Below are 131,595 nucleotides of genomic sequence, written 5' to 3' on the forward strand. Positions count from 1 at the left end.
AGACACTGTGGCGTGTCAGTGTATTCAGCAGCAACAAACACAAGGATGTTACTTAGAAATACGAAATGTTTGAGGATGCTAACATGAAAGAAACAGTTTTTCAAAAAGTTTAAGACAGGCAATAGAATCTCTAGTTTTAGTTTTTTGAGGAATCTCCACACTGATTTCCACAGTGCTTGCACCAGTCTGCACTCCCACCAGCAATGGAGAAGGGTTCCTTTTTCCCCACACCCCCGCCAGCATGTTATTGCTTGATTTCATGACAGCAGCCATTCTTTCTGGGGTGAGGTGGAATCTCAGCATTGTTTTCATTTGGATCTCTCAAATGATCAGTGACACTGAACATTTTTGTCATATATTGATTTGCTGTTTGTACTTCATCTGAGAAGTGTCTGTTCCCTTCAGATGCCCTTTTGGGGCTGGGTCTTTAAATTTGGGGGCTCTGATTTTTTTTGAGTTCTTTATATATTCTAGATATTACTCTTCTGCCTGAGGAACTATTCCTTTTCTTGGGATCGTCCCAAATTAAAAGTATCATATCACAGTGATATATGCACATCCCTGTTTATAGTGGCACAGTTTGTAATAGCTAAATCTTGGAAACAGCCCAAATGTCCACCAACTGATGAGTGGCTAAAGATGTGGGGGTTTTTATACAATGGAGTACTACTCTGCCATAAAGAAGGATAAGCTCGAGATGTTTCTAGCTAAGTGGATGCACCTTGAGACAACAGTCTTAAGTGAAATAAATTGGACACACATATTTGAATATGGCATTGTTTCTCTGGTGTGAGAAACCAAAAGTGGAAATAAGGACCAAAATGTGTAATAGATACTGAGAAATGGGAAGAAAGAGGAACAAGGGATGGAGGAGGAAGAAAGGAAAGCAAAGACAAAGAAAAAATATAGAAGGAAAAAATGGAAAGGAGCTTTTGTAAATAAGTGGGAGGAGGGGGGTTGAAGGGAATGAGGAGAATGAGGAAAAAAGAAGGACGATCTACCATGTACAGGTACAAATTGCCTATGATGAATGTGATCATTATGTATATCTAAAATGTACCAATAAAAGCTTTCCTTAAGAAAAAAAGACAGGCAAGAGAAATTATAATTCCACCATCGCTAAAGGTACCACTTTGTTGATTTCTTCCTACCTCTTTCATATGCATGGATTTTACACATATGTACTTTTTATATCCTCTTTTTTCATTTTGCCTCATATCAAATAAATCTTCCATGTGATATAATTTTCTGGTGCTTATAATTTTAGGAATGTATAATATTTTATCCTATTGCAATAACGTTCACTAAGTCATTCAACTACACTTGGACATGTATGTTGCTTACAATATTTTACTTTTTTTTTCAGTACTGGGGATTGAACTCAGGACCTTGTGTTTGTGAGGCAGGTGCGACGCCACTGAGCTACATCCCAGACCCAATATTTTTCTCCTGAATATATTCAGTGATCCTCCTGGGATGATTTTCTACAAGTGGGAAAATTGAGTCAGAAGTGATGACTCTTACGATTCTTGAAAGCTACAATAGAATTATTTTCCAATAGATTTGTACCGATTTACAACGATGTCAGTGAATATTTACTAATCTCTAGTAGATCCTTTGCTAATATTTAAAAATGATTCGTATTTTAATATGTATTTTTTCCGTATTTTATTTTCTCCTTGTGACTTATGCACTTTATTTGGTGGAACTGTCTCAATATTTTCTTATTCTTTTTCGTGGGCTATATAGAACATGGGCTATATGCATTTTCCTAATCGGTTTTAAATTTCTGGCCATCCTAAAACAATTAGGCACTTACATATATCGTTCAGATATTACCAATTTCACTTCTCCTATCACGGGTAGTCTTAGAAAACCCTCTCCTTGCCAGGGCGTTAGCAAGGATTTAATTCTATTCTGTCCCTGGCTTTCGATTCTGTATTTGTCTTGAGGCGGACGTCGATCAAACTGATCGCCCCTTAAGAGCCAAGTAGTTACCAGGGTTAGAGCAGGCGGCCCCACCCGGGGTCGCGGCGCGCGCTCCGCCCAGGCCCGCAGCCCACGCACCGCACCGCATGCCCGGAACCGCGGGCGCCGGGAAGAGAAGGCGGCGCTGCCGCAGCCGAGCCCGGGCGGGCGCAGGGGGCTCGGAGGGGCGGCGCCCGGACGGCGTCGCCGAGAAAGTCCCCGCGGCCGCGCGAGAAGACGCCGCGGAGACCGGGAAAAGCCGCCGACCCCGGCCGCCCACCAGGGTTGCTTAACCCGCTTCCCGAGCGCCGCCCGGGCATGGACGCCGCGCCCCCGACCCCGCGGCGCCTCCCGTGGGTGGGCTTCGCGCCCCGCCGGGCGTTCGGAGCCGCCACGTGATTTCCACGCAGCGCGGGGCAGCGGCGGAAAGGCGGCGGGGCCGGGGCCGCGACCCCAGACAGAGGGGGGGCGGGGCGGGGACGGGGGCGGGGCCGACGGGGCGGGGCCGGCAGGTGCGGCGCCGGGATGCGCACTGCCCGCCCCTAGGCAGAGCCCGCGCGCGTGCAGGCCCGGGCGGCGGCCCCGCTTCCCGCGAGGCTGCGCGGGCGCGCGGGCCAGAGCAGCGCCCGGGATGTCGCAAGGGCTCCCGGCCCCCGGGGGAGTCCGAGTCCTGCAGAGGGACGTTGCGGAGCCCGGGAACCCGCAGGTAGGGGCGCGGGCCGCGGGAAGCCCGGGCGGGGGCGGGGCGGGGCCCGAGGCGGGCGGCGGGGTCGGGGGGGGGCCCGGCCAGACCTGCGGCTCTGCGCCGCGTCCGCCGGGCGGGGCGGGGCAGGTGGGTGTGGGGCCGCACGTGGGCCTGTGCGCGGCCCTCCCCCCTCGCGGCTGCTCGCGGCCCCAGCTGCGTCCACCGCCGCGCACGCGGGAAAGTGAGGCCGAGCCGCCCGCAGAGACGGCCGTTGGGACACTTCAGGGCCAGACTGGGTCTTTGATTCTTATCCCCCTCTTCGATGCCTGGCACCTGGTGTTATCCAGTGACCGTGAAGTGTCACACAGATCTGAATTGGAGGCTTGTTTGAGCCTCAGTTTCCCCATCTGTAAAATGACTATAACATCAATGTCTCAGGATTTTTATGAGGACTGAGATAAGGCGAATAGGATGCACATATCTCAGGACTTTGCTCTCCTCTGCCTTTCTTGTGTAAATGTTTCTTTTGGCTTGGCAAGTATGACCGACCTGGTAGGCGCTAAGTTCAGTTTAGAGCATCAGCCCTGAGGGCAGGACGCGTGCGGATCTTTTTTGCGCCGTGATTTTTTTGATTATGAACTATAAAGAGGCTGATTTAGTGACGCGAACTATGGGGATCCAATCAGAGATTGCAGCAGCCTCAACAAAGAGAAGTAACTGCCCGTAGGGTGCGCTGTCCTTATGCTACCGGAAGTCACTGGCCAAGTCACTGGCCGTTTGATCTTGGCTGGTGTCCTCCGTGCCTAGGAGAGAGCGAGGCACGTGGTAGGTGCTCAGTTAATACCTATGGAGAGAATGGATGAATCATACATATGATAAATGAGGAAATTGAGAGGCTGGAGAAGTTAAGCCAGTTTCCCTGGGCCATGTTGATCGTAAGAGACAATGGCTAGGACCTGTGCACCAGCTTCCAGTTGCCACTCTGGTTGTGTTTATCAAGACTGCTTTGTCTCTAGACCTAGACTTTGTCTCCACAGCCCTCCCTGTCTCTGTTCCCTTAATCCCGCTGTTCCAGGCTGCTGCCCTCTGTGCTGTTTCTTTTATGGGCTGAAAACTTACCTGCTTAACTTGGAGAGGTGATGTGTGTCTTCCTTATGTGGAATACAAGACCAAATAAGATGATATTTGAAAGTATGAGTTTGTATTATCAATATTTGCTTTTCATGAATATTCAAGCGTCTGCCTTGTGTTTGTGTCGCACTAGCTGCTCCTCTTCCTCCTCCTTTTCCATCTTCTTCGTCTTTTTCAGCTTGTTCTTTTAAGCCCTTAAAAGTAGTATTTTTTTTCTCCCTTGAGATCTCTTCCTGGAGTTCTGGAAGTCAAATACTGCCCCCTTTTCTGTGCTTTCTATAACGGGTGAAGTGTTTTTACCATGGTGGGTACATTTTCCTGCTTGCCTGTTTTCGTTTTTACACCTGTAAAATGAATGACTTGATGTATTTGGCTCACTTTCACTTATAGCTGGGTTTTCTTTTTCCTTTCTTTTTCATTGCGCTAGTGGGGATTGAACCCAGGGCCTTCTCATGGAGCTGCATCCCCAATGCTTCTGGGTTTTTTTTTTGGAGACAGGGCCTTCCTAAATCACTAAGGGGCCCAGGCTGTCCTCAAACTTGTGACCCTCCTGCCTTGGCTTCCTGGAGTGCCGATCACAGAGCTGAGTTTCAGGTCACATCATACATTTGCATTTGGACTTACTCTGGCCTGTGAAAGGAAATGCAGTGGGCAGTGCTCAGAGGAGCACGCTGCTCCGAGCTGCTCCAGATCGCTGTGTGTTGGGTCGTCCGTGTGGTTGCCAGTAGTGATGAGTGTGTGATCAAGGTTGGCACACAGACCCAGAAGTGCCTGTTTGTGAGTGGTGCCTGAAGGGCCGGCTGCACAGCAGGCCCTAAGGAGCAAGCCTGCCCCTCACGCCCCCACTGTCCCGGCCTGCAGCGGAGACAACACCACAGCTCTTCCTGGCACACGCCCTGCCGGGTGGAGGTTTGTGAACGTTGGTTTGGAGGCAACAGACCTGAGTTCCACTTCCCGCTACCCCTGGGGAGCGCCATACCTGAAACAAGGTCCTAGCTTGAGTTTCTTATTCCTCATCTTTTTGTTTTTTGTTTGTCTTTTGAGACAGGGTCTCACTGTGTAGCCCAGGTTGGCTTCGAACTTGGGGCGATCCTCCCGCCCCAGTCTCCTGGGTGCCAGGGTATCGGGCGTGGACCACCTTATACTTTTAAGCTTATGCTTTTAAAACTTGTGGTACAGGGTATGTGTGGGCGGCCCAGGCCCTGGTGCCGAGGCACAGCACCCTACTACTGAGCTGTCTCTGTGTGGTCCAGGGTTAGCAGCCCGAGAGCGCCCTAATGAGTGCCAGCTGCACAGGACAAGCTCAGTGCCTTGTTGCAGGAGAGGGTAAGGCGAGGGACCTCTGCATCACCGTCACCCAATGTCCCCCCCAGAGCCCCAACAACGATGATGACAGGAAGGTCCGGAGGAGAGAGAAGAATCGAGTTGCTGCCCAGAGGAGTCGGAAGAAGCAGACCCAGAAGGCTGACCAACTCCACGAGGTGAGGCAGCACCACGGGAGGAGCCCCAGGGCAACCACGTTGCTGGGGTCTGTGGCAGCAGTTGTGCACACGCGGGGTCCTCTGGGTCCTTTCTGCCTGGCAGGCCAATGCATTACTCACGGACTTCTTCACGTCCCCCAGCCCAGTCTCTCGTTACAAAGCAGAGCAGAGCACGAGCCGCTGCCCGCTCCTGATGACGTTCCTTCCTTGTCCCCCCTCCTTGCTCCTTAAAGAGTAGAAGCTGGGACCTGTGAGCTCTGAGCCCTCAGTTCCGAGCCATTCCCCAGTCCTCTGTGCCTTCCTTCTCGTCCCCCACCTCCGCCCGACACACTGTGCGCACAGGTGTGTGTGTGCACATCCAGCACACACGTATACTTACACCTGCAGAAACTGCTTCCAGGAGGCCGCCAGTGCCCTGGCATCCCCTTCCCAGGCCCTCTCACCATCCTGATCCTGGGGAACATCCCCCAGCCCACCCCTTTTTTAAACCGTCCTGTCTTTTGCTCTAAAGACCACATTTTCTAGTTCTCCTGACCCTCTTCACGGTTTTTTAATTCTCAGTTTTGGCAGTGACCAGGGTTTTACTCTGCCCTTTTTTATCTCACCCTGGAAGACCAAATCTGTTCATCTGTTCTCCTGGCATCAGCTCCCAACCTGATTCCCCCAGCAGGCAGGGTCTCTGTCCTGGACTGCATCATTTCCCCGTGGGCCTCGGTGTCTCCCCATGGACTGTGCCACATTCGTGACAGATGCTCTGTTTCCCAACACCTCCACGTTCTTGTCGGAATGGCGCCCATACCTTTCATGCCGCTCACAGCAGGGACCTGGTGTCCGAGTTTGTTTTCTGTGCTGTCGCTGACTGCCACAGAGCGGTGGTTACTGACCTGGTTCATGGCTGTAGGGGCCGGGAGATCCTGGGGGCCTGCGTGCCGCATTGCAGCATAAACCCTAGGTAGAGGGCGCCCCGTGGGCAAGTGGAGCCAGCAGACCAGAGAGCCTGCCGTTCTGAAGAGCAGCTCCCAGGACAGCCCGGTAAGCCCTTCATGGGTCAGTCCAGTCAGCCCAGTCACCTCAAGGGCCCATCTCCCAAGATGGATGGACCGGGGACGAGTTTCCAACACGTCCACCTCCAGGGGACACATTCAAACCACAGCACTGGAGTTTCTCCTCCAAGATGCCGTTTTCCTTGACCTTTATGAATCATCCCATATAATCCCACAACCAGGACACGAGAACCGCTCCTGATCAGGAGCTGGCCTTGAAAGCATTCCAGGATTTATCCCAGGAATTATCGACAGTTCGTCTCCTCTTTGAGGGGTTGGTGTGCACAATTAAAGATTTTGGTTTAGCTTTCTCCTGCCATGCTTTCAGGCCAGTCCGGGATAGTGACAGTACAGAGCCTCAGTTGTCATATGGAGAGAAGGGCGCCTCTGAAAACTCTCTGGCAGTAAGCACAGGACATGTTTAGAATGCTCTTAATCCAAAAAAACAGGACCAGCCTGCTGATACAGACCCAGCTCGGTGCACATGACGCCTGCAGTTTCCTCCCTGCAGACCAAGGCCCTCTGAGTCTTTAGCAGTTCTGTAGCTTTGTGCAGAAGGACGCCAGTGCCCTTGGCCTCCTTTCTTCTCTTCCTTCTGCTCCCAAGGCTGTTGTGGTTCTAGCTTCGTGTTTCCAGAGAGCTCCAGAGAGCTCCAGAGAGAACTTGCAAGTCATAGTTAAGCCAGGGCCGCTGTATTCAGACCATGGTGCCAGCTGGACAGCCAGGGCCAGGCTCCTGGGAAGCATCTCGTGCCTCATCAGCTGTCCCGAGTGACGCTGTCTGCAAGGTGACCAAGTGTCTCGGACAAGATTGGGCATGGAGCAAGGTCACGTAGACCCATTCTGCATGTATTAGGCACTCTTGTGGGCAAGGAGTCACTACTGGGTTATGAAGAGAAGAGGAAGATCCTAGTGCTGTCCTTGGGAAGCATAGGACTTCTCGAGGAAAGTGCATGAGTTTCCTGCTGCTGCTGTGACAGATGTCCACGAATCAACAGATTTACTATCTTGGTTTTGGTGGTCAGACGTCTGAGACATTCCTGCTGGGCTAACATCTGGGTGTCAGCAGAGCTGCGTTCCTTCTGGAGGCTCTGGAGAGGATCTGCTTCCTCATTTGCTCCACATTCTATGGGCTTTGGTGTTCCTTGGCTTATGGTCCCCTTCCAGCTTCAAAACCAGTGGCAGCCAGCAGAGTCTTTCTCCTGTGTGCTCCCGACACCAGCTCTGTGTACTGCATCTCCGCCCACTCTCCAGACTCCTTATTCAAGTGCAAGGACCCTCCTGACGACACTGTACTCCACCTGGGTGATGCATGACATTCTCCTGTTTTACACGTCTTACCGTGGTCCCATCTGCAAAGTCCTCTTTGTTGTGTAAGGCAGCAGATTCACAGCTGCCAGGGAGTAGCAGGTAGGCATGGTTGAGGGGCCACCTTTCTGCCCACCACAGAAGGTGTCATAAATAGTCATGAAACTTTGCTGTGGTGTCAGAAAGGACACCCTGATGAAGCTTTGGTTCTCTCTCCATTTCCGTCAGTTTGGATCTAGTGGTCAAGGGAACCGGGTGCTGGAATTTAGGCCCGCATTTTCTCGGGCCCATCCTCTTAGACCCGGGGCGGGGCGGAGGGCCCTTCCTAGGCCCTTGGCTGTTTTCCTGGCCACGGGGTGTGTTCTCAGACAGTTTCGGTGCTGCCCCTTCCGCAACGGGAGCCCTGCTCTGAGGCCAGGGCCCTCTGTGGAAGGAGGACACCCCCTTCTCTCTCTCTTGGGGCGAGAGGAATGGTCAGGACCCTGTGCCTATGGCAGTTCTCAGCAAGTCAGGAGAGTGGCTCCCTCTGTGTTCAGACCCCGAGGCTCTCAGTGCACACGAGTGGCAGAGCAGCTGGGGGGGGGGTGGATGGAAATACCTCCCAACCCTGCAGGAGAGGAGCATCATGTCTGGACCAGCAGGCGCCACATGAACAATGCTTCCCTGTCCCTAGCCACCTGTTTCCAGGGGGCGTCATAGGGATGGGAACCTGTGTTCCCCGTGGCCACCAGTGTGCTGGTAGGACACAGGATGAGCAAATCTGCATACTGGAGGTGGGGTGAGTGGTTCAAAATAGGGTGAAGAATGCTTCTCCTGTGGTCTAGGGGAGGAGTACACAGCATCTGACACATGGCTGTGGGTCACAGTAGAAAACTCCTAGCCAGCTGTGGTGGCACACGCCTGTCGTCCCAGCACTAGGAAGGCTGAGGCAGGAGGATCACTTTGAGTTTGAGGCCAGCCTGGACTACATGGTGAAATCCTTTCTCAAAAAAAAAAAAAAAGAAAGAAAACTCCTGGGGACCCCTGGAATCCCCAGCCACATCTAGGATGGGGAAATTGAGAGCAGAATTCCATGTACAGAAACCTATTCTTACCCGAGTGTCACAGGCAGCCATCGAGGGGTTAGGAAAACAGCCACGGGGTAGCCAGCCCTACCTGCTAGGCCCTGGAGCCAGGAGGAGCTCAGCAAGAGGGCTCTCTTCATCCATCCCAGGCCCTACATCACGGGGCAGAATTTCTAAACATCCACGCGGCTCAAGCTCTTCCCGAGTACCGCAGAGGGGAGTGTGGAGCAGGCCGGAGAGCCCTCTTCTCTCTCCCGCTCACCTCACCGACACGCCCCGTTTGTCCTTGAGTCCCTGTCACCTCCAGCACCCTGAAAAGCCTCCTCCAGCTGCAGCTGCGGCTCTTGTGAGTTTCTCAGCTACTCCATCCAGGAGGGAGAGCAACCAAGCTCAGCCCCAGTCACGCTTTTCCCCTCGGTGTGGCTGCTCGCATGGGACTGGAGGACAAAGAGCGGCTCCCAACGTGCGTCTGCCACCCTTGGCATTCGCTGTAGGTTTCCACATTGTCTCTTCAGTGTGCTTGCACCTCCTGTGGGAACTTGGACACCTGTTCAGCTCTGGACTGCGGGCGCTGGGCTGCGTGCTCATGCACAGAGGGGAAGCAAGGCCTAGCACTAGGGTCTCTGAGGCAGCCAGAAGGTGCCTCAGAAGTGGGTCAGGCACCCGAAGATGTCAGACTGAGGAAGAGCTTGAGTCAGAAAAGGGAGGCAGCGACATCATCCTCAAGAGCCCCACATGTCCCACACTGACAGATGGCTCGGCAATATGGCTGTGGTCAGCATTGTCACTTTTGTTTTTCAGATGTTGTGTGTGCTAAGACAGTGCTCCTTCATGTCAGTACCACCAGGCTGAGTGTGATTATGACATTAATACGGAAGCCCTGGCTGGTGACACAGCCTCTCTGCTGGGAAGTGCATCAGCTTGAGGCTTGGGGATAGATGAGTGGTAAAGTCCTGGAGCACATGGCCTCATACTTCTGGTAACCACCCCGGGGAAATTCAGGCCCAGACTTGGCCAGCGGAAAGCGGAATCACCCATGCTGCCTGAGTGTCGCGGTTGACCTTGACATCAGGGATCAGATCCCAAGTCTGCTGACCGTGGAAAGGTCAGTGTCCCTCTCAGAGCCTCAGTACTTGTGAGGTGGGGATCTGTGTCCTCCTGGTGGCCTCTTCCTACCTCTCCTTCCCTTCACACCTGAAGAAGTGTCACGTCTGGTGCCTGGTACCCACGTCAGCGTCTCTGCCAGTCCTCAGTCCTGTCCCCTGCCCCAGGGAAACTGGACAGCCTCTCAGTCCCTCTCAATGCCAGAACAAGGTGTCAGAACCTCAGCACTGGGCACTCAGGACTGGCTACGTCCTCGCTTGGGCGCTGTCCTGCAGGGCATTGAGCAGCCTCCCTGGCCGCCACCCAGTGGAGACAGCATCACCACTACTGCATCTGTGACACCACCACATGTCCCCCACTGGTCTCAGCTGAGGACTGCCGAAATTCCACCATTGAGGAACGGTGGCCTAATCTCCGAGACGGGGCTCGGATTGGCAGTGATTTCACCACCTCTAATTTTCAGGTCACACTTTGACACTGTGACCTGGCAAATTCTCAGGGGTGGCAGCACAGTGACCCCAAAACCTGCCCTATGGCAGAAGATTCACAGCTCAGCAAGATTTGAGCCAGACTGCCTCCCTGGAAATCACAAGCTCAGTGTTCTGTGCTTTTTGTGTGTGTGTGTTTATGTTAAATGTAGAATCTCCTCCCCTGTGCAGTGGGTTTCACTCTTGCCTTTCGCTCCTGTTTGGTGGTCTTTGACCTCCTCCCTCCCAGCTGCTCCCGTCTGAAGGTGTTTACTGCGTCTGTCCCTGTCCTCTCCGCTCAGTAAAAGTCCCTGGGCAGATTTGTGAGTAAAACTTAAATCCCAGCAGAGAAAGTGCCCTTGGAGAGGGCAGCTACACGAGGGGCCTGCCTAGTGGCCTGTGACAGCAGCTCTGGAGTCTTTCTGAGTCGGGGCTCGGGGACAGCAGAGGTGTCTCAGGACAGCGCGAGGCTGCAGGGTTCCTTGTGGCTTCCATAGACAGCTCTGAGGCGCTGAGCATCTTGCCACAGTCGGCAAACGCAGATGGCCAGTGAGGACTCTTCTGCTGAAGGAAGAGAGCTTTCTGTTCTCTGGGACCCAGGTGACGTGTTAGCTTGTTAGAAGCATTCAGATACATTTTGCTTGAAGGTGCTGGGCATTTCTGGTTGCATTGTGGAGAATATGTGTGTGTGTGTGCACACGTGTGTGCCAGGTGCCATCCCACAGAAAGGCAGACCTGTGAAAACATCACCCTGTGTCCTCATCCACCTTACTCACCAGGTCTGGCACCGTGCGACTTCTGGCTCTTCCCCACAGTCAAAGTGAAAGATGAATGTTTTGAATGGATTCAGGACATGAGGGCAGCTGCCACAGCACTACTAAAGACACTCTCGAAAGAGGACTTGCAGAGCTGCTTCAGAAAGTGGCAAGAATGATGGGATGAGTGTGTTCAAAGCAAGGGGGAGTATTTTGAAGGGGATTCATGCTAATGTGTCTTTTACTGCATTTATTTAAACATTCATGTGTATTTGACCATACCTTGAGGATGCTGGCTTTCAGATAGAGCAGCTCAGAAGGACAAAGACTGGGTTTTGAAGGTGGCAGATGGATACATGAAGTAGAATTACATTAGGAAGGTTTCTACATTGTGTGGTTTTATTGTGTTCATTTATTTGTGCAGTCAACAAACAGGTTCTGAGTGGTAAGGAGTAGTCATGAACCTAGCAGAAGTGTCCAGAAGAGCAGCTCAGCAGTTATGAAGTGGGAGGGACTGGTACAAAGGGCACTTTTTGGGGTGATGGCAATCTGCATGTTTATCAGCACAGGTATACACCTCTGTCAACACCCCCTGAATTGCACACTGACCATAGATGCATTTTACGTAGGTTATGCTTCCTTAGAGTTGATTCAAGAACACAGCCCTGCCCTGGTGACACGGTCCTGGGCAGGTGGGACTGTGCAGTTCCAGAAACCCTGTTCTCTTTCCCAACTAGGAGTACGAGTGCCTGGAGCAGGAGAACGCCATGCTTCGCAGGGAGATCGCCAAGCTGAATGAGGAGCTGCAGCAGCTGAGCCTGGCCCTGAAGGAGCACGAGAAGATGTGCCCGCTGCTGCTCTGCCCCATGAACTTTGTGCCCGGGCTGCGGCCAGACCCAGTGGCCAGCTGCCTGCCGCGATGACCCACGAGGACTCCCCTCCCCATCTGCACACCCGAGCCAGGGTCCTGCATCCCGGGTGAGGCACCTGGGCCCCCCACCTCCTCCCAGGACCTCCAGGCCTGTGCTGCCAGGCTCAGCACTGGGATCGCCGCTGGGCCCAGGGACCTGGGGCCACAGACCCAGCAGGAAGCCCCCTCAGGAGTCACTTCTGCCTACTTTGGCAGCTAGCAGGTCCTGCCATTCTACAGGAACGTGTCCTTTAGGTTTTGGATAATAAAACTGGCCATTGTCTCGCCTTTCTCCAAGTCCTTGGGATCTAGGGGCACAAGACGGCTTCTCTTCCTGGCAAGGGTCCCTCTGATGCCTCAGTGGGTCCCTCCTGTGTGTCATCCCACGGCCACATCCATGGGGAACCGGACGTGAGACTATGGCTTTCAGAAGCCTGTGAGCCTGCCCGGTCAGGAAGGGCCCAGCCAGCCCCGACTCCCAATTGGCCAAGCTGTGTACAGCCCTGCGCTGGCCCCCACCTCGTGCTGACCACCACGAGAGGGTCTCTTCCAGGCTGGCCCTCTCCTGCTCTGTGCACCCCCAGACCGCCTTCCTGCTTCAGAGGCAGGACATCAGAGGACAGATGTACTTAGGTTAGAGAAAGGGGATTTGGGTAGATGAGACAAGGAGGGATTCTCAGATAAGGTGGAACCATGCCAAGACAGAGCTGTGCCGCTTGGGAAGGTGTCCCGGCCTCCTCCTGTCGTCTCCTTCCCTGGAGCTACAGGGGGCAGTGGGTGTGGGGCTGTCCTGTCATAAAGAGAAGAAGAAGCGGAGCGGAAAGGAGGTGTTTTGTTGTAATGCAGATGGTTAAAACAAAGAGCGAGAGAGAAAAGAAAAGGATGAGGCTTGCTGACCCGAGGTGTGAATGCTGACTGGCTGCTCCCCACAAATCTCCTTTGCCTGGAGGGCTCCCCCACCCTCACCCCAGGTCAGCTTGGCCTCCCCCAGCTCTCACAAGCTAAGCAGGGAAAGGCAGGAGTTGGAGAACAGGCCCTTCGAGGAGCCCCGAGACCTTCAAGCTTCCCGATGTGGCTGCTTCCGGGTTGTGTGACAGAGAGATGATCACTGAACCTGTCCCCACACTTTGCAGATGAGGGGTCACCTGCAGGGAGGGCCAGGGGCTTGCTCAAGGCTGCACATGGAGCGACCGGCAGGTCTGACTTTGGCTCAGGTGGAAGTCATGCAGCACAGAGAGGAGTCTGGGGAGGGAACTGCTCAGCCGTCGTCTAGCTGCAGCACGAGGCCGACCAGCTGCGCCTGGGAGAGTGCACTCAGAGCCCTGGCAGCGGCCTGCGTGGCAGATGTGCAGTGAGGCCTTGGGGATGTGGGCGTTTGGGTGCTGCTCTTTCAGCTCTGGCCCTTCCTGGCTGTGCAGGGGCTCTGGCTCTCAGCGCCGTCCTGCAGAACTGTGCTCTTGAGGTTCACAGACCCCAAGCTGACCTAAATTCCAGCTGTCCGCCCTGTCTGCTGTCCTCTGTCCCCACTGTCACTGCTGTTCTGCTGTGCCGCCCCCGCACACTGCACAGCCAAGCCCACGTCCACGCCTGCTGGCCTCATGGGTCTGATTTCCCTTCCGCCCTGAGCAGGTTGACCTCATAGAATCCCCTGGTCACCCATCATCATCCAGCGCCGATTTCCTTCCCTGTGCTCTGTGCCATCAAGGCCTTGGAGTCCCTGCAGGCGCTCTAGCTTGGCAGGCTAGGGTGGGGAGAATCTATGGGGGATGGAGTGAGGGCTGTGCCCTGGAGGTGACAGGACCCCTCCCCCCCCAACCAGGCCACTGGCTCAGTGCGGGGGCTGGGGAGGGAACTGGGTTTCAGTGACCATCAGTCTCTGGCCTAAGATCTAGGCTTCACTGCCCCCACCTTCCGGGAACTGCCCACCTGGAAGCGGTCAGTAAATTCCCCTCGCTCAATCTAATGGGCGCATCTCCGGCTTTATCTCCTCTTCCAACAGCCTGTGACACTGGCTTGGGTGGGTCTTCCTCTTTACCTCCTGCTTCTTGTCAGGGTAAAGGGGCACCTCTCCTTGCAGCCTTGGTCACTAGCCTTGTCTGGGACCCATCTGCCCCTCCCCACCTCTTCCTGATGTCCACCTTCTAAGTCCAGACCACGGAGCATTTCTGGGAGAGCACCTCACCGTGTGTCTGCCCTTCTCCTGGCCTCAGTGTTTTACCTTCAAACAGGCATCTGTTTTCACCCATTTCATACAGGGTGCAGCATCCAGCTGCTGAGAGACCGCCTTAATCATCAGTCTCCAAGATAATCTATGAGTCCTGTCAGCTGTCTGCTGAATATTCCCCAGAACCACCCACTTAGCAATTCTGATATGCAAATTGCTTTACCTGTTACCAAGAACTTCATTCAAAGCTGGGCTTGGTGGTACATGCCTGTGATCCCAGCTACTCTGGAGGCAGAGGCCAGAGCATTGCAATTTTGAGCCCAGTCTGGGCAATTTATTGAAAATTGTCTCAAAGTTTTGTTTTGGGGGTGTTTTTTGGTACCTGGGATCGAACTCAGGACCTTGAGCTTGCATGGCAGGTGGTGGAACCACTGAGCTAAATCCCTAGCCCATCAAAATAAAGTTTTAAAGAAGGGCCGGGGGTATAGCTCAGGGTTAGACTGCTTGCCTAGCATGTTCAGGCCCTGAGTTCTACCTGCAGTGCCAAAAAATTATTCAAATTAGCTGGGGACTTTCTTCCTGGCTGTTGTGTTTTCATTTAGGTTGGGCTTGAAGTTCAGCAAGGCCAAACTGCCTCCACTCCAACAGTAAAGTAGTACAGTGGGAGGGTGGCCCAGGCTGCTGGGAGTCAAGGGCCCTTCAAGGTCACTGAAGAAGGGACAGGAGTTCTGAAAACCAAAGGCTCACTGAGCTGTCTCTACTCTGAATAGGTAAAAATTCTATATAAACCCAAGAGACAATTCTATTTGGCCAGGAGGGATGAGGGACACGGACAGGTCACTGAGGGCTGGATTTGTCTGGCTTGGAGTCGCTCTGCTGCTCCACAGGCCTTTGGCTGAAGCCTCAGAGTGTCATCCATGTCTGTCTGCCCTGGCGGGAGGGCGGCCCTGTGAAGGGTCCCTTAGCATAGAAAGTGGCAGGGTGGGAGGAAGCCCTCCCCTCTCACCCACAGCCCCACACCGCTTCCTGTCCGAAATCCGCCCTGTATTGCACCAGCCCTGAAGCTTGGAGTTTCCGGCACTGAATCAGGCTGTTCGTTCAGAAGGATGACTCTAAGGGACAGGAAACTGAGAGACCCAAAAGCCCCTCTCTTCTTACCCGACAGTGCTAGATTCGCCATTTACTGACAGGGGGCTGTGGGCTTTGACCCAGCACGAGCTAGCAGGAAAGGGGAAGCCCCAACTCTCCTTCCCTGAGATGCCGTCCCACCTGATAGACACCCAGGAAGTCCTTCAGGGTTGTGTCCACAGGAAGAGAGCCTAGCAGAGCTGGGGAGCAAAAAGAAAGGGGCAGGGCAGGGAGGAAAACAGGAGTGGGAGAAGGCATGGAGGAGGGTAACAATGACCCTGCACTTTGAACCTATACCATCCCTTCTGCTGGGGAGGTTATAATGGGTTACAGAGCCTTATGCCCTTGGAAGCTCTCTAACGGCACATGTATGATATGATCAGGAAATACCACGAATATTTAAAAATTTTTTAATTATCACAATGAGAAACACATTGCCATGAATCCCCCTCAGATGATTCCCCTAGCTTCAAACACATTTATCCCATCATTCTTGTAACGTTCTGAAGCAGTTCTAGAAGTCCTCTTTCATGAGTGTCTTTAGTTGTGCTGTTAGGTGTACTATTGTTGTGGCTGCCTTGATGTCATGTCCCGAACTGATTCAAAAAATTTATAGCAATTTTTATCAGGATGTGCCCTCATTCTCTGGATCTGGCACCAGATGACTTATGGTTCTTCCTCAAAGTCAATATGACCATAAAAGGTCAACATTTTAAATTGATTCAGGACATTGAGGCAGCCACAACAGTGCAAGTAAAGACACTCAGGAAAGAGGACTCCAGAGCTGCTTCAGAGAGTTGCAAAAGCAATGGGATAAGTGTGTTTGAAGTGGGGGTGAGTAATTTGAAGAGGATTAATGGCAGTGTGCCAGGTACTGTAATACATTTTTAAAAATTTTAACATTCACTATAGAGTTGGAGGTGTGAAGGGATTGGCCAAAGCCAGAAAATCTAGAAACTGTCTCATGCTTGGGGTCATGGGTACTTTTATGGACCTCCTATCTGGAAATTGACCACTTTGATGAAATTGTCTCTATTGAATGAATCAAAGGAAATCAATGTGGTTATCACTGCCACTGGGGGCATTAGCATCATTACCATGACCCATGCCAAAAACCTGGACTTAGCAGGTGGTGGCACGCTTGGTGTGACATGCTGGACATGTGGGCTGTGTTCTCTGCCCCCGGAGACAGCTCTCCTGCACTTCTGGGTGTTCTGGCATGACCTCTTCTGGTACAGTATTCTCAAGAAGACCAGAAATGTCACCACAGATCCAACCAAAGGCTACAAGCCCAGAATTTTGACCACAGTCCCAAGGGAGGACATGAGGGAGAGTCCAGTGTTTGCATCCTGAAAGGCAAGAGATACACTTGGAACTTCTCTCGTTTCCCTTAATAATCTACTGCTTATCAATTCATCCATTAATCAAGATTCTTCTGGAACAAGTGTAAGTTCTCAGTTGTTCTGTGCAAGGTAGAACCTTCTGCTGTCCTCTGAGTTCATGCCCTGCTGTTTGAATGGGATTCTTGAACAGGGCAGTCACTGTGGCTCAGAAACCTGCAGGGCAACACCAGCTTCCAAGAATCCTCAGCTTTCACAGAGCCTTCCAGAAGGTTTTCTTCCAGACCACCAACAAGGTCAGGAAGTACCTTGCAGAATGTCACAAACCCGAAGAAGGCTCAACTCACCAGTTGGTTCTTTTAGAAATTGAGAAAGCAAACAAGTTTGAGAAACTGGTGGTGGCGTGTCCTGAGACCTGTGGATGAGCACAAGTGGATGTGTCTCCCAGCACTTCTTTAATGGTTGCAGTGAATCTGTGAGTGAGTTTTCAGCTAATTATTTCTAATTTTACTATTTACTCTAATAATTGCTTACAACAGACTGACAGATTTTTGTAAAAATACATACTGAAATGATATAAAATAAAACAATTACTAATGATCAGTTATTATTGCTAAATTCATGAGTTAACTATTGTTCAAACAGTTAGTGGGTAAACACTTATTTAGGGGGTAGGGATCAAGTCGAGCAAGGGAAAGACAACATACAAATGGCTGGAAGTCCCTTTGAGGCAGGAGATTGGGGCGTGGCCAGCCGGCTGAGCAAGTGGGCCTGACCTGCCAATCACAGAGATCCAGGACACAGGTGCAGAAAAAGTTTCCCCAGCCCTGCAGCTGGGACCAATCAGAAACCTTCAGTTTTTCTGCCATGAAATCAAGCAGATTTATGATGGGAGGCCTAGATCTGACATCGGCCCGAAGACGAAAGGATAAAAAAAATGACCCTCCCGGCTGCTGTGTCCTCTCTTTATCAGGGTCCCGCCCTCACTCTGCAGAGCACACTTTTTTTCCTACTTTTAAAAAATGTAAAACCTTGCTACCTTTGTGTGTGTGTGTGTCTTTTCCACTTCTTTCTTCAAGACAACAAAAACCTGGAAAGAATCTCTAGAAAGAGCCCCCAGCCCCCTTACCCTGTTAACACCCTTGTCCTACAACTTTTCAAATCTTAACCTCAGCCGGAGCAGAAGTCTAATGCCTTCTCACTAATGATTTACACAATCACGTGTTCCTGTAATTCTCCATCCGTGTCAGTGTGCCTGTTGTAAGTGGGGAATCCCCACAGTCAGCAGTGAAGGTGCTTATGGAAGACCTTGTAATAACAAGGATGGACACCCCAAGAGTCACCTGAGAAAGGTGGAGATGAGGGGCAGACACACACGCAGGACACAAATCTCCTGTTATCTTCAATGCTTTTTAAAGGTTGTAAGTACTCACTGTTTAAATCCTTAATTTTGCCTAGGCCTGGGGTTTCTTAATTGATCCTGTGTACGCTGAGGGGTTGGATACACAACTCCCTGATAGTCCTGACCAGGAGGAAGGAAAAAAAGGATCTGACAGGTTGGGTTTATGGAGGAACAGTTCAAGGGAAAACTATGCACTGTCTAGAGGACAATCAGATTATCTGGTTAGGGTCCTCCAGGGTCTTCCAGTTACTTGATAACACTGTAAATTGTAACTGATAGATAACAAAGCAAAATAATCCTTATCTACAGACATACAAATTATGTCCTGTCCTGTCCAGAGACTTTCTATTTTTTTTTTTTTTTTTTTTTTTAGTGGTGGGGTGGGGGCATGAGACAGGGTCTCCCTATGTGGTTCAGGCTGGCCTTGAACTCACTCTGTAGCCCAGGCTGACCTTGAACTCAAAGCAACCCTCCTGCCTCAGCCTCTTGAGTGCTGGCGTTACAGGTGTGTGCCACCACACTCGGCTCTTGCCAATGTACTTTCTTCCCCCTTTCTCCAGAAAAACCAGTTAAGTCTCTATTTGCACACTCCTTTCAATAGCCCAGATCTGTAAATATGCCTGCCTGCCTTACAGATTCTTCTTTGAACTGGTGACGACTACTTACTTGGCTCCCTCTCTGATTAATAATCCTTAATAAATTCCCTTTCAGTGCTGAGGATTCAACCTAGGTCCTTGCACTTGCTAGGTGAGCACTCTGCCCTTGAGCTACATCTCCAGCCCTTTTAGAAATCTCTGCTTTGAGCCAGGGTCTTTCTAAGTGGCCTGCAACTCTCAGTCTTCTTGCCTCAGCCTCCTGAGGGCAGGGATGACAGGTGTGTGCCACTATATAAACCTGGCGTACATAAAAATGTTAACACCTGTTCTTCTGGTATCTGAATAAGAGCTATGCTTTTGCCTTCTTTTGAAGTTTGTTGTTGGAAGATGATGGTTTCCACTGAGGAGCACAGAGATGCCCAGAAGGTAGACTGATGCCAAGTGCCTTTTCCTAGGGTCTAAGTGTCTCACTTGTGCCACCGTGCCGGGCTATGTCACCAGTCCTCATATTTGACTGCCATTCCTCTCTTTCATTTTCTCTCCAACTCCTTCGCATCTGTTAAGCCACAGGCTAAACTTTATTTTCCCTAGAACCCTTCTGTGTTCCCTAACAGTTCAATTAGATGCACTTCCCAAGTGCTTCTGGTGACCACCCCGAGCCATACCACGCGTCCCAGCCTGTTCTCATTGCTCATTTAAATAAATGAAGACACGAACGACTGGATCCTGATGCGCGAGATCCCACCGTATCTTCTCTGCACCTGTTCCAGGGTCTGCTTCCACGAGAAAACTTCTGGGGCTTAAAGGAAATCTGAGGCGATATCTCCCTGTCTTCTCTCTGTGGACATGGGACCTTTTTTCTTTGTTGTGTCTTTCCATATGCATGGAAACCCTCTACCATACCGTGGCCATCTCTTCTCTGTCTTTCTTTTCTCTTGGTCTTCCTTGTCATCTCCATAGGCCTATCTTCTTTAATCAACTCTGTAGAATGCATACCTGAAGGTGTACTTGTGAACGAATGCTTTGAAGGCAGCAAGATCCCAACCTCTGGCTGTTGTCCCCACGGCCAGGGACAGAGGAGCTGGCAACTCCCTGCAGCCAACCTGCAAGGGAGCCCAATGCCGGTGTCCACGCAGCTCCCTTCCAGTGAGAGCCAAACTTTGCAGCCTCCGAGTCATCTGAGCCCAGAGAAAACCAGGAAAGTAAAAGCAGAGAGGCACTGGGGGCCCAGAGCAGACAGCAAGTCTGTGCACCTACCAGACCATTCCTTACATTAATAAGAAGAAAGATGGTACATTTTAGAAATATCGAGACCCCCTTTTCAGCCCCGGGTTCCAGAGAGGCTCTATGGTGCACCCCATGTCACCCCCAGGTTGTGCAAATGTGGTTGGTGGTCACCGAAGTCTCTGCCTCCAGCTCACTGGGTGAGAAAATATGGAATCCTGTGTCTTTAAGAACCGAAACTGTCTAAAAACAGGATTTGATACCCTGTAGGAGCCTGGAGACTTCCCTTTTGCTGTTGAGTTTCATCTTCAGTTATCAGGAACTGAGCGGGGGGCTGCCAGGAGGAGAGCTGCCCTGCACAGGTCTGCAAGGCCACTGTGCTCTGGAGATGAGTGTGCTCTTTCTTTTTGAATGTGCCTCACCACAGTGAAAAGTACATTTAAGAAAGCCCCTGGTTGCCTCTCCGTGTCGTATGGGTGTCCCATGGGTTCACTGGAAGAGGGGAGCCCCTGGCACGACCCTCTCGGCCTGGGCCGGGTCACTGAGCACAGTCCAGGGGCCCTCGCTTGGAGGGGCTTGGAGGTCCCTGGCCCAGCTTGCTCCTCTCACAGAGGAGGCCAGACAGGCCAGGGTGCCAGCCATGTGTCCCCGGGGCTGTCCCTGTGCACCAGGACCGGGAATCCCAGGATGGAGCTGGGCTTTTGCTGACATTCAGTTACTCGAGTGTGTGTTGAGCTGGTTTATCTGCATTGCCCCTAAAGCCACACACCAGTCCCTTGTCTGCCTTCTCTGCCATGGTGCCCTCAAGGCTGCCTTCCAGCAGCACGGTGGGGGCACCAGGAGGAGGCTGGGGGGGGGGGAGCTGGTGGCTGGCTGCTCCCTTGCTGTCCCCTCCCTGAAAGGATCCCAGTCAGCAATGGCTGCTTCCTCCAGAGCAAAGCCCCTCCCAGGTCCTGCTCTGGGCCGGGATACCATCTTCTCCCTCTCCCTTCAGGCCGAGGTGGGGTGACAGCTCCCCACTCTTGCTAGGCTCCAGACACCTTGGCATCCTTTGTTGGTTCCCTGACCTGGCATCCCTGGAAACTGTCCCTTATTAAATTCTCTCTCCAGTAGTGCCCTTTTTCCTTGAGTACCACCTATGTTACCTTCGTCGCACTGTATTTGGAAAACCTCCCCGGAAAGGAAGAAAGGGAGGGAGGAAGGAAAAGGGAAACGAAAAAGAAAAAGTGGTTTATTTTGCTTAAGACCTGGAAGTTCCAGCCATGTGCAAATGATAGCTGGTTTTTTATGTCAACCTTCTGTTCTTTGATCCTGTTAAAGTATAATTGTTGTTTTTTTTTTGAAGACCCAGTAGGATTTCCTATATAGACAGTTGTGTTTCCGGGAAATAAAGGAAGTTACTTTTTCCTTCCCCACCTTTATGTCTTTTATTTCTTTGCCACACCTTGTACATGGCCAGGGCTCCAGGGTAGTGTTTAGCGGATGTGCTGGCGAACTAGGGCTTGCTGCTAGTTCTCCCTGTTCTGTGGGGAAGGCGCTCTGTCTTTCTCTAGTAAGGACAGTGCTAGCTCCTGTTTTTTTCTGTTTATCAGTCAAAGAAGTTTTCTTCTATTCTTAGTTTGCTGAGAGTTTTTATCGTAGGAATTCTTACTTTTGTTGAATGCTTTTTTGTACCTATTGAGGAGGTTATTTGATTTTTATCCTGTATTCTATTAATAGGAAGAATTACACTGGTTTTTGTTGTTATTTGTTTACTTGAGACAGGGTCTTGCCATGTAGCCCAGGATGGCCTTGAACTCACTATGTAGCCGAAACTGGCCTTGACTCTTGGTGATCCTCCTGCCTCAGCCTCACGAGTGCTAGGATTACAGGTGTGTGCCACCATGCCCAACAGAATTACATTGATTTTTGAATGGTGAATCAACCTTTCATGGCTGTGATAAGCTCCATGTGGTCAAGAATTATTCTTTTTGTATATTGCTTGATTCAATTTATAATTTTTTGGCTAAGAATTTTTGCATTGATGATCTTGAAGAATATTGGTCTCAGATGTGTTTCTTGAACCGTTTCTGTCAAATGTTGGCATAGGCTAAGTGTGGTGGTGCACGCCTGTAATCCCAGCACTTGGGAGGCTGAGGCAGGAGGACTGCCATGAATTCAAGGCCAGCCTGGGCTGCATAGTAAATTCAAGGCCAGGCTGAACTATGTAGCAAGACCCTGTCCCAAAAAACCAAAACAGAAAAAAAATTGGCATAAAGGTCTATTTTAAAAATTAAATTGTAATTGTTAATCAAACATACATAATTAAAAGATAGAAAAGTGCTAGAAGGTTTTTGGAGCAATTAGAATTATTTTCAGCTACAGATAACAGAAAACTCCCAAATACTTGCCTTAAAGCAAGATATGTAAAATGTAAAAGCAACCTGAGAGGAAAGGAGTCAAACTGGTAGGGAAGCTCTACTATGTCATTAGAAATCCTGGCTCATTTTCTTTTTTTGTTCATCCTTAAGGTCACTTCATATTCCAAGATGGCTGCCAGAGATCCATCCATCAGATCCACATTCCAAGTCAATAGCAAGAGAAAGGAGAAAAGAAAAAGGATATGCGTGCCTTTTACAGAACCTTTTCCAGAAGGCCCACACTAACTTATATTTCATTGGGCATCATTTTATCATATGGCCACATCTGGCTGCAGAGAAGGCTGGGAATATCATTTTTTAGCTGGCTGTAGTGTCTCGAAGTCAGTTACAAAGGAAGAAGGGAAGGATGAATATAAACAAAATTATACTGAGCAAAACAAGTCAGGACACAAGAAGAGTGTATACTGTATGGTTCCATTTATATGAAACTCTAGGAAAGGCAAATCTAATTTATAACAGCAGCAAGCATTGCTGATCGTGGGTCAGAATTTACAGGGTGTGCAGCAAGGAAGGTTTTTGGGATAATGGAAATGTTCTGTGTCCTGATGATGATGCTTATATAGGAGTACAGATTGGTCTTCCAATCTGTACAAGTGTTGTCTTCCAAACATGCACTTCCAAGGGATGCCATTTCATTTGAACTATATATTATACCTCAGTAAAGTTGAGTTTTATAATTATGAAAAACCCCAACACTATAACAAAATTATTCTTAAAGTTTATTCATTTTCCTTCTCTTTTATTTGCATATCTTGACACAGCTGAGAGTACAATGCTTATACTCACTTGGATTCCTGCATTCTTCACTTTACATCATAAGATTTTTCCATGTTGCTTCGTTGATCTTCATAAGCATAACTTGAAATGACTGTATGATCCTTTGGGAGTTTGAAATGTAACATGTGTACACATACAGTTAAAACAATTCACAAGCACCAAAGAACACACAATAGAATGGAGTCTCCCCCTGCAACTCTGTAAAACCCTTACTTAGAAGCAGTGGATTCCAGTTTCTAGCACATAGAACCAGAAACATCCTGTGCACATAAAGACACACGTGTGAAGACCTCCTCTCCTGTGAGACGTCTCGGAGGCAATCCTGAGTACTCACTTGCTCACATGATACATCTTGAACACCCGCTCATGTTCTTCATACGGTCTGAATGTTCTCTCATTTATTGAATCAATATTGTTAAGCACATAGTGTTTCCCCAGTTTCTTTTTTCCTATTAATCATGCCGTAGATGTCATGTTACTGGTTTGACTCAGCTACCAAGTTTAAAATAAATGCTACGTTCCAAAGGAGCTGCTAGGCTGTCTACAGCATTTGCCAAGCAAGATGCTTAAAGCCAGCTGTGCTGGTGCACACCTGCAGTCCCAGCTGCTTGGAGGGCTGACATGGAAGCGGCTCAAATTCAAGGGCAGCCTGGGCAATTTAGTGAGATCCTGTCTCAAATAAAAAGGTCTGGAGCGTAGCTCAGGTGTAGAGGGCTTGCCCAGCATGTCCTAGTCGCTGGGTTTAATCTTTGGTACTGGGGAAAAAAATGGGTGGGGGAGAAAAAGAAGAAGCTTAAAGCTTGTTACAGGACTGTGGGACCTCAGTGACGCTAATGAGGGTATAAAGGCTGGGCGCAGAGGAGACCGAGGGAGTAATGAGGGCTTTCGCTTTCCCCCAGCGTCAAGAAAGAGGAATTCAGGGTCACTCCGGACGAGCCCTCCTTGCTCCTCCCAATCCCAGGCCAGCCGCCCAGGTCCCGGGGCCTCACCAGCCCACGCCCGTCCTCCCAGCCCCAGGTTGTTCCCTCCCTGCCGCTGCCCTCAGGGCACTGCCCCAGGTTCAGAGAGTGCCCGGCCCTGGCAGCTTCACCAGGACCAGAGCCCAGCTGGGAAAATCCCTACCCACCCAGGAGGGCGACGTCCAGCTTGGGCTTCTCCGTCCGCTGCAGATCCTGGTCGGGGGTGGGGGTGGGGTGCAGGCGCTGTGTTTCCATGGCCACCAGGGGACGCCAAGCTCTTTGGCTGAGAGCCCAACTGAACGCAGAGGTCTCAGTACATTCCTTCAGGTCGTCTCATTAGTTTAGAATAACTGAAGCGGGGAGGGCAATCTCAGTTTTTGAAAAAAGTAAATTAAACATAAAGCGCCGGGGCTGTGGTTTCTTTCAAGGCTGTGCCTCATTCTGGCTCCAGGAGAGCAGCGTTCATGCAGCCACAGTGTGGAAACCGGAGCGTCTACCCACGGCCTGTCTGTTACCAGGTAGGGGGTCCCGCGGGATTCCCTCCGGATCCTCGGTGTCCTGAACACAGAAGTGGACGAGACAAGACACACGGAAAAGGCGGCGCAAGCGTACATTTAGTGAAGGCGGAAAAGATCACGCTCTGCGGAGTAAGCGGGCGCGTGAGAAGACGCACAGCGCCCAGGCAGGCGGACAGGGGTTCTTTTGTATTCACAGTTCCGGAGTTGGCTTCTCCCAGTGCAAAGAAAGCACCAGGACAGTTGTCAAAAACCCACTTGGCCCGGAGCCAGGTGTAGACTGCGCTAGGCAAAAACTCACGGGACTTCCTGCCAGACAGCAACAGGACTGAAAAACAGCACTTTTCTGATTGGTCCTACGAACCGCACCTGGTTCCGAGGAAGGACTGAAGATACTGCCTTCTGATTGGGTCTGTGGACGGCGCTCGGGAGCCCTGGGGTCCTCCTGGGTCCTGTGTCCTGTGCATGTCGCTGGATTTTATGACCCTCGACTCCTCCCCCTCCCGTAGTGGCCGCTTCGCCCAGCCCTGATCTTCCGTTGCGCACCTCACAGAGAACTCCTTTCGGCGCGCTTGCCATTGGAGCAGGACGTGAGGAGAGCATGAAGCAGAAGCAGAAGCAGAGGAAGAGCCTGGGGAGCCCCAGGAAGGGATTTCCTTGCGAATGGGGTTCAGGGCACAAGGGCGCGAGGTAGGGGTTGAGTGGCTAGAGAGGCGCTTCGTCCTGGGGACAGCAGAAGGAACCGCAGAGCCTGTCCCTCCTCGTACACCGAGCCCAGCGATCCCTGCGGGGCTCAGCGAGATCATGAAGGTGGAATGAGTTAGAAAAGCCCCCTGCTCTAAGGAATTCTCATTGATCAGGAGATGAAAGGGAGATGCCCTTCCACCGCGGCGAAGGCCTGCCCTGTAAGACCGAGGGCCTTACCAAACGCTCCGAGGAGCTGACTGCAGCGACGAACACCCGGGAAGGAACACACCGGACAAGTTGGAAAATAAAACAGACCTTTATTAGTCTGGCCAGACGGCACTCCCAAAGCAAAATAGCTTAGAGAGGCAACTGGCTCAGAGTCCAAGGCTGTTTTATAGGGGGTTGAGGGGGAGTTTAACATGTAGATGTACAAAAAAAAGGAACAAAGGTTAGTGGTCGACTGTCACGTACTGATGGTCAGCAGACACACACAGTAATGGTCACGACCATATGGTCACGACCGTCACGTACTGATGGTTGCAGACACATTGATGGATTGTTCTACCGAGAGTGGGCCCGGGAACATTCGTTCTCCGGACAAACAAGGGGTTGAGTAATTTACTTAGGAACTTTGTTTTGCTACAGATGTTATCTGTTATCCCAGAACTAACAAGCACATTTTAACCATTAATTTTTGAATACAATAGAGGCAAGGGGAGTAATTGAATTTGGAATCATACAGTCCCACAGCCCGAGCTCCCCAGCCCTCCAGCCTCAGCTTCTCCTTGGATCCTGCATAGCCTGAATGGCAGGACAGAGCCCAAGGTGCCCCTGCGGCCCCCAAACCGAGTCCAGTGTGGCCAAGTGGCACAAGGCGAGCAGACCTGGGACACCAGCAGTCGTGTGCAGGCAGAAGGGCGAGTCTAATAGCTCCTCCCAGACACCCTGGGTAGATCTCCAGAGGCTCCCACGGGCGCTCAGAGACCTGCCGGTGCCACCTCCTTCTGCCGAGGGAGGGTGGCTGCGCTATGCAGCTGCTCCCCAGCCCCATCTCCTGCCCCAGGGCCTCGCTCTTCCCCTGGGGATGTCTGGCCTTTCCCATCCTTATTTTTCATTCTCTGCATTTTCTGCGTTACTCTTCAAAAAGAAAATCTTGCTGCATCAGAAGATTTTTCTTTTGGTAACCCACACAGATCATAAATAAATAAACGAGTCCTGTTTCATTTCTCAAAGTTTTCATGGCAAAAACTATCAATTCACTTCTTTTCTGAGGATCCTTCTTTCTCCCTTGTCTCTTGTGCCATCTTTTTCAAGCCCCAGTTCCCAGGAATTCTATTTGTAAACCATTCACCTGCTCCATGGAAACTGAAATGTCGTTTATATGGTTTTAATGCAAAAATAAGGAAGTGAGAGCTTTTGGACAATTTGTTTGTTATTGGTGGACCTTAAGTGCCGGAGAATGGATATTAGTTAATTGCTAACAGGAAACACCAATAAACAAAAGTCCAGTTTCCCTTTCTACTATGTAAGATAATTATTTGTGCTTTTAAGTTACAATTGGGCCTTAATCAGTGCTGATGGAATGAAAACAGAAGCAATAGTTAAATGTGGGTCTTTGATATGAAATGTCAAAGAATAAAATTCAAAAGTAGTTTTGGAACAGAAGTTTAACAATCTTTCTTGCCCCATACAGAAAATTCCCCATACCTTAAATTCTTCCCACTTTCTCACTTCTCCTCTTTTTTCCTGTCCCTCTGGTACTAATGATCAACCTCAGGGCCTTTGCACTGAGCTACATCCCCAGCCCTTGTTTGTTTATTTTGAGACAGGGTCTTGCTAAACTGACCAGGCTGGCTCAAATTTAAGATCCTACTGCCTCAGCCTCCTAGAGTGCTGGGATTAGAGGTGTGTGCTATGATGCCTGGCATCTTCCATTCTTTTTGTGTTAACCTTCTCTCTTCCAATCCCAGCGCCCTCATGAAGCTTCATGTGACCCACCAGGCCTGAGCCCTTTATTAAGCCCTGCTGGGGAGGGGCTGGTGGGTCTGGGCTGTGTTGGGCTCCTGCCAGCCTCCACTGGGGTGCTGGGCACCCACACCCCCAGTTGTTGCTCACTTTCTCCTTTCAGCGCCTGGTTCTAAAATATTAAAATTTATATCACTGTGCTGGTAGAAAGACATATACATTAGCATATTAAAAAGTTCCTTTTGACCTAAAGTTCATTTTTTCCTTCTGATCTAAAAAGAAATTAAAATATTTTCATAAGCTCCTCCTATAGATATTCTGCACCCTTGGCCCTCTGTATGTATGCAAGGCTATCTATGTGGACTTGAGAGATTTTCTTAATTTTTCTGGGTTTAGTTTTCTAATTTGTAAAATGAGGGTAATTAAAGGGTCCAATTCATAGGATTTAGCATCAGCTATTCTGTTTTTGCATTGCATGGCTAAAATTCCAAAACCAGCAGAGGGTAATAGCTTCTTAATTTCTTATGCTAGGATCCCAGCATCACTCTAGTTTATTTGAGGAAAAATATTCATTTCAAAGGAAAAGCACTACAAAAACCAGGAAAGTAAACTGAGACTTCTTCTAAAACCGCGAGGACTCTTGCAAACAACTCCCGGAGAGGGAATCAGGACCGTGGGTTTAGATTCGGAGAGGACTTCCTGCGCCTGCCCCCCGCCCCCCGCCCCGGCCGGGTTAGGTGCCCATGGGGAAGACTGCAGCCCCTGAGCTTCCCCGGTCGGCCCACAGCTCCTGGCCGAGTCCTCCCCAGACAGCAGATGTCACCAGGACCCCGCCCAGAAGCCAGGCGGGAACCAGGTGCCCGCCTCACACCTGGTCTCCCCTTCCCATTCTGCCAGCTGAAGGGAGCGAGGGAGAGGGAGTCCGAGGGGGGCTCAGGGCTGGACTCGGTGGATTTACTCTCGGGAGATGTTTTCCAGGAACTCGGCTTGTTTCCTGAGAAATGCCACCGCTGGAATGTTCCCAGGGGCCGGCAGGGGAACTCTGGAGTGACTCAGGCAGAGAGGACTGGAACCAGGAAAGGTGGGTTATGGCCCAAAGCCACACCCTCCTCCCACTTGGTCAGACTGCAACCTTTGGGGGCAGAGCCACCCTCCCCAGTGAACCGGAAGCACTTTCTTCGGAGCCTGGCCTCATTGCTCGTTTGCATATGTGGTTAGCTTTTCAGTGGCATGGAGTGCGCCAGCTTTAACGGGGGCCTCTGAAGGAAGCCGGTGTGTTCCACCGCAGCTTCCTCAAAGACCCGATTGAGGCTCAAGCTGATAAAGGCCCCAGAGTCAGTGTGTCGGGTAGTCAGTCAACATACACGGCCTGACTGCACTGCAGGCAAAGCTGCCTGCCCAGGGCTGGGCCCTTGAGGAAAACCTTACTCCTAGAGATAGAAAAGGCCGGAGAGTGGGGAAGGAAATCCCAAAGAACGTCAGGCACAAGCACTGCTCGGGGCTCCCGGGTCTCAGGAGACGAAACACAGGGAGCCCCTCAGCACCTGCCCTAGCAGGTCCACAAGGTGAGACCAAACGGAAGAGGAAGGTTTAAAGTTTTTTAAAGTATTACCGAGAAGACACCGTGTCATAACCAACCCTCGGAATACTCCATCTTGCTCAAACACGCCTCTCCCCTCACTCTTGCCTCTTTTAGAAGCAGCTCCAGAGTCCGCTTTCCTGAGCGTCTTTTGTTGCTATGTCGTGGCTGCCTTGATGTCCTGAATCAGTTCAAAACATTTGCCTTCATGGTCACTTTGACTCTGGGGAAGAGACAGAAGTCTCACGGTGCCAGATCCTGAGAATAAGGTGGATGAGGACACCGTGTAAGGTTTTTCCGAGCCTGTCTTTCCGTGGGATGGCACTGGGCAGCAGCCTGCAGCATATTTTTGCTCACACCTTGTGAAGACGAAAAAGAAGACTTCCAGATCTACTTCAGAAAGTGGCAAGAATGAAGTGATAAGTGTGTTCGAGGCAAGGAGGAGCATTTTGAGGGGGATTCACGACGGTGTGTACCTTACGTAATAAATTGTATAAAATTTAAACATTCACCGTATTTTAATCACCCATTGTATGCAAGAAGCCATGGCGGGGAGTAAGACCAGATGAAGGCAGAATTGTTGCCCCGGGTTTGTGGCCAATCACTGCGACCCTCTCTACCTACCAGGCCGCAGGCCAGGCCTGTGCTGGGAATGTGAGGGCAGAGATTATGCAAGACACAGATTTCCATGGTGGGGCCTTCTGTGTGAGGAATCTGCGGCAAACACTCAGCTGCCGGTATTGCAAGGCAAATGACTGATACACACAGTGCCAGAGGAAAGGAAATAATAACAGTGGAAACAGTTATTAAGCACTATGTGTCAAGGCAATATTCTAAATGGTTTATACATGAGGGGATCAAAATATATGGTGAATGTTTAAATTTTTAAAAATTGTTATTATGGTAAAAGGCACATTGCCATGAATTCCCCTCAAAATATGCTTTCCACCCCTACCCCCCCCCCACCCCGATACGCCCACACTTCTCCCATCATTCTTGCCACCTTTTGAAGTAGTTCTGGAAGTCCTCTTTCATGAGTGTCTTTACCAGGTGTGATCAAAAAAAAAAAAAAAAAAAAAAAATACAGTGACTGCTGCTGCCCAGTCCCAGCTAGGGGAAAGCAGGCTCCTAAAAACATTACAGTGTGTCCTCATCCACCTTATTCACCAGCTCTGGCACTGTAGGGTTTCTGACTCTTCCTCAAAGAAAATGAGCACGAAAGATAAACATTTTGAATTCATTCAGGACTCGGAGGCAGCCACAACAGTGCAACGAAAGACACCCATGGTAGAGGACTCCAGAGCTGCTTCAGAAAGTAGGAAGAACGATGGGATAAGTGTGTTTGAGCGAGATGGAGTATTTTGAGGGTTGGTCAATGCCAATGTATCTTCTAGTGTAATTAATATTTTTAAAAAGTTTAAGTACCGTGGTTTTCAATCACACCACGTAGGTGCTTAATTTTCCCGTCTGGCCAGGAGATGGGCGTTACTACCATTCCCATCTTATGGAGGAGAAAAGTGAGGCTTTGAACGTGAATTCCACCTCGTCACGGGCACAGGGCACATGAGCACACGCAAGTTCACACCCCTATGCACGGTTTTCTTCAGTGACGGGAAAAGACTGGGAAAGCGGTAACTGCAGGCACAGGGCTCTTCCTCCTATTTATAATTTATTTTCGGTACAAAGTAGGAACTGTGATGGCCGAGTTTTCAAGGAGGAACATGCCTCATGGCAAAGAGGTCATTTTTTAAGGACCCGAGTTCGGACAAAAAAAAAAAAAAAAGGTCATTTTTGTTTTTTAAAGTAGGGAGATATTTATTGATAGGAAAGCTCCTGAGGGGAAGGAGGGGTCTGAGCGCGTAGCCCGAAGAGGTCATTTTTGCTGTTTAGTTGCGTAACGTTTGAAGCCAGCGAATTACGAGTGCGCTTCGAAGCGCGAGGGAGCTGGGGCTGCGCGCGCTGGCCCAGCCGGAGGCGCGGGGACTGGGAGCAGGCCAGGGGGTGCGCGGTCCCCGCCGCCCGCAGTCCCGGTCACCTCCGGGTCCTGCGCCCCAAGCCGCAGCTACAGCCGCGAGTGCAGCTCAGGGGAGAGGGGCGCCCTCGGCAGCCGCGGGCCGAGGCCTCGGCGTCGGGCTTTGGGGTCCTGTGGGACCAGGGCCCGGGTCCTCCGTCCTCCGAGGGTCCCGCAGGTCGCCGAGTCGCCTGGCTCACAGCGCCACCGCGCGGCCGCCGGCGCGCCTGCCCGAGCTCGGCCGGCCCCGGGACCGCCCCGCGGCAGGTGGGTCCCGGGGGCTTCTCCTGGGCAGGGAGCCACCAGGGGAAGTGGGCACGGGCGCGGGAGTTGCCTGAGGTTGAGGCTTCCTGGGAAAGAGCGCACCCTTAGCGTCCGGCCAGGCCCGGCTCCCCGCTTTGAACTTTCGCCCGAAGATTCTCTGGGCCTCAATGTCCTCCTCCGCGAAGGGGCCCAGGAAGACCGGGAGTGCAGGGCTCGTGCACGCGCGAGACCCTGGGTTCTGACTCTAGCACCACCCCGTCCTCTTCCCCCAAAGGCGCGGTAACCATGGACTGCATCGCCCTTCTCAGTCACCGCACCACGGCTCTGTGCTCTGAAACTCGCGCTTGGCGGGTGGCAGGAACCTCAGGAATATTTGCAAACTGGTCATGATGCCCTCTTAGCTCCCACTCAGCAGCGAGGCAGTCCCGGTGCTAAACCCGTTCCTGTTTACATAAATGATGGAAGTCCAGCTGGTCTTGCGAACCAAGTAAAAATAGTTAAGTTTCCATCCATGAGCCCAGAATGCTCCTACTTCTGCAGGGACCCCTGCTTCCCACGCGATGCCTGTCGCTCTTGGAGCAAAACTGTCCCACTTCCAGGAGGTCCACAGTAGTGAGGGGAGAGGGCAGCCGTGGTGGGGGTGGGTACACAGACCTGGGGTTCTCTTGCCAGGTGAAGACCTGGGGGCAGCCAGGTTAGAGGGGATGGGGTCACGTGATGGGTTTGTTTGCTGGGACGGGAGTTGGGGTGGGGAGAGATCTCGGGTCTGAGTGGAAGAGAACAGGAAAGAGCAAGGAACTGGAGGAAAGCCAGCGGGGAAGAGAGGGACAGAGCTGGGGACAGAGCTGGAGCTGGCCCATGGGGACCGGAGCCCTGGAGCAGGAAAAGGAGCGGCCAGGGGAGGTCAGAGGGGCGAGTGCGGAGCACTGGGGACCGAGGGGACTCAGCGGTGGGGGAAGTTAGTAAGCAGAGGTAGCGTGGCCAGCGGCTTCTGAGGGCTGTCCTCTCTGGCCAGGCAGGCGTCAGCTGGGGCTTCTTTCTTTCTTTCTTTCTTTCTTTCTTTCTTTCTTTCTTTCTTTCTTTCTTTCTTTCTTTTTTTGGTACTGGGGATCGAACTCAGGTCCTTGTGCTTGCAGGGCAGGCTGAGGAACCACTAAGCTAAATCCCCAGTCCTGGGGTTTCTTTCTTTCTTTCTTTCTTTCTTTCTTTCCTGGGATTTCTTTCTGACAGTCATCCCTTGGGTCTGTCCTGGGACTGAGTTGTCACAAAGAGGCTGAATATGAAGGTCACAGCTTTTAGAGTATCTCCGGGGGTAACAGGTGACAGCAAGATGAGCCTCTGAGTCGCTTTTCCAGAGGGAACCAATGGCCACTCCTACACCTGCAGCTCATTTTCCTTGTGTCAGATGACAGAGTGAAAGGAAGCCTCACAACAGGGATGGCGCAGTCCCCACAGCCAGGGGACAAGGTGGCACCGAGTACCCAGAGCTCCGAGCCTTGGAGCTTGTTGACTGTGGGCTGTAGACTGGCCAAAGGCCACAGTGGAGGTGCGGTGCCACCTAAGGCCACCCCCTCCATGGAGACAGCCCCAGGTGGGGTCAGGAGTGTGGGCTTCCATGTTGACCCCAAGGGTTTAATCTTGGCTCTAGCGCTGAGGGTCTTGGGGAGGTTCTAAGTCTTCTGTGCCTCAGTGTCCTTATCTGTAAAATGGAAATAATAACACCTGCTTTACAGAGTTGTGGAGCAAGAACGAGCCACGGTAGTCCCTTTGAACAGTGCCTGGCAGAAAGGACACACTGGGCAGATACACTTGTCACACACATGGCCCCAAAGAAGACGTGACGAAAAGCTCACAGAGATCACAGAGAAGCACAGATGACACCCCGCTTCCTGGCTGCAAGCCAGCAAGGCAGCTGTGCTTACAATTTCCACCCAAGAGCCGCAGCCACCACCGCAGCAGCAGGCTGTGCGGACAGAGGCCAGGCCCGGGCTCTAACCACAGGCTGGGAAATGACAGCGTGAACTGATGATGCTTCTTCTGTCTTAGTTACTTTTCTCATTCCTAATACAAAACATCCTACACCCAAAGTTAAAGGCAAAAGGGTTTATTTAGCTCACAGTTTGTAGAGGTTTCAGTCCATAATCGGCTGGCTCCAAGGCAGGGCGGGATCGCAGAGGAGAAACAGTCCATGGCAGGTGAAGGTAGCAAAGCAACAAGGGAGGACTGCAGCTCTTTATCCCTTGTATCTTATCCGGGCTGCTTAGGGCAGGCAGTGCTCACACCCTCATCCTAGTGCCCTTGAGCCTTCATTGCTCCATGAATCAACCCCAGCATCACACACTCTAGATCCAGTCACCTCTGAAAAAGCCCCACCTGTGACGACATGGGGCTTTGGGGGGACATCTAGACACACGCCATAACATTCCGGTTTGATGGTTTCTCTTCCTTTTGAAAAATTCCTTCCCTCTCCAGGAAAGGAACATTAGGAGAAGAAATTGTCCCTGTCTGTCTTTTATAGGCAGGAAGGAACGCAAGGCTCCAGAGAGAAGGAGGCAGTGGGCCCCTATGGCTCATGTCCACTGTTCCCAGCAGAAGGTTCCTGGGGAGGGGGCACTGGCCTCGAGTCTGTGCACAGTGGGAACTAGAGCCCACTGGTTTTGTCTCTCCATGTGCTGAGCTTCCCACTGGTGGGAGCCAGTGGAGGCTGCAGAGAGGAGAATGGGTGGAAAGACTGAGTGCATAGTGCCTGGATGCATGACCAGTAGGTCCTGGAGACACTGTCAGAGATCCAGAAGCAATAAGCCATGGCCACCCCTCTGAAGGAGGTCGCAGGCTGCACCAGTGAGCGATGGCTAGCCCTTCTCTGCTTCTGACTGATTCGAAGAGCTGCTGTCTTGTGGGCTGAAAGCAATAAGCTAGTGAACTAAAGGAAGTTCCTCAAGGTGGCTAACCATGCAGGTCACTCTACATGGTTAACTATCCAGACCCCAGAGCAAGGTGTCAGCCCCTGCCTTTCTCCAGCCCTTGTTGTTCTTCTCAAGATCCAGCTGCTGTGTGGTGGGGCATCTGGTGGCCCAGCCTGGGGTCCCACCTGGGCCTTGGTTAGCTTCCTCCTGTTTGGAGGTATCTCCTGAGCTTAGCTGTGGACATACCTTCCTGGCCATTCTCATCCCCAATTTAGCTAAATGTACGACACCAAGATGCCTGGAAAATGCAAAGCCAGTCTATAGGCTGCTTGTTCATGTAAGAGTTCAGAGAATTTTTGGACTTCAGGATCAGAGCAGAGCAGCAGCCAGATCCAGGATCACTGGGCTAGTTGGAGGGGCCGGTCGACCTCCCACAAGCCTTTATCCCCCCACAAGCCCCCATCCATCTCTGCCTGCCTTGGTTTCCTCCTTGACTAAGAGGCCTGAGGATGCTGCAATGGTGAGGTAATGAATAGGAAACTGAAACAAGCAGCTTAATTCCGGGCAGTCAGAAGTGGATGTTCTTTGAGGCCACCAGAAGCTATGTTTTGTGCTCCACCAGCCAGAACTCAGCTACTTACTTAGGACTGTGGGAAAGACCCTTCTCTAGGTCTCAACTTCCTCATGTGTAGGGCATATCCAGGATTAGCCAAGACCCTCCCAGGGCTGAGGCGATGTGGTCTAACTGTCCCCGTAACCTTGCTGTCTCCCGGGGATCAGATTGAAGATGTCCGGGAGGGATGAGAGGAAGAGACTGGGATGTAGCCAGCGAGAGGGCCCTGTGAGTTTAGTTAGCTGAAAAGGTAGAGGAAAGAGAGAAAGAAAACAAAGGGGAAAGCAGTGACCTCAGCCCTTCTCCTGTCCCTCTGGGCCAGGCTGACTTTGTTAGGGCTGGCGTTGGGACTGCAGCACGGAAATTACGTTTTCGTGTATATATTATTTTACCCATTCCCCCCTCCAGCCCCCTGCCCTCCCTATGTACAGAAGCTTTGTTTCCATTTTTTCCCTCTCTCTTCACTTTTTTCTTGTCCCTTCCTTTCTCTCCCCCTCCTCCCTTGTTCCCCTTCCCATCTGAACACTTTTTTCCCATTTCTCAACATACATTATACCTTTTAGTCCTTATTTCCACTTTCAATTTCTCACACCAGAGAAACAATTCCGTATTTAAACATGCATGTGTGATGTATTTCACTTAAGTGTATGGTCTCGAGGTCCATCCATTTAGCTATAAATGTCTGAAACTCATCCTTCTTTATGGCAGAGTAGTACTGCATTGTATAAAAAGACCCCACATCTTCTTTATCCACCTGTCAACTGATGGGCACTTGGGCTGGGAAACTGTATTTTCTAGAGTCACAATCAACAGCTGTTGCACATGCTCTTTTGTGAGGTGATCTTGCTATTTTCCTACAAGAGGAGCATGGTCCAGGCCCTCTCCCTTTGGATTTGAGGCAGTCTTCACCACCTAAATGTGGTAGAAGTTTTCCACATGGGGCTGAGGCTTGGCCGGAAGCAGCTCCACCTGGTTACCTTGGGACGCATGTCTTGGGGAAGCCAAAGTGACCCCAGAGACTGTCGTGGGAAGATCCACGTGTCAGCTTTCCCACTGACAAGGCCCTCCTTGCGGCCATTTCCCTCAAGGCACCCGGTGTAAAAGACTCGATAGATCCCGACCCTCAGCCCAGCGCGTCCGGAAAGATGCTTCCTAGGCTTTGGCAGACCAGGGTGGCTGTAGGCAATGACAGATGAGCCCTGGCACCAGCACCCATGGGCACTGTCCTCCAGTGCCCCAGGATGAAGGATGGCAACACGTTGGCACACCTGTGGGGCAGGTGCCACTGAGCAGTGGCAGACGTGGGTCTCCATAACACTCCAGGTTCTTTAAACTGGCAGAGGGGAGAGTCTGGGCTTCCTTGCCTTTCTGCTCTTGGAGAACCAGCTGTGCACTCCCCCTCGCCCCTGGATTACAAGTCCCACTTACATTAATGAGGATGGAGGGGGTGGGTATGGTGGTACACATCTATAATCCTGGCACTTGGGAGGCTGAGGTAGAAGGATCTCAAGTTTGAAGCCAGCCTGGGCTACATAGCCAGATCCTGTCTCCAAAAAGCAAAAATAACCTAGGGGTTCCAGGGAGCCTTTTATGGGGGGGGGGTACCAGGGATCGAACTCGGGACCTTGCGCTTGTGAGGCAGGCGCCAGAACCCCTGAGCTAAATCCCCGGCCCCAGGGAGCCTTTCAGAGGGCTGTCCAGTGGCTGCTGTTCCACACTTTGCCATCTGACTGCCAATGGGCTAGAGACATGCAGCAGCCTGGATGTGAGACACGTCCCCTTTGTCAGCTCCTACCTCGGAGTGGCTGCTGCCTGAAGGATGGGCTGATTATCAGGGAATCAGCACGAGGCAGTTGTGGTGTGATGAAGGGAAGGATGGCTGTGACCCAGCTGAGTCCTGGCTCCCCTCTTTCAAGCACAGCCTGCAGTAATAGATACGACCACAAGGGGCTCTGGTGGGCGCCTTGAGCCGGGCCAGGGCTCGGGGAGAGCTTGAGGTCTCTGATGCCAAAGGCTGCTTTCTCTTTGTGTCTGGCCTCCTCGCTGCCTAGAAGCTGCTGTTCGCTGCCGTTACACATTTCTTCCTACTTTGCACGCCCCTCCGCTTCTGTTAGTTTTGCCATCTGGAGGCCAGCGCAGCCCTAAACTGTGGACGATTGTCCTGTCTCACTGCTTCCACATCTGACGCCCGCCCCTTCCACCTGCCCTCAGCACCCCAGTCACAGGCTGCCCCTTTCTGCCGGGACCCCTGAGGGATCTCCTGCCCTGACAGCCCCCGCCCTCCTCTGCACCCTGGAGCCGCGGGATCTTCCTGCCATCGGACACGGTCCTTGGTGACCGCCAAAGGCCGGGACGGTCACTGGGCACCCAAACCCCCAGGGGCCACTGTCCGGTCCTCCGCCTCCTCTCCCTCCTCTCTCCTGGCCCTTCAGCGGTCAAGGCCAAAATGGGAGGCGTGGCCAAAAAATACAGCGAATGGGGCCAGGGATGTGGCTCAGCGGTTACTCGCCTGCCTCACAAGCACAAGGTCCGGAGTTCGATCCCTGGTACCCCCCGAAAAACTGTGAACGTTTAAATTTTTAAAAATGTATTGCAGTAAAAGACACATTGCCAAAATCTCCCTCAGAATACTGGCACCCCCACAGCCCCCCCTTTAAACACACTTATCCCATGGTTCTTACCACTTTCTGAAATAGTCCTGGAATTCTTTTGTGACCTAATTGATTCCAAACATCTCCCTTTCATGGTCATTTTGACTTTAGGGAAGAGCCAGAAGTCACACAGTGGCAGATTCAGTGAATAAGGTGCACGAGGGGAGGACACTGTCATCTGTTTAGGAGCCTGCCTTTCTGTTGGCTGTCACTGGGCAGCAGCGTTCACTGTAATTTTTTTTTTTTTTTTTTTTGGCGGTACCGGGGATCAAAGTCAGGACCATGTGCTTGCAAGGCAGGCACAGTGCCACTGAGCTACATCCCCAGCCCTTGCATTTTTTATCATGTCTTGTAAAAGATCCCCAGGAAAGAGGACTTCCAGAACTGCTTCAGAAAGTGGCAGGAACCGTGGGAGAAATGTGTTCAAAGCAAGGGGCAGTGCTTGTGAGGAGGATTCACAGCAATGTGTCTTTTCCTATCATACATATTTCAAACCCTCACTGTATATTTTAATCACACCTCATACTTGCAATTGTCCCAACACACCGTGACGTTTCGAGGCCTGTGTACTTGAGACGCATTCTTTCCACAGCCTGATCCCCTCTCCCCATGTCTCTGGGTACCTCCTCCAGCCTTTCCCTCACCCCCGTCCCTGACCCTGTTCATTCTTCAGAACTCCCAGTTCCCTGTGAAGCTTTCTCTGACCCGAGACTCCTGCCCATGCCCAGAACCCCTCCTGTGCATGGCTCCTCTTCCCCGGCACGTATCTCTTCTTGCGTCTGTGCCCAAGCATTGTAAAACTGCCCACACCCCTGCCCTGTCCCCTCCAGTGCGTCTGTAGAGCTGTGGGGGAGCCAGGGCTAGCGCACAGTGGGTGCTGCATGACAGGCGTACGCTGGAGTGCCGGGTGTGCAGAACCCCGTTTGCTGAGCAGCTGACTGGAGCGGCGTGCGCGCTGGAAGAGAGCAGGGCATTCAAGAACTCTACAGGCGACGAAGGTGTTTACCCGCCCCTGCCTGTGTGGAAATCTCAGATTGGAGGAGCCCAGTGTGATCCTTTTGGAATTTCCCCACCTTCCAAAGGGAAAGGTGGTCCGGAGTAAACCATTAATTCACCTCCCTGACACCCCGCCTCCTGCCCTGGACCTCTGGGTTAATGATTCCGAGGTTGTTTTCCTCCCAGGGCTGATTTGTATCTCATCTCTGGCATGTTCCCTCCTTTCTTAAGAAAACCTTGACTCACTCCAGTAATTCCTCATCCTGGGGTCAGGAACTTTGATTTGTGGGAGATGTGGATGTGGGCAGTCCGTGGGCCCTGGTCCTTTCTCCACAGGGCACCCACCCAGTACCTGCCATTCCCTCAAGGGACAGAAGAGCCCTCTCCTCACTGGCTCCCTGAAGTCTGTGCCTTCCCCTCACAACACCTTTAGGAATGAGCATGCGGAGTAAGGTGGATTTGTTGTGGGAACTTCAGAAGAAAGTTCCTGCAGGTCTGGCATAGAGAAGGAAACACTGGGGCCGGGGAGTTAGCTCAGTGGTTTTGCCACCTGCTGCGCAAGCACAAGGACCAGAGTTCGATCCCCGGTACCAAAAAAATAAAACTAAATAAAAACTAAAAGAGAAGGAAAGACTTCTGGTCCTGACTTTTCCAGCGTGTAATTAGTGGCTGGGAGGACTGGGCTTTGGAGTCTGGTCAGGAGCAACCCAGTGCCAGTGGGGCCCTAAACTCCAGCAGGAGGAGGAATATTTCCAGCTGTGGTGTGTAATGGGCAGGCACAGCTGGAGGGAAGCCAGGCTCCCCAAGACCCGGGCCCCAGCTGCCAGGGGCTCAGGAGTCTCCCTGCCCATCTTTCCCCGATCTGAATTCAGTAAATTCAGTGCTCGGCTCTGGAGAGATCCAAGTTTCTGCCGCTGCTGTCTCTCTGCACCTGTTCACTTTGCCTTCGCCCCAAGCCCCAGACTCTGTGTAAGAAGTGGGCTGCGTACCAATGCTTTGCAAAGGCCCCACAGGGCCAGGGCCAGCTACTGTCTTGAGCCCCAGTGTCCTCATCTGTAAAGTAGGGTGCCCATCCCTTCCTGTCCTAGTAGCCAACTGTGGCTTCGTGGACGCGTCATTTAAAATTTGAGCCTTAACAAAGGAGGCTTCCGTGTCACTTTGTGCACACACAGAAGGGAAAGGGATCAGGTAAGGCCTGTCTGGGGCAACAGCGACTTCCTCACATCTGTCACCATAGCCGTAGGGCCAGGCTCATTTCAGAGATGTGAGAGTGTGCAACGGTGAAACAATAATAAACACTCGGCCCCGCCTCCTTGCTTAAGAAATGAATTCCCAACGCCACCAGGTGTTTTGCTGCCACCTCCTTGTTCCCACCACTGGGTTCTCCACCTTAGAGAAAGCCACTGGTCCGAATCCAGTACTCACCACGCCTTGGTTTTTGACTCCAGGTTTACCAAGCGTGTATGCAATATGGAATTTGGCCTCGTGGAATTCTATCCTGTGATATATTATGATGCGCACCTGTATCTCTGTGAGCGTGTCACTGCCCCTCACTCGTCCCCGTGGGCACCTCCGCAACCTCTCTGTCATGTCTGCTCTGAGGTAGGACCTGGTCTGTCTCCAGTGTTTTGCTGTAAACATTCTCACACCCATCCCCTAGGACATGCGTGTGTTTCTCGGGGGTGTATGCCGAGGAGTGGAGTGGCTCAGTCAGACTATGACCTCCCTGTTCTGATTGCCAGCGCTGCTGCTGCTCCCCTTCCTGACCTCTGAGTGGCCCTGTTCTCCAGAAAAGTTTATCAAAAGGGTGGGAAACCATGGAGGTAGAACCGTGCCTCCCAGCCAGAGCCCAGGGTCACCAAAGCCAGGAAGGTTCCAGGCAAGAGGATCAGTCACCTCAGCTCTGCTGAGCAGGGGTGAGGGGTCCCCTTGACTGGATCTGGAGGCCTCAGCCTGCAGTGCAGTTGACATCACAGAGTCCTCTGTGAGGTCACCACTGAGCTGATGGACTCATGCTCAGACAGACCCTGGCAAGCCGTTCTCAGGTTGAATAGCTCTTTATTTCACCTGAAGTAAGAAAAGTAGAGTAGGCTCTGCTGGGGTGCTCCTGGGGCCCTTTGCGGCTTCTGGCTCTGGGTGCTGTTTCATGGGCTTCTAAAGAGGTCTTCTGAGGTCTTCATGACCTCAGGTGTCACAGAACCGACTTCTACTCCCTGGCCACACTCTGCCATCTCCACCTTGGCCTCCAGGTCGGTCTCTTTCACCCTCTTGGGCACCGTGTCCACGTTGCCACCATGCAGTGAGGCCGCCCCCTTCATGCCAAGGTTGGCCCTGAAATTCCTCAGGAAAGAGTTTAACCAGCTGAGTCTCTTGGGCGTGGACTCCGAGCTCACGGCAGATGAGCTCCTCCTGGATTTCTTCTTGCTCCTGGACTCCTTCTCAAGGGGGCTGTGGCGGTGCCTGCTGCTCTTGGCTCTGCGGTGGCCGCCTTCTTCATTTTTATTGACTCTGTGCGTCCTGTGGCCCGACTTCTGGGCCATCTTGTCCCCCTCTGTCTTGTGGCGACCTTCACGTGTCCTGTGGTGACCTTCGCGTGTCCTGTGGTGACCTTCGCGTGTCCTGTGGTGACCTTCGCGTGTCCTGTGGTGATAGGAACTCCTACTGAGGGGTCTGTCCTCCCTCCTCTCCTTCCTTTCCCTGTGCTCTTTGCCGGAGGCCTTGCTGGCCCGGGGGGCGCCCTGCTGTCCGGCCTCTGCACCCCCGGGGCCTGCCACGGGGCTTTTGCTTTCTCCTTCCCCTATAAAGGCGGCCTCAGCCAGGGCTGTGTTCACCGGGCCAGAATCCACACTTGGCATGCCTGATGCCACCCCAGCTGCCGCCGCCTCTCTTTCTGTCCCTGGTGCTGACGCTTCGGCAGGCCCCGCGGATCTTGTTTCTGGGGTGCATACTTTGGGAGTGGCGGCGGATGTACGAGAGCTGGGCTGGTCTCCCTCCCCACTGGCATGAGCAGCAGAGGTGGCCGCGGCGAGCTCGGCGACCGCGTAGATATTCCGGATGCTGACCTGGCCCCAGTCGTCTCTGCCGTGGGTGTCCGAGGTGGCCAGGCTGGAGCTGTCAGCGTCGGCCAGCTCAGGCAGGCAGAGAATGTCCTCGGGCGGGGTGGCGTAGGTGCCGCTGTTACTTTCAAAGGGCAGCTGCAGGAGGTAAATGAGGCGCTCCCAGCAGGTGAAGAGGTCTTCCCTCGCATCCAGGGGGGGACACAGCTGCAGGTAAAAAGAGCGGCCCGTGGCGAGCTTCAGGCGAAGCTGCTGTTTCTCGCGGTCGTGAACGGAGATCTGAACAAACTTCAAGGGGATGAGCCTGGTGAGCTCCAGGGGCTCCTCCGCCTTGCAGTTTTTCCTCTTGGGGGCCTGGCTGTGGCACTGTTCACAACTGGCGGCCTGCTGGGCCAGGAGCATGACGTCGGGGATCCGGAGGATGGGGCTGGTGCAGGTCACGCCCACGGTCACAAAGTGCCCGCGGTTGTGCACATCTGTGAGCTTCCCGCGCTTGGTGATCTGCACGAAGTCGCTCTCGAAGATCGGGGCCGACCTGAACATGTGGTACTTGCCCTTGCGCAGCTCCCGCTGCAGCTTCCCCATGCTGGTGCCGGAAATGCTGGCCGCAGAGCCGCTCTTGGCTGTGTAGCAGGGTAACGGAGACTCACTGTTCATGACCGTCTCCTTTTATGACAGGGGCGCCGGCCAGGGGGCCCTGCGTCCTCTGCCTCGGTGTCCTGGGCAGATAAAGGGTCCCTGGTGATCCTGCGTCCCCAAGGTGACTACAGCAGGCCTCTCCTCCCCAGCCCAGCCCAGCCCACAGGCCCCTCCCGGCCTCAGAGCCCCGGGAGGGCAGGCGCGGGGTGGGGGTGACAGCAGGGAGCACTGACCAGGGCCCAGGGACGGTGTCTGGACCTCAGACGGACTCTCTTCAGAGATGGCTGCAAACACAGCTTGGTCTGCAGCGCTGCACAGCTGTATTTATCCTCTCCTGCCTTTGTGACCTGTCCCTGTCACACCCCCCTTTGTTTCCACGCCCTGTGACCCCCACAAGGTCAGGACCCACCCTGTCAGGGACTCAGGTAGGCACCAAAATACTTTTTTTTAAAGAAAAAAAAAAAAGGGAAATTTTTGTGTGAATGCTTCCCTGTCCACTCCAAATTCGAAAGAGTCACCAACTGGCCAGGGACATTAGCACATTTCTGTAATCCCGGTACTCTGGGAGGCTGAGGCAGGAGGATCACAAGTTTGAGCCCGGACTGGACAACTTAGTGACTTAGCAAGACCTTGTCTCAAAAAGTCACGTTTTAAAAAAAGGCCAATATGTAGCTCAGTGTAAAGTCTGGGGTTCAATCCTTAGAGCAAAACAAAAAGATTCAACAACTACACAAAGTCTAAAAATGTCAGACGATGGGGTAGATTTTAACCATCGTGGTTTAATTTTATGAGGTAACCTAGAATTGGTGGTCTCGCTCCTTAGCCTACCATGGATCTCAGTAAATCTAGATGATTGTGAGCTTTAACAATAATTCTGACCTTCAATAATTACTATTTAAATTCATAATTAAGGGTTGCTTTTCCCAGGCACTGCACTGTGTGGTTTGCCTGCTACTGTGAGAACCCACTGAGGTTGATACTGTTGTTACCTTCTCATTTTACAGGTAACACACTGAGGTTGTACCATTTACCCGCAGTCACAAATTAATGCTAGTTTGCAAATCCAGGTCCAGCTGATCCAAAACCTCTGTTCTAGACTGCTGCAGTACTCTGTCTTGCAAGGAGCTTGGGCCCATTAAATGTGTTCAAAGAGGATTGATTTGATTGCCGAAAGAGAGCAGTTTGGTGCATTATGACAAGTTGCATAACAAATTGTGTGTGTGTGTGTGTGTGTGTGTGTGTGTGTGTAATGGAGAACCCAGGACCACTTCTGACTTTGAGTTGGGGATTCTGTCATCCAGTGGGGGCCCTCAGTTCCTCCCCTCCATGTATACCCAGCGTGTAGGAGCCCAGTTATTCTCTTAAGGCTCCCATTTTTTGCTCCCTGTTTTCCCATCTTCTACTCAGTGAAATACTGGGCTGTGGGAGCAGGACTGCAGGTGTCAGTTTAAATTCCAGGATACTGTCAAACACCCTCCGGTCATAACTTCCCTGCCATGCCCCAGTGGTTTGGAGCCATGTACACTGGCGGGGAGCATGTGCCATTATGGCTGCTGCTTTGATGCCATGGCACTCAGCGAGCCACAGAATAATGAAAGCTGGGAGAAGGTCCTGCTCCTGACTCACTTCTCGGGACTGTTATGCCTGAAGCCCCGCCTCAGTCACTGCTTGAGGACAAAGGCTCTCTCTCTCTTCCCTGGATGGATGGACACACAGGATGTAGAGTATGCATTTGCTGCAGCATTATTCAGCTGGAAGCAGGAACAGAGTGCTGGTGTGAGCTTCCACTCGGATGCACCTTCACCGCATGCTAAGGGAAAGACACCAAACACAAAAGGCCGCAGATTGTATGGTTCTGTGTCTATGAGGTGCTCAGGACAGACAAGTGGCAGCCAGGGGCTGGAGGAGGAGACGGGGAGACTGCCCAGGGGCTGCTCTATGGTTAAAAAATAGGCTTCTGTTATAGAAAGTTCAACTGTGTGACCTTGAGCAGACTGCTGATCTCTCTCTCTCTCCACTTACTCTCCTGCAGGATGGGGGTAATGGCTGTGGTGAGCACTGAATGGGATGCCAGTTTGGATCTGGAGTGTCTCTTGAAGGCCTGTGTCACAGGCTCAGTCCCAGCATGGGGCTGTTGGGAGGTGGGGGGACCCTTGGGAGGTGACACTCCGAGCAAAGTGCTTAGGTTACTGGGGGGGCCCTGGAGGGAGACTGTGGGACTCTGGGCCCTTCCTCGTCTACTTTCCTGCTTCCTGGCTAGGACGTGAATGGTTTTGCTAGGGCCCCCATGCCCACCATAATGTGCTGCCACCCACAGCCAAAGCAATGAGGTCAATTGACCATTGACTGGAACTGCCAAAACTGTGAGCCAGAATAAACCTTCCCTCTTTATACACTGATTCGCTCAGGTATTTTGTTACAGTGACAGCTAACTAACACATGGGGCGATGTATGTAAAGTGCTAGCACATTGCCTATTTGATAAACGTGAGCTACTATTAGTCCTTAGCAGTGCTTTTCAGGAATTCCTTCCCGAGTGCAGTTTTTCATAAGAGACCTGGACGAGCTTCCAGAATCAGAGTCACCGTGAGACACAGGATACTCGGCACGCTGCCCAGGCCTCTTTTCAGGAGCGTGGGGTGGGGAAGAGGAGAGAGCTTGATGTGGGTTTGAGGGGCAAAGGTTTATTCAAAGCTCGTGGGAAGAGATGAGGATCCAGTTGGGAAACAGTTACCACTTTACTTCTTTGTTCGTTTGTTTTTGTTTTTGTTTGTTTGTTTTGGTACCGGGGATGGAACTCAGGTCCTTGCGCTTGCGAGGCAGGCGGTGGAACCGCTGAGCTAAATCCCGGCCACCACTTTACTTCTTGATGGGAAGGACTCAATTCCAAAGCCCCCACCCCGAGCCAGACCTTGTCAGACTCTTTATTCTGAAACAGATGACAGGATAGATGTCAGGGCAACCAGTGAGAGGGGGAGGGTGGCCTTCGAGGCCCTGCCAGTGTGATGTCACCACAGGAGGCAGCTGAAGGCCAGTGTTTAATTATCCTGGTGGCTTCTGCATCTGCATTTACACCCCCGGACCCCCGCCTACCCTCCTCAGCTTCCCTTCTCCTTCAGATGTGAAGTAAGATGAACCAAGTGACTTATGGTAGATACACATTCGTCTTTTTATTAAGGTGTCAAAACATAAACCTGGATACACAAAACAACTAACTTAAATGCATTTGTTAAAAGAACTCATGGTCACACTAACCACACAGTGCAATTCCCAGGTCAGGTGTCCTCGCCATCGCCAATTCTCCCTTCCCCTAATCCCCTGCTGTCCGTGGCAGTTTACAGTGGTGTTGAGTCTCACAGCGGCTGGCACAGGCAACTCTACCTGTGGCCAGAGGGTTGATGCAGGGTGTATTAGCCTTCCTGACACAAAGACACAATACCCAACACCCACGACTTAAAGGAGTTTACTTTGGTTCTTGGTTTTAAGGGATTCAGTCCATGGTTGGCTAGCTCTAAAGGAGAAGCATCATAGTGGAAGGGCATGGCAGGACAAAGATGTTCAGCGGATGGCAGTGGGGCAGCAGAGCAGGGGAACAGTGCAGAGGCAGGGGCTGGGATCAGGTAGAGTCCCTAATTTCACACCTTCGTGACCCACTGAGAAGTGTGCTTTCCTAATCCCCTGGGTGGCTCCCAAGCCAATCAAACTGACATAGTCAGGCTTAACCAGAAAGGGACTTTCCCTTCCACCCAGATAAGACACACAGATTACACATGAAAGAACGGGGAATGGTGCTGGCATCGGGCGACTCTCTACAGAGGAACAGCCCCCATGGGCAAGTCAAACAGCAAAATTAGTAAGCCTGCATCATACGCAGTCATTGAAAGGAACTATCCATGAGTTCAGAGAAGCAGGCACACCGTTCAGGCCGAAGAATGAAGTCAGTGTGCAGAACATCACAGTGAGAGCAGCAGAGCGGTCAGTTTCATCTCTGGCCCGGGAGTGGTATGTATGTGCTCAGGCAGAGAGCAAGGGAGCCTGCTTCTATTCCAGACCCAAGGGGTCATCTGGCCTGGGAAGTCCAGAAAATTAAGTGGAATACCTTTCTGGGAACTACCACATCCATCCTGCCCCACGCTGTTCTCTCTCCCCCATCCCCTTCCCATTCTTTTCAGTGATATATGGAATACACTTACAATACGGAGACACACACTTGGATGTCACAGCACTTGTAATCCAAGCAGATAATTCCTTCAGAGGAGCGCAGTGCAGGAAAGGATAGTGTCAGAGGCTAGAGTCGGACAACAGGTGTTACAGACACTTGTACCTTAGAGAAAATGACAGTTGAAGTATTCAGCGATTCAGACTTTATATCTTAGCACCGAACAGGTGATCTGAAGGATATGCTTGGTGACATGTTTCAGGGTGTCAATGCCATAGACTGAGGAACAGAATTGAAAATCAACCTGCCACCTGGTTCCACACTACAAAGATGCAGAGGACACCAGGACACCAGACCAAGGTACTGAGGCCCACTGTTCCCGGCCCAGAGGTAGGGGCTTCTGAGCCATCGTCCCACTGCTCCTGGTCCAGAGGAAGGGGCTTCCCGGTCACCATCCCTCCCACTGCTCCTAGCCCACAGGAAAGGGCTTTTGGGCCACCTTCTGTCCCACTGCTCCTGGCCCAGAGGAAGGGGCTTCTGAGTCACCATCCCACTGCTCCTGGTCCAGAGGAAGGGGTTTCCCAGCCACCATCCCTCCGGCTGCTCCCAGCCCACAGGAAAGGGCTTTTGGGTCACCATCCCTACCTCTGCTCACGGCCCCTGTCCCACCTCACCCAGCTCAGAGGAGGCAATCCCTGCAGGCGCTAACAGCCCCCCGCCCCAGTCGAAATGAGAAAACATGTAAATAAGTCTCAAAACCAGACTTCCAGATCACCTACAGCAACCCCGAAGGGAAATGAGATGGAACACTCTGATACTCAACCACCTGGACCCACTGAACTGGCAACAAAAGGGGATCTGGAAAAAATGAAATCAGAAATAATTTCTCAGAGAACAGGAGAAATTGTGCCCCTAGTGCAAGACATGATTAATAAATCTAGAGAGGAGCTCAGGAACATGATGGAATCCCAACATAAGAAACAAATGGAATCCATGAAACAGATGCAAATAGATTTCCAGGACATGGAAAACTCCATTGAAAGTCTACACAGCAGAATGAGCCAATGTGAGGACAGAATTTCAGATATAGAAGATAAGATTGCAATTAGTGACCAGGAAAAGAAAAACTGCTTCAAAATTATAAGGGAACATGAGAAATCAATCCAGCAGCTGCTAGATGATACAAAGAAGAATAATATAAGACCGATTGGGCTCAATGAAGAAACAGGAGAGAGTGGAGATGACATAAAATATCTCTTCACAGAAATAATGACAGAAAACTTCCCAAGCAGGGGAAAAGAGCTTGACATACAAATAAGTGAGGCACATAGGACTCCAAATAGCCTTGATCAAAAAAAATCTACACATAGGCATATAATTGGTTAAGATTCCAGAAACTCAACAGAAGAACAAAGTTCTCCAAGCAGCCAGAGAAAAGAAACAAATCACATACAAAGGAAAGCCCATCAGAATCACAGCAGACTTCTCAACACAAACCATCAAGGCAAGAAAGCTTGGAGTGACATATTCCAAACCCTAAAAGGAAACAGCCTCCAACCTAGATTGATGTACCCTGCAAAACTATCTTTCAAAATGGATGGAGAAATAAGATACTTTCATGACAAAGAGCACCTTAGGGACTTCATGAATACCAAACCAACACTTCAAAAAATTTTCCACAATATCCTAGAAACAGACAATGAGGATCACAACCCCAGGAAGCAAAGCAGATTGAACCCGTCTGGCATGAGAAGAAATTAAATGTAAAGGGGGAGAACCCAACAAAAAGAAAAAGTCATGGCAATGACAAGTCAATACATTTCAGTTATAACCATCAATGTTAATGGTCTCAATTTACCAATCAAAAGAAATAGACTGGCAGAATGGGGCAAGAAGCAAAATCCAACAATATGCTGCATACAAGAAACACACTTCATTCAAAGGAAACTCACAGACTGAAAGTTAAAGGGTGGAAAACAATACTGCATGCGACAGGAACCCGAAAAAAAGCAGGAGTACCTATCCTTTTTGCAGATCAAGTAGATTTCAAACCAACACTGATTAAGAGAGACAAAGAAGGACACTACATCCTTGTAAAGGGAAGAATCCAAGAGGAAGAGATGACAATCATAAATATCTATGCACCAAACTCTAGTCCACCCAGCTATATAAAACAAATACTAATGGACATGAAAAGTCATATAAACACTAATACAATTGTAGCGGGGGACCTCAACACCCCACTGTCACAAATAGATAGATCAACTAGACTAAAAATAAGTAATGAAATACTAGAACTCAACTGAACTCTTGAACAAATGAACTTAACAGATGTTTACAGAGTCTTCCACCCCACAAAATCAGAATACACATTCTTCTCAGCTGCACATGGGTCATTTACAAAAATAGACCACATACTCACACATAGAACATGTTTAAGTAAGTGCAAAAGGAACTGAAGTTATCCCCTGTATATTATCAGACCATAGTGTGATGAAATTGGAGATCCATAGCAAAAGAAACTCAAAAAATGTCATAAAAACGTGGAAATTGAACAACACACTTCTGAATAACCAATGGGTCACAGAGGAAATTAAAGAAGAAATCAGACAGTTCCTTCAATTAAATGACAATAACAATACAACATATCGGAATCTATAGGACACAATGAAAGCAGTCTTACGAGGGAAATTCATAGCAGTGAATACGCATATTAGGAAAACAGAACAAGCCCAATTAAACAACCTGATGCTGAACCTCAAGTTTCTAGAAAAAGAAGAGCAGGACAACCCCAAAGCTCATACAAGGGAGGAAATTATAAAGATCAGAGGAGAAATCAATGCAATGGAGACTAAGAGAATGATACAAAAAAATCAATGAAGCCAAGAGTTGGTTCTTCAAAAGAATCAACAAAATTGACAAACCTTTAGCCAACCTTGTCAGAAAAAGGAAAGAAAAGGCCCAAATCCATGCAATTAGGAATGAAAAGGGTGAAATTACAACAGACCCAACAGAAATCCAGAGGATCACCAATACCTACTTCCAGAACCTATACGCCAATAAGATGGACAACACAGAATGGACAGATTCCTAGATACATATGAATTACCAAAGTTGAATGAAGAACACCTAAAAATTCTGAACAACTCAATATCAACCAATGAAATTGAAAATGTAATTAAAAACGTATCAACTAAGAAAACCCCAGGCCCTGATGGCTTCACTGCTGAATTCTACAAGACATTTAGAGAGGAACTGCTGCCACTACTGTTTAAACTCTTCAATGAAACTGAAAGGGAAGCAATACTCCCAAATTCATTCCTGGAAGCAAGCATCACCTTGATCCCCAAAGCAGAGAAAGACCCAACCGAAAAAGAGAACTATAGGCCAATTTCACTAATGAACATAGATGCAAAAATCCTTAATAAGATGCTGGCAAACAATGCAGAAGATCATCAAGAAGATCATACACCCTGATCAAGTGGGATTCATCCCAGGGATCAGGGATGGTTCAATATATGCAAATCAATCAATGTAATACACTATATCAATAAAGCCAAGGACAAAAACCATACGATTATCTCCATAGACGCAGAAAAAGCATTTGACAAAATCCAACATGCATTTATGATAAAAACCCTACAAAAAATTGGAATAGGTGGTCTCTACCGCAAACTGATAGAAGCCATCTATGAAAAACCAACACCCAATATCATACTAAATGGTCAAAAACTGAAATCCTTCACACTAAAATCAGGAACAAGACAAGGATGTCCACTATCACCACTCTTGTTCAATATAGTTCTGGAAACATTAGCCACAGCAATCAGACAAAAGAAAGAAATAAAAGGAATAAAGATAGGTAATGAAGAAGTCAAATTGTCATTATTTGCAGATGACATGATACTCTATATAGAAGACCCCAAGAACTCCACCAAAAGTCTTCTAGACTTAATAACCAAATTCAGTCAAGTAGCTGATTACAAGGTCAACACACAAAAATCAATAGCTTTCCTCTACCCAATGACAGACTCACTGAGAGAGAAATAGGGCAAATAATTCCTTTCACAATAGCACCCAAAAAACTGAAATACCTAGGAATCATCCTAACAAAAGAAATCAAAGACCTCTTCTCTGAAAACTATGGAACTCTGAAAAGAGAGATTGAAGGGGATATCAGAAAATGGACAGACATCCCCTGCTCCTGGGTAGGAAGGATCAACATAGTGAAAATGGCCATACTTCCAAAACCACTGTATAGATTCAACGCAATCCCAATTGAAATCTGAGCAGCATACTTCATGGACCTTGGGAAAACAATCAAAAAATTCATTTGGAACAAGAAGAGACCCAGAACAGCAAAAGCAATTCTGGGCAACAGAGACATGGCTGGGGGTATCACAACCCCCAACTTGAAACTATACTACAAAGCTACTGTGATAAGAACAGCATGGTACTGGCAAAGAAACAGACTTGAGGACCAGTGGAACAGATTAGAAGATGCAGAAACAATGCCAGACACACTCAGCCATCTCATCTTCAACAAAGGAGCCAAACACCCTCACTGGAGGAAAGATAGCCTCTTTAATAAATGGTGCTGGAAACATTGGGCTTCAACTTGCCAAAGATTAAAACTAGACCTGTATCTCTCACCATGCACTAAACTAAAATCAAAATGGATCAAAGATCTAAATATTAAAATAGAAACTCTGAACCGGTTGGAACAGAGGTTAGGTAGAACCCTTGAAGACATCGGAGTAGGAAAAGATTTTATGAACAAAACCTCAGTTGCCTGTGAACTAGCACAAACAATCAACAAATGGGATCTCTTTTTATTAAAAAGCTTCTGCACAGCAAGAGAAACCACCAGCAGTGTGAAGAGGCAACCCACAATGTGGGAAAAAAATCTTCCCCTGCTCTTCCTCAGACAAAGGTCTACTATCTCGAAGCTATAAAGAACTTAAAAAGATCAGAGCTCCCAAATTTAAAGACCCAATCCAAAAATGGGCATCTGAAATGAACAGACATTTCTCACACAAAGAAGTAGAAATAGCAAATAAATACATGAAAAAATGTTCAACATCACTGGTCATTCAAGATATGCAAATGAAAACAATGCTGAGATTCCACTTCACTCCAGAAAGAATGGCTGCTATAATGAAATCAACCAATAACAAATGCTGGCGGGGCTGTGGGGAGAGAGGAACCCTGCTCCACTACTGGTGGGAGTGTAGACTGGTGCAAGCACTGTGGAAATCAGTATGGAGATACCTCAAAGAACTAGGACTGGAAGTCCCATTTGACCCCACTATTCCACTGCTGGGTATCTTCCCCAAAGAATTAAAAGAATCATACCACAGTGATATATGTGCGCACATGTTCATAGCAGTGCAGTCAGTAATAGCTAAAACTTGGAAACAGCTCAAATGCCCATCAACTGGAGACTGGATAAAGCAAATGTGGTTTTTTTATAAAATGGAGTACTACTCAGCCATAAAAAATGAGAAATTAGAGACATTTATAGCTAAGTGGATGCACATTGAGGCCATACTCTCAAGTGAAATAAATAGGACACACGTGTTAATACCGAATAGTTTCTCTGGTGTGAGAAACTGAAAGTGTAAATAAGGACTAAATGTATAATAGGTAATGTGAAATAGGAAGAAAAGGGGCAAAGCGGAAGGAAGTGGGAGGGCTAGGGGAAAGGATAGAAGGGAATGGGATTAATATGAGAAAATGGAAAAATAGGAAGAAAAATCTTTGTAAATAGGGAGGAATGGAGGGGTTGAAGGGAGGGCTGGGGAAGGGTGAAAAATAAGAACCAAGAGAGACTATGTAAAGGTGCAAATTTCCAATGATGAATGTCATTATATTGTATACCTAAAATATACCAATGATTAGAATGAATAATTGATAATGTAAAATAGGAATAAAAGGTCCAAAGGGGTAGGGGTAGTGGGAGGGGCAGGGGAAAGGAAAGAAGGGAAAGGAAAAATGATGAGAAATGGAAAAAATGGAAATAAAGTCTTTGTAAATAGGGAAGGATGGAGGGCTTGAAGGGAGGGCTAGGAATGGGGAAAAAACAAGAAGCAAGGTGCATTATGTAAAGGTACAATTCCCAATGAGAAATGTAATTGTGTTGTATACCTACAACGTACCAATAAAAGAATTTAATACAAAAAAAAAAAAGAAAAAAAAAAAAGAAAATCAACCATCCCACCTGGTGGTGCCCCAAGAAACAAAGGCTCACACCCCAAGATGTTCAAAGGGAATCATCCACGTCACGAAGAGGGGACAGGTAGGGAGAGACTAGGTTTCAATAACCCACAGATTTAGAAAAACAGAAGCCAGCACGACAATTACATTTACCATGTCTTGGTTCCAACATTTATTACACCGACAGGAATACTGGGATAAATAAGTAATATTTTCTCTTACAGAAAATTGTAATGATAGTACTGAGGAGGATTTCACAGAAACATCAGAATTTTAACAGACAGTAACCAGAGTCCTGCAGCCAGTGTGAGCGAGTGACCACTCACAGCTGCAAATGCTCCAGCCTGGGTTTCTTCACGCAGCTACTTGACAAGAACAACGCGTGAGCGTCCAGTAACACGAAGGTCCGGCCATCACTGGCTCCCACTATATGCCTCCACCGACTGCCTTCTGACCACCAGAAAAGGAGAACGCAATAGTCTTCAGCTCTTCTGGCCTAGAAATAACTCCTGACCTACGTCACTGAGTGGAGAGTCCTCAGCTCTTGCAAGTTGGACTTTCTTTGTTTTCTTCCCATGACACCAGAACTGAGTTTGAACAGGACTTGCAGCCCTGTCCCTGACTGCTCCTAATGCCTGGGCGCCATGGGAAAGGAGGCCTCACCCTACTGGCCTGCAGGATGGCTCTGCTCTCTGGGGCTTCCAAGGTCTTCGGGCCTCCTGAACACTCTTGAGACACTGTCCACGGCAACGGACCCCAGACTCTCAGACGCCAGCCTGAGGATAATCATGGAAAGAGACATCAAAAGAGCACGATGCCTAGTTTGGAAACGAATGCCTTGCGCACAGTAATTCTGGGACACAGCAGCGTATCTGCTAGAAAGCACAGCCCTGGCCATCACACTTGGATGCCTGCCGCTCTCGCTCCATATGCCCTGAGTGACGCTGGGCAGCCGCTGAGGAGGAGATGGCTCCACCCCGCCCACCCAAGGTACAGACACTTCTGTGTGAATCCTGACGGACGGGCAGGACCCTAACCAGGGGCCATTTGGACGGCAAAGAATGGCCAGTATGTTAAGACCTAAATCCTGGAGTTGAGGCAAAGGATGCGCTCGCCCTGGTCCAAAGTGGGGAGGCCCAGCGGAGTTGCCATGGGCCCTCTTGCCTCAATGCTGGGATGCTAGAGGTACACCGGAAGTCAGCTTTCCAATGATTTCAGGGTTTGGGGTGGAAAAGGAGGATTCGATGAGGACTCCCCCGTTGCCCCACACCATGGCTGCTTAGCTCTGCAGTGTTCCTTCTTTTATCTGTTGGATGAATAGGTTTCTCTCGTCTTCCGGAGTCCGCCCATTCTGAGCCCGGACAATGCATGTGGGCCGGTGCAGGTTGAGCATGTATATCAAATGCTGCTTCTCATTCTTCAGCTCCTCGATCTGCGCCTTCAGCTCGGCATTCACACTCTCCAGCTTCTCTGACTCCTGAGGGACAAGCGGCAGAGGCATGAGGAAGGAAGCCACCTCGGGGGACACCTGCAGAGGGAACCTTGTCCCCATGAAGACTAGGGAGGGGAGTGTGCAGACCTGGAGAAGCCTTTAAACCTGGGGGCCTCTTCAGAGAAGCTCTGGCGATGCCACCAAGGAGGTTTGATGCTACCAGGGCCAAAGCTGCAACAGGATCAATAGTTCAGAGATCTCTGCATGGCTCCAACAGCCCACATGCCGGGCACCGAGACCCAAAGGGCTAGGGAGAAATCCAGTCTCACGGTGTTAAGTCTGGGAGTCACTGACCTCACTGAGAAGCTCACCTTCCCAGAAAAAACGTACTCAGCAAACACAAATTTCTTCATTTCTATGGACCCACTGAAGCAACAGAAGGGGCTTCAGGGCCCTGTGGCACCTGGGTTGGTACTCTGCTCTGGCCTGTCCACACTGGGGGAGCGACGTGGCTACTGGGAAGACACAGGGCTCTGAGGCTCACATGGACTGCCCCACAGTGATCCCAAGGAGCCAGGGCTCAAAAGCCTGTGTGAGGCAGAAGGCGGGAACCCAGAGAAAAGTAACCACAGCTTTCAGATCCAGGAAAGAACTTGTTTGAGGAGATTAATTTGAGGAGGCTTCTCTTATGGAGCCAAATGAGAGCTGCCAATTTCCTTGTGGGAAAACAAGCGGGTGAAGCCTCTTCAGCTGCACTGGCCAGGAGGGTGCTGCATCTGTGAGGAATGGCCAAGGCTGCTGGGAGTGCGTGGGAGGATTTTAATTCATACCTGCTTTTCCTGCACCCAGCCTCCCATCCGCTGTGCTAACAGCTTGGCTACCTCCTCATTCTGCACCTGGCATTTCTGCTACCAGCTACCAGGCTTTGTAACTCCCCTTCTGACAGCCACACAGGGTGGCGGGGGCAGGAGTGGGGGAGACGAGGAGCACTCACTTTCTGCAGGCACTCTGTCTTCTCCTTCTTCTTGTTTCGGCACTTAGCGGCTGCAATCTTATTTCGTTCCCGTCGCCTCTTTTTCCTTTCATCTTCTTCAGGGGCTACCTATCAAACCCCGAAGGCTCACATTCAGTGCTACCGTAAAATGCCACACATTTCAAATTCACTGTCTTTCACTGCCAGCCGAGTCTGGAAAGCGGAGCAGCCTCCACACTCAAGGGACCCGGGACACCAAAGCCCTAGGCTTTTACACGGAACCCTGCACACAGGCACGCACCCGTGCATACTTGAGAATGAATAACGAAAGCCAACTGTGAAAATACGATGGCCCTGGCACTATTGGTAAAGCAAAATCTTAACCTATTTTAGGTATGGATTTGGACTTTGGATATTGATAATTATTGAGGCTGACTATAATCGTTTAGAACAGGAGACAGACTCTGGTAAGAATGTCCCTTTCCCCTAAATGTGGAGGGGCCTCCAGAGCATCATGTGGCCACCCTCTCTGCCTGTCTCTTCTCTGATCCAAGACCCAAGGGCAACTCCACTCATCTCTATGTTCACATGAAGCACTGTGGCACCAACTTCCTGAATTTGGGAGATGCCTGTGGAGTTCCTGCAGAAGAGGGACTTGAGTCCATCCCAACCCAGGTGGCATAAATCAGCCCATGGCTGGGCGCTGTATGTGGGTGGGGAACCAGAAGCATCCACCGACTGGGCCAATAAATCTATACTGGCCTCCAAGCCTGTGCCTCCCCGTGAGCCAGCCTGTAGCTCCCGGAGAACAAAACCCTGTCCTGCTGCTTTGGGATACGGTGTCCATGGCAGTCCCTGGCTTTGTCTGGACTGATAAGGGACTGGCATCTGACCACTGGGCTTGGCTTAGAGACCAGAGTCGAGCTGGAACGAAGCACTCGTGGTGAGCTGGGCACCTGACAGTTTAGGCTGCCAGTGTCAGACCTTATCACATCACTGGTCCCTGCTCTGGACAGAGGGAACGGTGTGGGATTCCTGGCAGCTGCTGGATTCCATAATCACCCATGTCACTCTTTAACTATCTCTCTGTATTAGATCACACTGAGTTTGCTTGGATTGAGCCGGTGACCTTGTAATACACAGAGGCAAAGCCCAAGGGAGAAATGGGGGAAGAGGAATTTCTACCTTTCCCATCTTAGATCCCAGAATAATACAGGGACACATTTAGGCTTAGGCTAAACTTCTACAGTGTCAGCACTTACTCACTGTAAGACTAAGAGCACCTTGCTCTTCTGAGCCTCAGTTTCCTTTTTCGTAAAATGAGATCAACAACGGTACCTACCTGGTAAGATTGCTATGAGGAACAAATAAGTTAATAAATGTGTGATGCTTTGATGGTATTTAATTCCTAGTAAGCACCACAGAAGCCTTAGTTACCACTATTAACCACGTCATCAATATCTTTCTAAGAACAACACTCGTACTTCCTTTGCAACCCTACAGATATTCTGGATAGATGGGAAAGGCTTCAGCTCTGAAGACAGAGCAGACCTCAGAGTGACACAGCTCAGGATGGAAAAGGCTTTCTACAGATCATTTAGTTCAGCTCCCTCGTTTTCCTGGGGGTGCAGAGTTGAAACGTGCCCAGGGAACTCCCAGGAATCACCCGTTCTCTGCCACCAGAACAGGAGGCTGCAAAACCTGGATGTAGAGCCAGGGGTTTTATTCCCTCCCTGCACTGTCTCTCAGCCTCAGCTGCCTTGTTCCACTCCACCACGTTGCCTTCCCAAGGGGCCCGGGATCTGGGAAACAACCACATGCTGCCCAGATGCCCGGATGCCCACGGCTTTCAGAGACTCGGTGTCTCTTTTGAAGATGAGAATCAGGCTACCAAGGGGATCAGATATTCAACTGGGTCTGCTGGTCCAGTCTCTTCCCAGTAGGTAACTCTGCTTATGACCCTGACCTAAGATCAGAAAGTCACTTGGCAGACACAGAATCAGAACAGATGAGTTCTGTGGCTTTCCGGGGTGTTCCCATGAAGCAGACTGCCTGCTTCTTCCTCTGGAGAAGCCTTCTAAATGCTTTTTCTTTTCCCTTCCTCACCCTTCCCTCTCTTCCTTCCCTTCCTTCCACGGCATCTTGTTATCGCAAAGTATTTAATTGGAAAGACCTCTCGCAGTGTCCCATGGTCCACCCTGCGCTATCCAGTACTGGACTGGGCACCAGTGAACACTGTGGGTCTAACTGTGACCCCCCCTCTGACAATAACCTGGGGAACAGCTAATGCCTCTATTGATGCCCATGGCTGCGGCATTATAGTCCCAGCTCCCATTTATTGAATACCAGGCCCTCTGCTGGATCTTCCACAAATGTCATCTCAGATCAGTCTTAGGAGGAGTAATTACAGAATCAGAGAGATTATCAACCAGCTTCCTTTTTTTTGTGGTGCCAGGCACATGCTAGGCAAGCATTCTACTGTTGAGTCACACCCCCAGTCCCAACTTTCTTTTAACTTCACTACCTTTAAATTCACTACCCAAAGGCTGCAATTACGCCAGTTGAGTAAGCTTGAAATATCCCTATCTTCTAACCACAATGGAAAGCCCAGTGGCACTGCGAGATCTTGGCTATGACATCCTTGAGTCATTGCGGCATCACGAGCAGCCACACCTCGAACTTCCCGCTATGTCTGTTGCTGCAGGTGTCTCATGCAAGGCTGCCAAGTGCAGAACAAGTGTCTGAGACGACACGACCTTGACAGATGCTGGGTACTGGGGCCATGGGCCCTGCGGCAGGGGAGAGTGGGGGTGGCTGTCTGCTCCTTGCTCCAGCCTGAGGACTGAGGCCCTAGCCATAGTGAAAAAAATCACTATACACCATGCCCGTCCAGAGGACTCAACACAGAAAGTCCATCCTAGCGCTGCTGGCTTCCAGCTCTTGATTCCAGCCCTCACCCTGCGCTGCACTCCAGGCCCTGCATGCAGCCTCCTACTGGACACCCCCATGGGGTTAGGACAGCACAGCCTCCTCCAGCCCTCGGGGTCCTGCCTCTCTTTTGCCACATGGCTCCCTCCCTCTCCTCCGAGTCCCTGGTTGAAGGGCACCCAAAGGGAGGCCTCCCTAATGCAAAACAGTAAACCCACTCCTACTGCTCCCCCTGCACCCCCACTTTCTCCTGTGCACCCGTCTAGTGCGCGATGCCCACGTGCAGAAAGAACCCACCTCAGCTTTCATGACCGACATCTCGAGGGGTCTGTCGCTGATGGTGACGGACTCCAGCACAGAGGACATCCGATGGCAGAGGTGCTTGTTCTGGATGGCAAACCTCAGCTCTTCCTTGACAAAGGGTGTCAGGTTAGCAAAATCCTCAAACACCAGTGACCCAGGAGGGGACAGGCACGGGACGATGGCAGAGGCACTGACTTCGGAGGCAGAGACCTGGCCTGGGTGCTGAAGCATCATTTTGCTGAAAGACACATTGAAACCAAACTGCTTCAGGGGCCCTGGGGGCAGGGCCAAGTGACCCCCAGCACCAGGACCCTGCCCAGCCCTCAGCTCCCTGTTTCGTTTTCAGTTCATGCCATCCCCACCTTGAGTAAAACGAATTCTTAAAATACACCATGCAGCGATGTGGATAAAACGCCCAAGTGAAGCAGGTCAGGGTAGACGCTTCGGGCTATTCTGAACTCTCAAAAGAGCTATTAGTTTTGGCTGATGTACACATATGCAAAGCAGCCTAAGTCCCAAAAGAGAAACCAAAACCAAATCAAACCATTCTGTATTTCCACTTTCAGTCTTTTTTCAAAGAGAAACTTGACAGGTCTTTGAAATCCAGCTGAATCTATCAGTGAGTGGAAGTAAAAGCAAGAAGTGGAGGATCCTTAAATTTAGCAAATACATACACAGGGGCTGAAGCTTCTCCCCCAGGAAGTTGGATCCAAGCAGCAGGACTGAGAAAGGTAAATATAGCTGGGTTTCTTTGCCCCAGTCCTTGGCAGGCTGAGGACGGCTGGGATTCAGGTCTGGGGGGCACAAAGAGCCCTTCCTAACCCTAGTCAGTGAAGCAAAGGACCCCAGGGTCTAAGGAAAAGGTGACGTGCCAAGGTCTGGGCATTTTGGGGGGCATTGCTTCGCCTTGAGGTTAAGGAGACACTTGGGCTGGGGACAGAGGTGGGCCTGGGACTGGCTTGGGCACTAAGGAGCAGGTGACTTGGGCCAGTACTTCAGCTCCCTCTTGCAGCAGTGGGTCAGAGTCTGTGCCTGGCTTCATCCCGGAGCCTAGCCAGCACCTGGCTTGGAGTGCCAGCTGACCAGTCAGATGCTGCCCAGCTGAATACATGAATCGGGGGAGTGGCCGAATCAAATGGCCTCTGAGATCCCATCCACTTGTATCATTCCAGGTCAGTGAGACTGAAGCCGTGACACAGGAAAATAGAGGTTCCAAGTCCCCCATAAGTCCCTCCCTGCAGCTGTGGCCACTCCCCTCGCCCTGGCAGTTGGGGCTCAGAAGCAGTGAATTTGGGGGGACTCTCTGGGCAAGCTGTCCACTGGAGTGTCCTCTTGGTCCAAGGATCTGTGGCCATCAGCCACGTCCAGGCAGACAGGAAGCTCCCGGCAAAAATCTCCAACATTCAAGGAGCGCCTCCTTCCTACCAGAAACCTGGTGTGCATTATGTCACCTCATCCCCAGGAGAACGTGTAGGCCAGTTCCCAGCCCTGTTTCACACATGTGCTAACCAGTGTTTGGACAAGCAACCTGCCCAGAGTCAGTATGAGAGTTAATATGGGCCAGTGTCAGGATTAGGAACTCTGGCTCTAGAACTCATGCTCTTAATTTATACATTGCAAAAACAAATACATTGTTTCACATTACAAAACAAAAAAGAGTACATTTTTTTGTATGTGTCTGGGGGTGGAGGCGAGGCCTAGAACTGAATCTGGAAGGGGAGACCAGGCAAAGACTCATAGAGCAAACACGCACTCTGCTTCAGGGACTCACCATCTTTTTATATCAGGGTGCACACGTGGGCTGCTGCCCACATTCTGGGAGTAAGTTTGTTTTTAATTAATTGTTTATCTATTTACTGTGTGGTACTGGGGATTGAGCTCTGAGCTACATCCCAGCCTTTTAAATTTTATTTTGGAGACAGGCTCTCTCTAAATTGCCCTGACTGGTTTTGAACTTGCAATCCTCCTACCTCAGCCTCCCTAGGAGCTGGGATTACAGGTGTGTGCCATCGAACCTGGCTGGCAGCACATTTAAATGGGCTTTTTAAAAAATGCACAGTGGTTTCAGACTGGGATCAGAAAATCAATACCTGAAGACCTCTTAATGATGAGTCTTCACTGAAAATCCTTTTCTCCAGTGTAAAACAGGGGTAGTGACATCGCCCTGTCTCCCCTTTCAAGAGAACAGAGGAAATAATAAATGACATGCCCTGAAAGACATTCTGCGATCAGGAGCTACCTGTCATCACGATTCCCAAGGGTCTCCACCCCCAGGCTGGCTCTGCCAAGAGGCCCTGTGAGGTCCAGGTGGAATGGCTAGTCACCCTCTATGATCTTAAAAGCTTCTGAATACACAGCCCCAGGACATGGATGCAATTCTTTCCCCAAAGCGTCCCAAGTCAGAACTGAAGTTTTTCTCTCCATCCTATAATCTTAGGATGCTGGGAGGATTCCTCTAGGCTTCTGATGCCGTTTAACATTCCCCCATGTGATCATGGCCCTCTCCCTTTCCAACTTTATTAAAAACCCAGGGGGCCGGGGATTTAGCTCAGTGGTTCCGGCACCTGCCTAGCAAGTGCAAGGTCCTGAGATCAATCTCCGGTACCAAAACAAAAACAAAAACAAAAAAACTCCCAGGGACGGAACCCAGAGCCACCAGGGGCTGGCCTTCATCTGGAGGACTGGATGGCTCTCTCCTTTAGAGGCAGCTTGAATTACACTGTCGTTAAGTCTGTCCATCTTGTCACCCAGCTCAGTTTATTAATGACCCCTCAGGGCTGTGGGCTGCTGTTTGGAACTTTTTTCTCCTTGTAAAGTCAGCAGTTCTGATGAAAGAAACTAGAGAATGTCAGGGGTGTGGAATGTTTTTATGAAAAGCATCAGGTGAGCTTACTTGGGGACTGAACTTGGTTGTAAAAACTGTTAAATATTTCTCTGAAGATAAAGCACCTGTTTATAGCAAGCTGGGCTTTCTGTAGGCCAGCGCTGAGTTTCTTGGGGCATTTTCTAGTTCACCCCTTCCTGCAACTCTTAGGATGCAATTGAGCCTAGATTCACACTGTGTCCCCACCGGGAAACAAAGTTAAATTTTCAGATAATGTTAGAAAGTTGAGACTCTCTGACATCCCCTTCACTGAAGAGAAACAATGTTTGGGGCTTTAGATGATCGGCACTGACTGTCCACATAACCATAAAATCGTTCACAGAGCAGGAAAGACATCGCACTCTGCTTCCTCCTCATTATTGCCCATCAGAAATCATGTCATATCATTGACAGTTTCATCACTTTCAGGAAAGTGAAACCTCACTTGTATTTCTTTAACTGGAAATTCAGCTCCTGCACTTTTATTTCCTGGTAACTACCATGACTTTGAATTTTCACTTTTAATTTCCATCTCTTCCCACTAAGAGCTGCTCACGAACTAAATTATGGCACTAGGGCGTCCACACTGACCCCTCACTAACTCTTCCCACTGAGCTCCTTCTAGCCAACTGGAAGGCTGGAGATGGAAAGGCCAGCTTCAAGGTCACAGGCTGAGCACCACCCACAGGCCACTGAGGCTCTCTGAGCCTGCATCCCTGTTTGTAAAATGAGACCAAGACTGCCTCCCCCGGAGGCAGGCACATAGGGGATGCACGCACATCATCAGTGTGACTCTACCTGCCCAGCACACGGGGGAGCTCACCGTGCTGCCCATTCAGTTTGGCCCTCATAGGAATTAACTGGGACCCATAAGAAGTTCAGGCCAGTCAGCCCCAGCCTCTGAGTACTTGGATGACCCCTTCCCTAGGTTCCTAAGACCCCAGGTAAACTGTGCCTTGCTCCCTGCTGACCCTGGTCTTTCTCCACTGCTCTTCTCCACCTGAGAGATTAACAGCTCTCATCCAGGAAACCGTTTCTCCCTTGAAAAGATTCTGTGGTCTCCTGGCTCTGTCCTTCCTCTTCCTCTGGCTGGGTGACACTGGGAGCCACTGACCCCATCCCCAGCCCAGCCAATTTTTATAAAGAAGGAATCACAGAACACCCAATAGTAGAGCCATGGAGATCAGATCTTCCGTTTGCAGTTAAGTAAAAGGGAGGCCCAGAAGGTGAAATGACCTGCCCAAGGCCATAAGGCCAGACAGTGGCCCAGTCCCTGCCATCCCACTCCGTCACAACTGGGATCCAGAGGTCAACCAAAGAGGCAACTGGAGAATGGAGCCGTTAGCCAGGTAGGTGGGGGGACAATAGTCCTCAATCCTTTACGGTAGCCACCGGAGGAGACTGGCAAGACCAGCACAGGGAGGGCTTATGGAAGAAAAAGGCCAAGAGAGAAAGAAAGCAGATAATGGCTAAGGGACAGAAAGGGAAAGTTTATAACAACAAAGGCCCAGGGGCCACACAGTGGGCGTGGCGGTGGCCTCTGATGTCCCCAGAACCATCCAGACATGGTCAACCCCACCCCCACCCCACCTGGCTGATTCCAGGCCACAGCCTGCCGGTGGAAGCATCACCCAATGGCAAAGGCGAAAGGCAACCCAAAGGGGACAGTCCCCGAAGTTTCTCCTTGGCTTTAAGTCAGGGACAAAGATACGACTGTCACCCACACGGGCACAGACACACTGTGAGAACACCCAGATTCTCTAGCCCTTGATTTTTGTTTTCCAGCTCCAGCAAGGCTTTGGCAAACTCCTTTCTTTGGAAGAACATCTATGTATCTACCTGAAGAAATTAAGGAAAAGAAAATAAGGAAAAGAAGGAGGAAAAGTCCCCTTCACCCCACTGTCTCAGAGATTAGCCAGCAACAGCAGAGACACCCCCCCCATTTATGTCCCCTCGAAAGCCCCTTTTGCCAATCTAAAGGCTGGAGGTTTTCAGCTAGAAAGGACCTTTCCTGGCATGTGGCATCTACCTGCCTATACTTCCCAGCGGGGACACAGGTAAAGAACACCAGTACCGTACAAGCTCTGTTCAGACCACAAACCGTTCTCTCAGTGTCCCTGGGAGCATCCCTACACTCTCGCCGCCCCGCCCACGGGTCTCCGCGGACGCAGAGCAGTCAAATCCGCAGACCCGCCAAAAGCAAAGCCAGGGTGAGCGCCACAGGCAGCAGAGAAAAGCGTGCGCCAGGCTGGACCGAGAAGTCCCGGACCCGGGAGCCGACACCGGCAGGGAGCCTTTTCGCCTTCCGTGCCCGGACAGCGCGACACCAGCGCTCGCCTCTTCCAAATTTGTCCCGACGAACGCGCGCTCGCGGCTCCAGGACCAGCGCTCCGGGTGCGCAGGGCGACCCCCAGCGGCTGCGCCCGCGACCCCGGCTCGCGGACCCCTCCCCATTCATTCCGCTCGGCGCCGGGGCAGAGCTTCATTCCTCTCGTCGGCAGTGGCGGGGTCCGGGAAGCCCAGTGAGGGACGGAGGGGGACGGCGGCTCGGACAGCCCCGGACACCCCCACCACCCCGACACCCACCTCGCGCCCAGTCCCCGCCGCGGCTGCGAGCGCGACGCCCGAAGGAAGTCCTCGGTCCCCAGCAGTCTTTCGCGCCCCAAGTCAAAAGAGAAAGTTTCGTTCTTTCACTTCGCGAGAAACTTTCCGGAGCGCTCAGGAGCAGCCGTGGCCCGGAGAAGTTCAGCCAGACCGGTTCCGGCGCCGGGGGCTGGGCGCGCCGGCCAGGCTTGGGTGCGGGGGTCTGGGGACGGACAGGTCACAGGGGCGCGCAAAGGGGACCCACGAGGGGCGCCCGATAGACCCCTCCGCCAGCGGCGCTTACCTCGCGTCGCCGCTCGGGGCGGGCCGGGTCCGGAGGGCGGGCAAGGTCCGGAGGGCGAGCTGTGGGTCCGCGCGTCCGTCTGGCGGTGGCACGGGGAGAGCGTCGAGCAGTGCGCGCCTCGCCGAGTGCGACTGTGACTCGGAGCGCGTTGCATCACCGTTTTTATAGCTCCGGCTCTGGCAGCGCGCCCCTTTACTCAGGGTTACCAGCCCCAGGCTGACGTAATGCTATTAATAGCTTCCAGGAGAACCGGCCAGGCCGAGAGCTGGAGGGGGGGTGGAGGAGGGGCGAAGGCGGGGCGCGCGCGGACGGCGCTGGGGGGCGGGTGATGCAAGCGCGGGGCGGAGTCGGGGCCGGGCACCCGCGAACACTCACACCCGCCCGCCCTCTCGCTCCATATCAGGCCGGGAGCCGCCCGGGCGCGCCGCCAGATGTGCGTACTCGCCGCTGCGTGTTCCAGGCGTGAGCCAATGGTGCCCAAGCCAGCGGCATGACTCCACCGCGCTGGCATCTCTCCCTCCGCTAGGTTGGAGGGGGTGCCCGGGAGGCGGATCCTGGCCGCTACCCAGACTAGGTGAGGCTGGGAAATGGGCACGACCTTTCTCCAAAACGCGCGGTCATTTTCTGGCGCTTCAGGAAAACGTCCTCCCCACCCCCCACCTCGCACGCTCCAGACGCATCTTTCTGGAGCCCCGGGCGAGGCAGAGGCCGAAGCCTTAGTCTCTAGGGTGGCCGAGGTGCCCACAGTCGTCCTGCCGAGAATCCACACCGTTCCCCGGCGGCGTGAAGCTAGCCCCTTAATGCGGTGGCGGAGCGCAGTGCACACGCTGAGCGCCTCCGGGCCAGCTGAGAACCGCGGCCGTGGGACCGTGTCCGGCTGCGTGTGATTGTTTTTGTTTTTCAAAACAGCCACAAAGCATTTGAAATTGACCAGGCGATTTTCATAGAAAGTAACAAGAGCGTGGAAAGGAGAGGCCTGGAGAAATCAGAGGCGACCTGGAGGGGTAGAAAGGGGCCGAAGGGTAGGAAAGAGCGCTTTGGTCTCCGCGGGGAGGCCCGGGTAGGGGCTCGCCCGGTTCTCGGGCAGTGTTTAGGGAAAACTCATCTCCCTCCTTCTGCGCCCCGAGATTGCCTGGGACTGGACGGCCCGGACTGGACGGATACGCACGGATCCCAGCCAGAACGGAGCCCCTCGGCCGAAATTCCCTGGGCCGAAATTCCCTGGGCCCTCATACTCGGGGAGCTGGAAAAGGCGGGTCCTGAGTTTCCCGCTGAGGCCTCGGTAGAACTGGGTTTGAACCTTAAAAAAAAATTTTTTTTCTGGTTCAGATTCCTTGGCTCCAGCTGTGCTCTGAGAGCCGTAGAGTCAGGGTCCTTCCCAACAGCCCACGGACGTTTGGATAAGGACTCAAGTGTGGCCCGGGGACGTTCGCACCTGCCTGGGAGGGAGACCTGTCCGCGCCCGCGTGCTGTAGAGCAACGCCAAGGGCGCAGACACCTGCGTCCACCTGCCACTTGGAGGGAGAGGAGCAAAGGTCATGGTTTGTTAGTTTGGGCGTGAACTAGAGGTGTTTCGGACCCGTGTCTCACCTGGCATCCGCACCCCGCAAAACACACACACACACACACGGGGAATCGGCGTCTCTTTGGACAGACACCCATTCTCCGAGCTGGTGGTAAAATCAAGTTCTCTGCACTCGGGTTCCAGGGCCCCACGTCGGAGCCACGCCCAGACACCCCGCCCCCTTCCCCTACAACTTCGGGACCCGGAAGACCTGGGGGAGGCCTGGATGTCTCCAGCCGGGGCAGCCGGGGAACCCTGGGGTGGTTCCACCCAGGGATCCCCGGAGATCCTGCCCTGATCTATCTTTGATTTCCAGCGGCTACGTGCGGGAAGCGCGGGGCGTGTGTTTTGCTTTGCCTGTCGCCCTGGTAACGGCTGTCGGGGCCCCACCTCCGGTCCCACGCCCACACCCGGCTGCACACCTCCACGCCCCGCCCTGGGGCCGCGGCGCGGGCAGGTAAAACCCGGGCGGGCGAGTCTGCACAGCCCGGGAATGCCTAGCAGCTCAGATGGGAGAGTTTTACATGTCAGTGAAAGTCATTTGGAATAAACAGCACCATGATAAAGTGAGCCGAGAAGATAGGGGAGAAGCTTTTCACTACCCCTGTGAGCCGCCTGCAGAAATCTTTAACCAGATTTACGAGTTAAACTGATTCCATGAATACACTCAAGCCAGGTCTGTGGAGTTTTGATCCTGACCTTCCGGGGAAATTCATTTTAGGGCGTTGAGTAAACAGCCGCTCCAGCTCCACAAATCCAAGTCAGAGAAGGGCACTGGACACAGAAGCCCACCGCACGTGGTTCTTATTACTCTTGTTTCGTTCTAATAATTCTTAGTTTTGATTCCACAAGTGGCACCTGGATAGAAAAGCTGTCTGCCGCTTGGAGAAGTCTGAGCTTAGCATTGCGTGCCTGCTAACCTGCTGAAACCCTGGAAGCGGTAAGAATCTCACCCCCACCTGAAAGAAACACCCAAGGAAAACACGACCTACTGCAGCCGCCCTCCCCAAGCCCCCAGGAGAGCTGGCAAGTGCCCGCCCAACTGGAGAGACAGAGAGAGGAGGAGTCCCAAGTCTGTGCCCTAGGAAGACGTCCTGGGTGTCCTGACAATGCCACCAACGCCCCGCAGCCACACGGTCAGTACAGCGCAAAGAGGGGCCAGAAAAGCTGTCTACACCACAGCCGCTTTCAGCACAAAGGCAAGAGTGCCCCTCCCGCCTCAGGAGGAGGCACTGGTTCCGGTTATTCCAGGAGTTGATCCTGGCGAGGGCAGGTTAAACAGAGACTTGTCTCGGGCTGAGGTTTTACACTGGAGAACCGCTTGGGGAATCCACGTCCAGCCCAGCCTCGGGATGTTTTGCTGAGTGAGATAAGAATTGCAGCCTTCGTGCACTAGCATGTGCAGAAGGAAGGAAAAAAAAAAATAGAAGAGGAGGGGAAGGAACTAGGCAGCTAAAAACAGTCCACTCATGGCAACCGAATCCAAACATAAAAACATTGTGGGGAGCCAAAAGCAAAAAAGGAAAGAAAAGAAATTTCACAAGATATTTAAAGATTTTAGCAGTGTCTTAGTTCACTGCACTGTCTTTTCTCACATTCCTCTCCCCCATTATCCTGTTCTCCCAAATCCTAGACTGTAGTTGCTCACAGAGCTCTAGAAACACAAGTTCAGCCTAAGTTAAAATCAGCACCAGCAGCCCACTCCTTCACCAAAACGGAGTGGGTGGACTTTCTTCCTCCTCCTCCTTTTCAAAGTCCACGTTTTCTACAAAGTCTGTTGGAATGTGGGGATTACTAACCTAAGAGTCTCCAAAACAGGCACCCTCGGGTGCCAGGGAAGCATCCACAGTGGGCACTGAGGTGCGGAAGGCACTTTGATTCTGGTTCGGTGCTTCCAGCTGTGCCCCTTAGGTCATGACACTGTCAGGCTTCAGTGTCCTCGACGAAAGCATGGCACTGAGTATGGAGCCTCTAGGAAGGGACACAAAGTAAGTCCACAGCAGTGTATTCATTACGAATCCACAGGGGCTTCTGGGGGTGTCCCTGAATCTACCCCAGGGCTCACTCTGTCCCCCTCATCATGGTAAGTAGTGACAGTCACCAGGGAGTAGGCATGAGGCCCCGGAGGGAACACAGTCAGGGTGTTCCTGCCCTTACCCACAGCAACCCACTGTTCTGGGAGGATGGCCCCCCAAAGCCCCTGCCCTGGGGACAGCGAGTCTGAGTTCTGGTCTGGTTCTGGCTTTGGCTTTGTCCAGCGAAGCACACCTTCCTTCTTTCTAAGTCTCACCTTTTCTGACGTGAGGATCTTTGGGCCACGCTCTCACTCTGGGGCCCTGAATGGAGACCCCCTTGCAAGCCTCTGGCGACTTCTGAGAGTGGGGGAGAGAGAAAGTGTTGGAGGGGAGATGTGGAATGGCACTAGGACAGACCCACTTCTGCAGTCGCCCTTCTCCAAAAACTAGATGAGAAATGTTGTCAGACTTGATTCTCAAATACAGCCTGTCCTCTCTCTCCCTCCCTTTCTCTCAACAAGTCCAAGAATTTCTACCCACGTGGACTTGGTGACTGGTAAAAGAGGTAGCAGAGTACCCCAGGCAGGGACTGCATCCTTGGGGACATCTCATGTTGTCTATCATCAACAGCCATAGATATCCCCTGGGACCCCAAGCCAACATCCAGGTAGCAGGCATTCCCACCAAAGAGAGTAGACCCTGGAGCCCTGGGAATCTGAGATGACATGCTGGAAGCCAGAGCTTTGGCAAGGACTCTGGAGACCTGTGAGCCACCCATAGGTGGACCTCCAGCCCAATGAGTGACAGTGCATGTCCTAAACATATCATCTTAGTTTTGTACGTAACAGAATGAAATTATGTAACATGGATCCCCCTAAAGGGTTGCTGCAAGAATCAGATGTGAAAGGGATTTGAAAATAATGGAAAGAATCTTCTGTTTGTTTAAAAATTCTTTCAAGGAAACTTTTCTTAGGATTTTTTTTTTGCCATTATGAAAATAGGGAAAACAAGCAAGAAAAAAAATTGGTCATAATCTCAATGTGATTAGCATTTTGATGTTTCCCTCCAGTCTTTTGTCCTATGCGTATGATTTTAAAATGTGGTTCTGATTTTAGATTTCATGCAACTTTGCAGTTTGCTTTTGGCTCACTGTTTGTAAGAGTATGTACTCTTTGTTTCTGTCATTTTTTTCTTCCTGAAAATATAATGTTAGAGAGCTCTCCAAGTTTAAATCTTTGTTATGGGAGAAAGGCATCCAATTCCAGCATTGCTTAGGTGGTTTAAATGTAGTTAGGCGTGGGGTCTTTGCATGCCACGCAGGGAACGGGAGGATGCCAGGGACTGATTTCCTTCGCATCTTCCTTGTTCGCTAACATTCCAACAATAAATAAATCCTGTAGGCACTTTCCCAGGTGAAGCATGTCAGGAATTCCTCCCCCTTCTGCTTTCTTCCCCTTGGCCTTCTGTTTGTCCACCATGGAACAGAAGGTCCAGCCTGCAGCACCAATGAGTGGTGTTGAGGTAAAACATCCTGCCCATGCTTCCGCCTGTGCCTTCAGGCAAAACGCTCACTGGGGCTCAGGTTGTGCCTCAGCCTGGCATCTCTAAGCCAGGCTGGTGGCATGGGTGGCTGCTGGGTTGGCAGCCACTCCAGCCTGGGTCCAAATGGCTGTAGAATTATGGTGGTGCTGATTTTCATAACTACAAGACAACGGGGCCGGAAGGACCCAAGAAGCTGTCCATGTGCATCGTGCATGAGCAGACACATGGCTACTCTACTCCAGGCCCCTGAGGTGAACAGAGCGGGTCTGGCTGGAGCATCCATCTCAAGTGAGAAGTGTTTAAAATACTCTTTTATACTAACCAAATGGGAGTATGCTGAATCTGAATCGGGCAAGAATTTCTATGGAAAGAGAGACGACATCAGATACACTCTGGGCTTCGGATGGACCACTGAAAATTATACTCCTAGGGCCCAGAGGGGATGAGTTATTTGTCTTCCTCCTTTAAGTGTAAGATAATATCAGCAAAAGCTATTACATAGGGCCCACTGCGCTGCAGGCTATGTGCTAACCCCTTTACAGAGAGTTAATGCCTTTTACCCTCACAACAACCCTTGGAGGTAAATCCTGCAAACATTCCTAGGTTACGGATGAGGCACAGAGGGTAAATAAGTTGCTGGAAGTCGCATAGCTAGGGAGCAGCAGAGCAGGGAGCAAGCCCAGGCTGTTGGGCTGCTGAGTCTTCCCGCTCAGCCATGTTACATACTACTGCCTGGCAGGTGCTCACAGGAAATCTTGGGGTGCTCTGGTGAGGCTCACCACCCTCATGTGAAGGCCGAGGAAACAGCTCAGAGAGAGAAAGTGGCTCCCTGGGGTCTCAGAATCGGCAATTCTCCCACCTTTTGCCCTCTCCAGAGGAAATGCTTAATTTGCTAAGCCTGGGGCCAAGTGAAGCAAAACCAACGAGAAGAGGGCGCTGCGGCCTTTCCGGGCACACTCAGACCGCCACAGGGTCAGGCACCCTGATGACCAAAAGGACCACACTCGGAAAGAGTTCAGATCCCCATTCTGCCACCTCCCATTCGAGTGAGTGGGTCCTGAAACCTCAGTTTGTCCTGCAGAAGGAGGAAAAGAATAGCAAGTGTGCATGGTGCTACTGCAAACCAAAAAGCAGTGCAGCCTCAAGGTTCCCACTGGAGACATTCAGTGAGTGTTGTCCCCCTTTTCCTTCCCTACCCTTGAAGCTACCAATCCCAGAGACCTGAGGTGTCAGAAATGGCCAGACCTGGAAAGTTCCATCTCTCAGACTGACTGACCAGTTCGAAAACAGTTTCTTAAAAAAAATAAACATGCCGCCAGGTCCTATTTAGTAATTATTATTTACTGAGCACATACTACACGCCAGGCACAGTGGTTAGCACTTTTAAAAATATCCAGTATTTTATTAATCCTTGTATTACCCCTGTAGAGTAGATATTCTTTTCTCAGTTTTACAGATGAGGAAACCAAAGCTCAGAAGGTACTTGACTGAAACACAGGTCTGACTTACTTCCAAATTTATATATATATATATATATATATATATATATATATATATATATATAAATGTATTATATTATTTGACCCTGTCCTGCATATTTTAGAGGGCTGTGCCTATGTGTATTTTTCTTTGCCCTGGCACCCTGCCTTCCCCAAATCTCTCAGAAGGCATGGATGCTTCTGGAGTTGACCTTACCAGAAAATTCCTACTCCTGAAGTCCCACAAGACTCACCCTTGAAAATCCAGGTCCCCGTGCCGTCTGCGACACGGTTTTGCCTGCCAAATTTGCCATTATTCCCTAATTTGCTCTGACCACAAACATAAACCCTGCTATTGACTGAGTAAACCAAGTAGGGCTTTTTAGATTTTACTCTGTTTCCCAAAATGTGATGAACTGAAGTCATCTGATGAGGAACCCTGTACTTGAAACCGGAGTGGCTGAGGATGGAGTGAGTCACTCCAGTGTGTTTGTAGCTGTCACTCAATTAGTCAGATTGAGTCCTGTTGTCAGATACTGTGATCAGCAGTGTCCTTCGACACCTAGGGGTGACAGGAGCACTTTTTGACTTTGAGGAGTTTATAATCTCTCGGCAAATGAGCACACGTGGAATGGTGTCTTTCCAGCGCACAGGAGGCACTGCATATGTGTTAGTAAGCATTTTAACACACACGCGCTGTGTGCTGCGTCAGAGCTGCAGGTCCACAGTGAGGCGCCCTGACTTCTGGATGATTGCAGTTCATGGGGAGACAAGTGGGACCGCAGATGGTGACAGCCTGATGGAATGGGGGCTGAAATGGACAGGCAGCAAGGGCGGACGGACGAGACAACATTTGAGCTGCTATCGGGCTGAGCATTTGTAGGCAGGGGAGGAGGGGAGGCATCCCAGGCACACAGAGGCATCTGCGGAGGCCGTGTGTGCCTGTGAGACTGAGGCTGGGCCCCACTCAATGCTGTGGGGCTCAAGCCCAGCTCCTCCTACAGGTCCAGGCTCATGTGAGGCCCGCAGCAGCTATGCCTGCAAGGAACGGAAGTGTGCACCCTTGAGAGCGTGGTGCATGTTGGAGGATGTAGATGCATTGCTGGGGACATAGCAGGAGGAACAGTCTATGAGGGGAATTGAAGGTTTGGATCGCCCACTTGGACTGTACTCCAGGGACAAAGCAGGGCGCGGGGTCTCTCAGTGGTACACGAGCAGGCAGTCTGGAAACAGTGCTGGCCCAGGGTGGAGGGTGCATTGCCCACAGGGATGGAAAGGCAGGTGAACTCTGTGTATGTGTGTGTGGTAACTTCATGCTCACATGTTCCTTTGAAATAAAAATTATCCTCAAAACATAATGTTCTTATGTGTACTGACATTTTTCTTTAGATCTTTTCATTGCAAAATTCAGCACTCCTTCCTTAAAGCTCAGCTTCTATCACTTTTTGGGGGTGTGTGGTCTCTACCAGCACGCTGAGCAGGTCCTGGCAGCCTTGGGGGTGAGCTGAGGCAGGGCTGGTGAGATGAACAGAAGGGGTGATCCGTGGCTAGGTATTTGGATCTGGGCACCAGCTGGGGGTTGGGACAGACACTGTGCCTCGGGGGTTACAGAGCACAGAGAGGGGAGTGGGGTGGGAGGAGACCTATGGTCTCGTTTTGGGACAAACACAGCGCCTAGCAGTGATGTCAAAGAGGATGGGTGCTGGGCATCAGCAAGTTGGGGCTTCCGAGTAAAAGATGCAGGAAGAAGGAGGAAGGGCAGCCAGGCTGGGCCCCATGGCTCAATGTAGCCCTTGGGTTACTGGAAATTTGCTGTTTCAGTCTACTCCGCCGTGGTTTCCCTTAGGCCATTGGCAATAATGTTGACTGCCCAGCAGCTTCCTGACGAAGGAGTGGTCACCAAGGAACCAGAGGAGCAGTGGACCTCGGCTTGGCACAACAGAATGGTCAAACTAGACCATTAATTGAAGAAGAGTCTGAAAGAAATGGAGTCTGTTTTCCAATGCTGTGTTACGATTTAAAGAGTTTTTACAAAGAGTTTCTAACATAGAGAATGCTGTCAGGATAATGTGAGTTTAAAAAAAAGCAAGATACATATGAACACAACTCAATAAACATAAACAAAATGTGAAAACATAAATAGAGAAGAAGTTGCCATAAGTATTGTAAGTGCTTAGTTCTTACTGTGGAAATATGGATGGGTGATTTCTTTTTTCCTCCTCCACTTGCATGTGCCTGAATTTTCCAATTCTTCTCTCATGGGGACATGTAAATTTTAAAAGATGAAAGCATAAATTTTATATTATAATGAAGGTAAAAACTAACATAATCCTGCGCTTTCAAGGGGCATATTTCCTGATTATTTTTTTCAGTCCTGTCATCGAAGGATATCAAGGACTCAGATTCCATCCAAACAAAATCCTGGTTTGATTAATGTATCAAGCACTTACTGAGCACCTACCATGTACCAGGGAGTGAGCAGGAATACAGGAGACAGTAAAATCGTTTCTAAGATGGGAAATGGGATGACTAATTAATTCTCAGTAAGCTCAGGTTTTGTCCTGCAAAACCTAGCAGTGACTAACATCAGCCACACAGAAAGAAACCCCAGCACCCTCATCCACAGGGAGAAGTGTGGACCGTTGCCAGTGCCCACGTGAAGGCGTGGCCTGTACCAGCTGAGCCTGGGAGCCTTAGGTCAGGCTCCTCCTGCTTATCAGTGGCAGCAGCGGGTCAGGCTCTGCCACCTGATGGCCAGGGACATCGAAAATGGAGCAACACTTACTTTTTTAGGGTTGATATGTGATGTGAGAGACATAGAGACAGGGACAGAGACAGATGGAGAGAATGAAAAGAACTTACTACTTGATAATGCAAATTATCAGTAATTGGGAATGCCCATTATTATATATCCTGTAATTCTATATGGTACTTTCACTCTATGATTTTAGATAATGATGAAGATAATGATCGTGATGGTGCTACACTCTTAAGAGGACCCATTGTTTTGTTTTTGTGGTACTGGAGGTTGAACTCAGGGTCTTCACACTGAGCTGCATCCCCAGCTTTTAATTAATTATTTACTTTATTTATTTGTTTATATACCTCTTTTTTGAGACAGGGTCTCATTAGGTTGCTAAATTGCTACGTCTGGGCTCAAATTTTCGATCCTCCTGCCTCAGCCTCCCTGAGTGCTGGGCTTACAGGTTACATCATCAAACCCAGTTCAAGACCCTTTTCTCTTGTCATCCCTTATTGAACAAGGGTTCTGAAGACACGACTAGCTGGCCACATAAGTTAGTCCCTGAGGAGGTCCCCTGTAATCTCTGTCCATGTTAGACATGCCTGGGTGGACAGGCTCTCTCTCAATTTCCAATACTGAGTCTGTCTGCTGATCTGAAAAGTTACCACAGGTCCATGGGGCTGCCGAGAGGAATAAACTCATCCACCTGCTGGGAGTCAGGCATTGTTCAGGGTGCTGGGAATGCAAGAAGGAACGAGGTCAACCTACCTGACGCGTAGCAGATTTTTCACATTACTTTCTCCTTTTATGTTTAATTAAGTTAAAATAAGTTCACAGTGGAGACTCCAGGTCCTCAGTGCAGAAGAAGCAGTCAATGTTGTCTCATCAGCACTGCCTGCCCCCCTCCTGGGAATTGAACCCAGGGCCTTCACACTGAGCTACATCCCCAGCCCCCTTTTTCATGTTTCTTTGAGACAAGATCTTGCTAAGTTGCTGAGGCTAAGCTTAAACTTGCAATCCTCCTGCCTCAGCCTCCCAGAGTGCTGGGATGACAAGTGTGGATTGCCATGCCTGGCTAGTGTTGCATTTAAAGAACCCAAGGCCAAAACTTTGACTGTTGCCAGCTGATAGTCCTGCACGGGAGGGAAGCCACCAGCTCCTTTTCCTCCTTGAAAAGGGAAGTGCCAAGTGAGTGAGGACCTGTGCTTTCCTCTGACATAGGAAGTCTAGGCTGTTATTTCCACATTCCCCACAGCACTCTTCTGCCCGGCTCCCCACATGCCCTGACATGCAGAACCAAGAGGAAACGCAAAATGAAAATGAAACGAATGTTCCACCTGTGTCACTGTGTTTCTCCCTCATCTCCAAAGCAATGAACTCCCACACAATTGAGGCTCTGCTCTATTTAGGTTTGACAAGGTCAGCTTGGTAATTAAAGCACACTGTTATTGTTCTAAAGTGAACAATGGGAAAACACCTTCTTAGAAACATCTCTGTGATTCGTAACTCTTCGGATGGTGAAATCACAGAGGTGGAATGCTAGCTGAGCTAACACTGTGATAAGGATCAGGAGACACTAATGTTACACTCTGAGGACTCAGCCTCAGCGCCCTGGGAGCGTGGGGGAGGAGGAAGCCAGCAGCTACTTCCTAATGGTCTTTTGGAGCGATGGAAGGTTTAAAAAACGCAGCCCTCTGTTCCTAATGGGAATACACTGGACTTGCATCTATTCTTTCGTTCAGCCACACCCGCAGGCACTTTCTGCCCCAAACGCTAGAGGCGCTAGTGGCTCCAGTTTCTCTGAGCCTTTCACATCTGCCTCTACCCACCCTCCATCTGTTCTGGGTGCTGAGAACTGAACCCAAGGCCTCGGGTGTGCTAGACAAGATCTCTGCCACTGACCTCCACCTTCACATCCTGCTGTGTGTGTGTGTGTGTGTGTGTGTGTGTGTGTGTGTGTGTGTGTTAACACTAAGCTCTTCTCCAGCCCTTTTTATTTTTTAATCTTGAGACAGGATCTTGTCAAGTCACTAAGTTGCCCAGGCTGGGCTAGAACTTGGGATTCTCCTGCCTCAGCCTCCCAGTGACATCCTGCGTTTTTACCCATGCTGTTCTCTCTCTGCCTGGAATTTCCTCTTTCTCTTCCTCCCAACTACCCAAACTTCTCCATTTGGAAAACGGCTACTTTTATTTTATTTTTTAAATTCCAAATTCCAAAGTCTCTTCCTTGTGTAGGTAGGGAATGTAGAACACACCTCGGGTGAACTGTGTCACTTGCCGGGACCATAACGGAATGAAAATGTGGAGTCCCCTGTTCAGAAATTATTAAGATTTCAGGCTGGGACCCCAGAGGACTGAGCCAAGTGTGGGGCCTTTGAAGGACAACACTGCACAGGTTGCATCTTCTGTGTGCTCCACCATCCTGTGTGGATGCTATGACTTCTTGGCTGCTCACCATCTACCCACCCACCCAGTTCACATAAAGTTTCCCCTTATTTCCCCCCACGATAGCCTGGTGATTGTGTGCGAATCCCCGCTGTTCCTGAGCTCTCTGGAGGCCTGCGGGCTGGTTTGTTCACCTTACCACCTCCAGGTCGGGGGTATTATTAAAATATCCTCTTTAAAATAATAGGATAATTGTAACAGTGGATGATAAAAACCACAGCTAATGACCTCATGCCCTGCTACCCAGTTTTCCTGGTCTGCAGAGTGCAGACGTCTGTGACCTCTGGGTGATCGGCTGCCGGGTCAGTTCTGCTCACAGTGGTGCCGACACTCTCTTCTTCCTCGAGCTGGGTCCTGGGAAGACTCAGTACAGCACTCCCACATCTCCAGAACAGCCTGGAATTGGAGATGAAGTCCACTGTTCCAGTGAGATCAGCCAGAGCCATGCTGCCTAACGCAACAGCCACCTGCTATGTGTGTCTGCAGAGCCTGCAAAATGTGGCCAATCTGGGCCAAGGTCCGCTGGCAGTGCAAAGTGCATACTGATTTAGAGGCCTTAGTCCCAACAAAAGGTGTAAAATATTACAGCAGTACTAGGACATGAGTTATGCGTGGAAATGATCCTTCCCATGTATGGAATTCAGGTAAAATACATTGTTAAAATGAATTTCACCTGTTCACTTTTATTCTATGACCACCAGGACAGGAAATGTTGCAGATGTGGCTCACACTTGTGGCTTGCATTTTTTTTCTTTTGGATCAAGGATCTGTTTCTATTTACAGACTTCACCTCTTCTTTGCTGGCTGCCCCACGTCCCTGTGCCTTCGGTGTCTTCTCCCTCTTCGCTCCCAGTCCTCCCCCCAGGAAGGCGAAACAGGAAACCGGGAGACAGACCTTTTGCAACTGGGAAGGGAGCCAAGAAGCAGAGGGCGGGGAGGTAAAGAGGACTAAGAAGTGTTATATACATGTCTCAACTTCTCACGATAATATGCACACATGTATTAATAAAAATTAAAAAATTTAGAAAGATATTTAAAATGAAAATAAAAGACCAGGGTGAAAGAGGAAAAAAGCAGACAGACTTTTAAAATTGGAACCTGTATTCCTCTGCTGGTTTAGAAGGGTGTGGAAAAAGCAGAAGGCCAGCTCTGAACCTGGGGAAATGTCCTTAGTTTTTGTTCGTTTGTTTTGGTTTTCTTAATATTCTCTGAATATTTAATTTAAAAAATAAAATTTCCATATTTAATTTTATTCATTTAGTTTTTCCATATTTAATTTTAAAAGAAAAATAGTGAACCCTGGTTGGGAAGTGACAAGGAAGCCCATTCTAGTCCCTGCCGATCTTGTATGGAACCCACAGAGCAGGTGGCCTGGGACGCGTTGTTGCTCTTGTTCCCTTGCAGGGTCCCAGCTGCACTTCAGTGCCCCTGAGCCCCAAACTACAGGGAGTGGGGTTCAACTTCAGGAACACAATGAGCCTGGAGAGCTCAGGCTGTGGGACAGGCCAGCAAGGCAGGCGCCGAGGGCTCCTGCGGGTGGCCTGGGTGCGTCTGCCTGGGCACCCATTTGTAGGCAACTTAAGGGCTCCTAGGAGATCAGCCACTATCTCCGGTGAGATCCAAGAGCTTGAGGATGTTGGGAGTGGCTGCTGAGCCCCACAGACGGAGCCAGCTATAGGGACTTTTGAACAAAGAGAAGAAGGCCCAGGGCTGAGAATGGTGACTGACGTAAATACATGTGCTTATACCCACAGAGTTTAAGAACTCTTATTTTTGAATGCACAGGTCATCAATGGATGGATCAGGTAGCTAGCAACCATACCCCTGGACAATCTTAATGTCCCCGGTGGCGGGGCCGCAAAGACACCATGGGCTCTTGCTGAGATGTAACTGGAAGCACACAGCCCTCATCCCATCCAGAGGAATTGAACCCCAACCTAACTGAGTCCCTGAATCTATCGATTTTCAGGAAACTTAAGGGATAGAGGAAATGGCTAAGCAATGCTATGAAGATCCAATCAACTACAGCCAGAAAAGGGGAAATTCCATGAGACAAATCACCTCACTTCTTCAACAAATAAATAGCATTAAAAAAGGAGGAGGAATTGTCATAGATTAAAAGAGATTTATCATCCAAATACAGTATGTGGACCTTGTTTGGATCCTGAGTCCATCAAACTAATTGTAAGTGATATTTAAAGAGACAATCTTGGAAACATGAAGAAACTGGTGAATTAAATGATAATAGGAAATTATTGTCAACTTTGTTAGGCATATTGGGATGATTATTATGTATATATATTTTTAGTTCTTTTATTGGTACATTTTAGGTATACAATTCATTTACATTTATCATTGGGTGCTTGTACCGGAACATGCTATATCTTGGTTCTTATTTTTCTCCCCATTACCTGTGCGCCCTTCACCCCCTCCACCCTTCCCTATTTACATAGATTTCATTTCCATTTTTTTTTCTTTTCTCATAGTTTTTCCTTTCCCTCTTTTCCTTTCCCCTTCCCCTCCCTTCACTCCTTTGTCTTTGGACCTTTTTTCCTATTTCAAATTATCAATTATTCATTTTAATCATTTTAACCCTTGTTTACACTAGCAGTTTCTCACACTAGAGAAACTATTCGGTATTTACACATGTGTGTCCTATTTATTTCACTTAAGAGTATGCCCTCGATATGCATCCATTTAGCTATAAATGACTCTAGTTTTTTGTTCTTTATGGCTGAGTAGTACTACATTTTATTAAAAAACCCACATCTTCTTTATCCAGTCTCCAGTTGATGGGCACTTGGGCTGCTTCCAAGCTTTAGCTATTACGAACTGTGCTGCTATGAACATGGGTGCACATATATCACTGTGGTATGATTCTTTTAATTCTTTTGGGAAGATACCCAGCAGGGGAATAGCTGGGTCCAATGGGACCTCTAGCCCTAGTTCTTTGAGGTATCTCCATACTGATTTCCACAGTGGTTGCACCAGTCTGCTCTCCCATCAACAATGGAGAAGCGTTCCTTTCTCCCCACACCCCCACCAGCATTAGTTATTGATTTCTTGACAGCAGCCATTCTTTCTCGGGTGAGGTGGAATCTCAGTGTTGTTTTCATCTGCATCTCTCGAATGACCAGTGATGTTGAACATTTTTTCATATGTTTATTTGCTGTTTTTACTTCTTTGTCTGAGAAATGTCTGTTCATTTCAGATGCCCATTTTTGAACTGGGTCTTTGAATTTGGGGGAGTCTGATTTTTTTCAATTCTTTATATATTCTAGATAGTAGTCCTTTGTCTGAGATACAGCTGCTAAAAAATTTTTCCCACACTGTAGGTTGTCTGTTAGCTCTGTTGGTGGTTTCTTTTGCTGTGCAGAAGCTTTTTAATAAGATGAGATCCCAGTTGTTGATTCTTTCTGCTAGTTCCCATGCTGCTGAGGTTTTGTTCATGAAGTCTTTTCCTATGCCAATGTCTTCAAGAGTTCTACCTAACTTATCTTCCAGCAAGTTTAGTGTTTCTGTCGTAATATTTAGATCTTTAATCCACTTCGATCTTAGTTTAGTGCATGGTGATAGGTATGGGTCTAGTTTTAATCTCTGGTAGATTGAAATCCAGTTTTTCCAACACCATTTATTAAATAGGCTATCTTTCCTCCAATGATGGTGGTATTATATTTATTTTTTTCTCCAAATTTTTACTTTTATTAGTACATGTTTGCAGTTCATAATGATTACATTCATTGTGGGGAGTCGGTACCTGTACAGAACACATCTCAATTCTTTTCACATCCCTTTCCCCTACCCTCTGTCTTATAATGATTATTTTAAAAGCCTTTATTGGTCTTAAGAAAGAAATAAAGTTCTGACATACTACAACATGGATGATCCATGAAGACATTATGTCAACAGAAACAAACCAGACACAAAAGGACAAATATTGTACGCTGTCACTTATATGAGGTATTGGGGGTGGTCACCTTCAGAGATAGTGGGCTGTAGAGGTTGGGCTGCGGGGAGGAGGAGTTACTGTTTAACCAGCACCATTTCAATTTAGGATGTTCTGGGGAAGATGGTGGTAATATTGCATGACGCCCGGAAGGTGCTTCATGCCATTCAACTGAACACTTAAAATGGTTAAAGCGGTAAATTTTGTTTTAGGTACTGTGCCAAATTTTTTTTAAAAGTCCTTATGATGAGAGACATAACCTGAAATTCCTGTGATTTTGATACAGGGGGTATAGATGTAACTCCCAAACCTATCAGTTGTCAGATGTGCAGAGTTTGTGTTCCCTGAAGTTGAAGAATGAATTCGAAGGAACAACAGAGGCTAAGAGTAGGAAAATTTATTGGGGAATAGGAATAGCTCCTGAGAGATACGAGGGGTCCCGAATGGTTGCCAGTGAGCCCACTTCTAAAGGAAGTTTTATAGAGCAAAGTCACAAGTGGCAGGTACAAAGTGGATAAAATCTATAATCACCCAATAAGATTACAAGTATAGTCACTTAGGTAAAATTGACCCAATAGTAACAAGGGTATATGGGTGACATCTTTAACCTTGGTCCATAATCTGTAGTCTTAGTGGGTGGAGGAGGACTGCACACTTTCTCCAAACCCTATCCTGTCCTCTGCCTTTGCTGGAACAAACACTGCCCTTCCCAACCAGTTTCATGAGCTTCTGGATTATCTTTCCCATAGGCATAAACCAACATATCTCTGCAGATTTTTTTTACCTGATACAGGGCAATTGTTGAATGTAGGTAAGGAACCTGTGTTGAGCAGCAGGTGGGTACAGGTAGCCACTCCTCTAAGGAGTTGGAGAGACTGAAGGGCCGGACACTTCTTTTAAAGAAGATACGAGAGGGCGGGGGATTTAGCTCAGTGGTGCCACTGCCTGCCTCACAAGCACAAGGTCCCGAGTTTGATCTCCAGTACCAAAAAAAAAAAAGAAAATATGAGAAAAATGTTCAACATCTCCGACTGTCAGAGAAATGCAAATTAAAACAGCACCGAGAGGGCCAAGGATTTAGCTCAGTGGTTCCAGCGCCTGCCTTGCAAGTGCAAGGTCCTGAGTTCGAACCCCGGTACAAAAAAAAAAAAAGCCAGCACTGAGAATCTACCCTACACCAGAAGAATGGCTATGATTAAGACAACAAATGCTGTCCATATGGTTGGTACAACCACTATGGAAACAGTATGGAGATTTCTCAAAAAACTGAAAGCAGAAATTCCATTTGACCCAGCAATTCCCCTTCTAGGTATCTTCCCGAAAGAACTAAAGACATCATATTACAGTGATCCATGTGTACCAATGGTTATAGCAGGGAACTAGCTTATGTGTCCATCAACAGATGAATGGATAAAGTAAATGTGGCATCAATACATAATGGAGTACTAATTGGCTATAAAGAAGGATACATTTGAGACATTTGTAGGAAAATAAATGTGCCTGAAAAACATAATGTTAAGTGAAAAAAAACCAGACACACAAGTTTAAATATGATACGGTTCCTCTTGCTTGAGTAATGCAAAGTACAAATAAAGAGCAAAATAAAAGATTGATGGAAACAGAGAGACATATTTTTTGCAAATGGGAAGGGGTCCAAGAGTAGCGAGAGGGGAAGAGGGGAAGAGGACATAAAAAGATCTAACATTTGTCATAGACAGGTACCAAACGCCCACAATGAATGCAAACCTATGTCATAAACATGAACTAAAAGTAATAGCAATGATGAAAATGGGGAAAGGGAATCTACAGACGGAGGGAGGGAGGTGGGTGCAGAGGGGAAGGAGAGTAAAACGAATCCAGGTGTGTTGTGTCCATGTGCCTGCTCCCTAACTGCATGTACTGCAAGCACGTACCAATAAAATAACATTAAATTTAAAAAGATCGACCTTGAAGACGGCCCTGAAGGAGGCAGAGAAAAGAGCTCCAGGTAGAGGAACCAGAAAGTGCGAAGGCAGGGAAGCAAGCAGGAGGACGAGTCCCTGCAAAAAGGGAGAGGAGAACCTGTCACTAAAAGACACCGAAGGGAAGATGGAGGGGGCCACGTTAACTGGGGTCAGACCACGAGCGATTTTATACAGTTTCATTCTTGCAACCAACCGAGAGCCTCCTAAGGGCGAGACTCCTCCCAAAGATGGACACTGCCCCCCTTCCTCTTACCCTAAGAAGTTTGACCAGGAGCAGAGATGATCAGGGAGCCGTATTCATCCTGGGGACATCTGGCCGTGTGGCCTCCAAAGCTATAGGTTTCGCCCTGAATCTCCAAACCACCTTTAAAACCGGCATTGCAGGGCCAGGGATTTGGCTCAGTGGTTTCGCCGCCTGCTGCGCAAGCGCAAGGACCCAAGTTCGATCCCCGGTACCAAAAAACAAAACAAACAAACAAACAAAACCCCGGCATATGCTTAGGATCGAGCAAAACTCCCGACCGAAAGGAAGGCTTGGTGGAAGAAACCAGGCCCACGATCAAGGGATAGTTCTCACTTCCGCACAGTCCCTCCTCCTGTGTGAGTGATCGGTGCACTTACGTAGAAGAGCAACGCGAGTTCATTATCCTGCTCCTCTAACGTTGCCACGGCCCACACTGACTTCGTAGGTCTTTCGCCAAGAGACCCATTAAGCTCATGTTACCACTTGCAAGAGTGCCCGGGAAATGTGCAAATCTTATGCCACTGCCTGGAGGCTGCTGCTTTTGTCCGCCTTTTAAAAAATTATTCAGGCAATGAACTTCTTAACTCTAAAGAAGAGGTTCATATGAGTTTTTTAAAAAAATGTCTTGGTCCTTTTAGGACTTCATGGACTTTATTCTTTATGGACTCACCTCTGTGAGATAGGATTTAGCGTCCTCCTTTAGCTTCCTCCTTACTGTGTGATTTATAATTTAGCTCTGGCTCTCTCTGTACGTTTGGATGCTACACTTCATCTTCTATTTTTTTTCTTCCACCTACAGAGAACCTTTTGACTCCCCGCTCTGTTAGCTGAGGATGTTAGCACCGTCCCCTTCTATCTCTCTCCTGTCCCCATTATCTGCTGTTTGTCCCTTTAATTTTGCATCAGGAATGAAAACATTTACAATCAGCTCCGTCAGCATAAGCAGATCTTCCCCACTTTGTGAACAGATTGATTTGAAGCGAACGCTCATAGGTGGGCTTTGCATTACGGTGACTGTAAATTTGGATTACTGCGATGGCCAGCGCTAATGCTAGCTGGGGTCATTCTTTCTTCTCTAATTACCCAATGTCACCGCTCCCGTGCCACTTGAAGGAGAACATCGCCAGCAGAAGCAGTCAGATGGTTCTGTGTTAAGGCCTCAGATGTTCAGATTATGCTATGTTTCAGTCGGCTTCATATTGCGACAACAATACTCTTTCTAAAAATAATCGTCATGGGGAGGTGAATGTTATGTGCATTGTACAAATCTGCCAGAATGAAATCCATTAATTTGTATAACCAGTAAAAAATGCAAACCCCACAAAACATACGAATATATCTGCAGTCACAGAAAAATTTCATATCCATCTATTACTTGTATTTTTGAAAAGCAAGTTATTGCCTCAATATGAAGGCAACTAAAGTGTATCATCATTTTCAGAATTTGAGGGAGGGAAAGAGAAAGAGAGCAGAATCCAAAATGTCAATAGACAAAGTACAAAATTGAAAAAAAAATCAGGAAATTGTCTGTATATGCAAACTGTTCCTAAATATGGAGCAGGAAAGCTAAAAGAATGAAAAGCAATTACCTCAAGGCCATGGGAGGCAGGGTGGAGCTGCATGAACTGGGAGACTTGTTTTTTCCTTATGAGCCTTGGAGGATTGTTTGATTTGTAAAACTGTACATATATGATTTTGATATTGGTTAAAAATACATTTAAAGAGTAAATGTCCCTCTCATCCCACCTGCTAGGTGGCCATTGCTGATCCAATTTGACACATGAGCTTGAGAGGCCAAAAGAAGACCCAAGCTCTTCATGAGGGGAAGTCTTGGCACCTCACGGTGGCCCGGAGGGGAAGGGGAGCTGCCATGGGTGGATGAGAGTCCTCCAAAGGGCCATGCGTAAAGCTGCGGTGTGCAGGGTGCTGGAAGATTCCAGGGAGAGGCTCTTAGAGCTCAGGCCCTCGCAGGGAAGTTTGGAAGTTTGGCCTCTCTCTCTCTGTGCTGCGGTTCAGATTTGATGTCTTGCTGCGACACATGCTCCGCCATGTTGTGCTGCCACCTGCCATCTGCCGTCTCACCAGAGGCCATACCTGGAGCTCCTACCCTTCCCCAACCCCAGACCTTGGTGTCCAAAGCTCTGAGGTAAATCAGCCCTTTCTCTTTATAAAGTCAGTGGCCTTAGGTATGTCATTGTAGTAACAGGTGCGATTCTTCATCGACAGACCCCGATTTTGGCAACCCCAAATCTTTGCTCTTGGCCAACTGCTTTTTAACTTCCCTCTGGTGAGGGTGCTGGTATCAGACCTGCTCAAGTGCTGTCTGTGAGTAGGGATCCGAGTGTCCCAAAGTTCAGAGCATGCAGTGTCATTTCACCCCCTCATTTTCATCCAACTCCACACCTCATCTAGGTTCTTCAAGTCCTGAGACTCGGGTTTCATTTCTCCTTAAAAGAGCCTCCTTAAAAGAGGTGGTGCATGCCTATAATCCCAGCACTCTGGGAGGCTGAGGCAGGAGGATGGCAAGCTCAAACCAGCCTAGGCAATTTAGCAATTTAGCCTGAACCTGTCTCAAAATTTTGAAACTGTAAGAAAAGGGCTAGGGATGTAGCTCACTGATAAAAAATAAAATTTTTTTTAAAAAGAAGCTTTTCCAGGTAGGAGAGGTAGCCATCTGGCTGAGGGGCAGTGGAAGAAGGCAGCTACAGTCACCCTTCCTGATTCATACTCAGCATTTCGTGGCTCCCACCCTCCTATATCAAAGATAAAGGACATAAAAGGATTTATGCTCCCCCTTAGGGAGTTGCCCCCAGGGAGCCCTGCTGGGTCTGTGGAGGAATTGGGTCCCCTTGCTTGGACTCTGCTTTGCTACATTCATTGCATGTCCCTCCCCACACTCCCATCTTCCCGGATTCTGCTGACCTCTTGTAGTTGCTGTTGGCTGCCCTCCTGTCCTTCCTGTCTTTATAAATTAACACATTATTTTATCCCTCTGGTGTTATTTTCAAGGGACCTGGAAAGAAGGAGGGGATACTGGCCTGTATGCATGAACGAGCTGTGCATTATTTTCATCAAAGTTGCAAGTGGCCACACAAGGGGAAAGCCGGAGTTTACTACCCATTTCCAGCCCTCTGTCGTGAGTTCATGACTGGCAATGGTTCCCTGTCAGCCACATCTGTCCCTTGGCCAGTGGCCGCTTCCCTGAGCCCAGCCTGTGGGCTTCTAAACACGTGGGTTGGTCACGAGAGGTCCAGGCTGCAGGCTGTGGTTTGCGTCATGCGAGCCACCCCTACGGCAGCAGTGCCCCCAACTTCTGCAAAATCCACCTGCAAGTGGATTGCATTTGTGTCAGGATTGCAAAGGACTTTGAGGTGGAGATTTTCAAATCTCACCAAATTAAGTTTTTTGGCACATTCTCCAAGGTGGTTCTGGGCAGGAATATCATTCAAGATGGCAAATTCATGTTCATGCATTCATTCTCAAGCCTCAGGTTCTGCTCTCATCCAATGCCTGAATAGCTGCCTGAAACCACTTAGATTCAAGTTTTAAAAATGCTCCTCACCCTCTCTACCAGAGCTGAGGGCTTTGGGCTGCTGACATGTTTCAGAAGGAAGCTCAGCACCACAGGTGGCTCTTTCCTCTTGGGCATTTCATTTCGTGGGCTCTCGAGTGACACAGCAGAAGGTGGCTTTCACAATGAGCGTGCTTTTCCTCCAGCACCAGAGTTAATGACGATGAACATGAGAGCTATTAGTCTCTAAGTCTCTCTTTCATTTTATTTTGTTGTTGGTGGTGATGATTTTGTGCTTGTTTGTTTGTTTGTTCTGGTAGTGCTGGGATGGAACCCAGAACCCCATGCATGTTAGGCAAGCAGTCTAGGATAGCTACATCCCACCCCCAGGCTCTTTTTAAGCCTCATCATGTGTCAGTGAAAATGCAGAACATGAACTCCCTGATACAGAATTTATGGGGTCTGGGGTACAGGCTGGCCAGATTCCCCCTTTAAGGATAACACAAAATCGAGGTTAATGTAGTAGTTGGAAAGAGATGCCAGAGAGAGAGCAGGATGTCCGGGTAAATGGGAGTTTCAGACTAACAGTGATTATTTTAGTGTAAGTATCCGTATTTGGTATATAGCGAAAATTCTGTTTTATTCACATTTAAATGGACACTGTGTCTTTATTTGCTAAATCTGGCAACCCTATAGGAGGGGAGATGGGAGATATTTCATTGGCTTCAGGTCCCTCTCATATATTTCAGAAGCTCCAGTTTTACTCAGAAACTGTCATGATTTTTATAAGTTGTTCCATTGCATTCATTAACCACTTACCAGTCCAATTATTTAGCTACAAGAGACCAAAAATTACATAGTTTTTCATTAGCTTTTATAAGATAATACAACAGGAAATATAAAAATGACAATTTTATCAAATGTATTCAATATAAGAATAAACTGGTTGAAATGATACCTACCTGAGTGACACTTGGTATCATCAGAACATAAACAAGCACACTGCCCAAGTGACCCCCAGGGTGAGCTCTTAAGTGGTTAAAATAGGACTCTAAATAACATTTCATTAGCTGAGTTCTTATTTCCAAGTTCTAGGAAACAATTAAACTGTATTTTCAAATATCAAATCACTGCTAAGATTTCATTAGGTGTGTTGGATATTTCATATCTATAAATTAAGCTTGCCTTTGAGCAATAATTCCATGCTTTTAATTTATGTGATTTACATTTTTATAGTCTAGGTCATATTTTGTTTCTGCTGTTTACTTCTCTTCTAATCTTCCCCTAGGCCCCACCTCCTAAAAGTTCTGTTGCCTCAATAGCTACCAAACCTTTAGCACATGGACCTTTCTACATATTTATTTATTTATTTATTTATTTATTGGTACCGGGGATGGAACTCAGGTCTTGCGCTTGCGCAGCAGGTGGTGAAACCACTGAGCTAAATCCCCGGCCCTGGGCCTTTCTACATAAAGTGTAATTTTTAGTGGTTCCAATGTCTAGGTCACAGATAATTTCTGCATTTATAAATTCAATAAACCGTGTTCCCATTGGCAAAAACAGCGACACTGATGACAACAACAGAAAATGCTTAAGAAACCCAGAAGAAATGCCATGGGAGCCAGGCACAGTGGTGCATGCCTACAATCTCAGCACTTGGGAGGCTGAGGCAGGATGATTGCAAGTTCAAGTCCTGCTTGACAAGTTAGCAAGATAAAAAATATATAGGGCCAGGGATTTAGGTCAGTGGCTCCTCCGCCTGCCTCACAAGTGCAAGGTCCCAAGTTTGATCCCCTGGTACCAAAAAAAAAAAAAAATATATATATATATATATATATATATATATATATATATAAATACTAAAATGTTGAGAATGTAGCTCAGTGGTAGAGCACCTCGAGTTAAATACATGTGTGTGCGTGCGCATGCATGCGCACGCACACACACACACACACACTCATACCACCAGGCTCATGCAGTTTTTTGGGGCCACTGATAAAATGTTTTTAGATATTGACTCAAAGCGGATTTTTCTAGGGAGTTGTGGGGAGCAAAGTAGAAAAGTGGCTGGGTACCCACTGGGACACACCCCCAGAGCAGAAAGAAGCATGAACAAGAGCAGACGCCCCACTGGGACAGCTGAGAACTCAGAAGCACTGCGGGGGGGGGGGCTAGCAGACCCTACATGCCATCATCCCAGCTTGCAATGCTGTGCCATCCAGGCATATAGTAACATTCCATGCGCCCATGAAAATTTACATTATGTTCATGTCGAAAGTTTTGTTTTCCCAGCCCTCCCCAGAAAGGACATTATGGCACTTTTAAATGTATTATTATTGTCTTGAGAATTCTAGACAATGTCAACATTTTTACAAAAAATTGGAATACTGCAACTGTGGGACAGTTACTAACTTTTAACGTTTGTCCTTAGTGGTGGAAATATATCAATGACTATTACACAAAGGGTGATCAAAAAATATGGCGTGGGGAAGGGGAAGTGGGAGGGGTAGGGGAAAGGAAAGAAGGGAATGAATTAATATGAGAAAATGAAAAAATGGAAACAAAGTCTTTGTAAATAGGGAGGGATGGAGGGGTTGAAGGGAGGGCAGGGGAAGGGGGAAAAATAAGAACCAAGAAAGATTATGTAAAGGTGCAAATTTCCAATGATGAATGTCATTATATTGTACACCTAAAATGCACCAATGAAATAAAATTTTAAAAAACATGGCATGTTTAAATAAGCATTTTTATTACAGTGAAAGGTACATTGCCACGAATCCCCCTTAATATACTCCCTCTTGCTTTAAACACACTTATCCCATTGCTGTTGTCCTTTTCTGAAGCAGTTCTGCAAGTCCTTTCACGAGTGTCTCTATGAGGTGTGATCAAAAATATGGTAAGTGCTGCTGCTGGGTGCCATCCAACCGAAAGGCAGCTCGTAAAAACATGGCACCTTGTCCTCACCCACTTATTCACTGGATCTGGCACTGTGTGACTCCTAGTTCATCCCCAAAGTCAAAATGAACTCAAAAGGCAAATGATTTTTTTTTTTTGTACCAGGGATCAAACTCAGGACCAATGTTTTGAATCAATTCAGGAAATCAAGGCAACCACAACAGCACAACTAAAGACATGTGAGGGGGAACTGGGAATAAACAAAACTCCAAGTTGAACTCCAAAAGCTTTCCAGTCCCAATGCACTGGGACCCTCTGGGGAGCTGGAGGGCTGGAAGCCACTGCTGCTGCTATGTGGGAGAAAGGAGGGGTGAGGAAGAGTGGGGAACAGAGAAAACTGAAGCAGATAGGGTTTCCATCTGAAGTGAGCCTGCAAACCCAAGTTCCAAGATACACAAAGGAATCCAATGCGCAGAAAGACAGATGACAAAAAGTCATCCACTGGGACAGGGTTTTACTCCAGGTTGAAACTTATTATAGACTAGCCTAACAAAGAATTTAGAATAAGTACAACTGAGGTGTCAGAAGAGATGGATAACAGAAATAATGAAACAAAATAAGTAGAAATAATTCCAGGTGGCATGAAAATGAACCAGCTATAGATCTCAGGAATGGAGATTATAAATGTTGAAATTTAAAAAATATATCACCTGTGCTTAGCCTATATGAAGCCCTAGGTTCAACTCCAGGAGCAAAAGAGAAAATGGAGGAGGAGGAAGAAAGCCAGAGGAAAGTGGAGAGGGGGAGGGGGACGGGGAGGGGAAGGGAAGGAAGAGGAGAGGAGAGGAGAAGGAAGAAGAAACATTAGAGGAGAAAATTCTGACCTGGGTGAGGTGGAAGAGTACAACAGTGAATTGGAAAGGTGAGGACCACATCCAAAATATAGGCAAAGAGAGAAAGTATTAAAAGATATGGAGATCAACCAGTAGGTTCCATTTTGTAATAGGAATTCTGAAAGAATGGAAAAGGAGTGGCAGTGAAGCAATGTTTAAAGAGATGATTGCTTCATAAATATGTATGCACAAAAAGCTAATGCACCCAACTATATAAACCAAATACTAAAGGAAAAGTCATATATGCACTAATACAATAGTAGTGGGGGACCTCGATACCCCACTGTCACAAATAGACAACTAGACAAAGAATAAGCAACAAAATACTAGAACTTAATCAAACTCTTGAACAAATGAACTTAACAGATGTTTACAGAGCGTTCTACCCCACAAAATCAGAATACACATTCTTTTCAGCTGCAGATGGGTCGTTCTCCAAAATAGACCACATACTCACACATAGAACATGTTTAAGTAAGTGCAAAGGAACTGACATTATCCCCTGTATACTATCAGACCATAGTGCGATGAAATTAGAGATCAATGGCAAAAGAAACTGCAAAAATTTCATAAACACATGGAAATTGAACAACACACTTCTGAATAACCAATGGGTCACAGACGAAATTAAAGAAGAAATCAGTTCCTTCAATTAAATGATAATGACAATACAACATATCAGAATCTATGGGACACAAGAAAAGCAGTCTTATGAGGGAAAGTCATAGCAGTGAATACTCATATAGGAAAACAGAGTGAGCCCAATTAAACAACCTGATGCTGAACCTCAAGCTTCTAGAAAAAGAAGAGAACAAACCCAAAGCTCATACAAGGGAGGAAATTATAAAAATCAGAACAGAAATCAATGCAATGGAGACTAAGAGAACAATACAAAAAAAATCAATGAAGCCAAGAGTTGGTTCTTCGAAAGAATCAACAAAATTGACAAACCCTTAGCCACCCTTATCAGAAAAAGGAAAGAAAAGGCCCAAATCCATGCAATTAGGAATGAAAAGGGTGAAATTACAACGGACCCAGCAGAAATTCAGAGGATCATCAATACCTACTTCCAAACCTATACCCCAATAAGATGGAAAACAAAAAAGAAATGGACAGATTCCTAGATACATATGAATTACCAAAATTGAATGAAGAATACCTAAAAATTCTGAACAACCCAATGTCAATCAATGAAATTGAAAATGTAATTAAAAACTTACCAGGGGCCAGGGATTTAGCTCAGTGGTTCCACCGCTTGCCTTGCAAGCATAAGGATCCAAGTTCCATCCCCAGTATAAAAAAAAACAAAACAAAAAACTTACCAACTAAGAAAAGCCCCAGTCCTGATGGCTTCACCACCGAATTCTACAAGACATTTAGAGAGGAACTACTGCCACTACTGTTTAAACTCTTCAGTGAAACTGAAAGGGAAGCAACACTCCCAAATTCATTCCTGGAAGCAAGCATCACCTTGATCCCCAAAGCAGAGAAAGACTCAACCAAAAAAGAGAACTATAGGCCAATCTCACTAATGAACATAGATGCAAAAATCCTTAATAAGATACTGGCAAATAGAATGCAGAAGATCATCAAGAAGATCATACACCCTGACCAAGTGGGATTCATCCCAGGGATGCAGGGATGGTTCAACATATCCAAATCAATCAATGTAATACACTATATCAATAGAGCCAAGGACAAAAACCATATAATCATCTCAACAGATGCAGAAAAAGCATTTGACAAAATCCAACATGCATTTATGATTAAAACCCTACAAAAAATTGGAATAGACGGTCTCTACTTCAATCTGCTAAAAGCTATCTATGAAAAACCAACATCCAATATCATACTAAATAGTCAAAAACTGAAATCCTTCACACCAAAATCAGGTACAAGGCAAGGATGTCCACTATCACCACTCCTGTTCAATATAGTCTTGGAAACATTAGCCATGGCAGTTAGACAAGAGAAAGAAATAAAAGGTATACAGATAGGAAATGAAGAAGTCAAATTGTCATTATTTGCAGATGACATGATTCTCTATATAGAAAACCCCAAGAACTCCACCAAAAGTCTTTTAGACTTAATAACCACATTCAGTAGAGTAGCTGGATACAAAGACAACACACAAAAGTCAATAGCTTTCCTCTACACGAACGACAGAGAGGGAAATAGGGCAAACAATTCCTTTCACATTAGCATCCAAAAAACCGAAATACCTAGGAATCAACCTAACAAAAGAAATCAAAGACCTCTTCTCTGAAAACTATGGAACTCTGAAAAGAGAGATTGAAGGGGATATCAGAAAATGGACAGACATCCCCTGCTCCTGGGTAGGAAGGATCAACATAGTGAAAATGGCCATACTTCCAAAACCACTGTATAGATTCAACGCAATCCCAATTGAAATCTGAGCAGCATACTTCATGGACCTTGGGAAAACAATCAAAAAATTCATTTGGAACAAGAAGAGACCCAGAATAGCAAAAGCAATTCTGGGCAACAGAGACATGGCTGGGGGTATCACAACCCCCAACTTGAAACTATACTACAAAGCTACTGTGATAAGAACAGCATGGTACTGGCAAAGAAACAGACTTGAGGACCAGTGGAACAGATTAGAAGATGCAGAAACAATGCCAGACACACTCAGCCATCTCATCTTCGACAAAGGAGCCAAACATCCTCACTGGAGGAAAGATAGCCTCTTTAATAAATGGTGCTGGAAACATTGGGCTTCAACTTGCCAAAGATTAAAACTAGACCTGTATCTCTCACCATGCACTAAACTAAAATCAAAATGGATCAAAGATCTAAGTATTAAAATAGAAACTCTGAACCAGTTGGAACAGAGGTTAGGTAGAACCCTTGAAGACATCGGAGTAGGAAAAGATTTTATGAACAAAACCTCAGTTGCCTGTGAACTAGCACAAACAATCAACAAACGGGATCTCTTCTTATTAAAAAGCTTCTGCATAGCAAGAGAAACCACCAGCAGTGTGAAGAGGCAACCCACAATGTGGGAAAAAAATCTTCACCTGCTCTTCCTCAGACAAAGGTCTACTATCTCGAAGCTATAAAGAACTTAAAAAGATCAGAGCTCCCAAATTTAAAGACCCAATCCAAAAATGGGCATCTGAAATGAACAGACATTTCTCACACAAAGAAGTAGAAATAGCTAATAAATACACGAAAATATGTTCAATGTCACTGGTCATTCGAGATATGCAAATGAAAATAACACTGAGATTCCACTTCACTCCAGAAAGAATGGCTGCTATCATGAAATCAACCAATAACAAATGCTGGCGGGGCTGTGGGGAAAGAGGAACCCTGCTCCACTGCTGGTGGGAGTGTAGACTGGTGCAACCACTGTGGAAATCAGTATGAAGATACCTCAGAGAACTAGGGTTAGAGGTCCCATTGGACCCAGCTATTCCCCTGCTGGGTATCTTCCCCAAAGAATTAAAAGAATCATACCATAGTGTTACATATGCACCTATGTTCATAGCAGCACAATTTGTAATAGCTAAAACTTGGAAGTAGCCCAATTGCCCATGGACTGGATAAAGAAAATGTGGTTTTTTTAATAAAATGGAGTACTACTCAGCCATAAAAAATGAGAAATTAGAGACATTTATAGCTAAATGGATGCACATTGAGGCGATTCTCTTAAGTGATAAATGGGACACCCATGTGTAAATACCAAATAGTTTCTCTAGTGTGAGAAACAAAGTGTAAATAAGGACTAAAAGGTATACTATATAATGTGAAATAGGAAGAAAAGGGGCAAAGGGGAAGGGGAAGTGGGAGGGGTAGAGGAAAGGAAGGAAGGGAATGGGATTAATATGAGAAAATGAAAAAATGGAAACAAAGTCTTTGTAAATAGGGAGGGATGGAGGGGTTGAAGGGAGGGAAGGGGAAGGGAGAAAAATAAGAACCAGGAGAGATTATGTAAAGATGCAAATTTCCAATGATGAATGTCATTATATTGTATACCTAAAATACACCAATAAAATAAAATTTAAAAAAAAGATGATTGCTGAGAATGTTCCAGAATAAAGGTTTTAAATCAAATCTACATTTGAGTGCCAAGCATAGAAATGAGGATAGATTCAAACCTAAACACAATGTAGTAAAATTGCACAATGCTAAGGATAAAGAGTTTTTTTAAGTTAAAAGCTAAAAGATGGATTGGCTTCAAAGGAATGAAAATTGGTCTGACAGCAGCCTTCACAAAGCATCAGTAGGTTTTAGAAGATAATAAGGGGAATATGTTCAAAGCACAGAGGGAAGATAATTGTCAATCTAGAATTCCATACCCTGACAAAGACTTTTTAGACATTTAAAGATCAGGAGCGTCCCAACCACAGATGGTTAAACAACTACTAAAAGATACTGATAAGCATAATTAACTGCTACCCAAAAAACAATCCTTTCAGTTTTAATACTTATAAAGGGTAAAACTACAACTCTGGAGGAAAAATAAGGTGGCGAATATAGTTCAACATATATCTCAAAGGTGCTGGTGCCTTGCTGTGGCAAAGACACTGAAAGCTCCACTTTAAAAAATATATTCATTACAAGTAAGATGAAAAATCTGACAAAATTATGACATTAAACAAGTAAAATGTTCAATTTAAACTAGGCAAAGAACAAAGAACTCTATTAGAAAAAAATTGTATTTAGGGGAGATGCATAAAACAAAAAGTTGGTTTTTCAAAACACTTTACAGAGGTATAAACTCCACACACAGTGGGACAAAGGAAAGAAAAAACTCCAAAAAATAGGAATAAAAAGAAATATGGGGGAGATTTTGAAATGCATAGGTAAAATCAAATAGCAACCTTAATACATAGGGAAAGTTAGAGGAAATGTATAATTTTGAAGAATAAAATAAAAATTTGGCAATTTATTTAGATGAAATCAGAATAAAGCCTTAGCCACTAAAGAAATTAAATTGGTTTTTTGGGGGTCTTTTTTTGGTACCAGGGATTGAACTCAGGACCTTGCGGTTGTGAGGCAGGTGGCAGAACCATTGAGCTAAATCCCCAGCCCAAAAGAAATTAAATTGTTATTCAAAAGTTCTCCTACCTCCAAAGATAGTAGGCCACAGTGATTTTACCAAATTTTCAAAATACAGATAAGCTCTACTTTAAAACAAAAATGTCTTACAGAATTGGGGGACAGGGGAGGATTGTCCAATTTACTTTTTGAGTTACTAAAGCCAGACAAGGGCAATACTAATAAAGAAAATAATAATTTACTCTCATTTTTCATGTAGATACAAAATATTTTTTTAAATATCATTTTTTGGCCTGTTAATCTGGCTGTGAATCTGTATTTATGATAATTTATTTATAAAATAAATAAATGAATCTAATACTGGCAAAAACATAGAAAAAAAGGGGGTGCGTGGGGATTTAGCTCAGTGGTACCGCTGCCTGCCTTGTAAGTGCAAGGTGCTGAGTTCAATCCCTGATACCAAAAAAAAAAAAAGAAAGAAAAGAAAAAGAAAACAAAGGAGTGGAGAGGAAGGGTTAAAAACAAAATTGAAGGACTGGGGATTTAGCTCAGTGGCTTCCCCGCCTGCTGCACAAGCACAAGGACCCGAGTTTGATCCCTGGTACCAAAAAAAAAAAATTGAGATGTGTTATGTAGATTCCCCATAATGAATGTAATCATTATTACTGCAAACATGTACAAATAACAATTAAAAATTTAAAGAAAAAAATTGCAAAAAAAATCATGGCAAGACAAAGTAGGATTTAATCTCAAGAATGAAACTATAGGGCCGGGGATTTAACTCAGTGGTTCTGCCGCCTGACTCGCAAGTGCAAAGACCCAAGTTCGATCCCTGGTACCAAAAAAAAAAAAAAAAAAAAAAGAATGAAAGTATAATTCAAATATTTACAGTCCATTTAACAGATTATAAAGAAAACATTTTTTATCTTTTTAGTATTGTCTCAAAAAATACAGAAAAGATACTTGACAATGAAGTATTCATTTATGGTTTTTCAAAGAGCCTTAGGAAACTAGGTAAAAACGCAAATTTTTTAACCTTAGAAAAGCATATTATTGAAACTTTACAGGCAACTGTGATACTAACTGGTGATATTTTAGAAACATTTTCATTAAAGCCAGGAAAAACATTAACAATACCAATTATGAGCATCTGTTCAGCCTTCTACTGAAAGTTTTAAGTGATGCAATATAAAGAAAGGAAAAAGAAACAGAGAACGAGATTGGAAATTGAAAGCTGTTCTTGTTTGCAGAAAATGTGATTTTTCTACATAAGATCTCAAAAAAATTCAGAGAGTAGAAAGTTTTCAGTAAGAAGCCAGATACAAAAGTCACATGCAAATCAAGAGCATGTATAAGTTCATAATGAGAAAACACAATAGAAAAATTTCCTATTCAGAGTCATGACAAATTATGAGATACCTAGGAAATAAACTTGTTGAAAGATACACAAGCCTCTGAAGAAAACTGTGAAAGCACTAGTGAACAATATAAAGTAAGATGAAATAAATGGATATACTACATTCACTGATCAGAGTAGTCAACAGAGTAGAGCTGTCAGTGATTTCCACGCTGATCTGTAGACTTGATGCAATCTTAGTTTTAAAAGATCTCAAGTGTGTATGTATGATTCTTAACAAGCTAATTCTAAAATCACATGAAGGGACTAAGAAGAGCCAAGATAATCTTGAAGAAAAAGAAGAAGGTGCCAGGATTTGTCTCATTAGATATTTAGACTTGTTAAAAAGACTGGTGGGTTGTCAAAGAGATACACACGTAGATAACTGTTAACCGGAACAGAAAAGCTCAGAAATTATCTCCACATCTGGGGATTTCTCTCCACACACCCAAAGCCACGTCAAAAAGCCCAGGGGGTTGGTGGGCTTCTCAGATGGCAGAGGAGGGTTACTCCCTGCTTGCATCAACCTCAAAGCTTAAAGGCTGGAAAAGGGAAAGCTAAACTTTGCAATTATTAGATGAAAATGTAGGAAGATACATTTATTGTCAAGTAGTTGGGAAAGATTTCTTATGTGCAATACAAATAAGAGGGACACATTTGATTACATTATGACAAAAACCTTATGAACAGAAAAGAAAACAAGATGGAAAGAAATTATGGAGCAGGAGAAGGGATTTGTGATGCATATAACCAAAAAATGGGCACTATTTTAAGAAGCAGATATTATTTCATCACAAGGCAGTACAACTAGTTATTAATAATAGAAGTTTTAAAAAGCTAAATATAAGGACAGAATAAAATTAAATAGATGAAAAATTAAAGTGTAAAAACTCTGCAGTTAGAAGATAATTACAATAAGAATCAGCCATATCAAAAGTTATAAAATGCTATTAAAGGTTATTGAAAAGTGAAGCATATTTTCATTATTTTTAAGGAAAGGAAAAATGAAAGCATTCAACTGAAAAATTGATAACAATTGTAACAACAAAATCCCTAAGAAATCAGAAGAAAGGAGAGAGGCAAACCGAACCTAAATGAACTAAAATATAGGAAAATTTACAAAATTAATCCAAGCACTACATTTTAGAAAAATCAATCAAAAGACTAGATTTTACAGAAACTAAAGATTAAAAAGCTCCAATGGATAATAAAATTAGAGAGGGGTATTCAGTACCAGGTAGGGAGGAAATATTTTAAATATAAGACAATGACTTGCAAAATTCTAAGTTATAAATTTGAAAACCTAAATGAAACTGATAGTCTTCTGGAATATATACCTTAGCAAAGTTAGACATATAAAACCTAAATATACCAATCACAACTAATAAAAAAGAAAAGAGAAAACTATTTCCCTATAGAGAAAAAAAAGTGTTTGGCCTAGAAAAATTTATAAGGAAAAAATTTTCAATTCTTAAGAAACAGGTAATTATTATGGTTCAATAATTATTTCAAAACATTGAAAAAGATAGATTTGCTTTTCAGATGTAATCCTGATATTAAACTCTGAAAAAGGCAGCTCAAAAATTAATGAACTTATCTAAATTATGAATATAGAGAAGAAAACCCAAATATGGATAACAGACTATCAAAAAAAAAAATCCAAGTAGGGGTTAGCCTAGAATAAAAAGATTTTATGTTTTAATGTCTGAAAAATTCAGCACTATAACATATCACATCCATAGGGTAGAAAAGAAAACCCCAATAAAATTCTCAATAGATGAAGAAAATACATTAAAATGTAATCACTGGTCCTTATTTTAAAATACAAACTTAAAATGTCTTAACAAAAGTATTTACTTGAAACAGTCAAAACCATCACAATGAAATACTAGGGAAATGTGAAAATCAGGGACAAAACAGAAATGTAGTTTATTGTCATTTTTACTTACTTTTGATCTGGAACTTGTGTTCAATGAAATAGGGCACTTATAAAAATAGGATTCAGAAATATTGGAAGAGGAAAATATACTGTAATTATTAAGATGATATAATTATATTCCTGGAAACTCAAAAGAACAATTCAACTAAAACTTACTGAAATTGATATGAGCTCAAGAAAACTGCTAAATATAAAAAACAGACATAAAAGCCAGTAGCTTCCTTGTATAGAAATTTTCTATGCTTTTCTACATAGAAATACTATCCAGTTAGAAAATGTAAATTTAAATAAAATCAAATTGCAATAGCAAAAGTCAATAATAATGACTCTGAAACCTATATAAAATGCTTTGAAATAGCCTTAATGATAATGTGAAAGGCCCACATATTAAAAACTGTAAAACATTATTAAGAACTGCAGAAGATTTAAATACTATATTCCATGGCAATGAGATAGCAATTTTCAAATTAATTTGTATGTTCAATATAACTTCAATAAAAATCTCAATAGGACTCTTCAGAATTTGACAGGATCGCACTTCTGCTCACTGAAAGAATAATTAGGTATGACCAGCAAAGAGAATATTGAACATCCAAAGGAAAGATGAAGCTATTAACCAGTTTAAAGTGCTTATGTCAATAAAACAGCATGGTACTGACAAAGATCAACTTACAAGTGCTCAAATCGGTAGGGTGGAATAGGTATTTTCAGACCACACAATATATGAGAAATTTAATTTATGGGAAAGAAAGCATCACAAATTATCAGGAAATAAAGTTGTTATTTAATAAATTTAGCTTGGTTAATTGGTTATTTAGAAAAAACCTCAATCATAATCAAAATAATTTTAGAGGGATACAACATTATAGCTAGAGATAAAATATAAAGCTGTTAAAATAAAATTTAAAAAGCCAAACATATGAAAAAAGTTGAATAATTTTAATGATTAAGAAAATGCAAACTAAGACTACAATAAGCTACCAGTGCACACCCAGCAAAATGCCTAAAATAAAAACAACTGACAATGCCAAATGTTGGCAAGGATGAGAAGCAACGGGAACTCTGATTTGTGGGAGTGAAAAATGGCACCAGCACTTTGGGAAAAATAAATCCAGCAATTTCTTATAAATCTGAACATACAACTACCCTATGACTCAGCAACTCAGCTCCTGGGTATTTACTCAAGAGAAATGAAAGCTTATGTCCACACCAAAGGCCATTTACAAGAATGTTCACAGCTCCTTCTCATAGTGGTCCCAAGCTGTAAACAGCCCCTCTGTAGAACAGACAAACAAACTGTAATATAGACATATGGGGAGATCCTACTCCTGCAATAAAGACACCAAGTCCTGAGTGCACCAACACAGATGAATTTCCACAACATTCTGCTGGGTGAAAGAAATCTTACATGAAAGAGTTCATGCTGCACATCTCCACTTCATAAAACTCCAAAACAGATAAATAATCTGTGATGAAAAATTAAAAACCATGGTTGCTTCTGAGTAGAGTAGGAGAGAGGATTGACTGGGAAGGGTCACCAGAGCGCTTCCTGGGTGGTTTTTTTACCTTCCTTCCTTCCTCTTTCTCTTCCTTTCCTCCTTTTTTTCCTTCCAGCTATATTTAGATATCACTCATATGCCATGTAACTCACTTATTTCAAGTGCATATTTCATGTTTTTGATACATTAATAAATATATACAACTGTCACTTCACAGGAAACCCATGTCCTTTGAACATCTATGTCTTTTTTTTTTTTTTGGTACCGGGGATCGAACTTGGGACCTTACACTTGTGCAGCAGGCGCCAGAACCACTGAGCTAAATCCCCGGCCCAAACATCTATGTCTTCATAGGTGATTCATCTATTAATCATCAAGACTCACTGAATGATCCACTTCAAATTTGTCCATGTTGCTGTAAATATATAAAATATGTCAACTTTATTTTAAAAGCTTTTTTTATTGGAAGAAAGTATAAAATGATTTTCAAAGCTCTACATAGAAAAGCTCGGTCTTCAAAAAGGAAAATATTGATAGATTTGATTACTTAAAATCTTCAGTATCAAAAGTATTTAAATGTGAAATAGGAAGAAGAGGGGCGAAGGGGAAGGGAATGGAATTAATATGAGAAAATGAAAAAATGGAAACAAAGTCTTTGTAAATAGAGAGGGATGGAGGGGTTGAAGGGAGGGCAGGGGAAGGGGGAAAAAATAAGAACCAAGAGAGATTATGTAAAGGTGCAAATTTCCAATGATGAATGTCATTATATTGTATACCTAAAATGTATCGATAAAATAAAAAAATTTTAAAAGTATATAAATATGCGTTTTTTTTTTTTCAGCACCAGGGATTGAACTCAGAACCTTGTGCTTCTAAGGCAGGCGCCATGCCACTGAGCTAAATCCCCAGCCCTAAATATGCTTTTACATAGTTTATATTTTATATATCACATATTTATATATACATTTTGTTATAGATAATATGTAATCCAAACATGGATTACGTATATGTAAAGTGTATAAATGTAACCAAAATTAAAATATAAATATCTGGCCAGGAATTGTTAAAAAATTAGACAAGGAAGTCTTTTTCTATATATTTTATAAATGTATAAAGCATTCTAAATCATTGCAAATATTAAGATACCCTCAGATATATAGACAAACAGAAAATTCATAAGCAAGAAACTGAACTTGTCAACACAGGGGACATTTCTTTGTGATTTTAAAAATTGAAATTAAAATTATATTAAGAGCAGTATATACCAAAGACCCTACAATCTGTATAATCTGATTTATTTATCTTTAAGAAATGTTTATTCTCCTTTGAGTAAATATATCTGAGGTAAAAAAGAATAGCTACACGCAAAGATTTAACTACAAGAATGTTTATTTTAGGACTATTTGTAATATTGATCAGTCAGATATTCCCAGATTGTTCAATATACAGATTAGTTAACTAAATTACAGTTCAAAGATATTAAATTAACTCTCCTACAACCATAAAAAATTATGTAAAAGAATACTTAATGATGTGGGGAGATGTTTACTTCATAAATTGTTTTAGAAGGCCAATTATTGGGGGGAAAAATAAAACACATTTTAAAAATGAAAACAAGAAGGGGAAAAACATTGCTTTGGTTGACTTTTCTTATTGGGAAGAATATCTGTGTGGGTGATTAAAAAGCCAAACAGTTGAGAGTGTATATAATGAAAAGTCTCCCTCCTAAGTCCTGCTACCTTAATCCATTTCCTAGGGGCTTCCAGCTACACCTATTAGAAAGATGTTGACCAGAAGCAACCCACAAATGAAACACACACACAAAAGAAAGAAAAAAGAAGGAAAGAAAGGAAGGAAAGAGTGGAAAGAGAGACAGGGAAAGAGCAAAGGAAGGAAGAGGGGAAGAAATAAAGGGAAATGTACTACAGGAGAGACTTGGGTTGATTTTTTTTCCAGGAAGATTCCAAATAACAGACATTTATTTTAGCATATATGTTAAACATCTGAAGGCTGAAACTTAGTAACACTAATAAACATTAAATTATTTATATATGCAATATTTATAAAATAAGAAAGGGGTGGGGATTTAGCTCAGTGGCGCTGCCCCTACCTGGTAAGTGCAAGGTCCTGAGTTCAATCCCCGGTACCCCCCCCCCCCCCCCCCCCGCCAAAAGATAAGAGTCAGGATCAGAAGCTGGAACCTTTTTATCTGACAAGTGTTTGTGTCCCAGCAGGGTCCATGAGCTGCAGTGTGACACCACGGTGACCTCAGGCTTACAGCTTTGAGACGAGAGAGTGGAGGAGGCTGAAGCCTCGCCCTGGACCATGCCCTGGACCTGGGCAGCGACGCCAAATGACAGCCCCTAGGAGGGCCCCGGAAGTTGTCTTTCCGGTTGGCCTGTGATGTCCTCACCTCCTCCCACCCATTTAGGACCAGGCTGCATGCGGGCGCCCAGGCTCCAAGCAAGCCCAGCCCTAGTGTGGATGGCAGGGGAGAGGTCAGCGGCCCAGCAGCACACACAGCGGCCCCAGCCTCCCCGACAAGTTCCGGGTGTTCCTGCTCCCTTTCCACACTGCAAATGGGCCACACTCAAGGGGTGGGACTCAGGATGAAATTTGATAAAATTATTTTTTATGGCTCCCTCCAAGACATTTCTTAAGTGAACAGGAATTATTTTAGTGTGTGATTCAGCCTGATGGCTTATAAATAATTATCAGTGTATTTGTGAATACTTCCCATAGACATGAGCTTATGATTAGTAGGTGACTTTTCTTCTTGTATTTTTAGAAAATTCCATTGACGGCTCACCGTTGAGGGACACCTGGCTAGGGGCTCTGCTAAAGTTCACACAGAGGAGGGAGGCCTGGTTGTGGAGGGGAGCACCCTGGGAAAAGCAGGGGACAGAGGGCCAGGGATTTAGCTCGATGTTTCCAGTGCCTGCCATGAAAGCACAAGGTCCCGAGTTTGATCCCTGGTACCAAAAACAAAAAAAAGAAGGGGACAGAGGTGTCCACATAGGGGCACAGGGGACTGGGAAAGAGGAGGGAGAGATGCCAAAGGAGGAAGGAGTGAGACAAGTCATCTGTTTCAGACAAGGATTTTGTAACAAGCTATAGCTACACAGTACCCGTAGGTGCTTATCAAAACTTAGAAGTGTGTCCTCGCCCATAAAATCAATTGTCTGGTTTTCCCATTTAAAAAGGGCAAAATTAATTTTTCACAATTCTTTCCTTTTATGCCTTTCAATGTGTATCTAAAGCCTGTAATCCCAGCCCTCAAAGAGGCTGAGGCAGGAGGATCACCACAAGTTTGAGGCCAGTGTGGGCTACAGAGGGAATTCAAGACCAGGCTGAACTACATAGTGAGAGCGTGTCTCAAAAAACAAAAAGAAAACAAATATGTATCCAAGTGGAACTTTGTTTCTTTGGGGTGTATCTACCCAAGTACTCCTTGTCCTTAATCTCCCATCACAGGGCCCAGACAAGGAATTGACCGTATTATTGTTACCACTCCTTGCCTTGATGGTTTTAGGTCAAGAATCAGCAGGTGAAGTTCAGTCTGACAGTTCTCCTGATTTTACTTCCAACACATTAACAAATTTGTATTACTGCTGCGTCTGTAAGCCTGTGTGAAGGAGCGCTCCTGAGTGTCCTGCTCTGGTCTGATTTTAGCATTTAGTCCCCAAGGATGTGAGCAGTGACTCGTGCTTAGGAATCAGTGTCCCTGCTGAGCCCCAGGCCCTGGGCTGGACAAACTAAAGGCCAAAAGATCAACCAAACAGAGGAGCTCTGGTGTCCACAGCTCTCATCTCGGTCATTAATTCTGTGCACATTTTCTGAGCACTTACTATGTGCAGGATCCAAGTTAGACACTGGGGCCACCATGGCCAGGCAGACCTTGTCCCCACCTACCCAGAGCTCAGAGAAAGCACTGTGAGTATCCCCAGGAAACCAAGGCCAGGGACCCACTCGGCTCTGGATAGGACCGGCCACCTAGCTTTTCTCTCTTAAGACCCAAGTACTCAGCGCTATGTATGTGACAGCTCTCAAAAGCTCTAGTAAATAGACAAAGAAGTTGTAAGGAGGCCTCTACCTGCCCCACCACCCATAGGTTTCTACCCCATCTTTAAAAATTAGGAGAAGCCAGCTTTGGTGGCACACATCTATAGTCCCAGCGCTCTGGGAGGCTGAGCCAGGAGGATGGCAAGTTCGAGCCAGCCTGAGCAATTCATTCTTAGTAAGACTTGTGTCAAAAATTTAAAAGGGGAAGGGAATGGGGATATAGCTTAGGGTGAAGTTCTTGGGTTTTAAGTATCTCCTTAAAAATAAATAAAAAATAAAAATTGAAAGAAATGATTTGTGTCCTCCTTCCTACCAAGAAGCACAGCGCATTTCTTTATGGCAATATTATTTTAGAAGAAGAAATGTGCTGAAGACTTTAAATCCATCCTTCCCTAGAGGTGAATATATGAAAACGAAGACTGTAAGAGTATTTTCTTCCCTGTAAAGAGATCAGATGTGGAGGCCCTGAGAGTCCACCGCCTTTCCCGACATCCGAATCCTTTGCATTTTCCCAGAGCCCTTTCTTACTGCGCATTTGCATTTCGCCGTTATTGGATCCCAGGCCGCCCGGCTGCTGAGAGCCGGCAGCCCTGTCACGCTCTCTCTCATGCCGCGCATTACTCATAGTTTGAAAATCACTTTGACTCCCGCTGCGCAGCTATGATAATGTCAAATGAGTCATCGGCCTCCTCCAGCCTCCCGGAGCAGCAGCACCCGGGCTTCAAAAAGGAGAGAGAGCCAGAGAAACCCCCTTTGGGTGGGAGGGACGAATATTTAAACCGGTGGCTCAAAGCCCTGCTTCAGAGGAGTGGCCTGTTTCGCTTTCGATGCAATTTGAAAGGGAGAGTTGAAGTAAAATAGCTAACCCCGGTTAGTCTATTTACGGGAAGCATGCACCGCAGTCTGGAGTTTCTGTAAGAACTGGTGGCCCGGGGTGAGTGCAGAGGCTCTCTCTGGTCACTGTCTCATGGAGATCGCTTATTCCCAGGGCCCCCCTCCGAGGTCCCGCTGCCTGCGGAGCCGATGCCAAGCCGCGGGGAGAGGCACGGGCCTGCTCCGGGACCCTCCTCGGGGCACCCCGGGTCCAGGCGTCACCCTTCAGCCCAGACTTCCTTGGCTTTGCTGCTGTGCCCCTCGGGAGGTGCGGCCCTTGAGCCCCTGCACTGTTTTCAACATCATTTAAAAGCAGGGGGTCCCTGGGGCTGGGGGTTTCACAGCCTGGCTGGCCACGACACCTCCCCATCCAGTCTGGGCCAACCCCGCATTCCTGTCCAACTCAGGGTGACCCCTGGATAGGTTCACACTGTCCCAGAGAAGACACCCGGGCACAGCCCCACACCACCGGCCCATCATAACCCACCTTTGATAACTGAGAAACTGGGGTTCAGAGGCAGCTCTCTGTCCAGGGCTGCTCTGACTCCAAGTGCAGGGCACTTTACAGATGAGATGAATATTCAGAATCTAAACGGGGACAATGACTTGCTCAAGGTCACACAGCTGGTCATTGGCAAAACCAGCTGCCAAACAAGGTCTCCTGTCGCCCTCCAGGGTTTGCCCTCCTAGCTTCCAACTTCTCTCTCTGGACTTATTCTAGCCCTGATGCTGGAAGAGTCAGTGTCCCCAGGGCCACCTATACCAGTTACCCTGTCCATCTTACACTCTTGACACAAGCTTTCCAGGCCCAAAGATGGGCTCCCTGGGGAGGGAGAATCAGCAGCGGGGAGAGGCCACCAGGAGGAAAGGGTTAACCAGTCCCGAGCTGCCTGTGACAAGATGGTTACCAACACTCCAGAGGACTATAGCACTGACCAGTGCTGTCCTCAAAGCACGGCTTGCTCCAGCATGGGGTGCAGTGGGGTGCTGGTCTGCCCACCCCTGACCTGGGCCCTGTGGAGGGGCAGGTGGAGAGCCTACTCCAGCATTCTAGCTCCTGGTCCTCTCTGTCCCCATCCTCGGGACCCCCTCGGTGGGGGCCATGTAGGCATTATAGAGCCAGAACACCAAACTTCTCACTTGTCTACCCCTCTTGTGGGTGGCGCCTCCCCTGGCCCGGCCTTGGGGGACATTCCCCCATCTGGAGGGGTCTTGACCAAACACTTTTCCCCATGGTCTCCCTGAAGAAAGAACAGCCAAGACTCACATTTTGGGGTGATGTGCTGGAAATCTTTCAGGAAGGGTGGGCCATCCACAGAGAGGAGGATGTCTCCTCTTATCAGGTCTTCCCTTCTGTCCCATCCAATTTATCCTCCAGGCACGGCTGGTCAACTAGAGCTGACCCCACCCCTGCCCCCCAAAGCAACCAACAGCTGTTACTATATTGAGTGGCAATATGATGTCACACCATAGGTGACTAACAGGCTTCCCTGAGAGCCATCGTCTAAATATGACGGCCTTCCATCATCCTGACCTATTCCCGGACAGCCCTGAGTGGGGGGCTTAATGCTGACTCCAAGGACTGAGTGACTGCCTGGGATTCTGGGGCCACACAGCCACCCCCACAGGCAGACCCTTTCCTTAGGAGAAGAGGGGCTGTCAGCAAGACAGCTTGGCCCACTGGCCTGACTTCCAAATCAGAGCCATCAGCAGCATGTGAAATAGCCCAGGAGCATCGAGGCGGGGCGTTCATGCATATTCACCACGCCAGGCGCTGGGTTACATTCTGTAACACAGGTTTGCATTTAATTTTCAAACTGCCCTGAGGAGGTCATTATAATCCCAATGGGGCTAGAGAAGCTGAGATCAGAAGGGGTGAATAACTTTCCCAAGGTTACAGAGCTGATGCTGGAGGGGCTCCGACCTCAGCCATCTGTGTGACTGGCATGGAAAGGACTCTACACAAAGTTTTGCCTCAACACTTGTGTGTGTTTTGAATAGGCTTTATTTTGTAGAGTAGCTTTTGATTCACAACAAAATAAAGCAGCAAATACAGAGATTTCTCAAATACTCCCATCCTCACAGGGGCATAGCTTCCCCTCTCCTCTACATCCCCGCCAGAGTGGCCCGTTTCTTACAATCAATGAACCAGCTGGTGCATTGTCTCCTAAAGGCCATTTTTCCACTGGGCTCTCTTAGTGATGTGTATCCATGGGCTTGGGGAAAGTGGGGGAGCATCGCTTAGGGTTGTATTTTTTCAGTACAGGGGACCTAACCCAGGGCCTTCTCACTAAGCTACATCCCCAGCTTGTTTTTCATTTTTATTTTGAGACATGGTCTCACTAAGTTGCCCAGGCTGGGTTCGAATTTTCCACCCTCCCGCCTCAGCCTCCCAGAGTTCTTGGATTACAGGCAAGAGCCACCACATGAAGCCTTGGGTCAAATTATTAATGACACATGTATCTACCATTGCAGGATCATACAGAGTGGTTTCACTAACCTGAAAATCTCCTGCTCTCTGCTGTCCCCCACCCCCAATTGCTGGTAACCAATGATATTTTTTGTCTCCAAGTTTTGCCTCTTTCCAGCGTCACAGCTGGAATTCTGCAGCTTTCAGATTGGTTGCTCCCAGGGGGCGGTGCGCACTTCTGGTTCCTCCATGTCTTTTCCTGGATGGATGGCACCGTACTGCTTAGCGCTGAAGAACCATCCATGGTCTGGATGAACCACGTCTTAGGGTCCATTCGCCTACCGAGTCACCCGAGTCTTACCACCCCATTCTGGAGCCACGGTTACTGGAAACAGAGATGGCCCAGGCCCTTGGCCTCCTCCTGTGGGCCCCGTGCTGCCCCTCTCTCCTGCCAGTGCACACAGCCTGGCAGGGGTGCGCCCTGCCAGTCCCTCCTCCCTGTGCCATGTCAGCAGCCGGGAATCAGTGGGTCCACCAGGGGGGCTTAGCCTCGCAGCTCCGGAAGGAAAAGCTGGAGGAGCCTTGACCCTCGGGTCCAGGGACTCCCCACGCTTGTTCTCCAGGCTGCGATCCACCCGGTATTCACCCAGCCCTGATACTGGCTGTGGGCAGACCCTGTGTGGAGGCCCTGGACCCCCGCGTGACGCTCGTGGGCTCGGGAAGCGGGGCGTCTGGGAGGATGAGGGCCTGACACAGCAGAAAGAGTCAGGAGGGCCGTCTCTGCCACGGCCACACACCGAGGACAGGCCCCGGGAAGGCTCAGTGGCACCCCGAGCTGGCCCTCATCAGACGCGGGATCTGCCAGAGCCTGGGTCTGGACGCTCCGACTCCAGACTGTAGGGACCCGCGCCTGTCTCTGTGCTCCCAGGGCCCAGGCCGCGACAAGCACCTGGCAGAGGAGGATGTGTTTACACGGTGTTTGTGCGGCTGCACAATCCAGCGCTTCATTCACAAATACCTTTGTGGGGGAGGTGAGCATAAAGCTACAGACCAAAAAGAGGAAGCCCTCGAGGCCGTGGCAGTGAACAGTGGTCCTCCACTCAAAATTGCTGTTTATTGCCAATACCATATTATAATTACCAGTTGTTAAAATAAATGCGTACATCGCACTTTCTGTTTTAGGACCCCGCTGTTTTCACATAAATGGTAAAAGCTACTTGTTGCCTGAAAGGGCTGTACAGGCTGAAATATAAATAGATTAAAGAAAGTTTCAAATAAATTCCTGGAGGCCAGATCGGCAAGGAGTTATTAAAGTGGAGTTAGGCACAATCGGGGCGCATTCCTTCCCTGTGACAGTGAGGTCATGAGGGTGAGTGCCATCATCTTCGGGGCTCCATCTGGGCAGGTGCCCAAGTGGCCAGGGCGAGTGGATGGCCCATGGCCTCTGCCAAGGAGCAGCTCGGGAACTGGGATCTACCCAGGGTCCTTTCTCTGAGCCCTACCCACCTGCCACCTCTCTCTCCGGGAGCCGGGGCAGTGTCCCCAAAACACTTTGTCCACAAAGCATTTTGCTTTGTGTCACACTCTGAGTCACCAGCACGGTTGGGAGCAGACCCAGATTTTTGCTCTTTTGCTTGCTGGGAGTGTTTGCCGGATCACAATCCTTCCACATTAGTGGCCGTCACATTTATGGCTTTAATGACATTTCATGGAGCTTCCGGGTTGGTGGAGTGCTGGGGAGATAAACAATCAAAGGCTCGATGACACACCCGCGCTTCATTACCGAAGGGTTAAAAATGGCCACGGACCTCAGTGTATCACTCCGGCGGGGACTGATTCCTACATCCGAGGAGGACAAGCCCTCATATCCCTGCAAGGCAGAAGAGAGGAGAGGGGAAGACAGGCAGCCAGCAGCCCTTGGAAACCGCAATCTCAGGCCCATCTTTACTTAATGCCACTACTGTCACATACAGGACATGTCAGTTTGCCAGGCACCTCCATGCCCATTGCCCTACCTGAGTCTCACGACAGAGGTGGCTGTGACGCATGTTGAAGGCCAGGTGACTCGGACCCTCTCCCACTAACAGGCCACTGGATCCCAGGCTGGTTGCCTCACCTGGACCTGAGCACCCACGGTTACAAAACCGAGGCTGAGCAGAGCACAGTGGTGCATGCCTGTAATCCCAGCTACTCCAGAGGCTGAGGCAAGAGGACTTCGTAGTGAGACCTCGTCTCAAAATAAAAAATTTAAAAAAGAAGGTATTTCTTCTACCCTGGCCCAGCTGCGGCCAATGGTAGAAAGGAAACCCAGAGACCAGGGTGGACCTGTCAGGTGGAGATGAGGGTGAGCCACCCTTTATCGCCAAAGATGTGGGTACACCTAGGGAAAAGGACTTTTTTTTTTCTTTTGTGGTATTGGGGATTGAGGCTGAGCTATCAAGCCGTGGAGGGGGATCTCGCCCTCCGGAAGTTTCCGCAAGCATCGTTAGCACAGGGGAGGTGTTTGGAGTCCAGGCCGCGAAGTTAACATCCAGAGAGGTTAATAACTGGATTCAGAGCTCATGAGTAATGTGATGGTGATAAATGCGCCTCGCTGGATCTCACAGATTGGTGGGTGTCGGAAACACTGAAACCTCAGCCTTTCTCCCCCAGCACAGATGTAAGCACATGCTGCGAGGCTGACGCTAAGAAGCAAGGGCTCGAGGCCTGGCAAACTCTAAACTATTGGGTCAGGATCACCGGGCAGCAGGATGCCCGGGTTAACCAAGGAGGACTTCCAGGAGGAGGGTCCAGAAGGACTTCGGGAGCCTCCAAAGGAGGCTGTGCTCTCTGCGATCATCACTGTCTCAACAGCCAACACTGCAGTACAAAGGCCAGAAGACCCGGCTCTCTCGCCTGGCCCTCCTTCGGGACCTCCTTCTGGACCCCAGACCTGGTCCCTTTAAGGCATCGAAACTCCGTGAACATTCTAGCTCAGCCTCCCCGCGGCGCGCTGACGTCACCCTTGGGTGAAGCGCTGACGTCAGCGCGCTCTCCGCGGGGGTAGCCGCAGGGGAGGGCGCTCGTGGCTAAATTTAGCTCGGGCGGCTCCGCCCCGTCGCGTGAGGTGACGGCAGGTGGGGTCGCGGTTGTCTCCGGCTCTCGCTGCCCCGCCGCGGGTCCCCCCAGGACGTCCCGGGCGGGTTCTGGAAAGTACTCGGGTGGGCGTGGCCCTCGTGACCGCGGCCCGAGCGCAGGGACCTGAAGGTCACCGGGTGCTGGGCCGCGCGGGGCCACCAAACCCGGGCTGAACCCGGCGCCACCGGGCGACCGTCCGGGAGCCGGCGAGAGGCTTCGTTCTGCAGGGCCGGGTGCCGGGCACCTGGCGACCTCCGCCTCCCGGTTCGGGCCGGGGGAAGTCGCGCCCCGAGGCCCCGCGTCGCCGAGGGCCCACGCTGTGGGCCGCCGGGTGGCCGCGTGTCGCTGTGACCCACATCCTCAGTGCGGGGCGCTGTCCCCGCAGGCTGCCCGCGAAACCGTGTTCAGTAAGGCCCCGCCCCCAAGATGGTGTTGGAAAGCGCGGGGTGATGGATGCCGGGACGGCCTGGGCGGGCGGGCGGGTGAAGCAGGCGGGGACACTGTCTAGCCAGGGGCCTTAACATTTCCTGTTTCAAGTTTAGAAAACTACTGTGGCCATAACAACTTGAACGTTCCCTTCCCCGAGGGGGACAGTGGTGGAAAGGAGTTTTGGAGCAAAGGTAGCCTTGGGGATGATGACAAAAAACGAATGACAGAAGTGATTTCGAGTGTAATTTCCATCCGCGTTCTAGAAATAGCCCCATTGGCTTTTGTATATTGGACATTTTTCAAGTGCACATGGAACCCAGGAATTTTGTAGCGTTTTATTTCCCATTCTGTACAGTGGACCCTTGAGTTGCGACCTTATGAACAATTTGGGCTATGATCGGATTTTTAGTTTTAATTTACAACCAAAGTCTTGAGTTACAACCCGAATGCTGGCCACTTGTGCTTCCAGATGGTCTCAGATACAGATTTAACCCTTAGAGAGTTGTGGAAGGAACATGACAGCTTCCTTTCCTGTGTGCGGTTAACTGAGAAATCCTGGGCCAGTGTCTCTCTAAGGACACTGAGATCCGCTTGTGTACAGGAGAGAGACTGTGAAGGCTGTGTGGAGGAGCCTGAGCCTTCAGTTGACCACCTTGCGTTACAACCAGCCCTGGAAAATAAATTGAATTCCTAAGTCAATGGTCCCCTTTATTTGTAACAAATACATCCAACTGTGTGCATCCTCTTTTATATTGTCACATAGCAACACATGTCTCTTGATCCTAATTTTGTACAATTGTAAGCAAGTTTTCCTCCATGTTGTGCCTATTTTGGGAGGATGTTGAATTGAGCAGGTGTGAATAAAGATGATTCATGTTCTCACACTAAGCTAATTTCCCTTTGGGTTGTTTTGTGTGTATGGAATGTATAAGAACTATAACATAAAAGTTTTCATGATCAGAAATTAAAGTTTTTGCTTTAAAAATACCATTGGAGGGCCAGGGGTTTAGCTCAGTGGTTTCGCCGCCTGCTGCGCAAGCTCGAGGACCTGAGTTCGATCCCCAGTACCAAAAAAACCCATTGGAATGGGCCAAATGCATCCTGCAAGCAGCCTGTTAGTGGTTCTGCCAAGCCCCCCTTGCCCTCAAACATACCCACTTTCTTGAAACATAGGTCTGTTAGTTATTGGTCACTGTGTCGGAATTGCTTGCTTGTATGTTTGTATGCCTTTACTTTTGTATCTCTCACATCTAGAATGGTACTAGTGTGTAGTAAGAATTACATGGTTTTTTTCAGTTTTGTTTCATTGAATAAATGTGGTTTCTGGAACCAGATTATACATTTTGGAAAGAAGAAGGCTTTTTACTAGTTAAGAAAAATTGTGCTGCAGACTTATTTTAGGGAATAATATTCCAATACCACTATCAATAAGAAAGAATAAAGGAAAATAAAATTAACAAGCACATTCTAAATTATTTTGTGATCTAAATAGTATGGGGCACCTTTTGATTCGAGAGTGGTGCTCTGCAGCTCCCCAGTTCCTAACACTAACCCCCACATGGCTACTATTAGTAGTCAGGGCCTTGTCACATAGGAGCTGGCGATTCTTCCAGCTTTAAAGCAAAACATGTCAGTACCTCTGCTGTGGGTGGATAAGACGTGCTAAATGGAGTGTTTACATTTGAAACAACATTTCTGCAGGATGACTCATGGCCTACCCTGAAATTTAAGGAGATAAAATGAAAAGATTGCACTTACCGTCTTTCTCAAAGTTAACCATTGTTAGAGATCTTTGCCAGTCAGATTTAGCAGGCTGGAACTGATGCCGTGCTCTTGTTTTGTTTTTGAGACAGGGTCTCGCTGTGTATCCCAGGCTGGCCTTGAACTCATGCCCATCCTCCTGCCTCAGCCTCCCAAGTGGTAGGACTACAGGCATGCACTACCATGCTCAGCTGCCATGCTTAGTTTTACACAAGACAAATGACAGCAATATAAGTTGCCATCAAAGATTTAGGACCTTGCACTTGCAAAGCAGGCGCGGTGCCACTGAGCTAAATCCCTGGCCCCAAAGATTTACTTTTAAAAGTAAATATATAGTTATAATAGTTAATATGTTCAACAATAACCTAGTTCCTCTGCAAAACCCTAATCAGCTCATATTTTTACCCCTGTTATGTTAAGCAAGTGGTGATGTGTGTGTGAAGGAAGCACTCCAGTTGAATTTTCCCATTAAAGAGTTACATGATGAAACAATGCAGCTTTTATGGAAATAGGAGAAAAAACTAAAAGGAAAGAACCAACAAGGAGCAATTTGCTGTTGAATAATTCCTCCTCCCTTTGATACCACCTTCATTACGAATGTATCTTTAGGCTCTGTTTGTCCCGGGTTTCTTTTTTCTCTATAAAATGAGCCTGCTGTAATACTGAGTACTGTGTGTCGGGGCCTGTACTCAATCCTTTCTGTAGCTATTTCAATTAATCTTTTTTACAATCCTTTGATGAATGGGCCGTTTGCAGGCTCAGTGAGATTAGGGAACTGAAGTCACACAGTTATTAAGAAATGGCTGTGATTTGAACCTAGGACGTAGGTATGGAATTTGTTATAAGGAACTGAGTCACACAGTTCGGGTGGCTGACAGGCTCCACAGCGTGCAGGCTGAGGTGGCAAGCTTCGGACCCTGAAGATCTGATGGTGGGGCTGCAGTCTGAGCCTGAAGGCAGGAAAAAGCTGACATACAGTTAGAAGGCAGGCAGGAACTTTTTAGCCTGTGGAAGGCCAAACTTTTGGTAGTGTTTAGGCCTTCAAACTGATTGGATAAAGCTCACCTGTTCCCAGAGGCACTCTGCTGTACTCAGTCTGTTAATTTCATCTAAAACTCCCTGACATACTCTGACTACTCACAGTAATGTAGGGCACCCACAGTCCGGTCCACTTTGACACAGAAATACTTATCACACAAATCTGATTTCCAAAGATCTTGATGTTTAAATTGTCTCCTACCCTCCTCTAAGACACACGCTTTAGGGTGTAGGAAGTAGTTTTAACCCTGGGTCTTTCATTCCCTCACCTGGAATGTCTGGAATGTCTGCCGGAGCTGACCAACACATACTTGAAGACCAGAGTTCACTGGTGCAGGTGTTTAAATCTCAGTAACCAGCTCAGAATTCTCAGCAGCAACCACAATGCAGCCATTTCCTGCCTCAGCAGAACGTCCCAGCTTCCTAATCACAGTCCAGGCTTTCTAATTCCTTCTTCCAGTCCTCTTCGTTGACCTCTCTGAAGGCTTCCAAGCCCAAAGAGCTCATGTGGTTCCCTTCTCAGCTGCCACCTTAGGGCCACTTATTTCTTGCTTATTCTTTTTTGTTTGTTTTCTTGTTTTTCAAATGAATTATGTTTTAATTTTCCATTATAAAATACATATGAACACACTGAAGAAAATTTTGGAGATATAGATAGGAAAAAGAAAGATCTAGCTCATGGAATAGTCTACATAGTACACCATTAAGATGTTTGCAAAATTTTCCTTAGATATTTCTAGTTAAAATCACCATGCCTAACATTCCACCAGGTTCGTAGCACAATGATAAGTGAGTCAAAAGTTATCCCATCTATCAGGTGATTTTTAAAATTTGAATTTTTAGCAGACTCAAAGTTGCACTCTCTTTTTATTCAAAGCAACCAAATTAAATTCACAGAATCCAGAAAAATAAATTTGGCCAAAAGCTCAAAGGCTTGACTCTCACCTTTCTCCAAGAAGACATTTTTGACAAAATAGCAGAATAACCACAAGAGTGGTGGTGTAAACAGTAGAAATTTATTTCTTAAAGCTCTGGACACTAGAAGTCTAAGATCTAGGTGTTGCCAGGGTTGGTTTTGTCCGCGGTATCTTCCTTTAGGTTATAGACAGTTGCCTTGTCACCGTCTTTACAGATCTTTCTTCTGAGCACAGATAGTCCTGGTGTCTCTCTCCCTTCTTATAAGCACATTACTCATACTGGATTACAGCTCCATGCTTTTTTTTTTTTTTTTAAGGTTTTCATTAAGTTTATTGGTACATTTTAGGTATATAATACAGTTACATTCATCGTTGTACCTGTACATGATGTATCTTAGTTCTTATTTTTTCCCCATTCCCTGCCCACCCTTCCCTATTAACAGAGACTTGTTTCCATTTTTTTTCTCATATTTTTTCTTTTCCCTTCTTTCCTTTCCCCTACCCTTTCCACTTCCCCAATTCCTTTAGACCTTTTCTTCCTATTTCACATTATCAGTTATACCATTTGAACCTTATTTGCACGTTTAGTTTTGCACACCAGAGAAACTACTCAGTATTTATACATGTGTGTCCTATTTATTTCACTTGAGTATGGCCTCAATGTGCAGCCACTTAGCTATAAATGTCTCTAGTTTCTCCTTCTTTATGGTTGAGTAGTACTCCATTTTATTTAAAAAGAACCTACATTTTCTTTATCCAGTTTCCAGTTGATGGGCACTTGGGCCGTTTCCAAGTTTTAGCTATTACAAACTGTGCCGCTATAAACATGGGTGCGCATATATCACTGTGGTATGATTCTTTTAATTCTTTTGGAAAGATACCCAGCAGAGGAATAGCTGGGTCAAATGGGACCTCTAGTCCTAGTTCTTTGAGGTAGTTCCATACTGATTTCCACAGTGGTTGCACCAGTCTGCACTCCCATCAACAATAGAGAAGGGTTCTTTTTTCTCCACACCCCCACCAGCATTTGTTATTGGATGATTTCTTGATAGCAGCCATTCTTTCTGGGGTGAGGTGGAATCTCAGTGTTGTTTTCGTCTGCATCTCTCAAATGACCAGTGATGTTGAACATTTTTTCATATATTTATTTCCCACTTTTACTTGTTTGTCTGGGAAATGTCTGTTAATTTCAGATTCCCGTTTTTGAATCGGGTTTTTATATTTGGGGGGGTCTGATTTTTTTGAGTTCTTTATATATTCTAGGTAGTAGACCTTTGTCTGATGAACAGCTGGTACAAATTTTTACCCACATTGTAGGTTGTCTCTTAGCTCTGTTGGTGGTTTCTCTTGCAGTGCAGAAGCTTTTTAATAAGATGAGATCCCAGTTGTTGATTCTTTGTGCTAGTTCCCGTACTACTGAGGATTTGTTCATAAAATCTTTTCCTATGCCAATGTCTTTGAGAGTTCTACCTAATTTACCTTCCAGCAAGTTTAGTGTTTCTGTTTTAATATTTATATCTTTAATCCATTTTGATTTTAGTTTAGTGCTTGGTTAAAGATAGGGATCTAGTTTTCATCTTTGGCAGGTTGAAATCCAGTTTTTCCAACACCATTTATTAAATAGGCTATCTTTCCTCCAGTGAGGATGGTTGGCTCCTTTGTCAAAGATGAGGTAGCTGAGTACTTCTGGAGTTGTTTCTGTATCTTCTAATCTGTTCCACTGATCCTCAGGTCTGTTTCCTTGCCAGTACCATGCTGTTTTTATCACAGTAGCTTTGCAGTATAGTTTCAAGTTGGGGATTGTGATACTCCCTATCATGCCTCTATTGCCTAGAATTGCTTTTGCTATTCTAGGTCTCTTCTGGTTCCAAATGAATTTTTGGATTGTTTTCTCTAGTTCTGTGAAATATACTGTTGGGATTTCAATGGGGATTTCTTTGAATCTGTATAGCAGTTTTGGAAGTATGGCCATTTTCACTATTGGTTCTTCTTACTCAGGAGCAAGGGATGTCTTTCCATTTTTCTTGTATCCTCTTTGATCTCTTTTTTTAAAGTGCTGTAGTTTTCAGTGTAGAGGTCTTTTGTGTCATTTGTTAGATTGATTCCTAGATATTTCATTTTTTTGGATGCTATTGTGAAAGGAATTATTTCCTTAATTTCTCTCTCAGTGAGTCTGTTATTTGTGTGCAAGAAGGCTATTGATTTTTGAGTGTTTACCTTGTATCCAGCTACTCTATTGAATCGGTCAATGAAGTCTAGAAATATTTTGGCAGAATTTTTTGGGTCTTCTGTGTAGAGTATCATATCCTCAGCAAATAATGGCAGTTTAACTTCCTCCTTTTCTATCTTTATTCCTTTTATTTCTTTCTCTTTTCTAATTGCGGCTAATGTTTCTAGAACTATATTGAACAGGAGTGGTGATAGCAGACCATCCTTGTCTTGTTCCTGATTTTAGCATGAAGGTTTTCAGTATTTGACCATTTAGTATGATGTTGGTTGTTGGTTTTTCATAGATAGCCTTTATTAGCTTGAGATATAGACCATCTATTCCAATTTTCTGTAGGGATTTTGTCAAATGCCTTTTCTGCATCTATTGAGATGATCATATGGTTTTTGTCCTTGACTCTGTTAATATAGTGTATTATATTTATTGATTTATGTACATTGAACCATCCTTGCATCTCTGGAATAAATCTGACTTGTTCAGGGTGTATGATCTTCTTGATGACCCTCTGTATTCTGTTTGCTGGTATCTTATTGAGAATTTTTGCATATATGTTCATTAGGGAAGTTGGCCTGTAGTTCTCTTTTTTGGTTGGGTCTTTCCCTGGTTTTGGAATCAAAGTAACACTTGCATCCAGAAATGAATTTCTTGCCTATTCTTTAAAAAATTTTTTTATTGGTATATGTTTGTAATTGGTATATGTTATGTAATAATAATTACATTTGTCTCAAGGAATTGGTACACACACAGAAACACTATCTTGATCTCCCTTATCGCTACTGTTCAATCCTCCAGTACAAAAAGACATCACTTAATTACCCCTTCCTATATTCCTGTGTTAATAGTCTTTATTTTTTAAATCCAGTTCTTTTGATGTTTTTTTTCCTTTGCCATTTTTAGAAGCTGAGCTATAATTATGTTTTAGAGAGAAAGTGAATCTATCAAGTAATGAAACTAGCTGGTAATGCTTTGTACTTAAGTATTAAATAGAGTTCGGGGCATGTAACATGAGCAGCAATATGATGATATTCTGTAAGTTTAAATCATTGCCTGAGAGTGTTATTTTCTGTTTGAGATTTTTGTCTAAATATATTGTCTCTGCACACTGTGGTTATGATATTTTGCAATTCAAATGCTTATTTTTAAAAGTATTTCCTAACACTTTCCCTATGTCAAATTTAAAAGTATTGATATTGATGTATTAGATTGTATAATATAAATTTGATTATTAGCTTTATAAGAAATATTAGTCTTCTATCACTCATGAAAATAAAGTTTGCTTTGCACCTAAATTGCATATTTTATTTTATTTTATTTTATTTTTACCTGGCTAGTTTACATTTCAGGCTTTTAAAAAATTCAGGTATAATTTACATGCAGTAAAATTCAATTGTTGAGGTATGAAGTTCTGTGGAGTCTGAAAAAGTCATAAAACTATTATCAAAACCAAAACAAAACATCTTTATCACCCAAGAAATTCCCTTGTGCCCCTTTGTAGAAAATCCCATTCCTGAGAATAAAATTTTAAATAAAATTAATAAAAGAAAACTTAAAAAAATGTCATGTACACTGGTTCAGAGACATTACTATTATAAACTACATTATAAATTTATTTTATTTTATTATGGTTTGGGTTTTTTTGAGCCAGGATCTTGCTATGTAGTCCAGGCTGGCTTTGAACTCGTTATGTTGTTTAGGCTAGCCTCAAGCTCATTGCAATTCTCCTGCCTCAGCCTCCTGAGTGCTAGGATTACAGGCATGCATCACCACACCTGGTTATCACTTTAGTTAGTGAAAATGAAAATATTAATTGAAATAGCCTAAGATTTTGAAAATATTATTCTAAAATGATTGAATAGAAGTGCTACAAATGAGACTTAAAGTAAAGGATTGCTTTGATTGTACTTTATTTAGTATCCCTAATGTACATTTCCTTTCTTCACCCTACCGCCCATCTCCCCAGATGTCTTGATCTGAAGAAGTCCTCAAGGCGTGTTCTCTGGGTAGCTTGCATTTTAACTTCTCTGACTCTTAAAAGTGAAATAGTCCTTCTGCCTTCCTGAAATAAGCGAAGACCATATTGCCTTCCTTTGCATATTATAATCTCTTCCATGCAAAAGTAGCTGAAATACTTGTTAAATGAATGAATTTTGTTGCAATGGTTCTAAGCTGAGTCGAGAGGGATCTGAGAGTGATTTGTATTTCCTCCTGTAAACATCAAGCATACAGATACTACTAGAGCAAAATGGTAGCTTCTAGTGTTAAATTATGATTAGAGTTTATGGAGCCTCTTTCCTGTTTTACAAGACTCTGAGTTTTGCTTGATTGGGAGATGTGATGTGTAATATAAAAAATTTAATGAGTTTTTTGTTTTATTTTTTTCCAAAATAATCCAAAAATTCTATTTGCGTGATCTTTTAGATGATTAATTTTAAATGCTTTGAAAGAAAGAAACAAGCCAGAGAGTATATTAAATAATCTAAAGGGACACAATTGGACATCATTTTCCCAGTGGCAAATCTAGTTCTCCCCATTTCTGCCCACATGCTCTCCTTTTTCTGGTAGGATGGACACAGCCTCTATGGCCTGCCTTTCACTTTCTCATGGAATCTTATCCACTCTTGCTTACTTCAGCTCTCTATCACTCTTCTCTCCTGCCCAATGCAGTTTTCTCTGTCATTCTTACAGACATTCTGCTACAAAATATGTTTAAAGGATTCAAGTGCTCTTGACATACAGTGGTTCAACTTTTCACTGGTGAAAAAGCAATATGCATCTAGTAGAAACTGACTTTAGAGTTTGGAATTTTGATCTTTTCCCAGGCTAATTATGAGCCACACAATACTCCCACAATGCTGCCCAGTGGAAGAGCTGAGGGCCCCCAGCCAGCCAGGGAAACTTGAGGGGAACTCTGCTGTTTCCTGTGTTGCTATGATGTTTGGTAGATTAAATGCATTAAATGCATTTTTCACTTACACTGTTTTCCACTTACTATGGGTTTAGTGGGAATGTAACCCCATTGTAAGTCAAGGAGCATCTTTATTTTAAATCCCATCTCTGTAGGCTTCAGCTCTTCCCCACTCCCAGCTACCCTCCTATCTCAGTAGCCAGATAGGAAAACGTCTCCTCTTCCTCACCTCATATGACTCCACTCTGCAGCTGGGTCTTTGTCCCCATCACTTTACTGAAATTGCTCTTGGAGAGATGAGGCCTGGGTTGCCAAATTCACAGGCCAGTTCTTAGTCTTCAACTTTTTTGCTCCCCCACCCCCAGCATTTGATATGGCTAATTACTCCCTCCTTTTTGAAATAGTTTCTTCTCTAGACATCCTAGGCACCATATCCTTCTGGTTTCTCTTGGATACACGTCTTGTATTCTTTTTTGTTTTTGTTTTTGTTTTTTTGTTACCGGGGATCGAACTTGGGTCCTTGCGCTTGCAAGGCAGGCGGCGGAACCACTGAACTAAATCTCCGGCCCGACGTCTTGTATTCTTGGCCTCAAAATGTAACCAAGACTGATTCTTGGGCCCTGACTTCTACCTTTATTCCTTAGATTTTTTTTTAAAAGTCTGGTCGTGCTTCAAGTGCCACCACTGCACTGATAATCTCCAAAATTAAATCTCTAGTCTTTTCTTCGTGAATGCCAGACTTTTCCCACTTTCTACCGGCATATTTACTAAGCATCTCACCCTGCGCCTTACCCAGCAGCAAGCCTCCACTCTACCCCCAGAGCACATCCAGAGCCCTGCCTTTTTGTTCATCTGTGCAGCACCCACCGCAGCCCTTGACAGCATCATCTCAGTCTGGATTTCAGTAGTAACCTGCTTCTGGTCTTGCTGCCCTACTGCCAGTTGTTCGCACAACATCTAGAGAGACTTTAAAAATTCTGTCACTTCTTGTTCAGAACTCTAATGGCTTCCTGTCAGGTTACAAATCAAATTCTAAATCCTCATCATGCCCCGTGTGGCCTTTTTCTCCAACCTCATCTTTTACGACCTTTCTCCTTGCTTACTCTCTGCTCCAACCACGCTGTTTGCTGTTCCTCCACCATACCAACTCCATACCTCAGGATCTTTGCACTTTGTTGTGGTTTAGATCTAAAATGTTCCCAAAGAGCTCGCACGTTCAGAGGTGGAGTTTCAGAGGGTGACTGGACCCTGGGGACCCAGACTTCGCCACACCTGACATCATATTCATTTGCTGTGGGTTCTGTTTCCTTCACCAGGATCTCAGAACCACCAGAGCCAGGCATTTGTATCACCTCTGCATAGAATGAGCCATGGTTCCTAGATGTTTTTAAATGAATGAATCAGTGTTTAAGAGAGAATAGGTCTAAAGCGATGCTGGGGTCAGCGTCTGAAAAACCTTTAATGTTCTACTAAGCTGAATTTTAGGTAATTCGAAATCACAGCTGGCTTCTGTAGTGAAGTCAAATGATGAAGCCAGGTTTTATATGCGCATAGGTTGCATGTGGAGGACACCAGAGGCCGTGCAGGCTTAGGACGCTGTAACAGGACAGCAACTCACCTAATGCTCCCCTGTCACTCTGGCTGCGCCTTCTCAGTGCCAGACCAGGAGGTCACCACAACTGCATAATCTGACATTTGGAGCGGGTCTTGTCCTGCCAGTGGGGGTGGCATCCCATGTCAGAGTGCCTTTGTCCTGGGCCCCTGCACAACCTCTTCTCCCCTGCTCTGAGCCCAGGGAGGCTGCTGGCTAAGGGCTGCGGCCCTAGGCTGGTGGTGGCTGTCTTTCTCCACCTAGGGACAGGCTCTGTTGAGAATCCCTCCCCACACAGCCGAGTTCTTGCGGGCTTCTGATATTGCTGCCTCCCCGGGCTCTTCAGACCTGGGAGTGTAAAGAATTCTTGCTCTAACCACTCCCCAGTTAGATTCCTTTAATCCAAACCTCACCTTTGTGAACTGGCACTTAATCAATCATTTTAATTACACTTGAGGAGTTAGTGGGATTAAGCAGAGCTGAAAACACTCATTTCCGGTCCATGTCTACTGTTCCACAGAAAAAGTTTAATTAGGGACTGAGTGTAGCGATAACAAGCACTTTCATGTTTTGTTTGCTTACTTGTTTTTTTGTTTGTTTTGTTTTGTTTGTTTGTTTGTTTTTGTGGTACAGGGGATCCAACTCAGGACCTTGCACTTCCATGCTTGGCCCCACTGAGCTAAACCCGCAGCCCTTCTTGTTTTTTTGTTTTGACACTGATAAATGCACCAGATTATAATGCTAAATAAAAATGTATCAAATATAAACATAGACTGTTTCAGGTCTATGTTGTGGCATTGAAGTGGGGAAGGGCTAAGGACAACAATCCCAAAAGGGAGACCAAAAAAAGTGATACACAAAGATAAAGAGAAAAAAAGAAAAGCACCCCAAGGCTGAGGCACCTTGGCTTTCAAGGTGCTAAGAAAATGACTGGGTTTTTTTGTTTTTGGTACTGGGGATCGAACTCGGGTTCTTGCGCTTGAGCAGCAGGCAGCAAACCACTGAGCTGATTGCCCAGCCAAAATGACTCAGTATACCATGCTCTCACCATTTTGCGAAGTGCTAATTCTTTACTTGCTTTTTACCCTTGAAATCCTCAGGAGTTACCTTTAGGACCTCACAGCTGTCCAAGTAGAGGGCAGAATTGTCTTTCAGAATACAAACACAGGTGGCCCGTGGGCTTGGGAATAATTACTCTCCTAATTTATATTTTGGATAAACACGGGCTTTCATATATTGAGTTTTCTCAGAGGGAGGAAAAGAAGAATGGCAGCAGAGAAGAGAAAAGAAACATGATGATAAAAGAGAGAAAGGGAGAAGAATTTATTGGATGATGAGTGACTGGTAGTGAGTGAATGAATAAACTGAAGAACAAAGTACCAAAAAAGAGCAATATTGTCCTACAGATTGCAATATTAGCCATTTTGGCCCTATAATGTCTACAATAAAAAGGGAAAAGAGTAAGGAAGTTGTACAAACAACACAGGGAAAATAAGTTCTAAATGTTTCGGAAAAAATAAAGTAATGTAAAAGTTTACTTTTATACAGTGCCAATTCAATGTATTACATAGTAATAAGGTTCAGTAAACAGAGTTCAAAGTATTTTGCCTGGTCTGAATTTCACAAGCACTATGGAGCACCTAAATTATGTACAAATGAAACAAATAGTACTTTTTCTTGCTCAATGAATACAGAAAAAGGTATTTCTTTCCCATATATTCCCAAATTATCAAGTGTAAGAGTAAAGACAATTTCAAATAAGCAAAGTGTTGGGAAAAATTCTCATTTGCCCTTACTCAGGAAGACCCTGGAACAGGATACTTTACCAAAATGAGAAAATAAACAAAGAACATACTGGTAACATAGTAGATTGAAATAAAAATTGAAGGAGTATAGATGACAGGAAATAGGTAAGAAAATAGAAGCTAGAGATAAGAGGAAGAGAAAAACATTCGCTGAGAGAATACTCAATTTACACAGATTCAAGAATAAGTTGGCAAATCTGTCTCTTACATTCTCTGGTGGCCAAAGAAAGCAATACATATGTTCAGTTTTAATATAAATAATTTGTATTTAATATCCTCAAAGTGGTTGCTTCCCAAAAGATCTTCTGTAGATCTTAGCAAAAGGGTCTTTTTGCTCTTAACTTTATCCTTACAGTAGATTGTTGTGTTTAATGTGATGGTTTTCATAGTACACCCATGCTAGTCATCTTTGCATTATGATAACAAACTACCAGAGATAATCAACTTATAAGAAGAAAGGTTCATCGTGTTTCACTGTTTCAAAGGCTTTCGTTCCTGCCTTGTTGCTTTGGGCCCTGTTCCTTTGGGCCTGTGGTGAGGCAGCCATCATGGCAGAGAGTGCCTGGCAAAGAAAGATTGTTTTCATCATGGCCGCAGGGAAAGAGAGAGGAAGAGACCAGTGTAGATAGCTCTCTTTAGGATACGCCCCCAATGACCTAAAACATCTCCCAAGGCCTTGCCTCTTGAAGGTTTCACCACTTCCAATAGAGCCTCACTGACTAAGCCTTTAACTCAGGGGTCTTTGGAGAACATTCCAGATCCAAACTGTAGCATTCCGTCATAGCCCCTCAGCACTAAAACAGCAGTTCTGTAAAGACTAACTCATGGTTTTGGAGGTGGACCCAGGGCACGGCTGATAGGGTTGTTCAGTGAACACTGCATTAGCCTTCATGAGAGGCCAAGAGGACTGCTGGTGGCAGTATAGGTCTCTTGCCCCACAGCAGCCTCCTCTAAGCAAACCAGGGGCCTTGACTTGTCCTTCTAGGGGATAGTTCAGCTGCTCTCTGGTCACGGAGCTGTTCACTGGGGTCTTGTGCCTCACTCCTTGTCAATGGCTCGGCAGAGTGGACCTTCTTCCCTTCATTTCTGAGGGTTTTGGTAGATGGAATTTTCTCTAATGCCTTACATTTCTAAAAATGCTTTAGTACTTTTAGACTGGATTTTCTGTCCCTCCCATTAATCTCTACTTATGAATCAATTCGAGATAGAAAATTCTGGTGACCTTGCTACTGGCACAGGTAGCATTTGGCATATCATTAAGCAGTCTTCCATATCCTTTCCCATAACCAGGCATATACTAATATATGAGTTTTGTTAAAAGCCATAAAGTTGGGAAAACTAACTGAAATTTTAGTTATCTATCACATGTTATTCCCATAACCACTCATGAGAAATTACTGTAGAGTTTTGCAAAAGTCAAACCCATATACTTGTTTGTTTGTTTGTTTGAGACAGGGTCTTGCTATGTAGTTCAGGCTGGTCTTGAACTCACTATGTGGCCCAGGGTGGCCTCAAAGTTGCAGTGATCCTTCTCCCTCAGCCTCTCAAGTGCTGGGATTACTGGTGGGCCCCACCCTGCCCAGCAAGCCCATATATTTTCTTCTGATAGCTTTCCATTAATAATTCTGAGAAAAACCAAGCATAATTTTTCTAATCCATTGAGTGTTTGCCATTTTTTTTCTTTACTCAGGCAGAAATTTATTTAAAATTTTTTTCTTAATTTTTTTTTTTTGGTATGGGGATCGAACTCAGGACCTTGCACTTGCAAGGCAGGCAGCAGAACCACTGAGCTAAATCCCTGTCCCTTTTCTTAATTTTTACTAGCACATTTGGAGTTCATAGTGATTATATTCAACTGTCATTGTTTAACCTATAAAGTACTAGTTATTAAGTCACAATTTGAAAGAAATATGTTTTGAAAATAGCTTTTGAGGGCTGGGGATATAGCTCAGTGGTGCTGCATCTGTTTGGCAAGTGCAAGGTCCTGAGTTCGATTCCCAGCATTGAAAAAAAATAGCTTTTGAACTGAACTTTAAGGAAATAAAATCTGTGCCATTTGCTCTTCTGTGCTTATTTTCAGGCCATGTGTCATCATACATAGATAGCTACATCTCTCAGACAGCCCAAAGTTCAAAACCTTAAAAGTAGTCTTTTGCTCATACAGATTTAACTGCTCTTTACCAGGAAGCTGATTAATAGGCTTATTTTTCAAAGTACTAAACTGCCTCCCTGCCACTTAGAGACCAGTTATTACTGAAAACTTCTGTTAATATGTCTCGAAATGCTTACTATCAAAGACTAGAAAATGCCATAGTAGTCTGGAAGAGTCTTTGGTAACATTTTTATTCTGATCTGAAATAAATTAACCATCTATTAAATGAAGATTTTATGAAACAATATTTCCCCACAGTTAAATCTATACTCACCATTGCTCTGAAAATATGTCTAAATAATTGTTTTATTTTTCATGATTACTGTTAATTTTTAGCTCTTTTTAAAAATATAAAAATGTTTTTTCTCAAGCTTGGTATGATTTATAAACAATGATCTCTCAACTAACTGATGCAGTCCTGTAAATAGAACTGTTGTAAATTTAGAAATAATTTTTATAAATGAGAATATATCACAGATGTTGAAGTTTCTTCTTCACAAAATTTTTCCCAAATTCAGCAAACTATTTTGACTTTAGAAAAATCTAGACAATAAGAATGTAATTTTCAGTTGCTTGAATCTTGTGTTTGCTGCATCCAGAAGTTCTGAAGCTTTGGCTAAATAAAAGTACCACTTAAATCAATAGAGAAACTAGTTAACTTGTAGATAATAGTAAAATTATAGCCCTATGATTTAAATAAGTAAAAAGTGTGGTTCATTGCCTTCCATAATCTTATCAATATTCAAAAGCATGTCCTAACACTTCTGTTAACCTGGCTAAAGGCTCTCTTGTGTACATTTATACCATTTAATTATGAAGAAAACCAATAGTATTCCTTGCTCATCTGACTGAAGTTTCTCAGTGTTAACTTCATTTTATGCAGAGACTAAGAATAAAATATTAAACATTTTAGAAACTGGAAAATTGAAGAATTGATCAAGTACAATGCTTTTAAAAATCTTTGCTTTCTAAAAATCTGCTGTTCAGTTAACATTAATGTTAGCATATGACACCAAATCTCACTGTCTCTACCTACTTCTCTTCTCCTCTAGACTGCGAACTCAAGTGAGAAACTGTGTCTTTGTTTATTTGAATCCTTAGTGCTTGGGAAAGAGAAAGCACCCAATAAGTTTGTGGCGTGAATTTGAATAACTAACAGATAACTACAGGGGTAAATGGTATCATTCAGTATGTTAAGTAAATCAAATAAGACTCTTAGCTCTTCTCTTTTCTCCTACTATCCCTGTTTCACACCCTTGAATAGGCCTGCTCTGCTCTTGTCTACATGTATGTGCACATGTGAGCGCATGTGTGTGTGTGTTGTACATGTTTCCGTATAATTCTGCTCTTCCATGCTCACCTTCTCTTCTATCCCTAGTCTTGGATCAAAAAGACTTGAAGGACCATTATAACTTCCTCATGCCTTTTACTAAGGAAATTTCTTGACATAATTTATTTGCAGATGTCCATTAAACATTTCCCCAGATAAAGATACATAATCCCTTTATATTATATTTACAAGTTCATACAGTTAGTAGGGAAGGGGGTAAACTGAGTCATTCTTTCACCCGTGATGAGGCCCACATCAGCTGACCAGCAGTGTGCACTCCCTGGAGGAGGTGATCGGGAGCCTGAATACTCATCCTCGGGTTCCGGCCAGCTGCCAGGCCCACACGAGTCCCTGTGTCCCCGTTGGCTTCCTCGTGGGTACAATGAGGAGGCTCGGTGACCTTTAAGATTCCCTGTGCTTCTATGGCTCTATGGTTTGGATGATTTTTCAATAACAGAGTAATTGAATTGCTAAGATTTAAGCCTTCAGCCTTTTCTTGCTTTGCTCTGTCTATTGTGCCTTCGCAAAGTCATTATGACACAAACATGAGTTTTCTAGAATTTCTATTTTTCAGACGGGATGCTGGGCCGGGTGACTCTGTGTCACTTAGGGATTGCTCAAGCTTGTTTTAGGCAGCATGTTTGGATGTCACATGTTCGGGAGGAAACAAGCTCACCCCTCAGGACAGAGAGCTTGTTCTGCATCACCGTGGGGCTGGCTCAGCCATCCCCTAGCTCTGTCATCCAGATCAAATTGAATAAGTTCACTCTTCACATTGTTTCTCTGCCTTTCATTCACATGCAAACAAATCAATGCTTTTTTGGAACAACTGCAACGTAAAAATCCCTGTCCATGATTCATGATACTCCAAGCTCCTACCCTGTATTCTTCTTCACAAAGGATTCCCAGCTTGTGTTTCCTTTCCAGTATCAGAGCTCTCTCTGCATTCTTGGTGTTTCTCCATCCCCACCCCGAGCACTGGCTCTCCACTCCTTCCTTCTGTCAGCATTTTAAAGGTTTTGAGGGATGGGCTCCCAGGTAAAACCCAAGGACACCAAACATTACACAACTGTATCTATTCCTGGCCTGTAATCTCAGCACTTGGGAGACTGAGGCAGGAGAAGTGCTTTGAGTTCAAGGTCAAAAAGAACAAAAAGTAAGGCTTTCTTCCCTCTCTAGACCCTGAGTCCACTCAGAAGTAATATTTTTGAGGCTTTTGCCACAAATTATTTTTTTTAAATAAGCTGTGTGTTATCTTCAGTTTCAGCTTCCTTCTCTAAATAAAAACTGTAAGCCCATCTGTTAAGCAATGTATGTGATCATTTAACACTATTACATGCTCTATTTTGATTTTTAAGACAAATAATAGATAAAAGTCAGAATGGTATTTGAATTAGGATTAAAAGACAACCAAGCTGGAAGCAAAGATTTGGTTTTGACACGGGCCCTACCACTTGAATAAAAACATCTGCAAGATTCATCACTCAGAAGATTCTGTGGTCCTGTGACTTTTCCATCTAACTCTATAGATGATACTGAAATCATCCATAATCACAACACAGATCTATGTAATTCTTCTGTTAGAAGGAAAGGGAAGAAGGAAATTAACATTTTTGAGAGCCTAAATTATTCCATATCTAAGGCAAATAATGATGCATAAGTATTTCATTTAGTTTTTAAAGAACTTTAGGAGATAAGCAGATTCTGTTTGACACAGAAATATCTTCAAGATAAAAAATGTTCAAAAAGATACAGGGCCAGGGATTTAGCTCAGTGGTTTTGCCACCTGCTGCACAAGCACAAGGACCCGAATTCGATCCCCGGTACCAAAGAATAAATAAATAAATAAGATACAGATTGATCTTATTAATGTGAAAAGGAAATTATATGCCTAGAAAAATTCTGGAAAACCACACAAAAAATATTAACAATAATTAATTCTGATCAATAATGCTGGAGGTTAGGAATAAAGAAAAGCTTATTATTTTTCACTGGCAAGTATTAACCTAGTTCATATTTCTCCTTCTAGAGAAGGAAGCAGGAAAAGATATGAAGACCTAAGAGAATCGGTATTAGTGGTACAATTTATTGTTTTCTTCATCTGTGAAGAAGGTGTTAGGTAGAATATGAAAATACAATTGCCTGAGTATAACTGAGCCCGTAAGTCTTTCTCTTACCAGGTGAGAGGTGAGAACCTAGGTTGTCCTGGTTCTGCCTTTGGAATCTAACTTCCTATTTTTTGGAAGCATAGCTCAAAGATAAATGGAAGTGGAGGAAAATGAAGACTTGTATATGCAACATGAGGAGACACAGCAGCTTAGTTCTTGTTGGGCAATACAAGATGCATTCATTTCTTTATTCTTCACTTTGGTGTATAAAATGTGTTTGGCATCTGTGCTGGACTAATTAATGGTTAGCTTGAGTGGGAACGCCCAGCTGAACAGAGTCAAGGTGGTACTGGGCATGAAGAACCCACCTGAGGATTGTTGACAAAATGACAGAAGGGCCGGGGATTTAGCTCAGTGGTTTCGCTGCCTTCTGCGCAAGTGCAAGGACCCGAGTTCAATCCCCAGTACTAAAAAAAAAAAAAAAAAAATGATAGAAGAAGACCAAGACCAGGGAGGGAAGATTGTATGCTGTTGATTTTCCTGGAGAAGCTTTCCATGGCTGGTTTTTCTGATATGAACTCGGCTGGTCTTGTCCTTGGGGCTGGCTGTTCTCATCAGGGGAGCTCTGGTCTTCGCCTTGAGCATTGCTTCCTGGCTCCAGTGCAGATCCCTCAGCCTGGTGGGACAGACCCTTCTCCCCACTGGCACACACTTTCTAGCTTCTACGACTGGCCCTTGGACCTTCCTGCTGCAGATCCTTGATACCGACTTGCATAAGTCATTACCGTGGGCTCTAGGCCGTGGGCTGGACTTGTGGGAGACATTGCCATGGGATCCAGTCCCTTGGCTGGATTCTTCGGGTCTCTCTAGCACGTGAACAGATCTCTTATATTCTTCTGCATTTGACTTTTTGAGTGAATATTATAAGACGCTCCTATAAATATATGTGTCCTGTGTCAAATCTATTCCCTTGCAAACCCTGACTACAGCAGCATCTGAATAAAATGCCCTGAAACAAGAAGAGCTGAATCTCTATATCAGATTTGTCCAACCTGTGGCCCGTGGGCTGCATATGGCCCCAGACAGCCAGTAATGCAGACCCAGGAGATCGTAAGCTTTTAACATTACTCTGTGATTTCTAGCGACATTTTTCCAGACTCAATTGCAAGGTGCTTAAACAAAGAGTGTGTCAGAGATTTCAACAGAACTCTGTGTAGGGGAGAGTACAGTGCAGCACTAATTCTACCTGCTGTGTCTGCCATGCACAATCAAAGCAGAGATCTTTTCTTCACGATTATAAAAACAGAAGCTTTGTTACTTACATACATTAACTATATTATATATTTTATATGCAGCCCAAGACAGTTCATCTTCACTCAGTGCAGCCCAGGCAGGCCATAGGTTGGATGCTTAGGTTCTCCGTGATACTTGTATCACAGACACCTCTAACACACAAAGATAAGAATCCGATATAGAGTTGGCTCCAAGACCTAATATGTGATCTTTACAGGTTCAGTTCCAATGAAATGGCAGTACCACTCCTAGTGCCAAGCAAGTGGCCTCTGCCCTGGGCCCTGGGCTCAGAGGGACTCACACATATACACACACACACACAGACACACACACACACACACACTACCACGTGGTACCTTGGTCTTAAGATCTGGTGCTCAGCACAGACAGGGTGCAACCTGTAACCCCAAACATCTGCTCCAGTAACTAACACGATTTTGATGACAGAGAAACCTTCACCAGGTCTCCTGTTGGGAAGTTTTGTGAGTTACACTGCTATCAGCACCAGAGTTAGACTTTATTTTGGGAGGACTAAACTGGAAGAAGGGCTTAGGAAAGAGAAAAGACAAATTATGATGTCACCTTCTTCTCAGATACTGTGAATGCAACAGATTCTTGTTTGAGGAGGCACCTTTCCCAAGAACCCTAGAAATTAATCTTCTTGCTACTTGTGCTTCTATCCAAGGTTCCAAAGACACCCATATATTAGCCTGGTATTCTCAATAGATGTGCATGGTGGCTGGGGGACATATTGCCACTTAAATAATTTATATTACTCTTTAAGTTACTTATGTGTAGGAATGACACTGAGTCTTTCCATTGGTGACAAGATGGATATTGAATGCTAGAATTGGAAAGTGTTATTTTAGTTAAAATATAATATGTAATTACCTTTTTTTTTGTACCTGGAATTGAACTTGGGACCTTGCACTTTTGAGGCAGGAGGTGTAAATAGTTACATTTTTAATAACTTTATTTTAATAATTTTATTTTAAATTTTTATACAATTACTTAGTACATGTTATTTTTTATTCAATACATGAGTTTGGATTTTTTTATGAAAACATGTTGAAAATATATGTTCATTTAATATAGTTGCATTCTGGTTGGGGATTTAGCTCAGTGGTTCTGGCGCCTGCCTTGCAAGCCCGAGGTCCCGAGTTCGATCCCCGTACCAAAAAAAAAAAATGTATCACTAATATAGCTGCATTCCATTTTTAATCCTTGGAAGTATTATTACCAATAGAATATAAATTAGGTAAAAATCTTGGTAACAACATATGTAGTGATTTCACCAAAAAGAAGTCATTGCATATAGTATTTATGAATTATATATGTCTTTTTTTTTTGTACTGGGGATTGAACTCAGGACCTCGCACTTTCCAGGCAGGTGCTATGCCACTGAGCTAAATCCCCAGCCCTATATATGTCTTCATTACTTATCCAACACTGCCAGTTCATCAATGGAATACCCACATATTTTTCTTCCAAAAAGAAGGAAATTCTGTTGCCTTTCATATTTTGCTTGTATAAAAATCACAGCTTAGGGCTAGGGATTTAGCTCAGTGGTTCCGCCGCCTGCCTTGCAAGCGCAAGGACCCGAGTTCGATCCCCAGTACAAAAAAAAAAAAAAAAAATCACAGCTTACATGTATTTTTCAACTTGCTGGTATGAAGATGTACTTCTTAAGGTAGAAATATGGAACATGCTTTATTTTACAGTTTGTGGGCTTGTTTTATAACTTTCTCATCTTCAGACATAGGTTATGTGGTTCTCCATTTGTACTGTTGCCCTGGACAATCAGGAAGTGTATGTTACAGTTTGCAGCCAAGAGGGGCTTCCAGCAAACCTAGCCCATACAGAACACACAGAAGTGTAGGGCTGGGGATTTAGCTCAGTGGCACCGTGCCTGCCTCTCAAGGTCTGAGTTCAATCCCCGGTACCGCAAAAAAGAACACACAGAAGTGTGAATAAATGTCTTTCAGTGGTGTGGTCTGCATCGTGAGACAGTAAGCTCCTTGTCTCAGAGAGTGTTAAAGCGGAGTGTTGTGCTTTGAATGAAAGAATTAAATTGAAGAGGCAGGAATATTGGAAAGGTCACACTGGGCACTAGTACAAGGTTAAATTAGATGACAACCAAGACCCCTTCAGCTTAGGATCCTGTGATGACTCTGTTACCTAGAAATACAGGCTATCAGGGGCTTCTTAATTATACCCTTTAGAAAATGACACTATCTTTTTGGATCCTGCAGTCAGGAATTCTCTCCTGGTGTAGCCAGTTTCTTCTGAACATTTTGTGTAACATCTGTGTAATCTTTTCATCTGCAGAGGTTCAATTTTGGAGTTATGAGTGCCTTCAAAGAAAAGTAGGCTTTTGGCTCTAATATTTCAGATTAAGCAGTTAAACTGCTACTTACCAGCAAAAATCTCCAAAGACATTTCTTTCTGTTAACATAGTTCTGATAATCTCTATTTGATTCAGGTATAATCACAGTTATTAAAGGGATATTACAACAGAACTTTACTCTTTTCTAGAAAATAACTGGTATATTTGTGCATAGGAAATTTGGAAGCTTCAGTTACTGAGCTGTTACTTGGGTAAGGCTGGAATTATTGATGGATTTCCTACCCTAGAGTATGTTTATATATATATATATATATAGAGAGAGAGAGAGAGAGAGAGAGAGTTATATATAGTTATATAGTTTGTTTGTTTTGTTTTGTTTTGTTGAGACAGGGTCTCACCATGTAGTTCAGGCTGGCCTTGAGCTCACTATATAGCCCATGCTGGCCTCCAACTTGAGGTGATCCTCCTGCCTCAGCCTCCCAAGTGCTGGGATTACAGGTGTGCATCACCGTGCCTGGCTTGAGTATGTTCATTTAGTAATGGGAATTTTCCAAGTTTTTA

At 46.8% G+C, this 131,595-nt stretch overlaps 3 protein-coding genes and 1 long non-coding RNA gene across 5 annotated transcripts; 1 reads left to right on the forward strand and 3 right to left on the reverse strand.

The window, feature by feature from the left end:
- The first annotated feature begins 2,494 nt into the window (after positions 1–2,494).
- Batf3 (basic leucine zipper ATF-like transcription factor 3) lies at positions 2,495–12,203 on the forward strand. Its single transcript, XM_087194248.1, has 3 exons — positions 2,495–2,674; positions 5,158–5,265; positions 11,743–12,203. Exons 1-3 carry the CDS (start codon positions 2,600–2,602, stop codon positions 11,926–11,928), a joined length of 369 nt encoding a protein of 122 aa, XP_087050374.1. The 5' UTR covers positions 2,495–2,599; the 3' UTR covers positions 11,929–12,203.
- Positions 12,204–36,058: 23,855 nt separating this feature from the next.
- LOC101710620 (Golgi-associated RAB2 interactor protein 4) lies at positions 36,059–46,658 on the reverse strand. The gene is made up of 2 exons (XM_021252633.2): positions 42,041–46,658; positions 36,059–41,887 (listed from the first exon to the last, which is right to left on the reverse strand). Exon 2 carries the CDS (start codon positions 41,823–41,825, stop codon positions 40,257–40,259), a length of 1,569 nt encoding a protein of 522 aa, XP_021108292.2. The 5' UTR covers positions 41,826–41,887; positions 42,041–46,658; the 3' UTR covers positions 36,059–40,256.
- Positions 46,659–52,324: 5,666 nt separating this feature from the next.
- Positions 52,325–104,890, reverse strand: Atf3 (activating transcription factor 3). Of its 2 annotated transcripts, XM_004853545.3 has the most exons (4): positions 63,568–63,694; positions 57,812–58,055; positions 54,608–54,715; positions 52,325–53,658 (listed from the first exon to the last, which is right to left on the reverse strand). In XM_004853545.3, the coding sequence occupies exons 2-4, from the start codon at positions 58,049–58,051 to the stop codon at positions 53,461–53,463; spliced, it is 546 nt and encodes a 181-aa protein (XP_004853602.1). In that variant the 5' UTR covers positions 58,052–58,055; positions 63,568–63,694; the 3' UTR covers positions 52,325–53,460. The 2 variants fall into 2 exon arrangements, with proteins under 2 accessions (XP_004853602.1, XP_087050375.1); XM_087194249.1 differs by lacking the exon at positions 63,568–63,694 and adding an exon at positions 104,872–104,890 and having other exon boundaries at positions 53,485–54,715.
- Positions 104,891–109,881: 4,991 nt separating this feature from the next.
- On the reverse strand, positions 109,882–111,690 carry LOC147823056 (uncharacterized). The gene is made up of 2 exons (XR_015444484.1): positions 111,319–111,690; positions 109,882–110,230 (listed from the first exon to the last, which is right to left on the reverse strand). It is a non-coding gene; the product is annotated as an uncharacterized LOC147823056 (long non-coding RNA).
- Positions 111,691–131,595: the final 19,905 nt, after the last annotated feature.

This window comes from Heterocephalus glaber, unplaced genomic scaffold, assembly GCF_053883595.1.
Source record: "Heterocephalus glaber isolate CG9 unplaced genomic scaffold, H.glaber_assembly_v1.0 deba00001600, whole genome shotgun sequence".
NCBI classification, from domain to species: Eukaryota; Metazoa; Chordata; class Mammalia; order Rodentia; family Bathyergidae; genus Heterocephalus; species Heterocephalus glaber.

What these genes read in the sequence shown, in the direction of transcription:
- Atf3 (XM_004853545.3), bottom strand. Translation starts at nt 58,051, where the DNA reads ATGATGCTTCAGCACCCAGGCCAGGTCTCTGCCTCCGAAGTCAGTGCC. An exon ending in TGTCGGTCATGAAAGCTGAG is followed by an intron (nt 54,716 to 57,811) that starts GTGGGTTCTTTC and finishes GGGGTTTGATAG; the next exon opens with GTAGCCCCTGAAGAAGATGA. An exon ending in AGACAGAGTGCCTGCAGAAA is followed by an intron (nt 53,659 to 54,607) that starts GTGAGTGCTCCT and finishes CTTGTCCCTCAG; the next exon opens with GAGTCAGAGAAGCTGGAGAG.
- Batf3 (XM_087194248.1), top strand. Translation starts at nt 2,600, where the DNA reads ATGTCGCAAGGGCTCCCGGCCCCCGGGGGAGTCCGAGTCCTGCAGAGG. An exon ending in CGGAGCCCGGGAACCCGCAG is followed by an intron (nt 2,675 to 5,157) that starts GTAGGGGCGCGG and finishes TGTCCCCCCCAG; the next exon opens with AGCCCCAACAACGATGATGA. An exon ending in AGGCTGACCAACTCCACGAG is followed by an intron (nt 5,266 to 11,742) that starts GTGAGGCAGCAC and finishes TTTCCCAACTAG; the next exon opens with GAGTACGAGTGCCTGGAGCA.
- LOC101710620 (XM_021252633.2), bottom strand. Translation starts at nt 41,825, where the DNA reads ATGAACAGTGAGTCTCCGTTACCCTGCTACACAGCCAAGAGCGGCTCT.